General features: G+C 35.3%; 2 protein-coding genes and 1 long non-coding RNA gene across 7 annotated transcripts; 1 reads left to right on the top strand and 2 right to left on the bottom strand.

Annotated features, from left to right (window-relative positions):
• Positions 1 to 18,202: 18,202 nt before the first annotated feature.
• On the bottom strand, positions 18,203 to 19,989 carry LOC149781678 (uncharacterized). The gene is made up of 3 exons (XR_016414518.1): positions 19,801 to 19,989; positions 19,200 to 19,225; positions 18,203 to 18,315 (listed from the first exon to the last, which is right to left on the bottom strand). It is a non-coding gene; the product is annotated as an uncharacterized LOC149781678 (long non-coding RNA).
• A 34,454-nt stretch (positions 19,990 to 54,443) lies between these two features.
• LOC149781676 (cytochrome P450 4F6-like) lies at positions 54,444 to 123,095 on the bottom strand. Of its 5 annotated transcripts, XM_089935763.1 has the most exons (13): positions 112,084 to 112,128; positions 107,289 to 107,424; positions 103,067 to 103,291; positions 98,980 to 99,127; positions 95,821 to 96,011; positions 85,282 to 85,415; positions 79,319 to 79,381; positions 77,621 to 77,744; positions 73,658 to 73,823; positions 66,718 to 66,847; positions 60,470 to 60,748; positions 57,766 to 57,831; positions 54,444 to 56,804 (listed from the first exon to the last, which is right to left on the bottom strand). In XM_089935763.1, the coding sequence occupies exons 3-13, from the start codon at positions 103,256 to 103,258 to the stop codon at positions 56,690 to 56,692; spliced, it is 1,608 nt and encodes a 535-aa protein (XP_089791889.1). In that variant the 5' UTR covers positions 103,259 to 103,291; positions 107,289 to 107,424; positions 112,084 to 112,128; the 3' UTR covers positions 54,444 to 56,689. The 5 variants fall into 5 exon arrangements, with proteins under 5 accessions (XP_089791889.1, XP_089791892.1, XP_089791888.1 ...); XM_089935766.1 differs by lacking the exons at positions 107,289 to 107,424; positions 112,084 to 112,128 and adding an exon at positions 123,076 to 123,095; XM_089935762.1 differs by lacking the exon at positions 107,289 to 107,424 and having other exon boundaries at positions 112,084 to 112,157.
• Positions 118,279 to 122,657, top strand: LOC149781677 (uncharacterized). The gene is made up of 2 exons (XM_089934774.1): positions 118,279 to 118,340; positions 121,383 to 122,657. Exon 2 carries the CDS (start codon positions 121,401 to 121,403, stop codon positions 121,989 to 121,991), a length of 591 nt encoding a protein of 196 aa, XP_089790900.1. The 5' UTR covers positions 118,279 to 118,340; positions 121,383 to 121,400; the 3' UTR covers positions 121,992 to 122,657.
• Positions 123,096 to 144,179: the final 21,084 nt, after the last annotated feature.

The following is a 144,179-nucleotide window of genomic DNA, read 5'->3' as shown; positions in this document are numbered from 1 at the left end:
TGCTTTTATCATATTGTTGAGCGTCCTCAAGCTATGTTTAGCTTCACATGTGCTATAATAATCATACACACGATACGTGATTACTAATTTCTTCCTCAAATAACGAAAAGGTTTGAACGTAGCTTCTTGGTTGCCGTAAGCTGATGATGGCATGTAACGTTTCTATGTACATCTTCAGTATCACACCTAAGACCGACTTTTGTCAGGTGATGTTATTTTGAACGGACATCACACACTAACATCACGCTAATATAGATTATATCAAATGTAGACTCAGCAAAGGCAGCCTACCATCTGTGCCCTGTCATGCACTTTTAAGGACTTAATTCATGGGTGTATTGTCTGTGTAAACTCTGCATCCACTGCCATACAAACAGCTGTGTAATATTTCTTCAAAGCTAGAATTTCCTTCTTTCGGACAGAGAAATGTTTTAGTCCTGAAAAATCGCTTTCTGGCTAGGCTATTGGTCTTTTGATTACTCCTTCTAATGTAATGCAGCCTCAAGCTCATCTTGACTTGTGTCAGTATGTAGTATATACAAGAAGAACCGCTGTCTTTGCTAACAATTTTGGGTGGATTACAGTTTCTTTTACAGGCAGAAAGACCTGTTCCTGATTCCTTTCAGACTTGAAACACAAGCATATGTTTAAATATTTCAGACACTTTGGTGTTCTGCGTCTAGATTTGTGATTGAAAGGTGCATCATTTCTAGCAGATCTTCTACGCTTCAGGTTATTTATTTTTTTACCGCTCCGGTGGCATAGTGGATAGAGCGTCCGCCTCGGATGTAGGAGGTCGTGGATTCGATCCTTGGCGAGTCATATCAAAGACTTACAAAAATGGTACTAACAGCTGCCTCGCTTCGCGCTCAGCATTAAGAGGTTAGTGTTAGGACTGATCGGCCTGGTGTCAGGATAAGGTGACTGGGTGGGACATCATACTACATGTCTGCGGCGTGATGCCCGAGTGCTAGATATCACAATAAACTGTCACACTGCATACATCATAGCGATATGACTGAACAATTGTTAAAGCTACGTTAACAGTCCAGATCACACACACACGCACACACACACAGAGTTTACCTTTTTATCTTCTAGTACCAGGATGTTTCCAAGTTTTAGTTAAAATTAGCTAATTTTGGAACCATCACTATCCACTCTGATAAAATATTCCCTCGCTGTTTCGTACAGCATTGTAGTCTATCTTCAGGCAAATTAATGCTGATTCATACATGCTTCGAATATTTACCACCATGTTCCCCTCTGATCGTTATGATTTTGAACCCATACATCTTAGGACAACCGACAGTCACTTTACCCCAGATATCTTCTTTTCACCAGTGATCTCAGTTTATATCAAGTGTTGCAATGGATGCATTTCACAATGTTAACATTTCAAAGGAAAGTTGAAGAAGCTCTCAAGTGTTTCTATATTGAGAACTCGTGTCTAAGATGCTCCTGCAATGAACACGATTGTGAAAATTCTATTGTACTGGCATTCCTAACTAACGGCACTCCTTGGTTGGAATGCCCTATCTTAAGTTCATGTGGTACATGTTAAGGGAAGAAACTCCAGTACGATGGAAGGGATCTGGACATATATGATTTTCGGAATTAAAATAATATAGACCAGTGGCAATTGCGCAATGATAGAAAGAACAATCTTCTGCGAGAAGTATATGTTCAAACACTCATAATCGATTGCATTTCTCGTACGTGACGCTCTTTATGTAATTCTGTCGAGAAAGACAGCTCGTCACTTAGAATTAGGCAAGTTTCAGTCCTATTATATATGTGAATTGACATTTCAATCCTGTGCAATATACATGTTTTGAAACTTCTGACAAATTGTTACACCCATTAAACAGAACAATTAGAACACACACGTTTGAAAGAGATGCATGGAGTAAACATGATGCCTTCTGAACATCGTGGTTTCCAATCCAAAATGAAAGCGCTGAGAAATAAATTCCCTTGTCTTTTGCATAGAATATATACATATATATATATATATATATATATATATATATATATATATATATATATATATATATATATGGATACATCAAGTTATATGGCAGGACTTACATACGTTTCTGATCATCAATTTGTCGAAACCATTTATCGGTGCTGTTTTATCTTTACAGTCATGTACATACACATTTAAGTCTATGATGCCATTCACCCAAAGGTTAATATTCTGTCATGTCCTCCTGTCTATTAAATGTTGTATGTCACCTCACATCAAGTCTGAGCTGTCGAAATTTGTAGTAAAGGTTACGATAAGTTATTGTTCATTCCATCTAAAACAGTGTTTCAAAGTTTTAATTTGAATGAATTGAACGCGACTAATAAAGAACCATGCAAAAGTATAGTGTAGAGCTCTAAGAAAGAGGAAATCTAATCGTTCGTAAAATTTCTAGAACTACACAATTTTAAAATGTACTACATGTTCAAGTTTCGAAATATTTTATGTTACTTTTTGGCGCTATCAGTTTTAGTGCTCCAAAGTTAAGAGAGTCGAATATTTTGGGATAATTGGTTCGATTGATAGAGTGTATGGCAGGTAACCATAAAATTCAATACACTGAATTGGCATGCATGGCACATATGTTGTATTTGTTGTTTAGAATTCGTGCCGTCATCTTATTTCTTTTCATAGTACTTATTACTCATATTATCGTATACGAAGGTTGGAAATATTTCATTTCGATACTGAAAACATGTTTGCAACTCAGGTCAATTTTAAAAGATTTTTATAGTTCCAGAGAAAGAAACCTCTAATTGGGTTAAATTATTTTTGGAATTTGCCACAATGTCCGATCCAAAATGAACAATAAACGTACAGAGGAATAGAAAAAATTGAAATGTGAAATTGATTAATTTAAAACATGTGGGGAAAACAGATAAAATCAAATTAAATCAGAAACAAATGAATTTGATAGTTGTGTACTGTTTTATTTGCACACAAACATGTACATTGTATATTCGGGGGGGGGGGGGGTCAGTTTCCTAGTTTCCTTTATAAAGAAATAATATACATATAGGAAATAAGTTACCGATAATTTTAATTGTTGCCATTTAAATGCAGTCCTTGTAATGCAACAATTATGTTTTTAAGAACTTTCTGTGACGTCTTCCCATAATAAATAACCCGAAAACGAAGTAAAGGGAGCGCTCGCGCACATTATTCCAATTCCAGAGTCAACTGATACCCAGATTCTTTGATTTTGCTGACAGTGAATGAGGACAGAATTACTACTTTGAAGGTTTTCATCATGCGGATTTCCGGTAGTTAGCATAGCCTTTCTTTGTCCATCCAGCAAGATCTCTGTTTCTACTTTGTGTTGCCAAGCTGCCATAGTATTGGTGAAAAAGTAGGCACCCGTCAGCGGACATATAAAAGCATGAATGTTTGTATCGAATCCATTTCTTTCGTTTAGTTGAACAGAGTCGAATGGAACGATTTCACGCGGAGCTAAGGTAATACCTCCATAATCACATTTCGATCAATATACTGAAAAGGCCACGCGACTTTTTGTTGACCGTCTGCTCTTTGGTGCTGAAAAGAGATAAAAGAAGTTCAAAGGTTTGATCATCAGTTTGTTTCTCTGTAAATGATATTTTAAACCCAGATTAACACACAAGGTGTGTATCAAATGCCTGACATACACATATGCATGTTATATTTCTTGAAATATAGAATATATATTCTTTGTTGCAAGCCGTGCAGAAAAGCAACGTCATTTAACGGTATTGTCTCAATGCATGCTCACTATAAAGTGGCGATGAGCAACCATGTTCTTGAAAAATACGTTAAGTATGATCTGACTGTATAATAATCCAAGATTTTAGTCTACCTTTTAGCCTTAAATCACTAAATTTTCATTGCACTCTGATCGATATCCAGGATGGATATGTAACGTGTATGTTTGCCGTTGGAGTCTATCATAGACCCTGTCAAATGATGTGTTTTTAGCATTATATTCTGGATTGTAATTTTTATACTGACTGAATCCATGGTTACATGGCACGAAGAGAGGGCATGTTGAATGAAACAAATCTAACGCTTTGTTGTTGTAGGGTTTAACGTCATTTTTCAGCACACGATAGGCTATACATGGCGGCCAGTGTTAATGGTGGAGGAAGAACCCGGAAAACCGCGGAAAGAACCACCGACCCACGAGAAACTACTGGCAAGCTTTCTCACATACCCACATTGGCTGAATCCGAGACTCGAACCCACGTAGAAAGAGGTGAGATGGCAGTGATCTGTAACGGACAGCGCTTTAGACCACTCGGCCACTCGGGGCCCCCCAGATACAACGCAACGTGCTCTTCTTGCATATATCAAACTGTATGAAATATGTAAGTATTATAATCAGTCTCACTGGTTCTTTTGGAGATGACTGGCAAAACTCCTGTTAAGAATATCTAATGTTGTAATGATACCTGTCGTCATTCTTTTTGGCCTTAAATATATGATTTGTTTCTCAAACTTGTCCACGTTCAGGAATCTGGGATACACCTACCACATATATCATCTTAACATTTATTTTTTAAAACATTATTTTACTTTACCGCCTGTATATTAGAAAATATTTTATGACACATGCATGCATGGATGCACACACAGACAAATAGTTTTCAAAGACGTTTTATTTCCACTATTGGTCTTTAATTTCTATAACATGCGAATTGTTTCACCATACATGTGTTCTGAAAATTAACATAAAGATTCAAACATGTTTTCGTTTAGATGTGTATTATCTACATCAGCCAAGGACAAGTAGGACTTAGAGGTCAATAGATAATTTTCTAAATGCATATATTTGCTGACAAGGCTGCTTTGTCTACTAACAATTATATGAAGAAAAACACCTACCCTGTCTTATCCTACGTATTTACTTTCTCGACCTTAGTTTTTCTCACAGAGCAATCTATCCCAGTTTTTACGAATATGGCTTGTTGAATGAATTTGTTTTCAATCAGATTTCATGGCATTATGCAGAACAGTATACTGTGCTTGTGGTCAAGGAATCATAATTCAAGAGGCAAGACACTCAGCCACCCGATACAAATTAATTACCAATATTATATTCATACATGTTTTCACCAAAGATAATATCAGACAGATATTACGTAATGTTTGCATCGGTTCAGGCTTCCGAGTATCACCACAATACACTGAGACGTGATTTTTCAAATCATTTCAACACTTAAAGTGAACATAGCACTATATATATATATATATATATATATATATATATATATATATATATATATATATATATATATATATATACTTAAAAGTACTTGTAAAATATTGTAATTTTAAAAACCCTTTAAAACCAATTTTTATAAGTTCAAGAATCCAGTGTATACTGAAAGGAATGTATTATAACAAACGTGATACCGGATACATAGTCCTTGATGTTTACCTGCAAGAAGACATAATTCCCAATTTTTCTTCAAAAGCGAGAGAAATATCAAGTATCTTATCGATGAAGTGATATTTTATCAGAAATGAAATTATTTTCTTAAGTAATGACATAAAATGTCATTGTTAGATGAGAACACATATATTGTTATGTCTATAAGATTCCTCTGGTTATGAGATAACACAGAATAGATAACGCCAAGATAGGGAACGGTGAATGTAGCATAAGGTAGGTAATGCTATCAAGAATACGTGTAATAATAAGTTTGGGATTAGCTAGTACTGAGTCTTGCCCTTCAACAAACCACCTACCCTGACTGGCCACTACTACTACTACTGCTAATACGTGTTATTATTATTATTATTATTATTATTATTATTATCGATGTTGTTGCTGTTGTTAAAAAGAAGAAGAGCGTCATATTACAAAACTAGGAAGAGCAGAAGGAAGAAATTACGACCATGAGGATACTGATTACAATGGTTATGATCATAATGACAAAACATATTGGACAAATTATAATTAAATATCTCGTATAACACACACACACACACACACACACACACACACACACACACAGTCGCATGGGGTCGATATAAAGACAGATTAGCGTCCGTACACGAAAAATGGAAATTAACATTACGGCCGCCATTTTTAAATGGGCCTCTATACGGTCAAAGAGAACTATAATGTAAAATGTTTCCATCGGATATATGGAACACCAGAGCTGTCTTAAGATGACACTTGCTATTATATGATGTGAAAACCTCGTTATACAATGTGCATTTGTGCTTATATGATATTTCCATACGGATACATATGATTCTGTTATGCAGGGAATGCAAAATATAATATAAAATATTTGTGAGTTTTACAAACACTTTTGCTGATTAATACACCGTCTGACTGACTAAATTCATGAGTGGGTGCTAGTCAGTGGTCAGACAATCTGTTAATTAGTGATTTTATCGCATCTGAGAGTGCCACATTTAACTTTGCCGCATCTGTCAGTATCCTGTATATCTGTACTCTAAAGTAAATGACATACATTCATTATATTTTGTGTGGATGGAACGTGTGCCAAACAAAACAGAGTGTATCTTAGAACATTATAACGAGTGCAGTATTTGGAAGCTTTAGGGGATATTTCACTCAGCATTTGTAATTGTTCTTATAGCTAGTAATATCGTGTATTCTCGTTGTCACTGGAAAAGAATAAGGTTTCAATCTGAGAACATTTGCGTACCCACCTCTTTATGTTTTTTTTTTATTTCTTCTCATTAGCCACATGTAATTTGAGGATACATAGAAAGCAGATAGTACAACATCGTTACAGTGTTAGATTTTGACCTTACATGTTGAAAGTTTACACTTCATCAGAAGAAGAAAACCTCCATAACTTTATCAATTATACAAAAGCAATACTTTCATTCACGCCGACACTTTGTTATGTTGATGACAATTTGATCTATTTTGAACTTTGAATTCAGATATGTTCTTTTTTCAAATATAAATCATAATGACAATAACAACCATAACAACAACATTAATAATAATAATAATAGTAATGAACAATTTTTCCGCATTAATAATTGTACTTATCAGCGTCATTGTCGTCCTCATTATCACTTTCATCAAATATAGGTTTTATTTTAGATATAAAAACGAAATTTGCTTGTTCGGAGTGAAAAATGGTTATATTTCAATAGTGACGAATCCCAATACTTGAGTTTTCACCCACGAGATGAAGTATGTCCTTTTTTCACTTGGAGCAAGCACATATTTTAATGACGAATAAATATGGCTAGCAATAACATATGTAAGTAAGAGTTCTTGTGGTATCCCGCGCGAAAATGTTATCTGTTTTCGGCTGATATTCTTTTGTGTTTTGTTTATACTCGCACCCAACATACCAATAGTAACTTAATTCACTTTTCTAATTCAAAGAAAGAAAGAAAAATAAACAATAACAAAAAGAATCATGTTGTACGATTTAAGCATTTGTGTGATTGGTGACGATAGGTACTGCTTAACCAATCAAGTAAAAAAATGGGGAATCAACTCTCTCTCTCTCTCTCTCTCTGTCTCTCGTGGCATATGCGTACACAGAATTTATATCGCCATAGCGTTTTTCGTTATGTATTGTTCTGTCTATATGTTATTTTGCATTTGTCAAATGAATAAAGTTATGTTTCTTCTGTTCTGTTATCGATGCCTATTGACCGCAGTTGAAATTCATTCCTGTCCATTGGCACAATACAAATTCTACTTGAAAATTCAGAAATTAAATAATTCGCGGGTTGGCACGGATTAGCATAAACTAAGACTATTATTTCTCAATTCAGCTTTTTTAAAAAAACAAGTTCATTAAGTTTATTCATATTTGGTATTTCCATATGACACTTATCAATGCATTCATTACCTATAACACTTATATATACATTCATTACCTATAACACTTATCTATACATTTAATGCTCAAATATTGACTCAGTGACATTCGAAAGTAAACACACACATATCCTCCATATTCAACATAGTAGGTTACTTCAGTTCATCTGTACTGTCTTGCTAACATTCCATGCTCGATTCCCAGCCGATACGATAACACACACACACACAAACACACACACACACACACAGCGAATTATAACACTTCTAAAGTCTCATATCATCAAGTGACACGGTTTATATTGAAATGAATTAATATTTAAATAGAAGTCCTTATATAATTCTGAAACCATTCCATCAAATTATCAGTCAAACTTTGATTGAATGTAATCCGAAATATGTCAACACAGTCTACCCTTGATTGATTCAAACTTCATTGAATCCCACATTAGAAGATGCGTTTCTAACTAAAAAGGCCTAGTTAATCTACTGTAGAAACCCATCATCCATTTACAAAGCAAAAGGTACACGTAAAACCAACGTCGGGCATGTATTGTCTTTGCTTAATTCAAACAAGTCTTATTATATTAACGCATTTGTTACAATGATAATAATTCATTTTTCGGTTTTGATTGGGGGTTTTTTATTTAGTTTTTTGGGTGACACTGTTTAAAATATCGGAATATAGATCAGATATCTGATCTGCGTACAAGTGAAAAAACTATTTTTCGTCGCAGGAGTGAAATTTACAGTGAAAGCAGTACCACGCATGTACACCAGTTCATATAAACAAGTCTTCTTTATCACCGAAATTTCTTGAAAAGAACGGTTGAATTATAATCTATGTATCTTAAACTAATATAGTTTTTAGGCAAGACATGATTCCGTGTTATTTTCATACGCTACGGAGATTCTAACCCAGGTTAGCGAGCGAACGATACCCATCGCCTTGCCTACACGCACCACCCCATATTCCATCACAACTAAGCACACATCATCAAACAATGATGTTGCTATGTCGTGGTATGTGCACTCGTGTTTAGCAGACACACTCACATGGCTAGCTAGTAATTCATTCTCATCTATCTAAACAGTCATTCTGGATTCCTAAGAAATAAATTAACGTATATAGGACTAATTATAGAGAATTACAAATATACACCAAAACAGAATGGAAAGTGTTATCCCTGGATTTTAAAAGAGAATGCTTGATAACAGTTGGCAGAAACAACATTTAGTACAAATAACACTATCAGACAGCTTAGAGAATTTTTAATCCTTACTCTACGGGCATTCGAACTCAGGTCAGCAGGCAAACGGCACCATTCGCCTTGCCTGCATACACCATTCCATCCTGACTAAGGACACATCACCCAAAAATGATTCAACAGAGTCGGTGTCATATGCACTCTTGCATAGCAGACACACTCGCATGGCGACCTAGTAATTAAGTGTCATTTATATCACAAAAAATGCTTATGTTCTTTCCTTACCTATGGTGAATTCTTGGCCTTCCGTTTTCCAATTTTCTTGTCCTTGTTTCGTAGTAATATTAATGCTTGACTGCATTTTTGGTTCAGGTATGTTTACATTCTCATTTCTTTGCTTGTCTCCTTTATCGGAGTACACGAAATCTTGTCTCGCTGTATTTAATTCCCTTTCCAGTTGTTCAATTCGTTTTTCAGATTTTTTAAAATGAACGTTAGCCAGATGTAGACTTCTTTCAAGCTTCTCAACGTCTTGTTCTGCCTTACGAAGGCGCTCTTCCATATGCTCTGTACGGTCCAGTTTTGCTTTGTATTCCGCCATTATTTCCATCAGCACGTTTAACTGTCTCTGGAGACTGAGATAATTTGAATCTTGTGAATCACAAGAGATTACATGTTTAAAGAAGATAGTTGCTACCAATAAATGGAACACGACAAGAGAAATCATTGTTGCTGGGGTTGTTTTTTTGTTCTTCTCGGGTTCGTGTCAGAATCTTAACACGTAAGTGTTCATGTGATAAGACAATATAGATAATGCCGTGCCACAGAGATCAAATAACGAAATTCCATTATACAAGTCCAGCTGCGCAAGTCAGAGGCGGCGGAATAAATTATGCATAGAATATTTGATTCCGAAATGAACCAGACAACTAGATGTTATTGATGCTTACGTAAGAGTTGTAGTATCATGCTTTGATTATGCCCATCAAATGGCTACAGTCGAAACTGCGTTAATCTGATTGTGCCAAGCCTCTTGGCTACAGTCTAAACTGTGTTAATTTGATTGTGCCAAGCCTCTTGGCTACAGTCTAAGCTGTGTTTATTTGATTATGCCAAGTATCTTGGCTACTTTCTAAGCTGTGTTAAGTTGATTATGCCCAGCCTCTTGGCTACATTCTGAACTGTGTTAACTTGAGTATGCCCATCCTCTCGGATGCAGTCAAAAATATGCTAATTTCATTATATCCAGCCCCTTGTCTACATTCTGAACTGTGTTAATTGGAGTTTGTCCAGCCTCTTGGCCACATTATGAACTGTCTTAATTTGGCTGCATTCTAAACTGTGTTAGTTTGTACATGGCTTATATGGCTAAATTCTAATCTGTGTTAATAATCAGGCTTTGATTATGCCCAGCCTCTTGGTTACATTCTAAGCTGTGTTAGTTTGTACATGGATTATATGGCTAAATTCTAATCTGTGTTAATAATCAGGCTTTGATTATGCCTAGCCTCTTGGCTACATTCTAAACTGTGTTAGTTTGTACGTGGCTTATATGGCTAAATTCTAATCTGTGTTAATAATCAGGCTTTGATTATGCCCAGCCTCTTGGTTACATTCTAAGCTGTGTTAGTTTGTACATGGATTATATGGCTAAATTCTAATCTGTGTTAATAATCAGGCTTTGATTATGCCTAGCCTCTTGGCTACATTCTAAACTGTGTTAGTTTGTACGTGGCTTATATGGCTAAATTCTAATCTGTGTTAATAATCAGGCTTTGATTATGCCCAGCCTCTTGGCTACATTCTAAGTTGTATTAATTTGATTATGCCCAGCCTCTTGGCTACATTCTAAACTGTGTTAGTTTGTACATGGCTTACATGGCTAAATTCTAATCTGTGTTAATAATCAGGCTTTGATTATGCCCAGCCTCTTGGCTACATTCTAAACTGTGTTAATTTGTACATGGTTTATATGGCTAAATTCTAATCTGTGTTAATAATCAGGCTTTGATTATGGCCAGCATCTTGGCTACATTCTAAGCTTTGTTAATTTGTACTTGGCTTATCTGGCTAAATTCTAATCTGTGTTAATAATCAGGCTTTGATTATGCCCAGCCTCTTAGTTACATTCTAAGCTGTATTAATTTGATTTTGCCCACCCTCTTGGCTACATTCTAAACTGTGTTAGTTTGTACATGGCTTACATGGCTAAATTCTAATCTGTGTTAATAATCAGGCTTTGATTATGCCCAGCCTCTTGGCTACATTCTAAACTGTGTTAATTTGTACATGGCTTATCTGGCTAAATTCTAATCTGTGTTAATAATCAGGCTTTGATTATGCCCAGCCTCTTGACTACATTCTAAGCTGTGTTAATTGGTACATGGCTTATATGGCTAAATTCTAATCTGTGTTGATAATCAGGCTTTGATTATGCCCAGCCTCTTGGCTACATTCTAAGTTGTATTAATCTGATTATGCCCAGCCTCTTGGCTACATTCTAAACTGTCTTAGTTTGTACATGGCTTATATGGCTAAATTCTAATCTGTGTTAATAATCAGGCTTTGATTATTCCCAACCTCTTGGCTACATTCTAAGCTGTATTAATTTGATTATACCCAACCTCTTGGCTACATTATTAACTGTCTTAATTTTAGTATGCCCATCCTCTCGGCATCAGTTAAAATATGCTAATTTGATTATATTAAGCCCCTTGTCTACATTCTGAACTGTGTTAATTTGATTTTGTCCAGCCTCTTGGCCACATTATGAACTGTCTTAATTTGGCTACTTTCGAAACTCTGTTAATTTGTACATGGCTTATATGGTTAAATTCTAAACTGTGTTAATAATCAGACTTTGATTATGTCCAGCCTCTTGGCTACATTATAAACTGTATTAATTTAATTATGCCACGCCTCTTGGCTACATTCTAAGCTGTATTAATTTGATCATGCCCAGCCTCTTGGCTATATTATTAACTGTGTTAATTGTACATGGCTTACGTGGCTAAATTCTAATCTGTGTTAATAACCAGGCTTTGAGTATGCCCGGCCTCTTGGCTACATTATTAACTGTCTTAATTTTAGTATGCCCATCCTCTAGGCATCAGTTAAAATATGCTAATTTGATTATATCCAGCCCTTTGGCTACATTCTGAACTGTGTTAATTTGATTTTGTCCAGCCTCTTGGCCACATTATGAACTGTCTTAATTTGGCTACTTTCGAAACCTGTGTTAATTGGTACATGGCTTATATGGCTAAATTCTAATCTGTGTTAATAATCAGGCTTTGATTATGCCCAGCCTCTTGGTTACATTCTAAGCTGTATTAATTTGGCTATTTTCTAAGCTATGTTAATTTACGCATGGCTAATATGGCTACATTATTAACTGTCTTAATTTGGCTACATTCTAAACTGTGTTAATTAGTACATGGCTAATACGGCTACATTATAAACTCTGTTAATAAGCAGGCTTTTATTATGCCCTGCCTCTTGGCTACATTATAAACTGTTAATTTGTACATAGATAATATCGCGTTTTCTTGGCTACACTTTAAACTGTGATCATTTGGCTACATTCTAAGCTGTATTAATTTGGTTAGATTCTAAACTCTGTTAATTTGTACATGGCTTATCTGGCTAAATTCTAATCTGTGTTAATAATAAGGCTTTGATTATGACCAGCCTCTTGACTACATTCTAAACTGTGTTAATTGGTACATGGCTTATATGGCTAAATTCTAATCTGTGTTGATAATCAGGCTTTGATTATGCCCAGCCTCTTGGCTACATTCTAAGCTGTATTAATTTGATTATACCCAACCTCTTGGCTACATTATTAACTGTCTTAATTTTAGTATGCCCATCCTCTCGGCATCAGTTAAAATATGCTAATTTCATTATACCCAGCCCTTTGGCTACATTCTGAACTGTGTTAATTTGATTTTGTCAAGCCTCTTGGCCACATTATGAACTGTCTTAATTTGGCTACATTCGAAACTGTGTTAATTTGTACATGGCTTATATGGTTAAATTCTAAACTGTGTTAATAATCAGACTTTGATTATGTCCAGCCTCTTGGCTACATTATAAACTGTATTAATTTAATTATGCCACGCCTCTTGGCTACATTCTAAGCTGTATTAATTTGATCATGCCCAGCCTCTTGGCCATATTATTAACTGTGTTAATTGTACATGGCTTATATGGCTAAATTCTAATCTGTGTTAATAACCAGGCTTTGATTATTCCCAACCTCTTGGCTACATTATTAACTGTCTTAATTTTAGTATGCCCATCCTCTCGGCATCAGTTAAAATATGCTAATTTGATTATATCCAGCCCTTTGGCTACATTCTGAACTGTGTTAATTTGATTTTGTCCAGCCTCTTGGCCACATTATGAACTGTCTTAATTTGGCTACTTTCGAAACCTGTGTAAATTGGTACATGGCTTATATGGCTAAATTCTAATCTGTGTTAATAATCAGGCTTTGATTATGCCCAGCCTCTTGGTTACATTCATGATAGTTCTCTCCATGTGGTATTTTGTTTAGGTAAAAATATAATCAATCAACCAACCAACTACCTATTCAATCAGTTACTCGGTCAGTAAATCAATCAATCGGCAAATAAATAAATCAATTAAACGATCAATAAAAAACCAATCAATCAATCTATCGGTGAATTGACCCATATACTCAAGTAGTCTTTCAATCAATCAATAAACAATTGATCGATCAAAACCATCAATCGCTCAATCTATCAAACAATCGCGATCAATCGTTTGACCAATCGATTAGCCAATCAATCAATCAACTGATTAATCAATCAACTTTGTATTTTGATCGATCAATCAACCATATAATGATGTGACCATCCGTGTGTATGTATATATATATATATATATATATATATATATATATATATATATATATAAGCGTAACTGAAACCGTATTTGGTGGCGCTCGAGTTACTAATTGTCATAATCGATACTAAATCGCCTGCAATCCTCGATTGTTAAAAAATCCAAATGAATTATTTAGATGCTATCAACAACAACCGGCGTTGCAACTTGCTTAGCGATTGATGCAGCGCGATGTCAGTGCTACGATTTTTATGGTGCACCTTAGCATAATTTCTAAGCAACGTCACCACGGTCGTTTCCGTAATATGTTGTATAAACTGGTTTTCTCTAATTGACGACGAGCATTGTTATAATATATTCACGCGCAAATTTCATTTCATTTTAATTTCAAAACTCACGACGAGATCTACCATGTGCACGTCCTGGAGCACAAAGGTTGAACGAATAAGCGCCAGCAGACCACTCTGATAGACGATACACAGTCTCCGTGAGAGTAATCACATATAATGCAAAATAACAGGAGGCCTCAGTCGACGAAAATCCCAAGACTACAACAACCTGCGATGTTTACTTTGTCGAGGATTAGACAAAATATTTGACGCCATAGTAGGTCATATTAACCTGAAAAGTGGTGGTGATCCTGACAATATCTGAAGAAAACATGAACGAATTTTCGTTTGGAATCCCCCAAATTTCCGTAAGGCCATGGGAATGACACAGTCCGCCAAGGTCTTCTTGTTTCTCTCTTTGCATATTTGTGTTTCCTCATATGCATGTACTTGTTCCGCTGGCATCTATCCTTTTAGTCATGTTTCTGCTGATCATATGCACGTTTTTGTTCTGATAGCATCCTCTTTATTTCATCTTGTTTATTTGACCATTCTTGAAGTTGTCCCTGTGTGAGTTAACCGTGCTCTTTGTTTTCCTTGTGGTTCAACACGTCTTTGTTCTTGTCGTTCTTTACATGTAGATGGATGTAACTTTGCCCGTGGAGGTTCAGAAATTATTCACGTGCGGGTGCAGACGATTATTTCTCATAAAATATAACTGTATATTGCAGTCGCTGTCTTAATCTTAGGTCTGTAAATGGACTCATGTGTGTTAAATTGTATCAGTGGAGGCTTCGTACTGGTTGAGGTTTCTATAATAATCCAGATTCAGTTTGGCGTTAGCGTGCAAGTTTGCGAGGTCGTTTTTTGAGTCTTTACTTATCCACATCTTACATACATGATTGTGGCATTTCGTTAATTTCGCCAACGTTTACATCGTCAGCTGTTTAAGCATTATATTATACAGTCGATCATTGGCTTGTTTAGACCCAATAATATTCCTGTATACCGACATGGTAAGTAAATCCTCTATTCGATTGTTTTTCAACACGTGGTCTTTCCATTTCGGGAGAGGGTAAATTAAGAGATCATTGATATGATTTTCAAAGATCTTTCGACGACCGTCTATACTAAAATTGTCTGGATCTGTTTTTACCATTGACTGGTATCGGGTGGTGGTAATCGAGGAAGATTTTCAAGTGCCGCTATTATGTTTTGGCCACATTCCTTGGTGACCTTACGAAATCTCTCCATTTGCGCTGGCAACTTTTCAATGGCTTAGGCTGTCAGAACTTTCCGTAGCTCTTCTATAGTTTCAAGGGTGGGCTTGAGCTTTGGTGCAAATGTTTGTTCGAAGCCCTCTGTGAAATATTCCCAGTGCAATTTGTCTGGACTGTACGGTATCTTTGATACATTTGCACCAGTCATAACATTATGAATCATTTTCTGGTCGTCGAGAGCAGCTTTGAGGCTATTCTCACCATACTCTGCTAATATATGACTGACATAATTTGAAATTATAGTTAGAAAAGTCGTTTAAATCGTCATGTCCAGACGGCTCGGTTCATGTGTGGTCCACTAGTCAAGTCGGTAGTGACGAAATTATACTGATTCTATGTGACCATTTCCAATATTTTCCAGAATTTTCCCAAGAGCGGTTTGCGGAACACTAAATCAAATGAATGTTTGCGTGATTATGCTCGTCAAAACCTCAACCAAGACCTAGAGAGTATCCAATAAATTCGATTGATCAAGCATGTCACACTCTTAATGTAGCGTATAAAAGTAAAGATCTGCAACAACGACATATTGCAGATATGAAGTTGATTAATGCATTAAATTCTATAAAACAAAAATCTTTCAGAAACTCATTTGCTAATTGGTTGGTAACATCTGTGATGAAAAGTAAATTATTATTGTAATTAATCAACCGATTATTGAAATAATGGAATCGATTTATTATAGCCCAAGAGGATATTGGAGGGTAGAGCAGCGATTAGTAAACTCGCTAATGCAGCAAACGTTATACATTCTGCTGATGAAAATGGTTAGCACGTCAGCAAATAAGGCAAATTTATTTACCAGCTCCTAAATAAATTCAGCATGCATATTTTGATGTCAGCACTCCTAATAAACTTCATCAAGCAGATATTTAATTTTTACCACATGATACTTTTAAAATTGGTAGACGTCAATTAATATACAAATACGCATTAACTGTCGTTGACGTTGCAAGTAGGTAAAAATAAGCAGAGCCACTATCACCTAAAACAGCTGCTAAGGTTGTATCTACTTTTGAACGATATATCAACGACGACCCTTGCGATGGCCACAACTATTACAAGTTGATCCTGGCAAGGAATTTCTTGGTACAGTATCATCTCTGATGAAAAACATAATGTCAAAATTAGACTTGGACATACCGCAATTCATCGTGATCAGGCCATTGTTGAACGATTTAATCGAACACTTGCTGAGCGGTTATTTGGATATCAATATGCGAAGGAAATTTTTCAGAAAGATACGAGATCTCGCGAATGGGTTCGAAGATTACCAAGTGTGATAAATGCATTAAATAATAAAATTACTCGAACAACTGCCATGAAACCCGTTAATGTAATAACAAATAAACATATACCAATACAACGAAATGAATTTTCCAAACAACCAGTATTATTTAATGTGACTGTCAGATATTCTTATGAACCGGGTGAAATTGAAGGTGGTAAAAAAGAGCGAATGATCCTATTTGGAATATATTACAACACATGCAATTTCTAGAGTGCTAAGATCAGCGGGTAAACTTGGAATTTACAGATTAGATTAAACTGCTCCTTAACTTGGATTCGTACGCGAGCAATTGCAAGTAGTTCCTGCAGAAACACAATTACCAACGCGTTCACGTTTGTAAAATAGCATTTCGACGTCGATTACATTCAAGACAGATCAGCATTACAATATCGCATGTATGGTCAAAATTACTATTAACTCTGTATACGGTAAATTGTGTTGGATTATTAAGAATTTTGCTGTACAACATTACTGTATTACAGCTGGCACAATGATTATTCTGTTGTTGTTTCAATGTCATTATAAATTGAGCATCAAGATCAATGTCGCACTGCTTATAACTAATTTTTTTTATACTATATCATTGTCAATAACATCGCCATCGTCAACTTTGTTGTTGTTGCCAGTAGTTTTTGTCAATTCTATGACATTTCTCCGCAGCTGTGATATTATTCTGACTCGAGACACTGCGAGATAAACTAAATTTGACCATTCGATACGATCATCGACGATCCAAACATTTGTGTCAGAGATGGCTAATCCTTGTGATGAATGAATTGTCATTGCGAATCCTAGCGTCCATGGAGGTTTTGTTCATGTCGTCATTTGTCAGATATACCGGAATTCGCCACAGTTGTGTCTTACGACTGAATAATACACGGCAAGTAAAAGAATAGCAAGCGAGACAAATTAGGTATGCACATTTTCAATGTCTTACATATAATAGTTATTAGACGGACATTTAACTTAACACGAAAATCAGGGTAAAGGTAGAGTTTGAAATCATTTCGATTAAATAACATCGATCCGGTTACTGTTTCTCCTGTACACGTATAAATTTAGGTAAAAGTTTCAGCCTTACTGGAAACACGTTTCAGCTATTTTTACGTTTTACACTGAGGAATAAATTTAGTAAATTAGTAGCTGGCGATTTAATCTGGAACTGTAATCGTATATATATATATATATATATATATATATATATATATATATATATATATATATCCCCATAACGTAAATAAACATTACTGATTTTGCTACTTTAAAAATTGTACAACACATTAACAATATAATTAGTCGGGATATGTTTGATGTGCATTGACAAAAAGTTTAAATCATAAGACAAACACCAAGTTCAATGTCAGAGTGTGGATATAATATATGAAATATTTTCACCACGAATGTGCACTGATTTATTTTATTATTGGAGGACAACCATTCCGTGTCAGGGTAAGATGCTCAATTTGTTCCGTGCATTCATTATTCTTTATCGTGTCGGCCCTGTAAAGAAGGAATATAAATGCATTTAATTCACACCAATCATTTATTATAACTGTGTCAAGAATTTATCTCTCTTTAATATGCTACATATTCAGTCGTGTTTGTATGCCAAAAAACTTGACCGGAAAAAATATTCAGGATAGATATGGCTGGAAATATTTTGAAGTCCGTTACCTCATTTATATATAAATACAGAACTTGTACATATTGACATCTCTTTCTATCATAAAACTGGCATGTGAGAAATGTTCCCATTGTGTAATACATTAATTTAATATTAATATACAAGGCTCTGCAATTTTGGTTTTCTCCGCTTCCGTACAGCACAAGTGATTTATAAAATTCGCTTGTTATGTAGGTTATTCAACTCTTAGAATGCAAAGTTTTGAAAATGTTCGTTCAATGTATTATAACAAGATTTATAAAGTTATTTATATGATATTTATGAATAGCACTATTCTCTTGAGGTTAAGGTCAAGCTAGGATATCCTTTGTTTATGGACCAGTGTTGAAAATATAATAAATAAAACGCACTTTTGATGTCATGGAGTGCGTTGTAAAATTAAAAAATCTGCAACTTCAACAGTGCACACAAAATGTATACTCAGACTTTGAACTACGTTATCATTTACATGATGTGTTTTTTATTAATAAACATAAGGATGTCATAGCAAAAACATTTCAATGTCTATGTAAGTTAGTTTCATGCCAACATTGTGATATCTATATGAGTTAGTATCATGCCAACAGCGCGATGTTTGATCTTTTTAGATGCCTTTCAGAATGGAATGTCATGTAATTGTGTATCGCGGAAACTTGTTTTATCTCCAGTTTGTATACCACAGCTCAAACATCTAAATTTGTAAGCTGAAAAGTTTTCCTACCTTTGTCTACTTTCCATAAGGATGACCTGAAACAAAATTGTTAGATAAAATTAAAAAAATAAACACAAAACGATAATGTTATGATGCCAACGAAAGAATCCCGAAACTCCAAGTGTGTGGCACATATGGCGTCAATAAAACCGTTAATGTCAAGATAATTTGTATTACTGATTTTACCATGACTAACAAAACCGATGAAAGACACAATTAGGAATATATGTTGTACCTACATTTAGTTCCACGAATACATACGCTCACATTAAATTATGAAAAAACTGACCATAGATCAGCTCATCACTTAGTTATTTTTGTCTCTAATCAAATGTGTATTTCAGTTCTCAATGTATTAAGGCAGTCACGTGTTATGAAGGCGGATGTAATAAAAATAAAATCAAAGGAACAACGCTCTATTGTTTGGTTTTAATTATCAAGAATATTAATGCTTTCTTTGCCATGTAGCTAGGTGCCTATTTTTGTGTCACGTGTATGACACGGATTAGCATAATATGATGATCTATTAAAGATTTTGTTGCAAGGCGTTGTACGTGTGGCCAGGAATAAGCATTATAATAGTTTAATGTTGGCATGAAAAGAGTCTTACCGCCTCGACTGACGAATAAGAAAAAAAACGCAATCAAAATCAATAGAATGATGATTGACTGGATATCAAATGGTCTTGTAGGAGCTTGGGTAGTGGTAGTCGGAGGTTCTATCGGAACACCGGCATCTACTTCGTGGCAGATAAAATCCGTAGCCAACAGAAGAAGAGCTACACCGCTAATAACGTTAAACTTCATCTGGAAAACAGTGTTTTATTAAATATAATAGAACCTGAAGAAAGAAATTCTTAAAATATACGTGTTTATATCTCTTTAATGACCACATGTTGTTTATGTGATACTTCGGTCTGGAGGACTTAATTTGAATTATAGTCATCAAATGTAAAACATACAACTCCCATAGAATATTCGTTGAATATATTATTTTAACATCATAATGATGTAGAATACCAAGACTTTATATATTTTTTGCAGATCGTTTATTTGATATAGGACTAATTGATTTGAAGAGGAAATTTAGGTGGGAATGACCCATAACTTCCCAATATCTTTACATTTTTAAAAGATAATTGTTGTGTCCAGTATACTACAGTGACCTAATTTAGACCACATTAAGTAAATGCTTGAAATGAAAAGCTATGACTAAGACACAAATCCATTAAAAAACTGAAACTAACTTTTTTTTTAAAGAAAAGGACCTAGTTTGCGTATTTGAATACCCCTATCTCCGTCATTATTAAACGCAGCACACATACGCCGAAACATATAACGACACCAATATAATCTTTCATGGTGTTATATATATATATATATATATATATATATATATATATATATATATATATATATATATATATATATATATATATATATATTTCTTTAAATTTTATTCACGGCTGTAAATTGTATTGATTATGTTTATTTGAAATTTGATACTAGCATAGGTTTTAAGGACGAAAAATTGCATAGAATCGAAAAAAAACTCTTACGTACGTGTTGCATGTTACTAATGATACAATTATTAGTAAATACGTTGAGTTTCCCCATCTAACAGGTATGTTGGGTAGGTTCTTTGACAATTATAGTTATTTCCTAATGGGAAGGTTAGATCATTGTGGAGATTTGCAATTTGTCAAGTACGAATAGTTGCAATATGCGTGTTTTAAAAATTCGCCTGTAAGTAAGTAAATCTTACTGGGCAGTTTTCTTATTCTTATTTCTTGTGTCATTGTTGCAGTATCCAATGTGCACACGTTTTATGTTGTATTTAGATAGTATTTGTTCTGTCCAGTCCAAACTGTTCTATCCTGGCTAAACTGTTCCATATAATTTTAGTTTAGCTGTTCTATCTCGTTTAACTGTTATATCCAGTCCAAACTGTTATATCCAATCCAAACTGTTATATCCAGTCTAAGCTGTTCTATATAATTTAACTGTTATATCTAGTTTAACTGTTCTATCTCGTTTAACTGTTCTATCCAGTCCAAACTGTTATATCCAGTCTAGGGGCCCCGAGTGGCCGAGTGGTCTAAAGCGTTCTCCGTTACGGATCACTGCCATCTCACCTCTGTCTGCGTGGGTTCGAGTCTCGGATTCAACCAATGTGGGTATGTGAGAAAGCTTGCCAGTAGCTTCTCGTGTGTTGGTGGTTCTTTCCGGAGTTTCCCTGGTTCTTCCTCCACCATTAATACTGGCCGCCATGTATAGCCTATCGTGTGCTGAAAAATGGCGTTAAACCCTACAACAACAACAACAAGAATATCCAGTCTAAACTGTTCTATATAATTTCACTATTCTATCTATTGTAATTGTTCTATCTCGTTTAAACTGTTCTATCTAGTTTAACTATTCTATCTCGTTTAACTGTTCTATCTTGTCTAAACTGTTCTAACTCGTCTAACTGTTATATCCAATCTAAACTGTTCTATCCAGTCTATACACTTCTATATAGTTTAAACTGTTCAATCTAGTCTAAACGTTTGTATCTAGCCTAATATGTTATATCTAGTATAATCTGTTCTATCTTATCTAAACTGTTCAATCTAGTCTAACATGTCATATCTAGTCTAAACTGATCTATCTAGTCTAAACTTTTCTATCTTATCTTCTAAATTTGTCTATCCAGTCTAAACTGTTCTATCTAGTCTCAACTGTTATATTTAGTCCAAACTGTTCTATCCAGTCTAAACTCTCATATCCAGTCTAAACCGTTCTATCGAGTCAAATTATTATATTTAGTCTAAAGTGTTATATCTAGTCTAAACGGTTCTATCCAGTCTAATGTGTTATATCTAGTCTAAGCTGTCCAATCCAGTCTAAATTGTTCTATATAGTATATACACTTCGATCTAATCTAATCTCTTCTACCTAGTCTCCACTGGTATAAGTAGTACAAACTGTTATATCAAGTCTAAACTGTTCTATCCAGTCTACACTGTTCGATCGAGTCGAACTGTTCTATCCAACAATAAGGATTCTATCTAGTCTAAACTGTTCTATATAGAATAAAATGTCCTTTCTTGTTTACCTGTTCTAACTAGTCCACATTGGTCTATATAGTCTAAACTGTTCTATATGTTCTTAAGTGTTATGTCATGTCTAAACTGGTCTGTATAGTCCAAACCGTTCAAAATAATATAAACTGTTCTATCCAGTTTAAACTGTACTATCTAGCTTAAACTGTTATATCGAGTCTAAACTGTACTATCTAGCCTACACTGTTCAATCCAGTCTATTTTTTTCTGTCTAGTATAAACTGTTCTATCCGGTCTAAAGTGTTATATCTAGTCTAAACTGATCTATCTAGTCTTAACTATTGTATCCAGTCTAAATTCTATTATCCAGTCTAAGCTGTTCATTCCAGTCTAATTTGTTCTGTCTAGTTTAAAGTGTTCTATCCAGTATATACTATTATATCCAGTCTAAACTGTTCCATTCAGTCTAAACTGTTCTATCTAGTTTAAAATGTTGTATCTATTATAAACTATTCTATCTAGTTTAAACTGTTTATTCTATTCTAAGCTGTTATATCCAGTTTAAACTGTCCAAAGTGTTCTATATAGTCCAACGTGTCCTATTTACTCTAAACTCATTTATTCAGTCTAAAACGTTATATCTAGTTCAACTTTTTCTATCTACTCCAAACTATTATGTTTATTCCAAACTGTTCTAAACATTCTAATCTGCTCTGTCTAGTCTAAAGTGTTCTATCCATCATGAAATATTATATTGCGTCGAATATGTTCTATCCAGTCTAGACTGTTCATTATAGTCCAAAACTGTGCTATATTGGTTAAACTGTTTTAATTGTCTAAAGTATTCTATCCAGTCTGAACTGTTGTATCTAGTCTAAGCTGCTCTATCTAGTCCAAACTGTTCTATCTTGTGTTAACTGCCGTATGCAGTTTAAACTGTTCGAACTAGACTAAACTGTTCGATCCAATCTAAACTGTTATATTCATTCTAAATGCTAATAATATACAACTTGTAATATAGTAGGCTATGCTAATCATTTACAACAGGTAGTGTACTAACAATGCTAATAATTTACAGTGGGTAGAAAAGTAGGCGATGCTAATATTGTACGATGGGTATTAAAGTAGGTTATGCTACTAATTTACAACAGGTATCATACATTGTATAGTATAGTAGGCTATGCTAATAATATACAATGGATAGTATAGTAGGCTATGCTAATAAAGTACAATGGGTAGTATATTAGGTTATGCTAATAATAATTTACACTGGGTAGTATAGTAGGCTATGCTAATAATTTAAAACGGTTAGTATTGTATGCTATGCTAATAATTTCAAACGGGTAGTACAGTAGGCAATGCTAGTAATTTACGATGGGTAGTATAGTAGGATAAGCAAATAATTTACAACGGGTAGTATAGTAGGATAAGCAAATAATTTACAACAGGTAGTATAGTAGGCTAATGAAAATAATTTTAAACGAGTAGTATAGTAGGCTATGCTAATAATTTCCATTGGTTAGTATTGTAGACTATGCTAATAATTTACAACGGGTAGTATAGTAGGCTATCCAAATAATGGACAACGGTTAGTATAGTAGGCTATGCTAATAATTTACAACGGGTAGTATAGTAGGATATGCTAATAATTTACAACGGGTAGTATAGTAGGCTATGCTAATCATTTACAACGGGTAGTGTACTATGCTATGCTAATAATTTACAACGAGTAGTATATTAGGTTATGCTAATAATAATCTACACTGGGTAGTATAGTAAGCTATGCTAATAATTTAAAACGGTTAGTATTGTATGCTATGCTAATAATTTCAAACGGGTAGCACAGTAGGCAATGCTAATAATTTACGATGGGTAGTATAGTAGGATAAGCAAATAATTTACAACGGGTAGTATAGTAGGATAAGCAAATAATTTACAACAGGTAGTATAGTAGGCTATGCTAATAATTTACAACGGGTTGTATACAAGGCAATGCCAAAAAACATACATTGGGTAGATTAGTAGGCTATGAAAATAATTTTAAACGAGTAGTATAGTAGGCTATGCTAATAATTTCCATTGGTTAGTATTGTAGACTATGCTAATAATTTACAACGGGTAGTATAATAGGCTATCCAAATAATGGACAACGGGTAGTATAGTTGGCTATGCTAATAATTTACAACGGGCAGTATAGCAGGATATGCTAATAATTTACAACGGGTAGTATAGAAGGCTATGCTAATCATTTACAACGGGTAGTGTACTAACAATGCTAATAATTTACAGTGGGTAGAATAGTAGGCGATGCTAATATTATACGATAGGTATTAAAGTAGGTTATGCTACTAATTTTCAACAGGTATTTTATATTGTATAGTATAGTAGGCTATGCTAATAATATACAATGGATAGTATAGTAGGCTATGCTAATAATATACAATGGATAGTATGGTAGGCTATGCTAATAAAGTACAATGGGTAGTATAATATGCCATGCTAATAATTTACAGTGGTAGTATATTAGGCTATGCTAATAATTTCAAACGGGTAGTACAGTAGGCAATGCTAATAATTTACAATGGGTAGTATAGTAGGCTATGCTAATAATTTACAATGGGTAGTATAGTAGACTATGCTAATAATTTACAACGGGTGGTATAGAAGGCAATGCAAAAAATACATTGGGTAGTTTAGTATGCTAGGCTTATAATTTACAATGGGTAGTAAAGTAGGCTATGCTAATAATTTACAACAGGTAGTAAAGTATGCCATGCTAATAATTTACAGTGGATAGTATAGTAGAATATGCTAATAATTTACATAGGGTATATAGTAGAATATGCTAATATGTTACAGTGGGTAATATAGTAGGCTATGCTAATAATTTACATAGGGTATATAGTAGGCTATGCTAATAATTTACAATGGGTAGTATAGTAGGCTATGCTAATAATTTACAATGGGTAGTATAGAATGCAATGCTACAAAAATACATGAAGTTACTATATATGTTACATTTTACACACCAAACACGGAAGCGTGACTTGATTTATTACGTAAGTCATTTTAATACCTCAAACTGTTAATTTTCTGGACATGTATAGTAATGTAAGCTATGAGTAATAGTCTTTCTATAAGCTTCGAATATTTAATATCTATGCACCATGTCCGTCATTAAATACTTCTGGAAGGGTTCATTGCAGGATAGCATTGGTCCAGGACTTTATGAACCATGACTATCAAATCTTTGTGTTTACATTCAATGAGATTTCTCTGGTGTCGACATTAAACCGGACTAGATATATTGTACCGTTCTTCAAGTGAAAACTGGAATGTTTTTTTTTTTTTTTTTTTTTTTTCATTTTTAAGTTCTTTTTACAATGATGGTACTTATGATGATTGTTATTACTATTCCCATTATTGTTGTTATTATATACTGCTATGCATTTTGTGATAGAAATCGTCTGCTTCAGAGATAAAATGTGTTATTTATTATTGATTTTGATGCGCTGAATTCCAATATGACAATTAAAACAACTAATTGGCTATTGTTTCCAAGATATTTAAGGTTTTACATTTTGCGTCTAAGTATATTGTTTACATAGTACAGTTTTAATTATAAATTTTAAACCTAGGTCTTTTCATCTGTTTATGGTTGCTTTATATGATAATATGTCACCTATACGGTCAAGGTAACACCTTTTAAAAAAAGAGCAAAAGGGTTATATAAATACAATTTGCTATTAAACAAAAGGCGTTTCTTATCTTGTCTCTTGTATTCATTAAATGGAGCATCTCTTGTCACTGTCCATAAATATTCTGCAAGCATTGGTGGGCTCCATATGACCTGATAGAGTTTAACATTGTTGCAATGTCCTGGTAAAATCGCTCGCCATGCTTGTATCTAACTGCTCCGCAGTTTGGTAGAAAAATTATAGATGAGAGTGCAATAAAAGTATATTTAGTGACATGTTGCAACCAAGGCTTTTGTATGCCTTGAGGAGGTTTTCCACTGCTTCCCTGTAGTTGCATGTCTTGTTGGTTCCGAGAAAACGTGTTGCCACTAATTGGAAAGCTTCTCATGTCATCTCGAAGAAGTTCACGAATCAGAGGACCAAACAAAACACTTTCCTTTATCATGGCTTTACTAAACCTTGAAAATTATCCAAGGAGGTACTTGAAAACAACTTGTGTTTTGCTCATAGTATTGACGAGGTTCTTCATCAAACCGAGCTTGATGTGCAAGGGTGGTAATATCATCGTCCTTGATTCACCAGAGCAGCGGTGATAATTAGTAGAACAATTACTAATCGGCAAGCATTTACAGGACGTAATTGCTGTCAAAGTTACATAGAGGGTATAGTTACTGTCGATGTATATGATTGGTATTAAGCATTTTCTCTATGTTCTTATATACATAAGATGCTAGTATCACTTTAGAAAAAATACTCAAGCGAAACGTGGCGAATTTTAATGACCCAATGGTAAGCAGATACCTTATGAGTAGGTTTCTGCTGAAGTTGAAATGGGTTTAGAGAGTATGGTTGGCTATCAATTGGTTTAGAGTCACAAAAATGTAACTAAATTTAGAAAATAAATACATAGTCGGAGTTTCCTCCGATCCTAGCCACTCCATTTTTGAATTTGGACATTTATGTTGGGGTTTAGGGTCAGAGTCCATTCCCTATCGAAAAACTGCAATTCGTCGACACTATTTGGTGTTCGCATGGGGTAGCCGCTTACTTGCCGGCCCAGCAAACTTGAACAACCTTTTATCAAAATATACCTGCATGAAATCGATAGGACTATGATGTATTTTCTCAGAAATTGAGATCACAGCGTTCGTTATGCCTATAATCCGCTTACAGACGAGACGAAAGTACATCGTTGCTGAACTTTGACCTGGATCTGGCCATTTGAATTCCTAGTCATGTGACTACACAACTCTCGCAACCTACATGTCAATGACTTCAGAGGTCATACATTCACGCGATGTCAACAATACACAAAGCTATTTCTTCTAAAAACAGCAACCAAAAATCTGCACATGTTGCAGCAACTTGAAGAAAACAAGATTCACTTCCCAGAAAGCACATGTAAATGTAGAACTCACGTAACAACAAAGACATCGCTGACACGTGCTCGGTAATTCTTGAAATTGGTTTTCGCCACCCTGTTGCGATACCGACATGTTTTTGGTCGTTCTCAGAATAAATATGTTGAGAATTAAGTGTACATTATATTTGTTTACAAACATTAAGTGACTTCTACATAATATATCCAAATTCTATGTACAACAACTTTGGAAATTTGTTTATTGTTGATATTGCGTCACCATATGACCTCTGATGTCATTAACATGCAGTTTTGCCGGAATGGTGTAGTCAAATGACTAGGAAGTGGCCAGATCGGAAAGCCTCGTATCCTTTTAATGAAAAAGGTATTCATCTCTTGGCATATCATTGATACAGCGCACATACTATATATATATATTAATACCCTTGTATAATCTATTCGTCTGTATCAGATCTAAAAACATTGCTTTCAAAGTCACAGAATTCACGTATAGTTACCACATGTACCGCTGTTGTTGTTATAGGGTTTAACGCCATTTTTCAGCACAAGATAGGCTATACATGGCGGCCAGTATTAATGGTGGAGGAAGAACCGGGAAAACCCCGGAAAGAACCACCGACCCACGAGAAGCTACCGGCAAGCTTTCTCACATATCCACATTTGCCGAGCCCGAGACTCGAACCCACGCAGATAGAGGTGAGATGGCAGTGATCCGTGACGGACAGCGCTTTAGACCACTCGGCCACTCGGGGCCCAACCAAATGTACCGCAAGTCTCTAGTTAGCTAATGTTGGCTCCATATATGCTATCATTTTCTAATCGAGTTTCTTGTATCGTTATACAAGTTATGTTTCAACACTAATGTACTAAGAATCTGTATTATTAAGATCGCCAAATACAATTTCTCTTCTTACAAATGAAATATCCTTTTGAAGCTTAAAATGTTTTCATGAATATATATTTTTACAGTAGTTCATGTCTTCGTTAAACAGAAGTCATTTTTAAATGTACTTTTTTCATTATTTTCTTAAAGATGTTTTACATTCAAGGCATGAGTATAGCTATGGCTTGAATATAGCTGCTCTGTGAATCTTTTTAGTTATCTTCTATACTAAAGACAAAATTCAGATTACGATGGTGAATTACATATTTTTATTTGTTGTTAACACGCATATTAATTTTAATAACCGAAGGGTTTGTACCCTTTGTATCTTTGATTAAGGCATTTACAAGTGGAGATAAATCTCTCTCACTAGGAATTCGTTTTCATGGTGCTAAATTATGATCTTCAAAATAGTCGTCCGAAGTTGTTGGTACTGCAAAATATACTTATAAATTCCACCAATATTATTAACATCATTCCAAGATTTCCTATTCGTCGGCCATTTGAGATAAACAAAATAATTTAATTTCAATGCTTTCGTATCATGTTATATTTATTCAAAAAGTAGTTCAATTTAATTACAAGTTCGTATATTCGTAATTATAACTTATCTTTTCTCTACACTCTATCTTCCATTTCCCAAAATATTTTATTTTGTCTGTTAATGTTTCATCCTATAGAGCTTTAGTAAGTGACTTACCGATAAACCGATAAGTATCACGAAATGAACTTGCTATTCTAGCAAAACGTCTTAATTGTTTTTTAAAAACCATAAATTATAAAATCTTTACTAAAGAAATATGTTTCATCGTTTTTTTTTTTTTTTGTTTTTTTTCTCGTTTTTTTTTTTGTCAGCATTGATACATCTTGATTCGGTTAGTTACTTTACTATGGTTTTGATAATCAGATGAGAATCGTACTCAGATAAATTGAAAATAAATAGAGAAATATATTTTGGATATTTATTTTAAACTATTTTACATATTCATGATTATATTTTTCGGTTACCTCCTTTACTATGGTTTTGATAATCAGATGAGAATCGTACTCAGATAAATTGAGAATAAATAGCGAAATATATTTTGGATATTTATTTATAAACTATTTATATATACATGACTATATTTTTCAAGTAGTCATTATCAGTTACTTTGTAGTATTATGCTTAATCTCAGATATGGCATATATTGGTGGAATTGTGATGTGTTCTATTTTTATCAGTGAATTTCTTTCTTACACGGTCATATACATTTTATCAGAAATTCATGTAATATATTATAAATATGTATATAATGATTTATACAGTGTAAGACTGTGCAAACTGTGGCTACATAATCCATGTGAGTTGATTGAAGGGTAGGGGTGGAATCTTGCTGGAGTATGTTTTTATTTTTATTGTCCGTGACCTAATGTGGTCCTGGAGTTCTCATCTATACCATTTATTGGCTCAATATTACTTTCAAAATCCCCAAAAGAACAAGTGGAACTGGTTATTTTGGTACCCTATACATTTTACAATATAAACTTCATCTGGTATTATGTCCGTGTTATAAGAATATTAACTGCATAATCTTTGTTTTGTCTTTACTAAATTTGATTTTTTTTAAAAATGTATCCCACGATCATGATAACTATCTTGGTCTGCTTTGTTTTTACCAAACATTATTAGCATATCTAAGGGACTATTTTTTCTTCTGTTATTCTAGCTAGTCTGTTAAACTTGTTTTCTATCAATAGCCATTAAGAGCCATACTAAATTCATTTAGAAGTGCACACACACACACACACACACACACGTACATACATACATACATTGCCCGTTTATCTTTAATTTTTATAATTATTAGTTTCCATAAGTATGGTTCGACGTCTTCAAAACAGGAAATTTCTCCATCTTTTCAAGTCCAGGTTTAAACATATATTCATTGAATGTCCATTGAACAAATCTGGTAACTTGCAATAGTTTTCTCTGATCTTGACCATTCTCATACATCTTATAGTTAGAGGACGACTGAAGCGAGTTGTAGTTTTCTGTTTTCAAATTTGTGTACATTTGCATCATGAATATATTTCCTTTATACGTTCTAACTTTGTCTTCTATTGTTTTTAATAAAATCTGTCTCCTAAAATTACTTCAATGATTATAGAAATCTCTTCCGTAAAATAAGGAAGGCATCCTTTTGTAAAAAGGAAACATATATTTGTAATATATCCCCATTGTAAAGTTATTTTGCAGTAAACATTTAACCACTGTCTAGTCCTAATAAGTCAATAAACTCATTGCACTACAGACTCATTTTTTTCTGAATGAGTAAAAAAGTATTAAGGATTTTTTTCTCCATTAATTTCATGACGATTACGGTGTAAAATTTATTTCCTCCGTCGAACTGTTCTGGTTTTCTTTCATTAAATGTTTCTATAAAAGCACTGTATATCTCCTCTCCCGTGTTTATTAACTTTTTTAGCATATGTGTATTTGAGATGACATTAGTCACTGCGAAAATATATTTGTTTTAATGCCCATAAGCTCTCTTTGACGTTAAACACAAATGGAATTATTACAGATTTATACCTAATTTTGCATACATAAAATTTAGAGATATCTCACAAACTATTTATGTAAAATTTTATATAAATTAAGTTTTATATATAAACTATGTTTTAAATTGCTCAGATTAGGAAATTATCTTAAGGATCGCTATAATCACATTACTGCATAAAAACTAAATTCAAAGCATAACAAGAACCGTTCCTACCTCTTTTTGGCTCCTTCCAGCTTGCAGACTGAACAGGAAGATTTTGTAAGAGTTTTACCAAGGTCGTTATATACCAATGAATGATTGACAATGAAGTTACTGTATATCTTATATTTTACACACCCAACACGGAAGTGTAACTTGAATTTTTTTACGTAAATCATTTAATAACTAAAACAGTTAATTTCCTGGACATGTATAGTAATGTAAGCTATGAGTAATAGTCTTTCTATAAGCTTCGAATATTTAATATTTATGCACCATGTCCGTCATTAATTACTTCTGGAAGGGTTCATTGTAGATAAGAATAGCATTGCTCTTGGACTTTATGAACCATGCTTATCAAATCTTTGTATTTACATTCAATGAGATTTGTCTAGTGTCGACATTAAACCGGACTGTATACATTGCACCGTTCTTCAAGTGAAAAATGGAAGGTTTTTTTAATCATTTTTAAGTTCTTTTTACGATGATGTTACTTATGATGATTGCTATTACTATTCCCATTATTGCTGTTATTATATACTGGTCTGCAATGTTTTAGAAACAGTCTGCTTCAGAGATAATATGTCTTATCTATTATGGATTTTGATGTGCTGAATTCCAATATCACAATTAAAACAATTGATTGGTTACTGTGTCCAAGATATTTAAGTTTTTACATTTTGCGTCTAAGTATATTGTGTAAATAGTAGAGTTTTAATCATAAATTGTAAACCTAGGTCTTCTCACGTGTTTATTCTTGCTTTATATGATAGTATGTCACCTGTACTGTCTATGAAACACTTTTTTAAAAAAAAACAGCAAAAGGGTTATATAAATAAAATTTGTAATGAAACAAAAGGCATTTATTGGATGTTCCCTTGTATTTATTAAATGGAGCATCTCTTGTCACTGTCCAGCAACAGTCTGCAAGCATTGATGGGCTCCATTTGCCCTGATAGAGTTTATCTATTGTGGCAATGTCCTGGTGATATCGCTCGCCGTGCTTGTCTCTAAGTGCTCCGCAGTATGGTGGAAAATATTCTAGATGAGGTGTCAAAAAATGTATATTTAGTGACATGTTGCAACCAAGGCTTTTATATGCCTTGAGGAGGTTTTCCACCTCCTCCCTGTACTTACCTGTCTTGTTGTTTCTGAGGAAACTTTTTGCCACTAACTGGAAGACTTTTCATGCCATCTTTTCATTGCCACGCAGTGCACGGTCAAATGCATCATGTCGAAAATGTTCACGAATCAGAGGACCAACAAAAACACTTTTCTTTATCATGGCTTCACTAAACCTTGACAATTATCCACGGATGTACCTGAAAGCAACTTGTGTTTTGCTCATAGCCTTGACAACGTTCTTTATCAAACGTAGCTTGATGTGCAAGGGTGGAATCAAAATCGTCCTTGATTCAACAGAGCAGCGGTGATAATTAGTTGAACAATTACTAATCGGCAAGCATTTGCAGGACGTAATTGCCGTTTAAAGTTACTTGCCATAAACAGTAATGAAGAAGGAATAGTACACCATTATGCAGATACTGACATGCAGCAAAACTAACGAGTTTCACGAAAACAGGCCAAGTCACTTGATTACTTAGAGGGTATTGTTACTCTCGATTTATGTACATGGCATGAAACATTTTCTCTATGTTCTTATATACATAAGATGCTAGTATCACTTTAGGAAAAGATAGTCAAGCTAAACGTGACGAAATTTAATGACCCAATGGTAAGCAGATACCTTATGAGTCGGTTTCTGCTGAAGTTGAAAATGAGTTTATATTGTAGTTATGGCTATCAATTGGTTTAGATTCACACAAATTTAACTAAATTTAGAAAATAAATAGATAGTCCGAGTTTCCTCTGATCCTAGACACTCAATTTTTGAATTTGGACATTTATGTTGGGATGTAGGGTCAGAGTCCATTCCTTATCGAAAAGTTGGAATTCGTCGACACCATTTGGTGTCGGCATGACGGGGTAGCCGCTTACTATCCGGCCCAGCAAACTTGACCAACCTTTCATCAAAATATACTTGCATGAAATCGATAGGAATATCTTTATTTTCTCAAAAATTGAGATCATGACATTCGTTAAATGTCTCTAATCAGCTTACAGACGAGACGAAAGTACATCGTTGCTGAAATTTGATCTGGCCATTTGCATTCCTAGTCATGTGACTACACAACTCTCGCAACCTACATGTCAATGACTTCAGACGTCATACAGTCACGTGATATCAACAATACACCCAAATATTTCTTCTGAGAACATCACCCTAAAATCTGTAAATGTTGCAGCAATATGAAGAAAACCAGATTCACTACGCGGAAAGCACGTGCAAATGTAGTAGTTACGTGACAACAACAAACACATCGCTGACACGTGCTCGTGTGTTCTTGAAATTGGTTTTTTCCACCCTGTGGCGATACCGACATGATTTTGGTCGCTGTTCTCAGAATAAATATGTTGAGAATTAAGTGTACATTATATTTGTTTACAAACATTTAGTTACGTCTACATAATATATCCAAATTCTATGTACAACTTTGGAAATTTGTTTATTGTTGATATCACGTCAGTATATGACCTCTGTTGTGTAGTCAAATGATTAGGAATCCAAGTGGCCAGATCGGAAAGCCTCGTTTCCTTTTGATGAAAAATGTATACATCTCGTGGTATAAAATTGATACAGAGCACATGCTATATATATATATATATATATATATATATATATATATATATATATATATATATATATATATATATATATATATATATGTGTGTGTGTGTGTGTGTGTGTGTGTGTGTGTGTGTAGGAAGAGAGATAGAGTTTCTTTTTCAAAAACAAATTTCTTAATACCCTTGCATACTTTATTCGTCTGTATCTGATCTAAAAACATATAGCTTTAAAAGTCACAGAATTCTCGTATTGCTACCACATTTATCGCAACTCTCTAGTTAGCTAATGTTGGCTCCATATATGCTATCATTTTCTAATCGAGTTTCTTGTATCGTTATACAAGTTATGTTTCAACACTAATGTACTAAGGATCTGTATTATTAAGATCGCCTAATACTATTTCTCTTCTTGCAAATGAAATATCCTTTTGAAGCTTAAAATGTATGTTTTCATGAATATATATTTTTTACAGTAGTTCACTTCTTCGTTAAACTTAACTCATTTTTAAATGTATTTTTGCATTATTTTCTTAAAGATGTTTTACATTCAAGGTATGATTATAGCTACGGTTTGAACATAGCTGCTCTGTGAATCTTTTTAGTTATCTTCCATACTAAGGATAAAAGTTCAAATTACGATGGTGAATGACATATTTTTCTTTGTTGTTAACACGCATACTAATTTTCACAACCTAAGGTTTTGTACCCTTTGTATCTTTGATTACGGTATTTAGAAGTTGAGGTAAATCTCTCTCACTAGGAATTCGTTTTCATGGTGTTAAATTATGATCTTCAAAATAGTCGTCCGAAGTTGTTGGTACTGCAAAATATACTTATAAATTCCACCAATATTATTAACATCATCCCAAGATTTCCTATTCGTCCGACATTTGAAATAAAAAATAATTTAATTTTAATGCTTTTGTATCATGTTATAACTATTCCATAAGTAGTTCAGCTTAATTATAAGTTCGTATATTCGTAATTATAACTTATCTTTTCTCCACAGTCTAGCTTCCATTTCCCAAAATGTTTTATTCTGTCTGTTAATGTTTCATCCTGTAGAGCTTTAGTAAGTGATTTACCGATAAAGCGATAAGTATCACAAAATCTACTTGCTATTCTAGCAAAACGTCTTTACTGCCTTTTTAAAAACCATAAATTATAAAATCTTTACTAAAGAAATATGTTTCATAGTTTTTTGTCAGCACTGACACTTCTTGATTCGGTTAGTTCCTTTACTGTGGTTTTGATAATCAAATGAAAACCGTTCTCAGATAAATTGAGAATAAATAGCGAAATATAATTTGGATATTTATTTATAAACTATTTTACATATACATGACTATATTTTTCAAGCAGTCATTATCGGTTACTTTGTAGTATTATGCTTCATCTCAGATTTGGCATATATTGGTGGAATTGTGATGTATTCTATTTTTATCAGTGAATTTCTTTATTACATGGTCATATTATTGTTATCAGAAGTTAACGTAATGTATTATAAATAAGTATTCAATGTATTTATACAGTGTTCGCATGTGTAAACTGTGGGTACATAATCCATGTGAGTTGATTGAAGGGTAAGGGTGGAATCTTGCTGGAGTATGTTTTTATTTTTATTGTCCATGACCTAATGTGGTCCTGGAGTTCTCATCTCTGCCATTTATTGGCTCAATATTACTTTCAAAATCCCCAAAAGAACAAGTGCAACTGGTTATTTTGGTACCCTATACATTTAACAATATAATCCTCATCTGTTACTCTGTCCATGTCAAGAGAATATTAATTGTATAATCGTTCTTTCGTCTTTGCTAAGTTTGATAAACAAAATGTATCCCACAATAATGATAAATATCTTGATCTGCTTTGTTTTTATCAAACATTATTAGCATATAAGTTCTTTTTCTTCTGTTATTCTAGTTGGTCTGTTAACCTAGTCTTCTGTTCGTAGCCATTAACAGCAATACTAAATTCATCTCGAAGTGCTCCCTCCAGACACCCACACACGCGCACGCATACATACATACGCATACATACATACATGCATACATACATACATACATACATACATACACTGCCCGTTGATCTCTAATCTTTGTACTTATTATTTTTCATAATTGTTGTTCAACGTATTATTTTTCATAATTGTTGTTCAACGTATTTAAAACAAGAATTTTCTCTATATTTTCAAGTCCAGGTTTAAACATATATTCATTTAAAAGTGCATTAAACAAATCTGGTAACTTACTTGCAATTTGTTTCTCTTATTTTCACCAGTCTTATTCATCTTCTAGTTAGAGGACTGTCTGTCTGTCCTTTCCTTCTTTCAGAGTTGTGTACGTTTGCATCATGAACATGTTTCCTTAATACGCTCTAACTTTATGTCTTCTAATGTTTTTAATCGAAGCTGTCTACTAAAATTACTTCACTGATTATACAAATATCTTCTGTAAAACTAGGAAGTTAGCCTTTAGCAAAAAGGAAACATATTTGTAATATATCCCCATTGTAAAGTTATTTTGCAGTAAACATTTAACCACTCTCTAGTCCGAACAAGTCAATAAACTCATTGCACTACATACTCATTTTTCTTCTGAATGAGTAGAAAAGTATTAAGTATTTTTTTCTCCAATAATTTCATGACGATTACGGTGTAAAATTTATTTCCTCCGTCGATCTGTAGTCGTTCTGGGTTTATTTTTCATAAATGTTTCTATAAAAGCACTATATATATATATCCTCTCCCTCTTTTGCTTTACCTGGCCAGCCTATGTGTATTTTAGATGACAGTAATTACTGTGAAAATATATTTGTATTTATGCCCATAAGCTCTCTGTGACGATAAATGTAAATGGAATTATTACAGATTTGAACCTACTTTTTGCATACATAAAATTTAGAGATATCTCATAAACTATATTTGTGTAAAAATATATACAAATTAAGTTTTATATAAACATTAAGTTTTAAACTGCTCAAATAAAAAAAAAAATATATAAAAGATCGCTATAAGCAACATTTCTGCATGAAAACTAAATTAAAAGCATAACGAGAAACGTTCCTACAGCTTTTTGGCTCCTTCCAGCTTGAAGAATGAACAACGTCATTATATAACAATGAATTATTGGCGATGAAGTTATTATACGTTATATTTTACACAACCAACACGGAAGCGTGACTTGATTTTTGTTTACGTAAATCATTTAATAATTCAAACTGTTAATTTACTGGACAAATGTAGTAATATAAACTATGAGTAATAGTCTTTCTATAAGCTTCGAATATTTAATATGTATGCACCATGTCCGTCATTAATTACTTCTGGAAGGGTTCATTGTAAATAAGAATAGCATTGGTCTAGAACTTTATGAACCATGCTTATCAAATCTTTGTATTTACATTCAATGAGATTTGTCTGGTGTCGACATGAAACCGGACTAGACATATTGTGCCTTTCTTCGAGTGAAAACTGGAATGTTTTTTTTAATCATTTTTATGTTCTGTTTACGATGATGTTACTTATGATGATTATTATTACTATTCCCAATCTTGTTGTTATTATATAATGTCTACAATTGTTTAGAAATCGTCTACTTCAGAGATAAAATGTGTTATTTATTATGGATTTTGATGTGCTGAATTCCAATATCACAATTAAAACAACTGATTGGCTACTGTTTCGAAGAGGTTTATGTTTTTACATTTTATGTCTAAGTATATTGTGTAAATAGTTGAGTTTTAATCATAAATTTTATACCAATGTCTTCTCATGTGTTTATGGTTGCTTTATATAATCATATGTCACCTGTACTGTCTATGTAACACTTTTTATTTAAAAAACCGCAAAAAGGGTTATATAAATAAAATTTGTTATGAAACAAAAGGCGTTTCTTAGCTTGTCTCTTGTATTCGTTAAATAGAGCATCTCTTGTCACTGTCGAGCAATAGTCTGCAAGCATTGATGGGCTCCATTTGCCCTGATAGAGTTTATCCACTGTTGCAGTATCCTGGTGAAATCGCTCGCCATGCTTGTCTCTAAGTACTCCAGAATATGGTGGAAAATATTCTAGATGAGAGTGCAAAAAATATATATTTAGTGATATGTTGCAACCATAGCTTTTGTATGCCTTGAGGAGGTTTTCCACCTCCTCCCTGTACTTGCGTACATTTTTTTTTCCGGGAAATCTTGTTGCCACTTACTGGAAGATGTATCATGCCATCTTTTCTTTGCCACGCAGTGCATTGTCAAACGCATCATTTCGAAGAAGTTCACGAATTAGAGGACCAACAAAGACACTCTCCTTTATCATGGCTTCACTAAACCTTGAAAATTATCCACGGACGTACTTGAAAGCAACTTGCGTTTTGTTCATAGCCTTGACAACGTTCTTCATCAAACAGAGCTTGATGTGCAAGGGTGGTAATAAAATCGTCCTTGATTCAACAGAGCAGCGGTGATAATTAGTTGAATAATTACTAATCGGCTAGGATTTACAGGACCTAATCGCCCATTAAAGTTACTTGCCCTAAATAGAAATGGGGAAGGAATAATACAGCATAGTGCAGATACCGAAACGCAGCAAAACTAACAAGTTTCACGAAAACAGGCCAAGCCACTTGATTACTTAGAGGGTGTGGTTGCTCTCAATTTATATAATTGGCATGAAGCATTTTCTCTATGTTCTTATGTACATAAGATGCTAGCATATCTTTAGAAAAAAAAATACTCAGGCTAAACGTGGCGAATTTTAATGACCCAATGGTAAGCAGATATCTTATGAGTAGGTTTCTGCTGAAGTTGAAAATAGGTTTAGAGAGTATAGTTGGCTATCAATTGGTTTAGATTCACACAAATTTAACCAAATTTAGCAAAGAAATAGATAGTCCGAGTTTCCTCTGATCCTAGCCACTCCATTTTTGAATTTGGATATTTATGTTGTGGTGTATGGTAAGAGTCCATTCCCTGTCGAAACGTTGGAATTCATCGACACCATTTGGTGTCAGCATTGGGTAGCCGCTTACTGGCCGGTCTGGCAAACATTAGCAACCTTTCGTCAAAATACACCTGCATGAAATCGATAGGAATATGATTTATTTTATCAGAAATTGAGATCATAGCATTCGTTATGCCTCTAATCCGAGACGAAAGTACATCGTTGCTAAAATTTGACCTGGATCTGGCCATTTGCATTCCTAGTCATGTGACTACACAACTCTCGCAACCTACATGTCAATGACATCAGAGGTCATACAGTCACGCAACATCAACAATGCATCAAAGCATTTCTTCTGAAAACATCAACCGGAAATCTGTAAATGTTGCAGCAATTTGAAGAAAACCAGATTCACTACGCAGAAAGCACATGTAAATGTAGTAGCAAAAAGGAAACATATTTGTAATTTATCTCACATTTTATAGTTTCATTTGCAGTAAAATTTTAACAAATTTTTAGTCCTAAAACGTCAGTATACTCATTGCACTACAGAGTCATTTTCATCTAAAGTGAGTAGAAACGTATTACGTAGTTTTCTCTCCAATAAAATGTATTTCGTACATCGAATTCTGATTGTTCTGGGTTTAGTTTGATTAAATGTTTCTATAAAAGCACTGTATATATCCTCTCACGTTTTTGCTTTAACGTTTTAGCTTACATGAGTCACTGTGAAGATATATTTGTATTTATGCCCATAAGCTCTCTGTGACGATAAACATAAATGGAATTATTACCGATTTGTACTTACTTTTTGCTTACATAAACGTTAGAGATATCTCATAAACTATATTTGTGTACAAATATATATAAATTAAGTTTTATATGAAAATTTGGTTTTAAACTGCTCAGATTAAAAGATTATCTAAATGATCGCTATAGGCAACATTTCTGCATGAAAACTAAATTAAAAGCATAACTAGAAACGTTCCTACAGCTTTTTGGATCCTTCCAGCTTGAAGGATGAACAGGGGGATTTTGTAGTAGCTTTACCAAAGTCCTTGTATACTAATGAATCATTGGCGATGAAGCTATCATACATGTTGTATATTACACACATAACGCGGAAGCGTGACTATTTTTTTTTACGTAAGACATTTCATAACTCAAACTGTTAATTTACTGGACATTTATAGTAATGTAAACTATGAGCAATAGTCTTTCTATAAGCATCGAATATTTAATATTTATGCACCATGTCTGTCATTAATTACTTCTGGAAGGGTTCATTGTAGACAAGGATACATTGCTCTTGGACTTTATGAACCATGCTTATCAAATCTTTGTATTTACATTCAGTGAGATTTGTCTGGTGTCGACATTAAACCGGACTGTATATATTTACATTTTGCGTCTATTATCTTGTGTAAAAAGTAGAGCTTTAATCATAAATTGTAAACCTAGGTATTTTCATGTGTTTATGGTTGTTTTATATGACATGTGTATGTATAAGGATATAATTTAGACCTTATTCATCGACTACTCAGCGCTTCTTGGCTTGTCTCTTGTAGTCATTAAATGGAGCTTCTCTTGTCACTATCCAGCAATAGTCTGCAAGCATTGATGGGTTCCATTTGCCCTGATAGAGTTGAGCCATTGTTGCAATGTCCTGGTGAAATCGCTCGCCCTACTCGTCGCCCTATGATTCGCAGTTCGGTGGAAAAAATTATAGATGAGAGTGCAAAAATGTTTATTTAGTGACGTGTTGCAACCAAGGCTTTTGTATGCCTTGAGGAGGTTTTCCACCTCCCCCTGTAGTTGTCTGTCTTTTTGTTTCTGGGAAAATTTGTTCCCACTAACTTGAAGCCTTTTCATGCCATCTTTTAATTGTCAGGCAGTGCACGGTCAAATGTATCGTCTCCAAAAAGATTTTAAAAAAGTTGTTTACTTCAACTCATGATTTAAGGTTAGGAACTAGGTCAGAATTAGATACAAGGATCCTAATAATAGGGGTTACAAACAAAACTGAACTGAATTTCTGGAAAATGAATTTCCAGACAATGTTAGATCCAGTAAATAAAATTACATTAATATAGCACGTAATGGAATAATAAAATTAAAACTAACAAGAAATATCTAAATTAAATCAAAGATAAATTAAAACAAATACACATAACACTTCCCCTCATAAAGAAAGAGAACGAATTAAATAATGAAACTTTCTTTTTACCATAGACTAATTATACATGAGGTTTTTGAAGATAAAAGCATCAGAAGAACTCTTATGAATTATGCAAAGTGTACATGAAATAATACGTTTCTATACATGGAAAAGTGCATCTGTCATTAAATTCTCTTTTCGCTTGATGTGCATGATATCAATATTATATTCCTGTATCAACAACTTCAACTTTAGTAGTCTCTCATTTTTATTTTTCATCTTGCCGATGAGAGTAAGGGGTTTTGATTACTAAACAATAATCAATGGATTTGATCTAATGTAAACTTAAAAATGTTGTAAAGCCAATATCAAAGCCAAGCATTCCTTCTCGATTGTTGAATAATTCCATTGGTGCTTATTTGATTTCTCTAAAAAAACTAGCACACTGAATAATCAATACCATTATCGTCTTTATCTTATCAAAAGCCTCCTGACATTTTTCAGTTCAAAGAAACTTGTTTTTCCTACTCAATAAATTTTTCAGGAATTCAGCAGTTATAGAAGAATTGGAACAAAATTTCCGATAGTATCCAGCAACACCTAAAAATCGCATCAGTTGCTTTTTACTAACAGGCACGGGGAATAAAGAGATAGCCTTGACCTTAGCATATATAGGTTTATCCTGTCCATGTCTCACGATATGTCTTAAAAATGTTACTCTAGCACGGCAGAACTCAATTTTGGATAAATTAATAGTCAAATTTGCATCAGTGAGTCTGTCAAAGAATTTGCGAATTGTTGCGCAATGTTCTTTCCAGGTGTCGTTGTAGATGATGACATCATCGATGTAAGCATCATAATTATCTAGACCAGAAATGATCATATTCATGAGATGTTGAAATGTACTTGGCGACTCTATCATCAGAAACGGCATTACCATATGTTGACAAAGTCCATCTAGAGTCACGAATGCCGAAATTTCCATTGCTCATTCCGTTAGTGGAATTTGCCAAAATCCTTTCAGAAGGTCAAATTAGTTGACATAATTAGCTTTTTCGATCTTATCAATAGTCATCGATTCTTGGTAATGGAAAGGAATCGATTTTAGTCACATTATTCAGTTTTATCTTGTTTATGAACAAGTATGCATGGTGAACTCCAGTCACTTGGCACTATAAAATCATTCTCCTGCAAGTACTGAATTTCTTTTTTCAAGTATTCCTGTTTGAGAGGGTTCATCCTACACAGGCATCGTTTCACAGGTTTGGAATTCACAATTTCAATGTCATGGAAAATTGTGTTTGTTCTTGTAGGAACATCTGGAAATGAGTGCTCATATTCAAGGAATAACTGTTTAAGTTCATTTCGTATTTGCTCTTTCAAAGGTGAAAGTTTCTGGTCCAGATCTTTCATAGTTTCTGAATTCCGCAAACTTGTCACTCCAATATCAATAGAATTCGATGATATTCCATCACTTAAATCTTCACTGAGTGTGACAGGTACAACTAAATTAAATACATTAATTGCATGTTGAACCTGACGATCTCTTTCAATCTACTGGTACTCCTATAATTTATTTATATCCCAGGAGCTCTAATATTATAACTTAACTCATTTATTGTCTTCTTTATCTTGTAAGGGCCGCAATATCTAAACTGAAGAAAATTTTGAAGAATGAGCAGGAGAGACATAAGTCTATTATCAGACTCACAAGTTCTCTCCATTGTAGTTCTGTCAAACCATAACTTCACTTTTGACATGAATTGCTGAATGCCAAATTCAAGCATAATTAGTTGGAAAATTCCAGACCTAAAATTTGACCCTTGACTCAAATTGTACAGATTTCGGAAAAACAAAATGATTAAAACAATTTAAGCAAATATTTTACTATTTCTTAGATTTAATATTTCTTAAAGGAATTGCCTCTGGAAACATTGCTGACGCACGCGTAATCGTCAACAGGTAATGGTTACCTGACTTGGTATATCACAATTCTGCTGAATGGTTCGACAAAGACAGGAATAGGTTGCAGATGAGCCTTAGGTATCTTCTGATTTAGGGTTTCCTACCATATGACAAGTATGACAAAGTCTAAAGTATTTACAAATATCACTTTTGCTTTTTGACCAATAAAAGTGAGTCAAGATCCTGTAATAAGTCTTATTAATCCCTAAATTACCAGCCAAAGGAGTTTCATGGGCCGGACTAAGTATTTCCTGTCTGTAAGGTTTTGGAATACAACTGAATAAGTCCGTGACCACTAATCACCAGAAGGTACCTAGGGAGGTCTCCATTTTCTCATAAAAATTCCATTTTTAATGACATAACAGACAGGAACCTAAGTGGCTTCAGTTTTACTAATGTACCTTTGAAACAAACAGGAGATCTCAGGATCGTTTCCTTGTCGTTTGTCACCCAGGTTAGAATAAATAGAATAAGTAATAAAAAGAGAATCACTGTGATCAATACATTTTGACTGATCCAAACATAGAGTGAAAGTGACCTCATCGAAAGTCTGACCGATACATGTGTCAGCTAAAGGAATACTTTCCTTATCAACATCATTCTCAAGACCTTTCTTTGCCATAGCTCTGGTAACTGCACAATCTGGGAATAAATCATGGATATCATTCTGATCGAAGCAATGCTTGTCAGTTACAAGTTGATTAACCAAAACCTTGTCTCCAGATAGTATTAAATGAATGCCATCAACTGGTAAAACAGGCACTGTACCGACTGTCACTCTACTCCCTGAATAAAAACACTCTCATTTGAAGAAGACTTCTCAGAAAAAGGCAAAGTATCTGACAAAAAAAGAAACTGAGAAGCTCATGTGTCCCTTAAAGGTTTAATAGGTATCGGCTTGGCTTAATCACCCAAGAGTGATATACGAATACGAATGGTTCATAATTCTCCATAATAAAATCAGACTGGTGCTTATTAGACCCAACAAATGTATTGCTTTCAATACATGACCATGACCTGAACCTCTTAGAAATAAGAGTATTTAGAATAGGTCTGTCTTGATTCTGATGCATATTTTTCAATTTGTAGCTATCAGACATAACGTGTCATTAAAGTCTTCTTGCAAAAGGCACACGTAGAAAAAGACAAGGATCTTTGGTCAAGCGTATCTGAAGCTTGATTTTTAAAAGTTGTACCTGTTTGAGATTTAGAAATACTTGTATTAGGCTGAAATATTTTTTGCCAGAAGACTGTTGAGTATAAGTCTTATTTAAGATAGAGACTTTATGAGATAATGAATACTCATCAGCAGCACGAGCAACATTTTCTAAGGTTTCGATAGTATGCTCGTCAAAATATGACTTAATGTCACTATGGACACAGTTCTTGAGCTCAAGTAATACAAGTTGTTTGAGACTTTCGTAATCTTGTTCAACTTTCTTGGCTAAGCACCATCTATCAAACAACTGCTCTTTTTCTCAAGTAACTTTAACACGAGTTTGTCCAGCTTCTTCTTTTTGCAGTTTCTTCAGATAAGCTTCAGGGACTAACTCATAACCCTTTAAGATGCATTCCTTAACCGCACCATAGTTACCACTTTGGTGAACTTGCAGTGAATTGCAAATATCACTAGCCTTACCAGTTAGTACATATTGTAATAACTGAGTCCAATGCTTCCTTGTCCATTTAAAATTTTCAACAACTTTTTCAAAACGAGTAAAATATTTGTCTAATTCTCTTTCTCTAAAAGGGGGCACTAACCTAATATTCTTTGCAACATCAAAAACCTTAAATTTGTATTTGAAGTAGGATATCGTTTTTCACTTGCCAGCTCCATATCTATTATTCTAAATTGATATTTCCTCTCTTCCTCTCTTTCATCCTCCTCTAAATGCATTTGCATTTGTTTTTCTTGTAGCTGCATTTGTTTGTCTTTCTTTCTTGTCTCTCTTTCTCAAATTGAAACTCCATTTGTTTTTCTTATTCTGTATTAATATTTGTTCTTTCTCCTCCAATTTCATTCGCCCTTTCTCTTTCTCCGATTGCAACTGCATTTGCATTTGATTTTCTTCTTTATCTTTATCAAGTTTCAGCTTCCTCAACTCCAATTCCAGCTTGCATTTTAATTCTAATTCCTTTACGTGTATGTCAGTCTGATACAGACGTACTGCTCGAAACCAATACACTTTTATCCAAAACATTCTTTTCTACCATGTACAGGACAACAATATTTTTATTTCCTGCTTTGTTGAGGGAGCCTTTACCTCAGAAAGATCATATTTTCTATCAAGTTAAATAATTCATCTTTTTTGAAAAGGTATAATTGGTCCTGGGTACGACTTATAAGGAAAATTTCCACTTTTGATGACATTTTAGAAAAAGCTTGCCGATTTCACTAAAGATTTCAAAGGCTAAGAAAATTTAAATTAAAAAAAGGAAAGTTTTCTGAAATATTTTAGCTAAAATTCAAAAATCCAAACAAGAGGCAACAATTCTTATGTTACGTTTCAGGCTCTAATAAACAGTAACAAAAAGACAGTGAAAACAACAAGTTTTTTAAAAAAAATAACAAATAATTTATTTCCCAAAATAAACCCCACTTTAAAAATGAAAAAAAAAAACTTACGGTTTTAAGAATCAAATCCAACAATAATCCATGAATAATCCACGAATTAAATTTTAGAAGTCCTAGTAATGAAATGTTGTAATGAATTCAAGTTCGAGTCCCTAAGAAAAATTCCAAAAAGGAAAGCAATGACGTATACTGCAGTCTTTATATTACGGATGTGTATACAGTTCTTTGTTGATTCACAAATAATATTCCGGTGTTTGAATTTATGAATAAAATTTAAAGAAATGTCTTTGTGTAATAATTCTGTATGAGCACTCAAACATTTCCAGAAACAAGTATTACTCTTTCAGAACCCAAATAAAATTGAATAAAAATTAAAATATAACTCTAAACTGATCACAACAAAATGACCACCTTTACGTCCCAGTGTTTAGAATCCAGATTGACTACTTTCTCTAAAGACAAAGGTTATAAGAAACCTGAGACGCCAAACAGATTCCCGGATACGGGTCAACTCTCCAGAATTATCGAGAAGAGCGTAGAAGTATTTACGTCTAAGGGCAAGCAGCCCCATTCAGCCTCGATTTCACTATTAACATTCACACATTAAGAATGGATTAAAAAAGTTGTTTACTTGATTCTCAATCAAGTTCAGGATTTAGGTCTGCATATGATACAAGGTTCGGTTTTTACAACTAACAGTAAGGTCAAAACTAATTTCTGGAAAATATCAAATTCCTAGTAAACAAAATTACATTACCTTGACATGTAAGGAAATGAAACAATAAAATGATTTTAAAACATACAAACAATTCATTCAAATCAAATGTATGTAACAGTACGCTTGGTACAACACTCACGCCTCGGACCTATTCAACTCTCAGGAAGAAATGTTAAAGTATTGTCGATCGAACGTGGACATTTTGGAAAATTTAGAGAATTGTTCACGGAGCACGGAGGATCGATCCTTTGAAAAAAGCATGCAGCATTGCCAAAGCGTGTCAAATGGTGTACCGCAAATGATTCATGTCCGAAAATACCCTGGCTGTAATCCGCCCTCAAGGGGCCAATTTTGTCTAACGTCATTACTTGATCAAGGCTCTGCGGTGGTTGCATTACTTGTGCGACAAGGAAGTCAAACGGATCCGACTTGCACGAAACGGAGGAGGTGGAAAGTCCATCGGAAAGTATGCCGTGGATGATTGGGACTTAGAAAACCCCAAGATTGTATACTAGTTTAAAGGTTGCTTATTTCACGGATGTCCGACCTGTTACCACGAATGGTACACTAAATATCAGTTTTTACAACGTACCATGGAAGACTTGTTCGAGGCCACTTGTCAGCGACGCTTAAGGGGGCACTCACCAGTTATTATGTACTTTTGAGAGAGTGACGTATGTAAGTTGGTTGCATTTAAAACATGCACAATGGCGAAAATGTTGGCATACGTCTATGCTACATTAATGTAATGTGGATGATATTTCTTTGGATATTGTACTTTTGGAAATTGTACATGATTTAAGCACACTGCTAACGAAAATGACTACTCCCTTGTGCTAAACAATGAGCCTGAATTAGCCAAAAGTACACTATCCATAGCAGCAATTAAAATTGGGAAAATGAATTTTGCCAGACTAGACAATACCAGCTTCTGAAAGTGCAATGAATGAATTACCAAATATATAAAATGTAAAAAATGTTATCGGCTCTTTTGTATACAATTTACCTCTGAAGTTCAGGAAGTGAAAATCACCAAGTGGAGCTAACACTTTTTTGAAAGGTATACATCTGGAGTAAGGCCAAGCTGTATACTCTATAACCCATATTACACCCATCAATCCTACACCAAAATAAAGGGAATTAAAGGTTCTTTGAATTATACCTAAGATATACAAGGTTTTGTTTAAATAGCCAGTTTAACCAGTGAGGAAAGCCGGTGAAATTCTTCTTCTTTAAAATTCTAACCCTATGCAAAATACGACACTGTAGAGCGCCACCTAAAGTCAGAACAGCAAGAATACCAAGTGGTGGAAATGTGGGAACACGAGTATGATCACGGTTTGAAAACCGATCCCGAGTTTAAAGGTATCGTGGAAATTTACAAGCTGGTGGACCCTTTAAACCATAGGGACAGTTTGTATGGAGGACGAACGAATGCCACATATTTGCTGTACCACGCCGACAAGGAGAAAGGAGAAAAAAATCAAGCACCTGGACGTATGTTCACTGTATCCTTACGTGTGCAAGTATTGTCACTTTCCCACAATTGCTGACGGAACACATTGACGTGGACAACATTCAACAGTATGAAGGATTGATTAAATGTAAAGTCTTGCCTTCCACGGACTTGTACCAGCCCGTTTTACGTCACCATTGCCAAGGAAAACTGATGTTTCCCTTGTGCCGCACTTGTGCCGAAACGTGCAACCAGGACCATCCGTGTCAGCACACCCAGGAAGAACGCGCCTTGACATGAACGTGGGTCAGCGTGGAATTGTTTAAAGATCTAGATCTGGGATATCAACTGTTAGAAGTGTACGGAATTTACAACTTTCCTAAGACAGAACAATACCACAAGGGCGACGAGACTCAGAAAGTTATTTTCGCGGACAATGTGGGTGCCTTTCTGAAACTGAAACAAGAAGTCAGTGTCTATCTTTTCTGGTGACACACTCCCTAAAAACCAAAACAAATTCAAAGAGATATACTTGCAGCGGGAAGGCTTCACTATTTATATAAAAAAGCGAAGGACGACGATTGTTTCCCAGTATGTTGTTGAATTGTTTGTGAGAACAAATGGCACAACGGTCGTGTTTACGCAAGACGGAGTATTTTGCAAACAATTCTATTCTAGTTTTGGCGATTCTCAAATCGATTGCGATTATCTTGCGATTGCAGGGATGCCGTATGCTATAACCTCAACGATTCAGCAGGACATCATAGACATTTTGCTATGACTAATACAATTCCTACCATGGAAGGTGATGTTGAACCTGACGGATGCAAAAGCGATGCCACTCGTTACCGTACACCTTATCACTGTATTTTTTTTTTTTTATCTTCCACGTCATACGAATATACAGCTACCACCATACGGATGTCATCCATGTTTAGGCAAACTATTTAATGTATTACAGCCTCTTCATCACAATGCACCTGTTAAAGAAGAATAGTTTTGCACTTGTCTGGATACTGCGACTTTACAAATATTGATTCCAAACCTTCCAAGGAATGTGGCCTAAATATTTAGGAGGACCTACCCAAGAAGAATTAGCTAGAGCCGGATTTATCTACTTGGGCGAAGGTGATAAAGTCAAGTGCTTCAGTTGCGTTGTCACTACACGAGTGGGAACAGAAATACTCGGCTCACCTAGAACATGATCAATGGTCGGCGTACTGCCACTACCTACCGTTATTGGGACGACCACAGCAATCGCTAATTTGATGAAGAAATGGAAACCCGTGTCTCCAAGAACTTCTCCTTCAGCGACGATATGGAAGGTGAAGGTCCTCTTAGCTGCTGCGGCAACTTCTAACAAAGTATCTGCCCCCAAAATCAAGTCCAAGAGAAATCAGGCATGTTACAGAGTTTACTGGATTTAACCAAGCAAGAACTGTTCCGACAATCAGTGGCGACGCATTCCACTATACAAAAAGAACTGGGGTAAACGATGGGTATCTGTGCTTTTGTGCTCCGGAACAAACAAAGATGTCACCTACAAGAACTGTACAAAGAAGGGAAACCAGAAGTGAAACAAAGAAAGACTAAGGCCATCCGATTACCGCCATCGCTACCACTATCCTTGACTTATACTCCCGTGGCACGTCGGGCACGTAAAGCCGTTTCCAAACCTCCACCTGACCCCATCCAAAATAGCATCAGTAAAGAGTTGATGACATATTAAAAAAGTCCAGATGGAGAATGTGATAGTCATCATTTACTACGATCCATTCCATCGTGATGGTTACAACGGAGTTCAGAAATTGTATCGTGCTACGAAACCCCGACTAAAAGTCGTTTACCTCAAGCACAACGATGGTTACAAGAACATTCCACGTACACCTTGTGCAAATCCATTAGACAAAAATCGCACCCGAGTGGAGGGCATCAATCATCAATGACACGCTGATTTACCCGATGTCTCTCATTTCGCCACCTACAATCATGGCTACACATATTTAATTTTTGTGTCATCGACGTCTTTTCCTAATTTGCCTGAGTCGTACAATTGACTTCTAAATCGAGTACTAAGTTAGTGCAAGCTCTAAAACTGGTTGCGAAACAAAGTGTCCTTTTTACTTCCCCAAGTTACGAGTGACCGAACAACGTGTACGACATCGAAAGCATTCTCGATGAAAGAACCCGAAAAGTGGGAAAACGTCGTGTCAAAGAAGAAAGGAGTCAATGTACATGGGAAAGGATATCCGCCGATTTTTTTACTCTTGGATCGACGCTTCGCACGACATCTACTATAAAAAGAAATGATCATCATGCCCTTCAACATAGCCTCAGCCACGACAGTGACCACTCCTTCACCCAGTTATTCTCTGCAAGATCTACAAAAGCAACACTTGTGAGTGTGATGTGGAGAACGTGTGCCTATAACCCAACTCGTCTTTTTCTACTAAATCTTTGTGGTGTATTGTGTCATCGGTGCTGCAACTGCCAATTTGAGTTTGCAACAAGGAGACAAACAATTGTGGACCATTTAACTGAGCATGCTCTAACAGTAACAACGTGAGTCGTGCGTCCAACGTCAGTCACCCTCCTAACAGTCACCATCAAACAAACACAGCAATACTCTTTTAGACACTCTTCTAACCTCCATAGTCCCATCGGACAGCAGAACTCTGGAATTACGAATAACCAGTTTTACTTAACGTTATCCAGTGACAGTTCCATGGATGTGTTTTCCCACAATGCTGTGTGCTGTTTCACGGACAAATTATCTCAGGCCATCCAACTGGACCACGAAGACCATCGGGAAGTGGCTTTGGTCGAAATGATTCACTTTACACAGATCAAAAACATCACTGAAAATCAAAACACTTTTGAAGTCGAGGTTCTAAACGACTAAGTGCAAGAATACTTGAACAAAAACGAAACTGTAGATGCCTCTATGAAACGACATGGGCCATCCGATACTTCACGGTATATCAATCTGTTGAAAATTCCTGCAGGCTATTATTTTAGAGGTCAACATCTGGTGGACACGATTATTGGCAAATATTCAATGCGTTGTTTGGCAAAGAATTGGACAAACCATACGAAGTGTCACCCTCCCATAAATACCATAAAGTGGCTCTTCGTTGTTCGTTACGTTTTGTCTGGAATTGTTTGACATTGTGGGTGGAGACAAAAAGATATTCAAGGGTCCACTCATGCCACCCATCGCCAACAATTTGACTTTGCGAAGTTTTCTAGATCCCCTGTAAAACTGAACCAAGGATTAAATTTGATCTTTGTGCACTCCGATGTGGTGGAGTACAACGTGGTGGGACAAACATCTGTACCGTTACTGCAAGTCATACCTTTCAAAGTAGATTATTTCTAGGCTAGTGACGAGGAAGGTGGAAACACCTATCACGGTCATCGTAAAATTTGTAGATCCGCATTATTTACCATCAGTAAGTCGTATTTCGACAGTTTCTAAATTGCTATAATAGATCCGGAACAAAATATTTCATTCACCAAAGGGAAAATCGCAGTGAAACACCATTTTCGGAAACGATTCTCTAATGACTTGTAAGTCACGTATCCTGTGTACCGAGGAGTCGCTCGACATTGAGGACATGGTTTAGGAGATATGCTGAAATCGAGGTTTCGTTCGGTAGCCCCCGTTTTGAAACCGATGGTGACACGAGGCTTGTGCGCCTTAAAAGATGCGCTTTTATCCACGGCAAGGCAAAGAATTTCTTGAGAATGTAATCAACGACAAACAAAATCCCAAAGTCTTCTTAATAGCAGGCAAAAATGTCTTGCTTCAAAATGGCAGAGTTTTGGGCCAACGAGAAACTCTTATAAATGCCCTGGACACTACAGGGCCAGTCATTCCTGTTTCCATCAGGCCACAGCAAGGACAAAGCAGAAAGAGACGACGAAGACACCCCTTCAGAGGACTTCACACCCACAGAGCTTGAAAGATCAAAGACAAGTAGAAATGTTAGAGATTGAGACGTTTTTGCTTAATAAACAGAAACAAATGATGCATCAAGAGTATTGCGCCTGTTCCAAGTCGGAACTGGATCTGTATACCATGCCACCCACTATGATGACAATGAAAGAATCACAATGGGTAGAATTTCATCACGTCTCCTCTTTGACTCCACGACCTCAGCCACATCGAATTTGAAATCAAAGGGCAGCACGCATACTACTACATCGATCTGAATAGCAGTTACTTGTACCTGAAAGTCAAAGTGATCAAAACGGAAGACATCACTCTGGTAACCGATGCTAGGGTCTACAATTTCATGCATTTCTTGTTCAGTGAAGTGGATTTGCATTTGAATAACTAGTCAGCAACAGCATGGATACATACCCTTACCGAGTGTACCTGGAAAATCTCTTGACGTATGAAAAAGATGCAAAGAACACTCATCTGGATGCGTCGTATGGAAACCTGACACAGTGGGCAAGGACAAGTTTAAGGACACAGACATGACTGCAGGACGATCATCGCAATGTGGGTTTTAATGACAGTCAAGAAAAAATCCTGCAAGGACGTAATTTAAAACTGATGGATCTTTTGCGTTTGGAAAAGTAACGACACAATAAATCAAATGCCAGTTTTATGTCAATAGGCAAGGATCAAAGAATTTACAATAGGTACACTTACCTTGAGAAGGCAAGGTTACCGAAGAACAAGATTAAGTAATTCAAATCAAACTTTCAGGCATGCAGATATATGATGAATCCACCAGGAACATTGCTCAATGAATGGATGAACATATAACAAAATGAACATAAATTCACTGAGCACATGGTGATAAATTACCATGTATGGCTGACAAAATGTTAACCTGCTTGGAGCCAGTATGTATTGTATACATGTCCATAAATTACTACAACTGATTGTTGAAATTCTCATTAATTCAGGTTTGAACTCAGACTGTTTTCTTTTTGCATAGGCCATTTACTCCAGTAGTTAGGTCAATAAAGGTTATGACAAGACAAGTCAATAAGATGCATTTATCCCTCTTTTAGTCTTAATGTTAACACTTTATCTAGATAGCCAGAGTGTGGACTTGTACACTATAATAATATTTAGTCTCACACTATAATGATATTGTTCCTCACTACAATATTATTCAGTCCCTCACTATAACATTATTCATTGTTATGTATATTTAATTTATATCATGTGCATGACCTTTGTCCATGATTGAGGGTTTGGTCTACCTTACTTTTGTAACTTTTTTAAGACTTTTACTTAAATTTAATTTCAAGATCTTGTTCATGAAATAGAGAAATTTTCAGTTTGAGTGACCCATGTCCTGGGCATTCTGTTGTGTCTTATGTCAAGTGAAATTAATTTATCAATGATGTGGTAAACAAAATTATTAATTCCTCTTTTTAAGTTAAGTCTATGGATTTATTTACTGTTGTGGTTGGATATAATTTGAGTGGAATCATTTAAATTATTCATTGGAATTACAAAGTGATTAGCGCCATTTTCAACTAAAACACTTCTATTGGGATTATTGTGAAATCATTCAAAGACATTCTCAATTATACTATTGTGATATATCAGCACATTCAAGAATACTGAAAATCATTTGGAACACTCTGTACTATTCGACTTGTGATAGGACATTTAGGATAATTTGGAATTTTATTCACAATTCTAAAGTTCTCTGAAATTTTCACCTTGTAATTTTGAGAAATAAATTATTTGTTAAATTGACTTATCTTGATAGTTTAAGACCATATTCATCACTGTAACACTATTCAGTCCTTCATTAAAACACTGCTCAATATCCCTCACTATAACACTAATCAATGCCATTGCTATAACACGATTCAATATCCCTCACTATAACACTATTCAGCCCTTGTTACAACACCATTCAGTCCTTCATGATAATATTATTTACAATTCTTACTATTCACTATCCCTCACTATAACACTATTCACTGTCCTTGCTACACCATTCAGTCCTTCACTATGATAATATTCACAGTCCTCACTACAACACCATTCACTATCCTTCACAATAACACTATTCACTTTCCTTGCTATAACACAATTCACTATCCTTGCTATAACTACTATTCACTGTCCTTGCTAAAACACCATTCAGTATCCTTCACTATAATGCTACTCACACTGTCCTTGCTATAACACTATTCACTGCCCTTGCTATAACGACTATTCACAGTCCTTGCTACAACACCATTCACTATCCTTCACAATAACACTATTCACTGTCCTTGCTATAACACAATTCACTATCCTTGCTATAACTACTATTCACTTTCCTTGCAACACAATTCACTATCCTTGCTATTACTATTCACAGTCCTTGCTAAAACACCATTCACTATCCTTCACTATAATACTATTCACTGTCCTTGCTAAAACACCATTTACTATCCTTCACTATAATACTATTCACACTGTCTTTGCTATAACTACTATTCACTGCCCTTGCTGTAACTACTATTCACAGTCCTTGCTACAACACCATTCAGTTCTTTGTCATAATATTATGCAAAGTCCTTGCTATAACAATGTTCACTCCCTTACTATAAAACTATTCATAGTTCTTGCTATAACACCATTCAGTCTCCATCTAACATTCTTCACTGTCCTTCATTAAAACCCTGTCCCCTATCCCTCAGTATAAAACTATTAACTGTCCTTGCTATAACACTCTTTACTATCCCACACTACTATTCACTGACTTTCATTATAACACTGTTCATTATCCTTCACATAAACACTATTTCATGTCCTTGCTATAACACTGTCCCTATCTATTACTATAACACTATTCACTGTCCTTCACTATAACAGTTCTCAGGGTTGCCTTATACTGAGTTAGATTATTCTGAAAACATTAGTGTCATCTCAAAAATGGAACACATGACTGAATTTGATGTGGGACTTTGTTATACTGATGTACACTGTAGTGAGGGACCATTTTACTTCAAGGGGTGCATTACAATTCAGTAAGCCAACATAAACATCTTTTGCTTTATTAAACAAACAGTTACATAATTATCAAACAAAGCAAGCCTCATGATCTAAACTATGGGGCTTGTAAAATGCTAAAATGGTACCAGGTAACAATTTATATTTTTTTAAAAAAATAACAGAATTTAAAAATTAACAAATCATTGACTCTACTCTTGCATATATATTCAATTACAAAATACAATATATTTTTGCAAATCAAAAACTATGTCCAGTTACATAATATGACTGCATAATTGCATACAACTCACTTACTAATATAGGTATTTACTAATTTAAGTAGATGTTATACAGGTATTAACTGAAGTACATAGTTTGTGTTTTATAAAACAATTTTCAAAAAAGTCTCCTGAATTATAATGAAGATAATAAGAAAAAGATATAAGAATAGTTACAAATAAAAAAAAGCAGATTCAACCAGTAATATGTGTCTACTTTGATATAATGGGCTGATGTAGAAAAGTATGGCTTAATGATCAAAAATTACAAAATCTTGTAAATGGCACGCTACAATTATCAACTGCTAAAATTTACACTGTCTATATTAGCAAAAACATGCATTTCACCGGTTTGTACTGACAAAAGGTATACACCCTATTGGATAAAATTAATAATCTATTCTGTAAATGAAAGTTTATATAGGAAAAAAACATAAATAATAACGTTAAGCACCACTTTGGGACAGTCATTAAGACCATCAAGGTTACAAATATTGTATTTGATATTTGGCACAAAATCTACAGATCATTTTCCGCTTGTGCATGTGTAGCTGCCACTGATTTACTCTCATTTACACTGTGAAATATCTAGGTGTTACAGGTGTTACACTGTACTGTATATAGAATGTTAGAACTGACTGAGTTATAGCTTGTGGCGAGTCCTTTTAGGATTTAACTGAATATACAAGATAATTAATAAATTGGACAGGTAGGCTCCACTCTTGTCTGTGAAGATGAGTTTAGGTTACATCTGGAGATCAGCAGACTGAGTCAGAATATTACACCTGCATGTCACTTTTCTACAATCAACTGCACCCTTCAAGTATAACAGAGTCAATCCACTTTACTAAAATCAACTGCACCCTTCAAGTTTAGTATAGTCAATCCACTTTGCTACAATCAACTGTACCCTTCAAATGAAATGTAGTCAATCCGCTTTACTACAAACAACTACACCATTCAAATGAAATGTAGTCAATCCACTTTACTACAATCAACTACACCCTTCAAGTATAGTACAGTCAATCTACATTTTGTGTAATGCATCGTAAGAAATATTCCCTTGAGGCTGTAAATCATGATGCTACATCTCACTTTGCTAGAAACAATATTATTCTCTTCAGAAAATCAATTATTAAAAAAATCATAATGTATCAAATCACTCAAGTTGAATAATTAAAAAAATAATATTGTAACAAGTCACTCAAATTCAATAATAAAATAAATGACTGATGCTATAAATACTCCTATAGCATGGTACATGAATGTAAACAGAGAACACTGACAGCACAGTATTTTGGTACAATCATTAGATATAAGTGAAAACTTTCGCTGATTATGAAAAAGGCCTTACCTAGGAGAAACAAGTATTGCTTTAGTCATGTGTATACAATCACATGACAATTCTATATTATTTGGCATACCTCAGTAAAGATGAGGAATGCACTGGAACAATAGCAACATTAAGTCAGATTATCATAGTTTGTGATTGGCTGGCACATCAAATAGTGGTAAAGCCGAGTCAACAATATTCACAGTTAAACACACCTCTGTCTGTGTGGGTTTTGAGTCTTAGGTTTTGCCAATGTTGGTATGTGAGAAAGCTTGCCAGTAGCTTCCCCTAGGCTGGTGGTTTTTACCAGGGTCTCCCAGGTTTTTCTTCTACCAGTCATACTGGCTGCCATGTTTAGCACTGACAAATGGTGTTAAACCCAAAACAATAATAACAAGCATCATAAACAAGCAAACATGGTGTTCTTAGAAAGGTAGTTTTCTTTATCAAACAAAAACAAACAAAGCAGATTGATGCATACAGTTTAGTCAGAATTCTATGTTTTAGTCTGAATCAATGAATTATAAAATTTCATAATGTACTGCGAATGATGTTCGGATCAACTGGCTTGTCTATAAAACTATAGTGAATGCCCAGATTAGCTTGGACTTAATACATGTATGACTGTCCTTCTTTACCTTGTGCTCTAGGAATATCTCTGACTTGACACATGTATCACCATCACACTGTGCCTTGTGCTCTAGGAATGGCTCTCATCATGATTCCATTCTCAGCTCTCATCACAACACCCATCTTCTTCCTCACTACATGGTCAGGGTCCACTTCTACAATGAATCTGGTGAGAGAAAAAAACAGGTTCTGGCAAATAGATCTTGTATGTACACAACTCCGTAAAGAGATATCTGCCAAGAGACATTTTTACATATCAGGCTTGTTTCATCTGGTTTGGCATTAGCTCAAACATCCGCTCTGCATGTGGTCCTCAAGAAGAGATATTTTATATATATGTAGTTAATCATCATGTAAGAATAACTATCACACAGTTTCTAGGTGCAAGCATTTCCTGGAGCATATATGAAAGAACCAGTGGTCTCAAACTACTTCAAATTTTAGTAACAGCTGCTGTTTGATGGCAGATTAGCAATTCATTTTACAGAATGTTTATTTTGGAATATTAAATGGCAAATTGGTATCATATGTATAACCAGGAATGACTTTATCCTGGATGCTTTCTCGCCAATTTGTTTAAATTCTGTTGAGCAGTTTCTGAGAAGTTGTTTGTTACAAAGTTTTTCTATTATTAGTAACTGTGGCTACATTTGATTGCTGATTGACATTTGTATAAACCTAAAAGCTCCCTATGACAGAATGCTTTCTCATATTTAGTAAAATCTGTGAAGTGAAATCTGAGGTTTTTTAAAAAGATTTTTTTATTATTTTCCCTAATTTCTATAATGGCAGCCAAGTCACATTTGATGGTTGATCTGTACTGTTTGTCTTAAAGTGAAATCTATTTTGTCTGGATAATTTCTGTCAAACTTGCACAAATTCTATTGATCAGTTTTACATAAGTCATTTACAGGTTTTTCTTTGATGGCAGATTTGAATCCATTCACAAATCTGGAAGGCCTTGATACCAGAATACTCCTTGTAAAATCAGGTACAAAATGGTCAAGTGGATTCTGAGAAGTTTTAAATAGGAATTATGAATGGACAATGATCAGTGGACCATAGACCAAAACATTATAGAAATCATAATATCAAGAAGTCTGCTGAAAAAGGAAAGAAGCATATACCTTCGCAAGATTCGTCCTATCACCACTTTCATCTCAATCATGGCAAAATGCTGACCAATACAGTTCCTGAAATGAATAAACTCAATACTTCAAACTATGCCAAATTTATTCTTACCACTCTGATGAATGAATGAAGTATTATATTTTGTAATATCATATTCAATATTAAACAAGGTTTCATTTTACCACATCCAGATGCTGTCACATCATAAAAAATATTAAATAAGGTAGTTGATTTTAATAGCTTACATATGGTTTCTTTTCTAAAATCAAAATGATCATTAAAAATTAGCATTTTAAAAGGCTGAATGCCCAAAGGGCATAGCAAATTTTTAATTGAGAAATCTAAAGTCTGTTAGTATTATCTTTAATAAACATTCTAATAGGTTTTAAAACCAGTATAACCAAACCAAAGTGTTCAAGTCTCTACAAATATTCAAGCCAGAATGACCAATTCTGAGTGTTCAAGCCAATACAAATCTTAAAGCCAGAATGACCAATTCTGAGTGTTCAAGCCAATACAAATCTTCAAGCCAGAATGACCAATTCTGAATGTTCAAGCAAATACAAATCTTAAAGCCAGAATGACCAATTCTGAGTGTTCAAGCCAATACAAATCTTAAAAGCTAGAATGACCAATCATGTGTTCAAGCCAATACAAATCTTAAAGCCAGAATGACCAATCCTAAGTGTTCAAGCCTATACAAATCTTAAAGCCAGAATGACCAATTCTGAATGTTCAAGCAAATACAAATCGTAAAGCCAGAATGACCAATTCTGAGTGTTCAAGCCTATACAAATCTTAAAAGCTAGAATGACCAATCATGTGTTCAAGCCTATACAAATCTTAAAGCCAGAATGACCAATCCTAAGTGTTCAAGCCTATACAAATCTTAAAGCCAGAATGACCAATTCTGAGTGTTCAAGCAAACACAAATCTTAAAGCCAGAATGATCAATTCTGAGTGTTCAAGCCTATACAAATCTTAAAAGCTAGAATGACCAATCATGTGTTCAAGCCAATACAAATCTTAAAGCCAGAATGACCAATCCTAAGTGTTCAAGCCTATACAAATCTTAAAGCCAAAATGACCAATTCTGAATGTTCAAGCAAATACAAATCTTAAAGCCAGAATGATCAATTCTGAGTGTTCAAGCCTATACAAATCTTAAAGCCAAAATGACCAATTCTGAATGTTCGAGCCTATACAAATCTTAAAGCCAAAATGACCAATTCTGAGTGTTCAAGCAAATACAAATCTTAAAGCCAGAATGATCAATTCTGAGTGTTCAAGCCTATACAAATCTTAAAAGCTAGAATGACCAACCATGTGTTCAAGCCAATACAAATCTTAAAACCAGAATGACCAATCCTAAGTGTTCAAGCCTATACAAATCTTAAAGCCAAAATGACCAATTCTGAATGTTCAAGCAAATACAAATCTTAAAGCCAGAATGACCAATTCTGAGTGTTCAAGCCTATACAAATCTTAAAGCCAGAATGACCAATTCTGAGTGTTCAAGCCAATACAAATCTTCAAGCCAGAATGACCAATTCTGAGTGTTCAAGCCAATACAAATCTTAAAGCCAGAATGATCAATCCTGATTGTTCAAGCCAATACAAATCTTAAAGCCAGAATGGCTGATTTTGAGTGTTCAAGCCAATACAAATCTTAAAGCCAGAATGACCAATCCTGAGTGTTCAAGCCTATACAAATCTTAAAGCCAGAATGACCAATTCTGAGTGTTCAAGCCAATACAAATCTTAAAGCCAGAATGACCAATCCTGAGTGTTCAAGCCAATACAAATCTTAAAGCCAGAATGACCAATCATGTGTTCAAGCCAATACAAATCTTAAAGTCAGAATGACCAATCCTGAGTGTTCAAGCCAATACAAATCTTAAAGCAAGAATGATGAATCCTGAGTGTTCAAGCCAATACAAATCTTAAAGCAAGAATGACCAATCCTGAGTGTTCAAGCCAATACAAATCTTAAAACCAGAATGACCAATCCTGAGTGTTCAAGTCTATACAAATCTTAAAGCAAGAATGACGAATCCCGAGTGTTCAAGCCAATACAAATCTTAAAGCAAGAATGATGAATCCTGAGTGTTCAAGCCAATACAAATCATAAAACCAGAATGACCAATCCTGAGTGTTCAAGTCTATACAAATCTTAAAGCAAGAATGATGAATCCTGAGTGTTCAAGTCTATACAAATCTTAAAGCAAGAATGACGAATCCCGAGTGTTCAAGCCAATACAAATCTTAAAGCAAGAATGATGAATCCTGAGTGTTCAAGCCAATACAAATCTTAAAACCAGAATGACGAATCCCGAGTGTTCAAGCCAATACAAATCTTAAAGCAAGAATGACCAATCCTGAGTGTTCAAGTCTATACAAATCTTAAAGCCAGAATGACGAATCCTGAGTGTTCAAGACAATACAAATCTTAAAGCTAGTATGACCAATTCTGAGTGTTCAAGCCGTTACAAATCCTAAAGTTAGTATGACCAATCCGGAGTGTTTAAGCCTATATGAAAATATAATTTAGGTAGATGAGCTTTCCTGACAAAGCTTTACAAATACTCATATACAGAATGCAGAATTATGATTCCAATCTTGCAACTATACAACAAATTTTCATCTTACCAAAGAGCCATGATAATTCAAATTCTATTGGGTAGAGAAAGGGGGATTTACCTCGATCCAGCAGAGAAAGGTAAGAAAGAGAAGCTGTCTTTGTTGGCCATATTTTCTGGCAGAAATCTCTCAGGTCGGAACTCCATGCTATCCTCCCACACCTCTGGGTTATGATGAAGATTGTAGAAATTCATAGCAATAACAGATCCCACCGGTATTTTCATGCCCTCCACTTCTATCGGTTCTGTTATGACTCGCTCAACAAACTGCACAGGGGAGTGATAACGCAGGCCTTCTTTTATAACCATAGTCAAATATTCTAATTTCTGAACATCTTTCCTGAAGGAGAATTATGGAGAGTTCATACATAAAATAAGAGCGATTAATGAATGTTGCATAGCAAAGGGTCCCACTCAGTACAATTTCTTTTACTGGGCCTGAAACTGAGAAACTAGTGTTGGGAAACCAAAATTAGCGGCAGATGGACATTCAGCTTTGTAAAGGATGATGTAGAATATTTTAAATCTGCAAGTTGTCAGAAACACAAGCATCTTGAGCTGGGCACCACGATAAATTATGTACCGTGTTTTTTTCTGAACATAGCACGATATGTCCCATGGTACCATATATGTTTTGGGGCAGAGGCCAGTCATGTTTTTGATTAATTTCTGTCTGTCAATTGCTGGAAAATTATTTTCCTCTGATTTATAGTTTAATAACAACCATATTATATCCATGAAATTATTTGGAAAAAATAATAATTGTCTTGAGATATAAGACAAGAAAATATTTCAGCTCATTGGTCCCACCACCACCTTGAAACCTAAATGGCCAGCACCTTATGACAGATGAATATGCTGTGAGATGTAAACTGTTGTATAAGTGGGGTGGTGAGACTTGCACTATCACTGACATTGTTAACACATTAACCCTGGTGATGAGTTTACGTGGCAGGAGGTAATAGCCTACTGCCGAACTCTGTAGCATCAAGGTCATGCATGATACACTAAAGTGGGTGGTATTATAGAAAGGTAGATTTCACAGAATAACTGTTACAGTACTTAAATACATTCAATGTTAGACAGAAAGCTCATTAATTTACAGCACTTTCAAACTCTGTTTTTATGTATTGAATTTAAGGGTGATAATCTAAGCATGTATTTTAACAAAACGAAAATTCAGTCTCTAACATGGGGACTCGATTTTTAAAAATCATTTGCAGTGGATAGTTATCAACAAGAAAGTCTAAACAATATTGTTCTGTTTTCTTCTCTTTAATTTCTACTTGAACAGTGGCAATACTTTAAGCTGTCAACAAACATACCATTTCTAGCATGTGTCTCAGTAAAGAAAAGTCTCAACAACAATATTGTAACAAGATGTAATTCTAACTTTGTGTCATATTCAAAACAGCTGCTGCTCTCTGTGATACATCCACCTTTAAGTTAAAAATGTTTTTGTTTTATCCTCAGATTCAATGAATAAATCTGATTCCTCTGTAATTATTATAGACAAATTGTGAGTCCGTCAACTTAAACTTGCTCCTTAAAAGAAAAATGCTGAAGAGCATACTTTTGAACTGACTAAAGGTAAAATGGAATTTAGCTAAGTTTATTTATAGATGATTAACATTGTGCATTAGGGAATTAAACATGGGGTAAAGTTTTCTGCAAATGTGGAGCATCTATAACTAAACATTGAAAATTATGACATTATTCCCTGAGTCTTCTTTACTTGCTCTCTCTCTCTCTCTCTCGTCTCTGAGGTCACTCTGCACAGAAGCTTCACCTCAGTCTAGACACCATAAAATGCAAATAAATATGGTACTCTCCATTATCCCCAGCAGCAAAAGTGACCATTATCACCAAATATGACTATATTTCTTAAAATTAAAACATGCGCAGGCTTTTTTGAATAATTTAAAATGTATAGCAGCAAATCAATCCAGATATTTGAAAAGTCAATTATTATTTATTATTTCAAGTTATAAAAGTAGTTGCAGGGCTTAGTGTGTGATACTGAAATTTTAGGTGAGTGATGCAGAATCAATGACTAAACATTGGTATCACATTCCAGATCAGCAACGTAAGATTAAGTGTGCATGAAATAAAATTACACTAGTAATATTTACCATTAATTTTTGACAGATGCAACCATTTCAAAAAAAAGAAAGTTAATTTGAACTATTTTGTCATGAATAATGAAAACATGTTCATATAATTCCATTTATAGCAAGATTCCTCCAAAATTTCTGTAAATTCTTACTGATGGAAACTACTGATGTACCATTACAGTGAATAAGTACTCTGGTATGTACCACTGGAAAGAAATACAACAGAAAACCAGTATACAGGTAATACCATACACCTCTACAAGCAACATATCATGTAAAAGGTAAAGATGTGACATTAAACAACAATGGGGAATAGCTATGTCCAAAATGGAGTAGATGAGGCACATTAGTCAATTAAACAAAATTCACATGTAGTTTACCTACCTAATGCTGTTCAATTATTTGCACAGATTACAGCTTTGGTTGTAACATGAAGTGTGAATGGATTGACAGATGGAATGATAGACAAATGGAAATCAAGATTAATATAAGGTTCCTAAATCTCAATGAATGTCCAAATAACAGTAGTTGTTGTTGTTGTAGGGTTTAACGGCATTTTTCAGCACACGATAGGCTATATATGACGGCCAGTATTAATGGTGGAGGAAGAACCCAGGAAAACCCTGGAAAGAACCACTGACCCACGAGAAGCTACTGGCAAGCTTTCTCACATACCCACATTAGCTGAATCCATGACTCAAACCCATGCAGACAGAGGTGAGATGGCAGTGATCTGTAACAGAGAGCGCTTCAGACCAATCAGCCACTCAGGGCCCCTAAATAATAGTAGAAATCATGATGATGATGTCCTAATAACAGTAGATGCAATCATGATGATGATGTCCTAATAACAGTAGACGCAATCATGATGTGGATGTCCTAATAACAGTAAATGTAATCATGATGATGATGCCCTTATAACTGTAGTATCAATTATGATGCCTTAATAACAGCAGTAGCAATGATGATGATGATGATGATAATGATGATGCCCTAATAACAGTAGTAGCAATGATGATCATAATATCCTAATAGCAATCATGATGATGATGCCCTAATAACAGTAGATGCAATTATGATGAGGATGTCCTAATAACAGTAAATGTAATCATGATGATGATGCCCTTATAACTGTAGTATCAATTATGATGCCTTAATAACAGCAGTAGCAATGATGATGATGATGATGATAATGATGATGCCCTAATAACAGTAGTAGCAATGATGATCATAATATCCTAATAGCAATCATGATGATGATGCCCTAATAACAGTAGATGCAATTATGATGAGGATGTCCTAATAACAGTAAATGTAATCATGATGATGATGCCCTTATAACTGTAGTATCAATTATGATGCCTTAATAACAGCAGTAGCAATGATGATGATGATGATGATAATGATGATGCCCTAATAACAGTAGTAGCAATGATGATCATAATATCCTAATAGCAATCATGATGATGATGCCCTAATAACAGTAGATGCAATTATGATGAGGATGTCCTAATAACAGTAAATGTAATCATGATGATGATGCCCTTATAACTGTAGTATCAATTATGATGCCTTAATAACAGCAGTAGCAATGATGATGATGATGATGATGATGATGCCCTAATAACAGCAGTAGCAATGATGATGATGATGATGATGCCCTAATAACAGCAGTAGCAATGATGATCATAATATCCTAACAGCAACCATGATGATGATACCCTAATAACACTTGTAACAATCATGATGATTATGCCCTGATAACACCTGTAGCAATCATGATGATGACCTAGAAACACTTGTAACAATCATCATGATGATGCCCAAGTAACACTTATAGCAATCATGATGATGATACCATAGTAACTCTTGTAGCAATCATGATAATGATGCCCTAGTAACACTTGTAGCAATTATTATGATGATACCCTAGTAACACTTGTAGCAATCATTATGATGATTCCCTAGTAACACTTGTAACAATCATGATGATTATGCCCTGATAACACCTGTAGCAATCATGATGATGACCTAGAAACACTTGTAACAATCATCATGATTATGCCCAAGTAACACTTATAGCAATCATGATGATGATACCATAGTAACTCTTGTAGCAATCATGATAATGATGCCCTAGTAACACTTGTAGCAATTATTATGATGATGTCCTAGTAACACTTGTAGCAGTCATAATGATGATGTCCTAGTAACACTTGTAGCAATCATAATGATGATACCCTAGTAACACTTGTAGCAATCATTATGATGATGTCCTAGTAACACTTGTAGCAGTCATAATGATGATGTCCTAGTAACACTTGTAGCAGTCATATTGATGATGTCCTAGTAACACTTGTAGCAATCATAATGATGATACCCTAGTAACACTTGTAGCAATCATAATGATGGTACCCTAGTAACACTTGTAGCAATCATTATGATGATTCCATAGTAACACTTGTAGCAATCATTATGATGATGTCCTAGTAACACTTGTAGCAGTTATAATGATGATGTCCTAGTAACACTTGTAGCAGTCATAATGATTATGTCCTAGTAGCACTTGTAGCAATCATAATGATGATACCCTAGTAACACTTGTAGCAATCATTATGATGATGTCCTAGTAACACTTGTAGCAATCATTATGATGATGTCCTAGCAACACTTGTAGCAATCATTATGATGATGTCCTAGTAACACTTGAAGCAATCATTATGATGATGTCCTAGTAACACTTGTAGCAGTCATAATGATGATGTCCTAGTAACACTTGTAGCAGTCATAATGATGATGTCCTAGTAACACTTGTAGCAATCATAGTGATGATACCCTAGTAACACTTGTAGCAATCAAAACGATGATACCCTAGTAACACTTGCAGCAATCATTATGACGATGTCCTAGTAACACTTGTAGCAATCATTATGATGATGTCTTAGTAACACTTGTAGCAGTCATAATGATGATGTCCTAGTAACACTTGTAGCAGTTATAATGATGATGTCCTAGTAACATTTGTAGCAATCATAATGATGATGTCCTAGTAACACTTGTAGCAATCATAATGATGATACCCAAGTAACACTTGTAGCAATCATTATGATGATGTCCTAGTAACACTTGTACCAATCATTATGATGATGTCCTATTAATACTTGTAGCAATTATTATGATGTCCTAGTAATACTTGTAGCAATCATGATGATGATGATAATGACAATCACAGCAGTAGTAATCATCATGATGATGGCAGTCACAGTTTCAGATATAATTAAAGGAATAGTGACACTGCCAACGAGTGACAGTGAAATAATTGTCTTGTAAACAATTTACTGCAGATAGATTTAACCATAATGGTGGTAAGTTAGGAAAACTGCATTACTTTTCTTGCCTAAAATTGTTATTGTTCCCACTGTTACAACAAAGTCATAAGGACATCATTCTTGTACATACCAAGGCCCAGCTATGTGGAGTGAATTGCACATAGATCTCAGACACAAGGACACTGTAACCTCATTCAAGATTACTCCTAAAACTGACTGATCTCATCTACAAGAACACATTAAAAAACTTAAGAATGTTTGCTTCCATAATTATTGTCAGCACCTTTGTTTTTTAATTCCATGGTGTATATTTTGTAATCTTGTCATTGTATAAGTTATGTGTTATCTAGTATTGTAAAGCACATAGACCTTCTAAAGATTAAGAACTGTAATAAGTCCACATTATTACTATTATTATTATTACTATTATTAGTAGTATTGTGATAACTAACAGCTACCTCGCTTGGTGCTCAGCATTAAGTGGTTAGTGTTACGACTGGTCGGCCTGTTGTCATGATAATAACATAATAACCTCTTGATGCTGAGCACCTAGCGAGGCAGCTGTTAGTACCATTTTTCTAAGTCTTTCGTTTGACTGGGCCAGGGTTCAAACCCACAACCTCCTGCTTCCGAGATGGATACTCTAACCACTAGGCAACCTGAGTGGTCTAGAATTAAAATGGACTCTAAGCATATCATGTGTAATTATAGTAAGCTATCTCTACAAGGATTTTTTGGAACAGTCCAATTCTTCCTCTCTAGAAAATTGTTCAGAGGGGAAAATTTCTGACTGGTAAACTCAGATACAGCTGTCTTGTAAAACATAATTGTTTTAGATGACTCAGCAACTTTTTCTTACAACTTACATAGTAATGTAGTCTGAATCACGCCCTTGTAAAAGTTCATCAACCTCTTCTCGTGCATGCTGCTGAATGTCAGGGTGTGTTGCCAGGGAGTACAAGATCCAGCTGATTGCACTTGTTGTTGTATCATGACCTTTGAAAGAATGGTACAATCAATACACAAAGCTACATACTTGTTGTATCATGACCTATGAAAGAATGGTACAGTCAATACACAAAGCTACATACTCATTGTTGTATCATGATCGTTGAAAGAATGGTACAATCAATATGCAAAGCTCCATACTCTGTTGTATCATGACCACTGACAGAATGGTACAGTCAAAATACAAAGCTACATACTCACTGCTGTATCATGATCTTTGAAAGAATGGTACAACCAATATGCAAAGCTCCATACTGTTGTATCATGATCTTTGAAAGAATGGCATAGTCAATATACAAAGCTACATACTCACTGCTGTATCACAATCTTTGAAAGAATGGTACAACCAATATGCAAAGCTCCATACTGCTGTATCATGATCTTTGAAAGAATGGTACAGTCAATATACAAAGCTACATAATCACTGCGGTTTCATGGCCTTTGAAAGAATAGTATTCAATATACAAAGCTACATACTTGTTTTATACTAAGGTTGGGGAAACGCAATGTAAGGATGCATTAAAGCTCTCAGGCCAAGATATTTTCGTACACATCCAATAAGCTGTTCCTATGACTTGATATACATGTAGTTTTGTATTTACTGCATACTCCTCTGATGCTTTTTAAATCAGCTATTGAGTGTGAATGGGAGTTTGATAAAGAATACTGATGCACGGATATCGATGAAAACACCTAAACTGTTTAGCATGAGTATGCAATACAGAAATATGGACTGAACATCTGACTATCCACCATCATGTTATATATACAACATAAAATGGCTAGTTAACACAATTAAGGACCAGTGTGACTATACCAATGCACCTGTAGACCTGTAACTTTCTAGGCATAAAAACGAAATTAATGCTCAAATTTGCAGAAATTTGATCTTTATATGATACAATCACATGAGGGGCCCTGAGTGGCTGAGTGGTCTAAAGCGCCCTCCGTTACGGATCGCTGCCATCTCACCTCTGTCTGTGTCTCTGTTTGAGTCTCAGATTCGGCAAATGTGGGTATGTGAGAAAGCTTGCCAGTAGCTTCTCATGGGTTGGTGGTTCTTTCTGGGGTTTTCCAGGGTTCTTCCTCCACCATTAATACTGGCCACCATGTATAGCCTATCATGTGCTGAAAAATGGCGTTAAACCCCACAACAACAACAACAATCACATTTAAAGATAAAAACCACAAATATCATACAGATTTGCATTACCTCCCCTCCCACTGTTGTTGTTGTAGGGTTTAATGCCATTTCTCAGTACAAGATAGGCTATACATGGTGGCCAGTATTAATGGTAGAGGAAGAACTGGGAAAACACCTGAAAGAACCACCAACCCACGAGAAGCTACTAGCAAGCTTTCTCATAGACCACTCAGACATTCTGTCCCCCCCCCCCACTGTAAATCTGCTTCCAATTCATTGCAGTACAGAATAACATCAACTGCTAAATGTGATCTCATCATTACGACATTTTAATGTAAACATGTTTGTCAAATATAAATAACAAAAGTCAACAAGAAATGGTCAGTGGGGAAAAAAGGGCACAGTCAGTGGGGAAAAAAGGGCACCAAAAAATGTCACCATTATGTGTCTGAATTCAATGGGAAAAATTAACAGCAAAATTAGGTTAAGAAAGATGAAGCACGTGTACAGTTCATTACGTTCCAGGGTCTATGAACGGTGTCTGTACAAATTTCATACTGCTAAATTCTTCTCATATGCGTTTCTGTGTGCTTTTATCCATTGTAAATTTCCAAATAATTAGCGCGTGTATGCCTATCTGTTTGAATGGCTATGGCAAGAATAATTAACAATCAACACATGCTTTCAGCATGCATATAATTTTTACTTCAGATTTTGTGAATATCGAAAGAAACGTGTGAAAACCACTATACTAATCATTGTGCAGAGTGCAGAGAATGACTTGCATTTGTGAACTTGCTTTTCCATAATGGTAAAATATTTATATATAAAATAGGAAATTAATAACAAGTTCATAAGCAAACACCATACATATGTAAAACCCGGGAACTAAATGCAGTAGGCCTGCAATGGTTGCGAGTCACTTTTACAAACAAAATTAAGCTGAACGCATGTACAATTTCATACCTTTTCAATTTCCAGGTAATAAAGCGGACATTATTTAATGGTCAACTGATTGTGTCTAATAACACCGCCAAGCCCAGCAAACATGCTGGTGGCTTTCATTTTTTTATGTTTATTAAGCTGTGAGAAACTTTTATCAACCACGCATTGTCTGCTGCTTGGTTGTGTATGCAGTTAAAAAAGAAACACATGTCAGTTATTGTTTGGGCAATGATTGTATACAGAATTAAATGAAGACAATCACAAAGACAACTTACTGGCTTTACTCATGGATTAGTAATAAGTAACATTTCCAATAATGTTTTTTTTGGCATAACACTTCAAAAACCTGGTGAAATTATTAAATTTTAGAAGCTACACCACAAATGTGTTATATTAAAATTCATATGCGAACTCTTCTCCAAAATGATAATAAATGTTTTACACACTATTTCTCTTACTTAAAAAAAATTAATTTCCCAGTACAAGAAAAATACATGTACATGTATTTAAAATTTCAGGAACCATGCCACGATCATATTATATTCTAATTCATACGCAATCCCTTCTCAAAATTTTTTTATACACAATTTCATATACTTTGAACAAAAAATATTTTTTCATGTGCGGAGAATGAATATAAGAAATTTCAGGAGCCATGCCACGACCACGTTATATCTGATTTTGCATTATCGCGGTGCGCGTTATGGTTGGGTCACATTGTATATCATGATCTTATCATGTCAAACATAAAATGGTAATATCATGATAAAACTTTAGACTCATGATGATATGTGACAGTTCATGTGAAAAGCAGCCATGTGACATTGAGCAAGAAATGCTAAAAAAACCACTCAAAGTATGACATTAAATTTGTATATGACTTGATCACATGGTTTTAATATTTGCCATTTTCAAGCATGACCGATGCTGAACTTATGAAAATCTCTTTGCAAACTTTTCATGGATTCTGGAGATGACAATGAATTTAGGGTAAGTTAATCCCTAATATTAAATAATATTTCAAAACAATGATAAAATGAAGATACGTACATAATCATTCATGTATTTTTCATAACTGATCAATTTGATTATTCTTTGCTGATTGACTAATGACTCCAAACGTTATAAAAAATATGAATATCTATGACGTTATGTCACATTTGTCCTTAGTAAATTGAAAAATATAAAATCTAAAAATTATTTCAAACATATGTCATCACTCATACCTTCTATGACCTTTGGAAAAAACATCCAAATAAAAGTGTATATATGCAAAATAGTGTAAAGTGAGTAGAATCATTATGTGTGGGACAAAAAAAGATTGTTTACGACAGCATAGGTTCAGTGGCACAACTGGTAGAACTGTAAATACATTTATAATATTTTACATAGCTATCAAGGAAACCAGTTTGAATTCCATTATTTCCCCACCACCACCACCATCTTACCTTATTCCTTAAACTAAATTGTATGTTTAGAAAAATTTTAATTTTAAAAGAATAGAAGGTGATAAAATTAATGTGTTTATCTTTCATGTTATAATCAAGCTTGTCATACGATGGAAACTTGTACAAGTCAATTGAATCTTAAAAATAATTAGGTTTATTTAGGAAAATATACAGAAACAGAAAGATGTAATTTTAAAGTATATTTTGCTATAGAAAACTGAAGCAACTTTGTAATTAGTGCACAATTGAAAACTCTTGATTAAACACTTTTTGTGAGTTCGTTTCAATGGTATTTTTAGCAGGCCCATTAAGGTAGATTATTGTCTGCCAATTGTATTATCTTTTTTATCTAATGAAAAGTAGCCCAAAATATTCTATCTGGCTAGTTACATTAGCAATTTTAAGTTTAGAATTTTGGGAAAATGTCCATAAGCTCATATTAGAATAAAACAAAAGAATCGTTAACTGTACAACGAATTTTTATTTTTAACAAAAAATAATTATATCTTGAAACCTTTTGTGTACTAAGTGTAAATTGTATTTATTATCTGAATATGTAATGGAAGATATATTTGGTAGTGTGCTTGCATCCACGTCTCATTCTCTGTCATCTGTTTCAGATGATGCTTGTATAATATAATAGACCAAGAGGAAGGGACCAGATGATTTCTTCATAATATGGAAAATATGAACCCCTGAGGATGCAGAATCAAACAGTGATAAGGAAGTCCTTAATAATGAATCTGATAATGTAGTCACTGAAGAAAAAAAAACAGGGATCAATAAAATGATGGTGGGCAATTTTATCAGTAGACTTGCTGTTGTGGAGAAAACTGTATTGTCCATCAGAACCAATATGCAATTTTTGACCACATCATTAACATGAGGGGAATGCTAAAGGATGACAGACATGCAGTATACTATCACGAAGCTGAGATACTGCCTGACAGTGGAAAGACTGGAAGGAATGTCTTCCCCAGTTCTTCAAGACACTATGAGGCATAGAGTACTCTGTGTATCACATTTTATATCATTTTTGAAACCTCAAATCAGGAAGAGATCCAATTAATACTTAAGGTCATGGGACAGACAACCAAGATCGACATGCATCTAGATCTGATGCAGAGTGCAGTGTTGAAATGACATCTTCAAGAGTAATTGTTTAACACTGTGACAGGATTTGTCAGGCCATGTCATCACAAGTCTAAGACTCTAAGAGGAGTGAGGAGCTTCAGTTAACTAAAATGTCAGTATTTAATTATTAAATATCATTTCATGCCATGAAATAAATTTTAATGAGAAATTGCTGATAGCTCTATATATGTAACCAGTTAATGTTTGTGCAATGGTTCCTTATAATAATGATGTTACACGAGCAAAATGGCATGCATTCCCTCTCATGGTCATGGATAAACAAAAATGGCACAATATGGTGCTAAAATTAATATTATTATGGTTTCAAAACATTATTCTATCAGAAAAGTAAATATCAACATTTTGTATCAAAAGGCTGATTTACAGAAAAGTAAATATAACCATTTAATGTCATAAGGCTGATTTACAGAAAAGTAAATATCAACATTTTATGTCATAAGGCTGATTTTCACGTGAACCAACTGATAAGGACAGTTTTCCCGTCAACCAGCTCATAGCACAATTATACATTGCCAGAATCATCTCTACGTCATTATCAAGCCTTCTCAAGATGTTGACTAAAGTTGAAACACCACAGTGAACACCATGCATCCAACCCACTCAGATTTGTAATGGCATAATGCACTGGTACAGGGGTCAGCAACCTAAGGCACTCGTGCCACAGGTGGCACGTCAAGACGGTTTTTGTGGCACGCAAAGGGCAGCCAAAAATCTCACTTTTAACAGTGTTACTCTTTTACTGGTGGCACGTGCTCGTTCATTTCATAGTTAATCCAGAAAAAAGTGGCATGCTATGTAAAAAAGGTTGCCGACCCCTGCACTGGTAGATCAGGATCTGTGCTGTTTGGCTGAAACTGTGCAAAAAGTAAGCCTAGACCTTGATCTATTCACATATTATATGATGGCAGATCTATGATACTCACACCAGGGTACATGTTATCTACCAGTATACTGTGATTTTTACAACATATTCCAATTAGATCAGAGTATGAACAAAAAACATTCCAAAATAGACCAGTGTATGAACAGATAAAGACTGACAAATAAAATACTCAGAACAGACCAGTGTATAAAGAGATAAAGACTGACATAAAATACTCTAAACAGACCAGTGTATGAACAGATAAAGACTGACAAATAAAAAACTACTCCAAACAGACAAATGTATGAGCAGATAAAAATGGACAGATAAAATACTCCAAACAGACTAGTGTATGAACAGATAAAGACTGACATAAAATACTCTAAACAGATCAGTGTATGAACAGATTAAGACTGAAATAAAATACTCCAAACAGATCAGTGTATAAACAGATAATACTGACAGATAAAATACTGCACACAGACCAGTGTATGAACATATAAGACTGACAGATAAGAAAACACAATGTATGAAAAGATAAAATACTCCAAATAGACCAGTGTATGAACAGATAAAGACTGACAGACAAAAGAACTCCAAATAGATCGGAGTATAAACAACTGACAGATAAGATACTCTAAACAGACCAGTGTATAAACAGATAAAGACTGACATAAAATACTCTAAACCGACCAGTGTATAAACAGATAAAGTCTGACATAAAATACTCCAAACAGTCCAGTGTATGAACAGAAAAAGACTGACAGATAAAATACTCCAAACAGACCAATGTACGAACAGATAAAAATGGACAGAAGAATACTACAAACAGACCATTGTATGAACAGATGAAGACTGACAGATAAAATACTTCAAACAGACCAATGTATGAACAGACGAAGACTGACAGATAAAATACTTCAAACAGACCAATGTATCAACAGATAAAGACTGACAGATAAAATACTCCAAACAGACCAATGTATGAACATATGAAGACTGACAGACAAAATACTTCAAACAGACCAATGTATCAACAGATAAAGACTGACAGATAAAATGATCCAAACAGACCAGTGTATAAACAGACAAAGACTGTCAGATAAAATACTCCAAACAGACCAGTGTATGAACAGATAAAAATGGACAGATAAAATACCCCAAACAGACCAATGTATAAACAGACAGACTGATGGATAACAACTTATGAATCTTAAAATATGGTCATTCAAAGCCAATTTTACCTTCAAATAAGAATGTATCCACCTCATTCCTGATTTCCAGTGGCGTGAGACCAACACTGTTTTCATCTTTTGCAGTAAGCAGAATGTCTAGGAAGTCCAGATATCGACTCTTCTTTTCACAGCCCTCAGAGGCATCTGTTGTTTGATTGGGAAGACCTTCCTCTTCCTGAAAAGATTTCAGCTAGACAGTGTCAATGTATCATGTATGTTCTGGACTGGGATTGGATGTGGAAGGTGTCTGTAAAGTACAGCAAGATGATAGGTCTCTCTCTCTCTCTCTCTGACTAGTAAGGACATTATTATTTCCATTGTAGAATATTGATTGGCAGTTAAATGTCTCAATCAAATGATGATGCAGACCTTTTGAAATTCATCTCATCTGAGATCTCATTATTATATAATTCAACTCATCTGAGATCTCAATATAATTCAACTAATCTGAGATCTCATTAATTCAACTCATCTGAGATCTCATTATTATATAATTCAACTCATCTGTGATCTCAATATAATTCAACTAATCTGAGATCTCATTAATTCAACTCATCTGATATCTCACTGAAATAATTTAACTCATCTGAGATTTTTCATTACTATACTTCAACTCATCTGAGATCTCATTAATATAAAACTGCAAATAAAATCTGGTTAAAATCCAACAAATAAAGAGTCACTGTTGAACAATCCTCAAGGGTGACTTGAACAATCAGGACCAATGACACCAATGAAAACAGAAGTCATTCAAAATCTCATTAACTGAATGCTGCCTAACAAAATCTGCTTGAAATCCAAGCATGTTAAATTGCTTATGTCTTACTGGCAGAAATGGAATATTGGCACATCTTGTTGAAATTGAATAATAATAAAGAGCCTAAATGTACACAAATGAAAGTGGGAAGGACATACATATGGAAAAAAGAACAGAGGAATGGAATGGCAAATAAATTGAAAGTCCAAATACCAACATCTTTTCCATGAAAAAAACTGGAAGACAAAGAAATTCTGTAAAGATCATAGTAATTTATGTGCCACTGGACATTATCCTGAATGAAACATTTGTAATTTTCATCATGTCATGTAGGCATGTTGTTTAAAATTTGTAATTTTCTTCCAAGTTATGAGCAAACATAATCCCCAAATAATCAAACCAACATAGCTAAATACTTCTCTTTGAAACTCATACTTGGTTCCTGTATGATTTATATATCATTTAATAGCAATCTGAACTTTTATTGTGGCTGTAACAACTACCTTATAATAGCCAACATGAGTAGTTTCAGCAATGTATATGTCCCCAAAAATCCAAGAGTTGGGTAGTTTTTGTTAAGTGCATGTCCCCTACAACCAATCAGAGGGTAGGTTTGTAATATACATGTCCCCTACAACCAATCAGAGGGTAGGTTTTGTAATGTACATGTCCCATACAACCAGTTAGAGGGTAGGTTTTGTAATGTACATGTCCCCTACAACCAATCAGAGGGTAGGTTTTGTAATGTACATGTCCCATACAACCAATTAGAGGGTAGGTTTTTTAATGTACATGTCCCCTACAACCAATCAGAGGGTAGGTTTTGTAATGTACATGTCCCCTACAACCAATCAGAGGGTAGATTTTGTAATGTACATGTCCCATACAACCAATTAGAGGGTAGGTTTTGTAATGTACATGTCCCATACAACCAGTTAGAGGGTAGGTTTTGTAATGTACATGTCCCCTACAACCAATCAGAGGGTAGATTTTGTAATGTACATGTCCCATACAACCAATTAGAGGGTAGGTTTTGTAATGTACATGTCCCATACAACCAGTTAGAGGGTAGGTTTTGTAATGTACATGTCCCCTACAACCAATCAGAGGGTAGGTTTTGTAATGTACATGTCCCCTACAACCAATCAGAGGGTAGATTTTGTAATGTACATGTCCCATACAACCAGTTAGAGGGTAGGTTTTGTAATGTACATGTCCCCTACAACCAATCAGAGGGTAGGTTTGTAATACACATGTCCCATACAACCAATTAGAGGGTAGGTTTTGTAATGTACGTGTCCCCTACAACCAAACAGAGGGTAGGTTTTGTAATGTACATGTCCCATACAACCAATTAGAGGGTAGGTTTTGTAATGTAGCTGTCCCCTAAAATCAATGAGAGTTTAGGTTCAGCAATGTACATATCCCCTACAACCAATCAGAGGGTAGGTTTTGTAATGTACATGTCCCATACAACCAATCAGAGGGTAGGTTTTGTAATGTACATGTCCCCTACAACCAAACTGAGGGTAGGTTTTGTAATGTACATGAACCATACAACCAATTAGAGGGTAGGTTCTGTAATGTACATGTCCCATACAACCAAACAGAGGGTAGGTTTTGTAATGTACATGTCCCATACAACCAAATAGAGGGTAGATTTTGTAATGTACATGTCCCATACAACCAATTAGAGGGTAGGTTTTGAAATGTACATGTCCCCTTTAACCAAACAGAGGGTAGGTTTTGTAATGTACATGTCCCATACAACCAATTAGAGGGTAGGTTTTGTAATGTACATGTCCCCTACAACCAATCAGAGGGTAGGTTTGTAATATACATGTCCCCTACAACCAATCAGAGGGTAGGTTTTGTAATGTACATGTCCCATACAACCAATCAGAGGGTAGGTTTTGTAATGTACATGTCCCCTACAACCAATCAGAGGGTAGGTTTGTAATATACATGTCCCCTACAACCAATCAGAGGGTAGGTTTTGTAATGTACATGTCCCATACAACCAATTAGAGGGTAGGTTTTGTAATGTACGTGTCCCCTACAACCAAACAGAGGGTAGGTTTTGTAATGTACATGTCCCATACAACCAATTAGAGGGTAGGTTTTGTAATGTAGCTGTCCCCTAAAATCAATGAGAGTTTAGGTTCAGCAATGTACATATCCCCTACAACCAATTAGAGGGTAGGTTTTGTAATGTACATGTCCCATACAACCAATTAGAGGGTAGGTTTTGTAATGTAGCTGTCCCCTAAAATCAATGAGAGTTTAGGTTCAGCAATGTACATATCCCCTAAAATCCATGAGATGGGTAGTTTTTGTAATGTACATGTCCCCTAAAATCTATTAAAGGTATCAGTTTTGCAATGTTCATGTCAAAAATTAATAGCCTTGTAAAAAACGGTTAACCTCAAAAGAATCATGAAAGAGGCAAAATAAAACTGGGAGATTTGGCAATGCTGTAAGACAGGTCAAATAACCAGAGACTTTCTTTACAACTATTAAATAATTAATTTTACTGTTTCTTTACAACTAATAATTAATTAATCTTACTGCTTCTGTTACAAAATTTCTGAATTCTACTTACTCCCTTTACAGAAATCTGACCTATGCTCCATTTATTTTGATACCTCTTTAAAATTAATTGTGCATGAGGTAATTCTGTGTGAAATATTATTAAACTGTTTGAACTGGACATCACTGTAGATGCAGATGTGGCTGTGATTTGAAAGATTAGGAGTGCAGTGGTTCAGTAGATAAATGTATGTAGACTAAATCACATCTTGATATCCATGCATGTTCATTCCTCATGTTACATAGCCATGACGTCACTGATTTTAACGAACATAAAAACATTAAATGTGCAGCACTGCTCTATTCAAAATGTCTACACGACTATAAAGCAAATTAAACTGCAATTTTTTATTTCTTTTCTAAATCATGTCACAATTAAATCACTTTAATATTGCGTGGACCTTTATTTTCGATGAAAATTAAGTTTTATGAAATAATCAACCTATCATACTAGCTTCTACTTCATGATGGATCAATATGAGCTTTAATGGTTCATAAAACTTCACTATTCACCAACATAAAGGTCTGCATACTGTCACACAAAATGTTCTTGGAATATGCATATGCCACAACAAAAGATAAGGGCAAATCCAACATTATGCTACAAATTATTCTTAAATCTCCACCAGTGTCTTCTTTCTCTTTTCAATGATGTCCTCTGCCACTCTGTGTACGAGATCACAGTGTTTGGAGAACTGTCGACCCTTGGATGTCAGGAAATAAATCCAGTCAGGAAAGAGGTAGGGTTTCCTGAAAATTAAAGACAGTGAATCTTTGCCAATCTACAGCCACAAATCTTTCTATTGCAAGTTATGTTGATAAATGTACGATTAGTACATTTCAGGTTATTAATAGAATCACTAACACAGACAAAGTGGTGATTTGTCCGATAAAAAGATTATTTTACTATTTAAAAAAAGTATTCTAAATTCTTATCAACCAAACAGGTCACATGCAATTTATTCATTTCCTCACAGCAATTTCAGATTAAGAAAGCATCACAGTATGCACATGTGATTATATTTGTAGATCAGGATATGTAAAAACAATGACGGGCTTTTGCTCTGCTCCATACATTGTTTCCAACAAGTTAATATCATATATCTCAACACAATACAAAATTTATCACACAACTACTGTAATGTACATATCCCCTTAAATCAATGAAATGGGTTGGTTCTGTAATCTACATGTACCATTAAATCCATCAGAAGGGTTTGTTCAGCACTCTATTTGTCTCCTTAAATCAATGAGATAGGTAGCTTCTGTAATGTACATATCTCCTAAAATCTATGATAAATGTAGCTTTTGTAACGTGTATGCCCCTAAAACCCATGACAGACGTAGTTTTTATAATGTTGATGTCCCCATAACTCCAACACAGGGGTAGTTCTGGTCAAGTACATGTACCCTTGATACCACCTGAGGGGTAGATAGAGGATTAGGTTTTGTAATGTATATATCCCTTAAAATTCATAAGAGATATCCCCTTAAATTCATAAGAGGGGCAGGTTCTGTATTGTACATGTCCCCTAAACTCTGTAACTGAGGCAGGTTCTGTAATGTACATGTCCCCTAAAATCCATAAGGGGGGCAGGTTCTGTATTGTACATGTCTCCCAAATTCCATAAGAGGGCAGGTTCAGCAATATCAGTTATATCTGATAGAAGAATATACATAGGAGATGTTAGACATATAGATATAACACATGAACTGTCTGACGAATTTTCTTCTCACAACAACGAATATTTAAAAATTCATAAAAAAACCAAGTATTTCTGGTACTTTTCCATAATTTAAATTATAAACCAACTCCATAATTTAAATTATAAACCAAGCAAAACACCAGCGGCACATTCTATATTTTGACATCTTGCTAACATCTATTTTTCCATCTCTTCTCCATAATTTGGTTATTTTGCCAAACATTTTAGTTTCATTTTTGGTTTGGGGCTTAATGGCACAGTAACACAGATAGGTTATTTAGTGCTTAAGTAATTGGAGAAAAGTGTCATGCCCAAAGACATACCATGGCAGGTGACCCAGGTTGGTCAAACTTGCACCCTTTCTGCCATTGAGTCCCGCATGCTAACCAATCAGCCACTGCAGCTCATTCAGTCCAATGTAGACTCAATTATCTTCAGGTTCTCTTCAGGTTCTCCATGCTAGATTTTTAAGTAGTTACACAAGCCAGAGAAATTACCAAATTTATGCCCTTCATACATACATAGTGATAGCAATGAAAACTCTAGCTTAGTTAGTTAGCACAAAACCAGGTCAATACTTAAACAGAGTTACAGGTCTGTTGATTCTCGAAAACTTACAAGCTTCTTTCCACCCAGAGGTCACTCAGTTCATGGACTGCTTGAACATATGGATGACTGTCTCTGAAAGTTAACATAATTAAAACATATCATCTGTTTAATTTGGTAATAATTCAAAATTCAACTAGATCTTTATAAAACTTGAATGTCCAAACTGCAAACAAATTTCTATGATTTTTTTCCCTTCAATTATTTAAATGGCAAAAGAATCTAATCAGGCCATTAACAGATGCACAAATATACAACATACCGATGTAGAGACATACAAACACATATATCTATAGACATACTTACATATTAATAGACATACAAACATACCAATATATAGACATACAAACACACAGATGTATAGACATACAAATATACAGGTGTACAGACATACATACAGATGTATAACATACATACAGCTGTACAGACATACAAACATACAGATGTATAGACATACAAACACACAGATGTACAGACATACATACAGATGTACAGACATACAAACATACAGATGTTTAGACATACATACAGATGTGTGGACATACAAACATGTAGATGCATGGACATAAAACATACAGATGTATAGAATACAAACACACAGATGTATGGACATACACACAGATGTACGGACATACAGATGTATAGACATACAAACATACATATGTTTAGACATACAAACATACAGATGTGTGGACATACAAACATACAGATGTATGGACATAAAACATACAGATGTATAGACATAAAACATACAGATGTATAGACATACACACAGATATATAGACATACACATAGATGTATAAACATACATACAGATGTACAGACATACAAACATACAGATGTATAGACATACATGCATTTGTATAGACATACAAACAGATGTATAGACATACAAACACAGATGTATAGACATACACACACAGATGCATAGACATACACACAGAGATGTATAGACATTGATACAGATGTACAGACATACAGATGTATAGACATACAAACATTCAGATGTGTGGACATACAAACATACAGATGTATGGACATAGAACATACAGATGTACAGACATACAAACACACAGATGTCTAGACATACATACAGATGTATGAACATAAAACATACAGATGTATAGACATACAAACATAGATGTATAGACATACAAACAGATGTATAGACATACACACACAGATGTTTTGACATACATACAGATGTATAGACATACAAACATACAGATGTATAGACATACAAACATACAGATGTATGGACATAAAGCATACAGATGTATAGACATACAAACATACAGAAATATAGACATACAAACATACAGATGTGTGGACATACAAACATACAGATGTATGGACATAAATACATACATATGTATGGATATACAAACATACAGATGTGTGGACATACAAATGCAAACATAAAGATGTATGCACAAACTTACAGATGTTGTTGTTGTTCTTGCTTTGGGTGTAACATCATTTCTCAGCACAAGATAGGCTATACATGGCAGCCAGTAGCCCAGGCAAGAACCATGAAAACATGGAAAAATATTGACAAACTTTCTCACATACACAAATTGGCCAAGCCTGAGACTTGAACCCACACAGATAAAGGTGAGATGGAAGTGATCCATACAGATGTAGGTATATACAAACATACATATGTATAAAATAAAAACATACCAATGTAAGGACATACAAACAGACAGATTTATGGACATACAAACATATAGACATATGGACATACAAATACACAGATGTATAGATATACAACCATAAGGATGTACAGACAAACAAACAGATGTCATCATCATCATCATCATCATCAAACCCATGAACCATGAGGTTGTTGGGGCACTACAGATGACTTCGCAACCAGTTCTCTCCATCTTTCCCTGTTCTCTACTGCCCATTGGGAATCTCTAAACCCCATGCTTGTCTACTCTTTAATGTGGTCTTCCCACCACTTGTTCTGTCTGCTTCTTTTCTGCACCCCCACCACAGTGCCTTGTAAGATTGCTTTTGCCAGTCCAAATGATCTTTTGACATGCCCATATCACTTCAGTTTGCAATTTTTCAGAGTGCTCAAAAGGTCTTCATAGGGTCCAATGGCTCATTGGATTCTGCTGTGGACCTCTTTGTTGGTTACATGGTCAATGTATGGGATGCCCAACATCTTGCAACAGCATCTCATTTTTAAGGTTTTAATCTATTTTTGGTAGATCTGATTTGAACATCCATGTTTTACAGGCACAAAGAAAAATTTATATAACAAATGAGCATGTGATCTTTATTTGGGAAGCAAGTGCAATTATTTTGTCCTTCCACAATGGTCTCAACCTTGTTATTGCTGCTGTTGTCTGGGCAATTCTGCAAAGTAATTCGGTAATTATTGATCCAAAGTACTTGAAAATCTTGTGGCTGTTTCCAGCTTTTGTCCACTGACTTTATTTCTGCACTGATGCTATTGGTGTTGTTTATCATAAGTTTGTTTTTTTGGGGAGGTGCTAATCTCCATTCCGTATGCTTTAGAGTTTGTGTCGAAGCACTCAACCAAGCAACCAGTTCTTTTTCATCTCCTGATAAGCCATCAATATCATCCACAAAGCAAAGGTTGGTGATTGTTCTTCCACTGATGCTGATATCGCCCTTGTAATCTTGCAAGGCAACCTCCAGAGACCTTTCCAGAAAAATGTTGAAGAGAGTAGGTGACAGTATACATCCCTGTCTGACTCCAAATGTTATTCAGAACCAATCTCCTCTGCTGCCATTAATAAGGACAGCACTGGTAGCTTTGTTATAGAGGCATTCAGCAATCCACACCAGGTTTAAGCTAAATCATGTTGTACTTCCTCACAGTTGACCATAATGCAGCAAGCATACCCTATCAAAGGCTTTCTTGAAATCTACAAAGACATGGTATAGATTTTGCTGATGTTTAAGGTAGTTCATGCTAAGGCATCTGAGATTGAAGATTTGTTCTGTTGTGCTCCTTCCTGCTCAGAAACCTGCCTGCTCTTCAGCAGTAATTTTCTGTGCTTGAGGCTTTAGTCTGTTGAGAATTATCTTCAACATGGCTTTGCTCAGGTGACTGATCAGACTGATGGTTCTGTGGTTTTTGGCACAGCTGTAGGTTTTCTTTCTTGGGGAGCACGATGACCAAAGACTGAGTCCATGTTATATGCCATTCTCCTGTCTGCCATATCTTGTTACAGACTGTTGTTAGGACTGTGACTATTTCTTCTCCTCCTGCTTGAATGTGCTCTGCTGATACATATGTTGTCATTGCCAGCTGATTTTTCTTTCTTGACTGACCTAACTGCAATTTCTACTTCCCTTGAAAAATGGGGTTGTCATCAATTTCTTCTGCATGAGGAAATTTTTGTACTGATGGATCTCCTTGGATCTTATAATTGTACAATTCTGAGCAGCATTCTGTCCATCACTTGAGGGTCTCTTGATCTTCTGCAAGGCATTTTCCTGGTTTGTCTTGGATGGTGAAGGGTTGTGAGATCTTTCACCAGTTGATATGCCATCTTGATGTTTCTGCTCAGTCTGTCTTTGATTTCACAGCACTGTCTTTCTATCTTGGACTAATTTGCCTTTTTCATGCTTTTCCTGATCATATTGTTTATTTCTGTGTATTTTCTAGCTCCTTCATGATCTCTTTTTCCCTTTTTCAGTTCTTTTGTTTTGTCACATAATTCAAGGACATCTGTTATGACCCAAGGTTTCTTTATTCAATGATATTTGCACCATTCCCATACTTGTCACCTCGGTTCTGGTGTGCAGTGAAAGGCGTGGCCACTGTTGACCCGTACTGTGGCTGATCCGGTATGGAAGAATTGCTGGTTGTCTTCATGTGGTGAGTCAAGGGCAAGATACAGCCTGAAGGAGACCATGGATGACCACAGCCAAAGTCCACCAATATAATGTGGCACACCATGGTCCTGAGCACATGGTTCTTGGAGCCATTCCACCATGGCCATTGTCTTCATCAGGGAAGATGTCCACCCAGTGATGCTGTTTTACTATCACACTATTATACCATAGTTGGGAAACTCATGGGAGCAGGAACGTCTTATTCTATCCAGTATGGATCCAATGGACCTGTACCACTGCCCACAAGTGTATGGACATACAAACATACAGATGTATAGACACACATAAAAAACAGATGCATAGATCTACAAACATACAGATGTACGGACATACAAACACAAATGTATGGACATGCAAAGATACAGATGTACGGACATACAAACACAAATGAATGGACATGCAAACATACAGATGTACGGACATACAAACACAAATGTATGGACATGCAAACATACAAAGGTACGTACATACAAACACAAATGCATGGACATGCAAACATACAGATGTACAAACATACAAACACAAAAGAATGGACATGCAAACATACAGAGGTACTTACATACAAACACAAATGCATGGGCATGCAAACATACAGATGTACGGACATACAAACACAAATGCATGGACATGCAAACATACAGAGGTACGGACATACAAACACAAATGCATGGACATGCAAACATACAGATGTACGAACATACAAACACAAATGTATGGACATGCAAACATACACAGGTACGGACATACAAACACAAATGCATGGACATGCAAACATACAGATGAACGGACATACAAACACAAATGTATGGACATGCAAACATACAGAGGTACGGACATACAAACACAAATGCATGGACATGCAAACATACAGATGTACGGATATACAAACACAAATGTATGGACATGCAAACATACAGAGGTTCGGACATACAAACACAAATGTATGGACATGCAAACATACAGAGGTTCGGACATACAAACACAAATGTATGGACATGCAAACATACAGAGGTACGGACATACTAACATACAGATGTACAGACATACAAACACAAATGTATGGACATACAAACATACAGAGCTATGGACATACAAACACAAATGTATGGACATACAAACATAAAGATGAAATCAAGATGGTAAAAAAAGAGTGAATCAGCACAATTTGTTGGAGCCGAAGGTTATAAAACATAGCATAATATATACCTAACACAGAACTGCATATTGCTCCAGCTAATGAGGGTCTTCCTTGTTTGCTGGCAACAGGAGTATAGAAAACACTGATCAATTTGTGCATAAATATATAACTGAACTAATCCCACCCTACACTAGCAATAGTATACCAAGATCAATCTACTATGTGTACTGTAGCTACATTTAAACATGCATGTACTCAATACAATTCAGTCATACCCTTTTATCTGACAGTCACTGTCAAAAGAAAATACATCTCAGAATGATGTCTAACATGCATGTATTCATTACAATTCAGTCATACCCTTTTATCTGACAGTCATTGTCAAAAGAAAGCATGTCTCAGAATGATGTCTAACATGCATGTATTCATTACAATTCAGTCATACCATTTTATCTGACAGTCACTGTCAAAAGAAAACACATCTCAGAATGATGTCTAACATGCATGTATTCATTACAATTCAGTCATACCATTTTATCTGACAGTCACTGTCAAAAGAAAATACATCTCAGAATGATGTCTAACATGCATGTATTCATTACAATTCAGTCATACCATTTTATCTGACAGTCACTGTCAAAAGAAAGCAAGTCTCAGAATGATGTCTAACATGCATGTATTCATTACAATTCAGCCATACCCTTTTATCTGACAGTCACTGTCAAAAGAAAACACGTCTCAGAATGATGTCTAACATGCATGTATTCATTACAATTCAGTCATACCATTTTATCTGACAGTCACTGTCAAAAGAAAACATGTCTCAGAATGATGTCTAACATGCATGTATTCCTTACAATTCAGTCATACCCTTTTATCTGACAGTCACTGTCAAAAGAAAATACATCTCAGAATGATGTCTAACATACAAGTATTCATTACAATTCAGTCATACCCTTTTATCTGACAGTCACTGTCATAGGAAAATGCGCATCTAAGAATGATGTCCAGTGAACACAGGCCTACAAAGGAGAAGAGCTCAAAATATTTTCTCTTATTGTCTTCAGCAACCTGCTTCTCCATTTTAAGCTGAAATAAAAAAACATACAAATAACAAAGATGAAAAAAAATTAGATGAGTAAAATAGAATATAATGCAGGGATGGTACTGTATTGTTGTTGTGGGTTTAATGCCATTTTTTCAGCACATGCGATAAAGTTTTACATGGCAGCCAGTAAACATTACAACACTGTGTCCTTCATAAGAACTCATTTCTTTAATTTTGATTACAAGTCTTAAGAGCAAACTTTCAAAAGTCGAAAATATAGACTTCACTTCAAGCATTCCAAGAATGTTACCAAAACATGCAGATAGACAGACAGACAGACAGAATTGTATGAAAGTATATACGAATGTATATGGCACTGATGATCATACATTTATTTTTCACTGTAAAAGCATCTGAAAATGGGAATTCTTATCTGATTCCTTGCACAAAATTTGTCTTATTTGTGAAAGTAGAATGTCTGAATTTAATAAAACAAAGTTTACAATTTAAGTAATAAAAATGATATTAAATCAAGAACTCTTAATTTCCATCCTTGTCTTGATAGTGTTTTTTTTGTTGTACCACACAAATGCGCTGAATAGCAAAGAACCAAAATATCATCTCCAAAACAGGATATATCATTTTAACTTAGGAAGTTAGTATTTACAAAGTATAACTGGGAAATTACAGACATCATTAACATTGATGGGTGTGGGATGAAAAACAAACATACATTAAGCTGATTAACTCTGGATTGTCTGCTCCATGACACAAATAATAAACCAGGAGTACTGCTGAAGGAAATACATTTTTCTACAAAATATTTACTAAATATTGATGAGTAAAAGGCAATGCTCCTTAAAATCAACTGATTTCCACCCACTCCCACCTCTCTCCCTCATATATATATATATATATATATATATATATATATATATATATATATATATATATATATATATATATAATTTATGAATAAATAAAGTTTTATTAATATTTTTATTATGTATAATGCACATTTTGAAAAAATATAAAAACAAACAAATAAATAATTAAAACAAAAAACAAACAAAAAATAATATATTATATCTTGATATAGTATTGACGAATGTTCAATATATAATCAGAACTCAATTTATTATTATATCATAAAAAATTATGGTGTACATAATACATATAATTAAGTATTTTATAAATAATTAATACATTGAGAATTAATTTAAAAATGCCTTTTCATTTTTAAAGAATTAGTAAACTTATTTTTATGATATTAGTTTATACTTTCACTAGCTATTCTTTAAATTAGAATAATATAAAATATTCTTAACTAATTGTAAACTGGGAACATAATTTTAAAAAACTGAATTAATGAATGTCATATAGTGTTTTGGATTTAAGACCTTCTGGATATACCGTATTAAGACAGTGAATCCAATAGGTTTCCTTTCGCAGATGTTCCATGTCAGAATCAGCTATAACAATAGGTTGAAAGGAGAAATTTTGCGAAGTATGAGAACTGTCGTTAAAATGTGTGGCAACATGAGATGAAAATGACTGATTGATATAATCTTTTATGTCGATCCATGTTGGTTCATATGTTAAGATATTTGCTGACTGGTTTGTCCAATATATTGGATGCCACATCTTTTTGCATGTGATCAAATAAATAACATTTGATGTTGCACAATGAGTATCATAATGCATATTAAAAGTTTCTTTCATATTATTACAATTGAAATAAGTATTTTCATTAATAAAAAAACAGTGCGAACATCTAGGTCTATTACATTTAGTTGATGATCCCTTTTATATGATGTTTTTTCAAGTTTAGAATTAATTAGGAAATCTTTAAGATTTTTAGTGCTTTTATAAGCAAGTGTGTGTTTGTTTTCGTGTAGCAATTTAACACTTGCTTTACATGATAATTTTAATAAATATCAATATTTATTGATAATCTTATCTATATTAGGCAAACTTGGATTATCTTCAATAACAAAAGGAATGATATCTTTATTTCTATTTTTGATTTTACATTGTAAAGACTCAAGTTGTGTAAGAGAAGATACTTTTTGGAAAGCAGTATTAATGATGTCAACAGGGTAATTTCTTTTTTAAAAATGCTGACCTAAATCCATCAAAGATGATTTAAAAACGGCGTCATCCGAAATAATTATTCTATATTATTTTGCTTGACTATATGGTATCCTGTTTTTACATCATTTAGGATGGCTTGAATAATATTCAACATATTGATGAATATTCATGTTTTTAACGTGAACCATGGTAGTGATGTCATTATTTTCATTTTTTCATGACCTGAACATTACAAAATAATACTTTAAGTTTTAGACACATTGAATGTAAATTGTATTGTTGGATGTAATTTGTTTAAACAGTCTATAAAATAATAAAGGTCTTCTAATGAATAACTCCAAATCACAAAGATATCGTCTAAATGTCTTAACCAAACATCTGGTTTTAAAAGACATTTATTTAGAAAATCATTTTCTAATTTCCCCATAAATAAAGATGAGTAAGAAAGTGCCATAGAACTGCCCATTGCTGTTCCCAACTTTTGGAGATACAGTGTGAACCCACCATAATGCGCCCCATGATAACGCAAATTTGGATATAACACTGTCATGGTGTGGCTCCCAAAACTTTGTATATTCATTCGCACATGAAAAATATTTGTTGTTCAAAGTATGTGAAATAGTGTATAATAAATGTATTATCATTTTGGGGAAGAGACTGCATATGAATTCGAATATAATATGATCGTGGCATGGTTCCTGAAATTTTAAATACATGTACGTGTATTTTTCTCATACCGGGGATTTTATTTTTTTTAAAGTACGAGAAATATTGTGCAAAATGTTTATCATTTGGGGGAAAGTTTGCGTAGAATTTGAATATAATACGACAGTGGCATAGCTTCTGAAATTTAACAATTTCACCAGGTTCTTGAAGTGTTATGCCAAAATAAACATTATTGGAAATGTTACTTATTACTGATCCATGAGTAAAGCCAGTAAGTCATCTTTGTGATTGTCTTCAATCAATTCTGTATACAATCATTGCTCAAACAATAGCCAACATGTGTTTCTTCTTTAACTACATACACAACCAAGCGGCAGAAAATGCGGTGGTTGATAAAAGATTCTCACAATTTAATAAACATCAAAAGAATGAATTTGTATAACCAAATTGAAAAAAGTTAATTTCGAGCACAAGTTTTATCAAATCACAAACATGTTCTTTTGATATTTGTTTTCTTCAAGATAATATTTACATGCTTCGAGACCGTCATTGTGTGGTTTATTTGTGTAGAGTGAAACCACATCAAGTGTAACTAGGAATGAATTTTCAGTTAATTTTGGTAAAGATTTCAATTTGGTAATGAAATCAAAAGTGTCTTTGACATTTAAAGTTAGTGATTTCATCAGTGGTTGTAAAATGTGATCAATATATTGCGATATATTATTTGTAAATGAGTTAAAAGTAGAAAAAATGGGTCTACCTGGATATCCTAAAAGTAGTGACTTATCATCCGTTTTATGTATTTTGGGTAAAATATAAAAATGAGGCGTGTGTATCTTTTTTGGGAAGATATCTTGTTCGTCAAATATGGAGCAATTGTGTATAGAGATTTCATTAATACATTTGCTATTTTTTAAAATAATTTTTCAAAAGGATTATAGGAAAGTTTTGTACAATAAACTTCATTTAATTGTCTTTCTACTTCGTTAATATAATCCTCCTTATTCATTATTACTATGGTGCTAGACTTATCAGCTTTTTTAATAATAATACTATTGTCTTGTTGTTGTTGTTGTTGTTGTTGGGTTTAACACCATTTTTCAGCACACGATAGGCTATACATGGTGGCCAGTATTAACGGTGGAGGAAGAACCCGGAAAAACCCCGGAAAGAACCACCTACCCACGAAAAGCTACTGGCAAGCTTTCTCACAAATCCTTGTGATAAGGTACGTAAAGAATTTAGTTCTTCTTTAGATATGTTTGTAAAATGTTTTCTTTTAGGACTGCTATTTAAAATTTCTTGTTTAGTTGCTTCAATATAAAAATTGAGATAAATAGCTTGTCCACAAAGGGTGTAAATGATGATTCTTTTTTATTGAAAAAGGACTTAATTTGTAGATGAAAACTACTTTCATATCCTCAATATGTAAATAATTGTGAGAAACATTCTTTTAATTTTAATGATCTTATGTATTTGAAAAATGCTTCTGCTAAATTAATATTATCATGCACTTTGATTCTCGGACAATACAATAACCCCTTACCTAGAAAAATTTAATCACTATTAGTTAGAATTTGCTATGAAAGTTTTAACAGTTTCGTTTCCTGTTTTGATTTCCTTGTTTCTTCTCTTTTCTTTCCTCCATCTGTTCTTGTTTTGTATTCTAATAAATCTATTCTTTCTGCTGTTTGTGTAGTCTACAAAGATCCTTTATTCCATTAATAATAATAATAATAATAATAATGAGGACTTTCTATAGCGCCTAATCTTTAGAAGCTCTAAGTGCTTTAGACAACATTAGACAACACTATAAGATAAAAAAACATATAATGATATGATTACAAAAACAAACACCATGAAATCAGAAAACATTAAAAAACATGCTGAGAATATTTAAGGTAGGAAACATTATTAGGTCTTTAAGTTTGTTCTTGCTGTTGAAATAAGTGAGTTTTGAGAGCCCTCTTGAAAGTGATCACTGTGTCTTTGTGTCTAAGTTCAGTGGGCAATTCATTCCACGTTACTGGGCCCTGATATGCAAAAGAATGCTGTCCATAGGACTTTCTTTTCATACTTGGAATAATGAGTATACAATTGTCAGAAGAGGAGCGTACTAAGTATCTTGCTGGTGTGTACACATGGGTGAGGTCGGATAGGTATGTTGGACTAGAGTCCGACAGTGAAACGTAGCATAGAGAACAAATTTTGTGTTTGATTCTGGATTGAATGGATAGCCAGTGTAGGGTACAGAGCAGCGGGGAGGTGTGTTCTGATCGTGGTACTCTAAGTATGATCTGAGCAGCTGTGTTTTGAACTTTCTTAAGTTTCTGGAGCAGATATTGAGATGAACCAGACAGAATTGAGTTACAATAGTCCAGTCTTGAAAGTACTAATGAACACACAAGTGTTTTAGTGGCACTAACTGAAAGATATTTGCGAATTGAGCTGATGCATCTCAGCTCAAGATATGCAGCCTTGCATATGTTCATGACATGTTGGTGCAATGTGAGAGTACTGTCCAGAGTAACACCTAGGTTTCGTACTGATTTTTTGAATTTAATGTTGGTATTTGCTGATATTTATTGTTTGTATTGTTGCTATAACGGTTATGTTGGATTCCTGTGTGATTTTATTCGCCCCATTTTTAACTGCATCTGCATAGGGTTAGTGTTGGTGTTGTTTATTTTATATATGCAAACTTGCATTTGCAAATTAAAATGTGTGTCAGTTATTGGCTAATCTGAAGAAAACAAGTGTAATTTGAAACATTAAGGTTTATCCAAAATCCAATACATACATATTTTTAATTTTTTTTATAATTTGGTTTGACCACAAATAAAAACTTTGCATAATACTGGTACTTTGAAAATGTCAGAATTTTAGTTTATTTAACTTTACCGACCACCTTACCACTACCATCTGGGACTCAAGGGTTACATTGCCCCCAATACAAATTGTTAACAGATAGGCTAAAAAATAACCAATAGTTCAGTAGACTATGTTTGGTGAATTTGCATCAAGTTGTTCAAAAGAAACTGTTTAGGACTGAGTACAAAAATATCCTTCATGCTTTAAAAAAAATATTTTAAAAAGACATTGGAGACAATAACATAAGGTCAATGGACTCAGTTTTGAAAATAATAAAATATTTCAAATATTATCATAAATTAAACAATATTAAATTAATTTTTTATTTCAACTTCTACTTCCATCCCACACTTTTGCATACTTAATATCACCTAAACACATCCATCTCATATTTTGTATAGTTAATAACACATGAACACATCCCACCAACACAATTTGTTTAAATTTAATATTTAACATGGCCATCCCACACACTTTTGAATACTTAATATCTCTTGAACATTCTAAGATATATTCCTAAAGCATGGAATGCTATGGAATGCTTTTCTATCACAACCAGACACTGAGTTCTGTATTAAAAAATATGGAATCTGACTGGTCACCATTTGAAACTGAGAAATCAGTTTCACACCAAGACACAATTTCTTAAGAATATCTGTGTTTACAGTGACCCTTTCAGGCAAGATAAGCATTATGTCAACGTGGAGAAATAGTCTTTTTCAATGATGTGTCACTTGCCTTGTTAACTCGGACCTCTAACAGGTTTTGAGTCAGGAAATGTCAAAATTCTGGTGAGTTACTGAACATTACAATAATTTACGTCTACTACAAACTGATGGCAGTGCTTGGCAGGGTGGGGTGGGGTTGGTTTATGTGCCCCTTCACCCCCTCCCAATCCACCCATGAAATAGACATTTTTTGTTAACCAAAACCTACTTTAAAGTCTGGTTTTAGCTGAATAGAAACTGTACACCCAAGATTCAAAACTATAAACTGTATACCCATTCTAAAAATGTAAAAGGGTCAAATTTACTACAATAAAATTATGTCAACATTACGTTTGCATACAGGTTTATACAAGATGTCCAAGTGGGTCCAATACTGCTCACAAAGATAGTTGACATAAGTCAGCTTGTGAATGCAAATTCAAACAAGTATTAAAATTAGCATAGAGAGAAAAGCTTGGAGAACATATATGCTGCATTGTCTGTCAATGTTGGTGTTTTTGATCTGTTTTCCTAGACCACATATATATGATCACTTTCTCAGCATAAAAAGATTAAGTCATTTATACAACCAGCATTTCCCCTTGGATCTATCCCTGCCCCTGGGGACTATGTTCTGATTCATAACTAGAAACTGACTGTTCATACCTCCACCCTTTGAGTACATACACTCATTTTGGGATTTATAAGGGTAGATAATCTGTTCAGTCAGCATGGATTCCTGGCTCACTCCTTCCATTAAGGCTCAACCCCTTAAGTAGTAGGCTTGAAACCACTGACATCCCCACCCAAAGAGCTGCAGTGGCTCAGTAGTTAAGGCATCAAACTCATGACCAGATTAGTGGGTCCGATTTCCATCATCTGATCATCCTGAATCTTCATTAAGATAGTCAAACTCATCAGAAATTATGCTGGTTGCAGCTAAACTACCTGATCTGATCAAAATCTGATCAGAAACATGGCCTCAAGAGTGTTCACAAACTTAAATAAACAATCTGATCTGAAACATGGCCTCAAGAGTGTTCACAAACTTAAATAAACAATCTGATCAGAAACATGGCCTCAAGAGGGTTGACAAACTTAAATAAACAATCTGATCAGAAACATGGCCTCAAGAGGGTTCACAAACTTAAATAAACAATCCGATCCGATTTATGGCCTTAAGAGGGTTCACAAACTTAAATAAACAATCTGATCAGAAACATGGCCTCAAGAGTGTTCACAAACTTAAACAATCTGATCCAAAACATGGCCTCAAATGTGTTCACAAACTTAAATAAACAATCTGATCCGAAACATGGCCTTAAGAGGGTTCACAAACTTAAATGAACAATCTGATCAGAAACATGGCCTTAAGAGGGTTCACAAACTTAAACAATCTGATCCAAAACATGGCCTCAAGATTGTTCACAAACTTAAATAAACAATCTGACCCGAAACATGGCCATAAGAGGGTTCACAAACTTAAACAATCTGATCCGAAACATGGCCTTATGAGGGTTCACAAACTTAAATAAACAATCTGATCTGAAACATGGCCTCAAGAGTGTTCACAAACTTAAATAAACAGTCTGATCAGAAACATGGCCTCAAGAGGGTTCACAAACTTAAATAAACAATCTGATCTGAAACATGACCTCAAGAGTGTTCACAAACTTAAATAAACAATCTGATCTGAAAAATGGCCTCAAGAGGGTTCACAAACTTAAATAAACAATCTGATCTGAAACATGGCCTCAAGAGTGTTCACAAGCTCAGACTCTCAGATGTAAGATCACTTCAAATTACACACAGTCATCTCTCATAACTAACCCAACCAAGATCGGCTCAAAATCTGATCAGAAATATTGATGCCTTAAAGAGAGAAGGGGCATTCTTTAATAATTTCATATTTATTTGACCGGATATTCGGTTCCATGAGTGTGCTCAGAAGTTCAACCAATCAAATGCAAGATCACCTCATTACTATGCACTTATGCTGCACATAAATGAACATATCTGAGATCTATGCTTACAATACCAAATATAATTCTGATCTGATTACAATACAGCCCCTAGAGTGTTCATGAGTTCAGCCAATCAGACACAAGATCATCTAATTATTATAACTGGATGTCACTTATAATTAAACTCATCTGGGATCTTGAGGATATGCTTACAAAACAAATCTGACCAAATTCTGATTAGAAATATGACACCTAGAGTTTTCACAAGCTCAGCCAATCCCATGCTAGATCACCTCATTAATAAGCATGGATGTCACATGTTGTTGTTGTTGTTGTTGTTGTAGGGTTTAACGCCATTTTTCAGCACACGATAGGCTATACATGGCAGCCAGGATTAATGGTGGAGGAAGAACCCAGGAAAACCCCGGAAAGAGCCACCGACCCATGAGAAGCTACTGGCAAGCTTTCTCACATACCCACATTAGCGAATCCGAGACTCGAACCAATGTCACATGTAATCAAACTCATCCAATGAAATTTTAATATACATTACTACATACCTAATCTGATCAAAATCTTACAATAAATGAATCTCTGAAGTGTTTACAAGCAAGTTGTTATGGATGGATGGATGGATCAACAATGGATGATGCAAGACTTGACTTTTACCAAATCAAAAAAAGATGACCTTAGGATAAACATTTTACTTTATATTAAGTTTCTGTTAGATACACAAAGTGAGTAGGGTTAGACTATAAGCCTCTCCAAAGCCTGAAGTAGACAAATTGAGAGTCCTTCCTTACCCCAAGCGGAAAAAATCAACAGACTCATATAATTTCCTTACCCCAAGTGGAAAAAATCAACAGACTCGTTCCTTACCCCAAGTGGAAAAAATCAAGACTCATTCCTTACCCCAAGTGGAAAAAATCAAGACTCATTCCTTACCCCAAGTGGAAAAAATCAAGACTCATTCCTTACCCCAAGTAGAAAAAATCAACAGGGTTCTTCCTTACCCTAATTTGACAAAGTCAATGACTCGTGTATTACAAGTGGACAAAATCACAAGATTGCTTTATTACCCCAAGTGGACAAAATCAACAACTGCTCTATTACCACAACTAGACAAAAACACAAAACTGCTTCCTTGCCCCAAGTGGACAAAATCTCTGGACTCCTTTATTCCACAAGTGGACAAAATCAACAGACTCATTCCTTACCCCAAGTGGACAAAATCAACAGACTCCTTCCTTACCCAAAGTGTAAAGCATGGTACAAATATGTGCAGTAGAACTAATGTTAGTGTGCTGAAAACATTTTGATTCTTCTATTCTTCAGATACAGAGACTATCGTCTTTGATCTTTTGACTAAAAAATAATTGTTGTTGTTGTTGTTGTTGTTGGTGTGGGGTTTAACGCTATTTTTCAGTACATGATAGGCTATACATGGCGGCCAGTATTAATGGTGGAGGAAGAACCCGGGAAAAGCCCCGGAAAGAACCACCGACCCACGAGAAGCTACTGTCAAGCTTTCTCACATACCCACACTGTCTGAATCTGAGACTTGAACCGCCGCAGACAGAGGTGAGATGGCAGTGATCTGTAACGAAGAGCGCTTCAGACCACTCGGACACTCTGGGCCCCTCAAAAATAATTAGTTTCTTCCTTGCATTGGGAAAAACCTGGGCTTCATCCAGGGTTCCCAGTCTGAAATGGCGACAATTAGACCATTGATTATGCATGCCAATTTTGAGATATCAAGACATTCAACTCAAGGATAAATTTCAATATTAGGTAAAATCATTTTTACCCCCACACTACTCACTGCAACACCTAAGGCATAACCAAACTTCCAAAAATGTCAGCAAAATATCTACCCACAGGACTATCATTGACCCAAGTTTTGTTTTTATAGCCTCAATGGCAGGAAAGAATTCAAAGGATTTAACATATACATATGTATGGACAGGGTCACAATATCTCCCGTCTCCATACAAATACAAATCTTTAAAAACCATTGGAATGATTAGCAAGTTTACAGTAACAATACTCTTAATTTATATCTGAATATTAACTTTGTGGAAAATTGTTCTCCTAATATGAACATGGACTTTAAAAAAAGGTTGAAAATATACTCATTTGTTTACCAGTAATATATCCGCACATTTATTGAAAACTGGGATGTATGGCTGCAAAATATCAAAGTGGAATGCAGGAGTCAGAAGTCTTCTATTTCTTGCCCATTGGTCTCCGTTTGCTATAAGCAAACCTTCCCCAAGCCATGGAAGTCCCATAACATAGACGGTTCCAACAGAACGAGGTTTGGGGGCAATCGAAGCTGAAAAAGAATCAATTTTTTTTATTAAGTTTAATTACTAAATTTAGCAGAGATTTTTCAGGTAATCAAAAAGTTCTCTCTTTAATCTTCTACAATATATTTGAATACTGATAGTGTTTGGGGTGGTAAAAACAGGTAAAAATTGAAGTAAAGTCCATTAAATAAGAACTCAGTGGAATGTTGTTTCTCGCCTACATTAATGGGTCATGATTCAAAATGTGCACTATCTGAATCAAAAGAGCAAGAAAAAGAGGTCACATTTGAGGTGACAATACAAGTTCTAAAAATCCATGCACTAATCCAGTACAATCAACAGTGTCTGAGAAATTGATCTAAAAATGCTATATAATCAACAGTCTGGGAAAATAAGCTAACAATTCAGTGCAATCAACAATGCCTGTAAAATTGAGCTAAAAATTGTGCAATCAACAGTGCCTGAGAAATTGAGCTAAAAATGCACAAGTTTAAATAATCACTCAAGTATACAAAGCTGATCACTCAGACCAACTTTTATAAGCAGTAAGTGATAAGAACTGACTAAAATGAATATCCCCATCAAAAATTATGTCTGCACATAAACATACATGTAGACTGATAGAAATGGAGCTAAATATAAATTAAACAATTTAGACTGAAACACTACAACGAAAAGAACAACGCCACCAGAAAGGTGATACATATATAGTTTGACTGCTTTAATGGTGAGAAGAAGAAAACACAAATGAAGCTAACAACTTTCGGTTTATTTGAAAAATACAGATACATTATTGTACCCACAAATCCCCTGGGTTTAACCAATCTGCTAGATGTTAATAAGTTTATACATCTATGGCTCTACCTTATTAAAATACAGCAGCTGGGGTTTCAGCACAGTAGTTGGAGTTTTAATGTAGTAGTTTGGGTTTTCAATAGAGCTGTTTCTATTTTCAATGCAGTAGTTGGGGCTCCAATGCAATAGTTAAAGTTTTCAACACACTAGTTGGGGTTTTCAATATAGTAGTTTTGATTTTCATAAAACTGACTGAAAATTTGATGATCATGTGACTGTTTCAATGAAGCAGATAAACAAAACAAAAGTACATATAGTAATAATGCAATAGTTTTAGTACATAACTACAAACCACATTACATACCAAACCATGGTATAACATGAATGATCGAACAGTTGATAACTGCATGTCTGTCAAATGATGGGCTGGAAGTGGAGAAATTTTTAAAAAATTCCTGTCAAACATTTGATAATAATTTTAGTTTAGGTAAACATATTTCTTCACTTCAGAGAATTTGTGCATTTAATTTTGTCAAATAATAAAGACCTATAGGGAAACATTCAAATATCAAAAACTATTGTACAGGTTTTTACATGAATTTTAAACAAGCAGCCATCAGTTTTATGTCAATCCCTCTAATTCTTGTAAGGGGGAAGGGGCATTGTAATCCCTCTCATTCTTGTAAGGGGGAAGGGGCATGGTAATCCCTCTAATTTTTGTAACAGCGAAGGGGCATGGTAATCCCTCTAATTCTTGTAACAGCGAAGGGGCATGGTAATCCCTCTAAATCTTGTAAGGGGGAAGGGGCATGGTAATCCTTCTAATTGTTGTAAGGGGAAAGGGGCACAGTAATCTCTCTAATTCTTGTAACAGCGAAGGGGCATAGTAATCCCTCTAATTCATGTAGGAGGGAAGAGGTATGGTAATCCCTCTAATTATCATAAGGGGGAGGGGCACAGTAATCCTTCTAATTCTTGTAAGAGAGAAGGGGCACGGTAATCCCTCTAATTCTTGTAAGAGGGAAGGGGCATGTTAATCCCTCTAATTCTTGTAAGGGGCATGGTAATCCCCCTAATTCTCATATGGGGGAAGGGACATGGTAATCCCTCTAACTCTTGTAAGAGGGAAGTGGCATGGTAATCCTTCTAATTCTTGTAAGGGGGAAGGGGCACAGTAATCTAATTTTTGTAACTGGGAAGGGGCATGGTAATCCCTCTAATTCATGTAGGAGGGAAGGGGTATGATAATCCCTCTAATTCAAATGGGGGGGGGCACAGTAATCCTTCTAATTCTTGTAAGGGAGAAGGGTATCGTAATCCCTCTAATTCTTATAAGAGGAAAAGGGCATGGTAATCCCTCTAATTCTTGTAAGGGGCATGGTAATCCCCCTAATTCTCATAAAAGGGAAGGGGCATAGTAATCCCTCTAACTCTTGTAAAAGGGAAGGGGCATGGTAATCCTTCTAATTCTTGTAAGGGGGAAGGAGCACAGTAATCCCTTCAATTCATGTAGGAGGGAAGAAGTATGGTAATCTCCCTAATTCTCATAAGGGGGAAGGGGCATGGTAATCCCCCTAATTCTCATAAGGGGGAAGGGGCATGGTAATCCCTCTAATTCTTGTAAGAGATAAGGGGCATGGTAATCCATCTAATTCTTGTAAGGGGGAAGGGACATAGTAAAGAATTCATTAACAAGAAAATTCACACACACAATTTTCATGAACAGACCTAAAGTTTCATGCTTAAGTTTAGAGACAAGAATTAGATTGTAGATTAATCTACCAAAGTTTTCATTCCAAAGTATGGGGACAAGAATTAGACTGTAGATTAATTCTAACCATGTAAATCAATTCTACAAATACATACATGACTGTACAAAAAGGAAAGTAACGTTCCCCAAAATTATGAAATCAGACAAATTATCTCGACATTTATGCCTGAATTCAGACAAAATATCTCCACTTTTTATATCTGAATTCAAATTATCTCCACTTTTATATCTGAATTCAGACAGATTATTTCCACTTGTCTTTTATATGTCAATTCAAATTATCTTCACTTTTGGACCAGAATTCATACAAATTATGTCCATTTTAATATCTGAGTTCAGACAAATTATCTCCATTTTTATATCTGAATTCAGACTAAATATCTCAAGTTCTGGAGCTGAATTCAGACAAATTATCTCCACTTCTATACCTGAAGCTTTCAGAAGTATCTTGAGAGACTTGTAGTGATGAAATACAAAAACGGTGCGAAACAGACCAACCCAAAATATGTGGAACAATGGGTAGCGATTGGTTTTTTCAAGTTGAAATTTCAATCCCTCTTCATTTGGTCCTGGAAACTGAAACAAACAAAAACAAAATGTCTGAACAGTTCACAGATGGTTCATATATTAGTATCAGATTGAAGATAGACTTAATTTTAGAAACACAAAGCAGACATTTTGGAGAATAGAAGAAAATCAATCTTCAGTCATCCAAAAATTGGCCTACTCAGCAGAATCAAGCAAAATTTACCTACCGTATATACTCGCGTATAAGCCTGTTCACGTATAAGCCGACCCCCTCCAAACTGAATTGGTAAAACTGTTATAAAGTGCATGACCCGTGTATAAACTGAGCCATAATTTCGAGACTACTGGTACATCACAAGATGCACAAAGTGAGTTCTGAATACATTTATTTAGGCAAATCACATTATTAAATAAAATGAAAGTAAGAAAGCTAATTTATATGTTGAAATAAAAACAATTCTAAAGTGTTAAGTCTTAATTGAAATTTAATTAATCCTCATTCTAAAATCATGAATTATAAAAGTTCTATCACTTTTAGAATCATTCAAAATCTGGCTCTGTATCAGACTTGCCAAACAGTTCACGAAACTCGGCTTCTGTTACAGGCGTGCTTTTATCATATACGTCGTCCTTGTCATCATGGTCATCCGAGTGTGTCGTTCTCCTTCTCGCTCTCCTCGTCACTGTCGGATTGAAATATAGCATCATCCTCTGTTCCATCCATGGCATTGCTAATACATCACTTCCTGAATGATTTTGCTTTTCCGCCATTCCCGTACTTGCTTCTCATTCACAAAAAATTTGCGTGCTGCAGCACAGTTGTTATTTGCTTCTGCATATTAAATAACTTTAAGTTTGAATGCTGCATCATAAGCAGAATGCTTTCTTTTACTTCCAACACTATTCATTTTATCTGATTGAATTGAATATAAACGTCTAGAGAGATTAAACTGAAATAATTTCTTACAGTGGTAGTATACTATTGATATACCTTATCCTGTAATTATTTCCATGTGTGGTTGGTTATCAATTTGTATTTGATAATTATTTATCATTGTTGTTTATTTGTGTGGTTTTTTTTAACCACCGGTAGTGTGATTCAGTTGATCAAAATATGATTGGTTTCAGTGTGGACATTATTCAAGTATTGTGACAGTTTATAACTTTGAGCAGAAACCATGTCCACTACCATATCTCATTAAACAATACATCTGAGAGTCGGCATGTATTAGTAAAGTCACTGGCATTGTGCAACAAAACAAACCTATTATCCCCAAGGCATTTACCATAGATTAAGCATGTGGTAGCTATTGTACAACACTCTACCACTAACAAAACACTCTGCTTTACAAACAACTAAACAACAGTAGTATATAAACTGTGGCTGCCGATTACTTCTAAAACACCTGTCAAAGAAATCCCACAAATTATATTGTTTTACAATTATTCACGCTGACTCGTATATTGCCCTGTTATTTACCCTTCCTAAGTGTGCACGTAACAAACCCCTATGGAGCCTCTCGCTATTGTTCCTTTAAGACTATCGTACATGTATTTCTAATCTCGATCAAAATGTTTGTCGTATATACCTTCAGTATCGTAATTCTTTTATTTTTTTACGTAGATTCTTTTCATATTTACACTGAAATAAGCTAGCGTGCATTTGTACGATACCGAAGAGTTTAATGATTACTGATTAGCTGAGGGTTAAATTATTAAATACTTGACTGGAGATTACTAATATGACGGTTCTTTTGGAAAATACACGTACCACCATGGCTCAAATAACACGTATGGCTGCATTTTCTGGTGGATAGACATCAGTCAAATAGATGTCAAGTACGTTAAAACATGTTTTTCATTCATTATCCTACCACTTAAGTTAGACAAAAAATATTTGTTTCACTTCACGACAGCACAAATCTTATGAGCCATGTGGCATCATTAGGCATGTGATCTCATCTTCGGCGATCGACAGAAACAATAAATACTGGAAATCGAGGAAAAAAAGCCTTAAAAATTTCAGACTTGGACCTTGGCCTGCAGATAAGCTGACCCCCCTTCTTCCAGGCCTTATTTTTTTCCTAAATTTTTCGGCTTATACGCAAGTATATACGGTATGTAAACTCGCAATCTATACTATAAGTCATATATTCTTCCAACAATGGATTAATGTTCAAATGTATGGGGAAACTGTGCTAAATCTCAGCCTAAACTTGACAGGATTTATAAACGTCAGAAATGAGCAGCATGCATAATTTTAAATCTACTACTGATCATCCCTTACAGAACTCAAATGGTTCATAATATATGACAAAATAGATTTTCACAAGGCAGTACTTGTATATAAATGTCTACATGGAACTGCTCCAGAGTATCTTCAGGACTTATTCAGGCTTTTTTCAACACTGTGCCAGTTGAGAGCAATATCACATGGAAACCTTCTAGCACCAAAACCAAGAACAGAGCAATTTAAAAAGAGCTTCCAATACTCTGATACAGTTCTGTGGAATAAGCTTCCACTATATGTAAAATCTGCTGAAAATATCAGAGTATTTAATAGGGATATCATGAGCATGTATGTACTTCTAATAGACAATGGAATTTAGTATTTTAATACTAAACATGTTAAAATAAACAGTAATTATTGCTCTGTCATATAATGCGCATTGTTACACTCTCCTTATGAGGGCCTCAAGGGAGAATAGTCCTTGACTAATGAGTCACCCTCTATAAATAATGTATTAGTATTATTAGTTACTTCCACATAATCATTATTATAGTATCAAGCAAAATCCAAATTGTTGTGTAACTGTATTAAATTCTTGATTACAAGCAAGCAAAATAGTCGGGGAAGTTTTTCAGTTCTGATTGGTGTGGATAAGGAATGTTAAATCCTTTCAGTGCTAAGCCATATCAATTAGAAGCTTGAAAAATAATGACCTAACACAATAAGATACCGCAAAAAATACCAAGTTCTGGCCCTCTTTTTAAGTGATCTAAAACAAAAAAGACTGATCTACTTTTTGTGCAGATATCTGAATCCTCAAGTTGTTTACTGATTATCAAATTTTGAGGTATTATGATGAATGCATCTGTCATATACTCCTCCTAAAAAGGGGAAGTTGTATTGGACCTTCTGTTACATACAGTGAACCTTCTCTATAAAAGGAGTTGTACTGAACCTTTTGTTACTGTGACCCATCTCGATAAAAGGGAGTTGTGGTAGTCCATCTGTCACATACAATTACCCCTCCTATTAAAAGGGACTTTTAGTGGACAATGTCATATATAGTGACCCTTTATATAAAAGGGACTTGTACAGTAGTGGACCATATATAAAAAAATGTGATGCCTCTCTATAAAAGGTAGTTGTAGTTGACCATCTCTCATATACAGTGACCCCTCTCCTTCATATACCATTGGTCCCTCTTTACAAAGCACCTTGTTATAGTGCAGACCCTCATATAACATTGGTTCACACCATAAAGCACATTGTTATAGTACAGTCCCTCATATAACAATGGCCCCTCACTACCAATCACCTTGGCATAGTAGAGGGCCTCACAGAGCATACCACAAATCATTTCAGTATAGTGCAGTCCCTCATATAACATGCATATGGCCATGTATCCATTTCTAAATGAGTAATTTTTACCTCAGTAAAGCGTGACCTCACTTACAATTTGGAACACATTTTGAACACCCTGAAGAGTTTTTGTGAGACAGTAAACAGTGTTATAGTAAGGGCCAGTTAAAAGTGTTACAGTGATGTACATGTATTATGAAAAATGTTATACTAAGGGCCAGTGAACAGTGTTCTAGTGAAGGACTGAATGGTATTATAGTGAGGGACCTTGAGCTGTATTATAGTGAGGGCCATCATGTATTGTACATATATTGTATACTTACAAAATGAAAACCACACAGACAGAAAGAGCCAGATAAACACAGACAGTCAGATGAAAGGACAATGTCAGAAATTACCAGATGAAGCTGGCCCCAGAACCAATGTTTCTCACTGTCTTGGGGAAATGTCTCCATCACTTCTCTCCATGACCTGTAACTCCTATACCAGGTCATCAACTTAAACAGAAGCACTATAGCTATGGCAACCAATGTGATTTCTGTCACAATCAAGGTTAAAGATGGACTGCTGAGCAAGTCAAACTTAGTCATGATGATCTGTAACTTATGACTGTGCCATTAAATCTGAAAAATAACAATAAAAAGTGCTTTCAAAATTTTTTTTAAGACATTAGTGACTATATTTGGCTGTCAAATTTACATTTAATGTCTTGGTAGTAGTTTTCCAGTCATCAGGGGTCTGACCACTGTCCAGGGAGATTTGGAAGATATCTGTAAGGCCTGGCAAAAATTCTGTTGCAGCTTATTTCAGTAATACACCAGGAATTTGGTATAGATGAATTAAAGAAACATCGTTGGTGCTATTGCAAAAGATAAAACCATCATTTTCCAAGTGGGTAACACCTTTGTAGTTCTTCTCTATCTCCCTGATGAAACTCTTTCCAGAATCCAATTGGTCACTGCTTCAGCATATCACTGCATGGGTGTTATGGCCTGATGACACATTTCTGTGCTTGTCTATTTATTGCACAGGTGTCATGGCCTGATGACACATTTCTGTGCTTGTCTATTTATTGCACAGGTGTCATGGCCTGATGACACATTTCTGTGCTTGTCTATTTATTGCACAAGTGTCCTGGCCTAATGACACATTTCTGTGCTTGTCTATTTATTGCCATAAATTGCACAGATGTCAAGGCCTGATGACACATTTCTGTGCTTGTCTATTTATCGCACAAGTGAGCTTGTCTATTTATTGCCTTAAACTGCACAGATGTCATGGCCTGATGACACGTTTCTGTGCTTGTCTATTTATTGCACAAGTGTCATGTCTTTATGACACGTTTATAGCTTGTCTATTTATTGCCTTAAACTGCACAGACGTCATGGCCTGATGACACATTTCTGTGTTCGTCTATTTATTGCCTTAAACTTGATTTGTCTGTTCATTACCTTAAACCTGAAGTACATATAATGAAGTTACATCTATAATGATTTCCTGGTAAGCAATGTAGTTTTCATGTTTCTTCTATGAATCTTAATGTGTTTAATTGATTTAACTGAAGGAATCTAATGGCACAATTATACCCAAATGAATTTAGCTTTCTATTTCAAAAGAAAATATATGCATGACAAAGGATCAAAATGACAATTTTAGTTTGTTACACATGCAAGTATTTCTAATGCATCTTGACCAAAAGCTTCCATTAGAGAATCAGATGACATCAAAACATGAAAACCAACTATCAACATAATATATATTTTTACAGTATATGTTGTTGTTGATGTTGTGTTGAACAACATTTTTCAGCACAAGACAGGCTATATATGGCAACCAGTATAACTGATGAAGAAAGAACCCTGGAATACCCTGGGAAAAAACCAATGACCCATGAGAAGCTACATGGCAGGCTTTCTCACACACCCACGTCATCCGAGCCTGAGACTTGAACCATCACAGACAGAGGTGAGATGGCAGTGATCTGGAACAGTGATCACTTTAGACCACTCAGCCAATCAGGGCCCCATTTATAGCAAACTTTTAAGGTACTACTATTACTATTATACTTTTACAAGGATTTGAGTGAGTGACTGTACATGTGACAGTCAACTGTTTGAAAAAACATTTTTTAATAAAAATTTAAGTACTTTTAGAACCTGTTTAGATTCTGTGCTTCTTAATTTTTACAGTAATTTTTTAAAAATTTTGCATGACATGAATTTATTAAATTCTGTAGTAAGTACTAAAATTAATGGCAGCCACTGAGCACTCAAACTGGTTATCAAACTGAATTTCTCACACATCCTGGAGTTTAAGAAATGAATACAAAAGATTATATTCAAGGCTGTTTAAATACAGCCTAACAGACCCATTAAAGATTTTACCAAAAATGTGTCTTCCATCTTTCTATACTGCAGGTTTTCACTGAATATTTTCAACTAACTTTCTGCATGGAACTTGATCAGGAATTCTCTTTTAAACTTGACAACTTCGCAACATCAGAAATGTTTCACAGTATTATATTATGCCACAATAATCATATCCAATACAAAAGAAAATTATCTTCATGTAATCTACAAGATAAAAAGTATGGAGAGCTCACTGGATACTATGAAAGATTTTGTATTGTGGTATTTTTCAAAACTATTTCTAAAAACAACAGTTCATACCAATGTAAACTGCAATTAAATTTAGGACCAACACTTTAATCTTCTGTGCCATGGGCCAGACACTTTTTAAAAAATCTCCTTTGGTCAATAGATGGAAAAAATATCTTGCTCTGATTTATAGCAAACTAGCACCATATTATATCCATTATATTACTTGAAATTAAATTAATTATTTTGGGATAAATGAAAATAAAATAGCTCAAAGGAAAATCACATGCTCCCCCACCCCCAATGAAAATTAAATGGTCTGTAACATATAGTCCATGTGGCTGTGCCTGTATCAATTGTTGTACAAGTTTCTGTCAAAAAACTAAAATGAGATGATTAAGCCTACACTACAGCTGACACATGTAAAAGTCACTGTGCTGATGTTAGCAAGTTTGTTGATCAAAAAAGGGAGTGTTGCCACTGGAGCCTACAATTTACTAACTACGATATTGATATACACCGCTCCCTCGATAACCCGCGCCTGGATAACTCGCGATCCCGCTTATAATGCGGTGTCCGTCTTGGCTCCCGATTTTTTTTCCAGAGAAAATGTATTTAAAATATCTTTAAAATATGCTGAACATGAAAAAATTACGATAAGAATTGATAAATTAAACCTTGAAACATTGCTCGTTTTATCATCGAAAATGGTGATTAATGCCCGTAAAAATATAATCCATATTTTGAAATTTTCAAGTTCTAGAGAAGAATTAATTTCAGAGATCTCGAAAACACTTAATTACGCGTATTTGGATGCCAATTTTTGATCTGGGACGCAGAAAATCACTGAGGTGGGAGTCCTCCATACAGATGTAATAGGTGCGCAGGAAAATTCAAAGATTAGCCTGTCCTGTTTCAGCCACCTGCTTTGTGGGAAAATGTGTTGATCAGTTTACTGTGCTGATATTTACAATGACAGAATTCAGTGACTGAAAGACTCTTTGATGTACTGTTGCTATTTTATAAGAGTACATTAAAAAAAAAAAAGAACATGATGCAACAGCTAGGAGGCTAGTTCAAAGGCTTTGACTTGGCGGCCGAGTGAGAAAATGTACTGTTATTTAGTGATTGAATTAAGAGGCAAAAAGACCCAGTTTTAAAATCCTAGCGAGACCTCTGTTTAAAGATATCATATATTATGTAAGTTTTTATGATAAATAGTTATCATTATACTGCAAATAAACAGTCTGGTGAAATAGTGATCAATGAAAACTTCTGGTAAATGTTAACAGGTGGCAACAGAGAATGAAATAAACACCAATTAAACGTCTTCTTGTGTGAAAGTCACGTTCTAATCCTTTAATTCCATTTCAGTGTAAACATTATAATGACAACATATTCTGTTCATTGAAAACATGAAAAGAGTCAATCGACCGTCACATCGAAACCCGTGAGAACTTCTGTGAGAACCTAATTACATGTACATGCCGGCTTTGTTTTGATCAACAACTTGGGGAAGTGTTTGTTGCATTAAAAAAAAAAAATCGATTACAAGAGATCTCGGGTGCTGGATTAAGGGTCTTGGAGCTGCCTTTGACGTAAAGAAAAACAGCAACAGAGACAACGACGATGATAGTGACTTCAAATGTTTCAGTGAAACTGATGTCATTAATGCCGAGGCTGTTCGGGAGAAATTCGTACAGACTCATGGTCCTGAGATGGGCGTTTCTCTTGATGATATGGAGGAGTGGATTTGTGCTGACAATGATTGCCCTACAGCCGAATACATGTCAGATGAAACTATAATTACTTCTATAGCGAACAAATTTGCAGCAGAAGACGATCAGCATATAAAAATATAAATCAATTCATAGACTCAGCAGGACTTAGGAACAAAATATAATTACTATCCCCACAAAACCAAAAGACCCAGTAACTAGCTAAATAAATTTAGAAGCCACCACATAAAAAACCATAACATATCATTCAATTTTATAAAAGTATTAATAAATAATTCACTTACGAAGCACCTATAAAAAACTAAGGAAACCGCAAAATCGGATGTCCTAGATGTCCTTAACGAACCGAGTAATCAGCTAGGATTCCTGTCCTAGATGTCCTTAATGAACCGTGTAATCAGCTAGGACTCCGGTCTCTTGCTAAATAAAGTATAAATAGCATTCAGTCTCTAAAAACATCAATTAATAAATAACTTAAAGAGGTAATATCTAAAAACTTATAAATAACATAACGTAGGAAACACACCCTAAACACCTCAACTAGTAATCCCATAATAACCTTGAAAATCTCTCTTCATACATGATATCTACTAAGGACCTCTATAAACAGCATAGAACATCCCCCCTCCTTTTTAGAACATTTTGAAGAAGAAAAAAAAAAAAATCTCAAAAAAAAAAAAAAAAAAACACCAGGCAAATGCAACAAGAAACCAGCGATGTAAAGCAAGCAGGACTGTTCCCGAGCTCTCCTTCCCACTAATGACAGCCAACCATTCAACTGTAGGGACCTTTATGGACCCACAGATTGAGGCCAAACTATCAGGGTTCCTTGAATCCATAAAAGCCTGGGGGAGGTGGCACCATCCCCTTCCCCAGGAACAACTAGCAGGCTGCGGTGCAGTCAGAAAAAAGTGACACATGCACAATTGTGCGAACACTACTATAATTAAACTCAACAACAACAAAAGCAGAAGACGATCCTAACTGGAGTAACACAAGTGTTGAAAGTGATGCAGACACAGATGTTGCACCCCCACCCCTCTGCACAGGAAGCAATCAAATATTTTGATATTGCCATAAGGTGGCTGGAGACCCAAAATGTTGACTACATAAATCTCATGCAGTTGAGAAATCTGAGGGATTTTGCTCGGCGGCAGAGAAACCAAGGAGTAACACACACACACAAAAATTTACTGATTTTTTCAAAAAGTGAATTGATATTTGTCAAGCGTGGCACAAACGGCAAGTACTATCTTGTTCTAATTTACGTTGTTTTAAATTTGTAGGCCAATTAAATGTGTTAGTACTGATTAACTCTTGTTTTTTTTTCGTTTTCCATTTTACTTCTATCGCATTCAAATCTATCTATCTATCTATCTATCGTTCGATCGACACTGTTTCTCGAAAAGAGTCGATCTTTTGTATATAAAAAAAATGTCTAATTTGGATCAAACAATAAAACTAGAATCTATCCAATTCAACATAAAAATTAGTGACGTAGTACACAATGTGTGAAGTGGTACACATGTTCAGCAAACGGAAACCATGTGGAATAATGTTTTCGATGATATACTGTAATTTATTATGAAATTTTTAATGTTGTCCTATGAGAAAATAATAAAGTACACCGTTATGAAGAGATATTTGTTAACAGTTAATCTCAGAACGATTATAAAGTGAGTATTTAACAGTATAATCTGCCTACCCCACCCCCATTATTTTTCCGTTATGTCGTCAATCACTTTATTGGTTTTGAGCTTATTTTATAGGTCCCTCGATAACTCGTGCCTCACTTATAGTGCGGTCGATGTTTCTGGACCCCGATGTGCGCGAGTTATCGAGGGAGTGGTGTAATAGGCAGGGAAACTTTGAGTGGGATGCTAATGTCCAGACAAGACATTTATCAAAGAAGGTCAGTAAACATAAAACACACTTACTTAACAAACTAAAAACTATTTAATGGATGGACTTGAGAAATTACAAAACTCAAACAGAAAAAAAAATGATATCTGTAAAATCTTAGGCTGATTTGCAGTCTTACAAACGGGGTATATGTTCTTAACACATCAACATGGCAGAACAATGACATTTTTCCAAAAAAGTTTCCAAAACGTGGATTTGGCTCGAATAAATTTCACAACATCCCACTTAGACACCACACTGGCATATGGCACATGTCAAACACAGTTTTAATTTAACACCCATGTGCCAGTACAGTAAAAAAGTACCATGGTAATTACAATGGAAACAAATACCGATGTGACAGTAAACCAGTATAGTGGTAATACAGAACACATTACAATGTGTACACACACACACACACACACACACACACACTGTATGAATGTGTGTAGGTATATTCTTATGTGTGTGAAATAGTGGCAATTGAATTTGGAGAAATGTGAAGTGTGGATGAGTTTATCTATCTAGATGTTTCATTCAATATGTTGCCAATACTTTACTGCATCATCACTAAAAGAAGTTATATCCACCTTACACTGATTAGAAAGATTTGTTTTTTATTTCCAAAGTTTAGCCTCACTCAAACATTTATATATTCTGTAGAAATAAGTTTATAATCACAAATGTGATTATATATGCTTTCATGCTTTGTCCTGAAATCACAGATAACTGTTACCTACCTTAGCATACAGCCTATTTATGACCATCAACCAAAGAAAAACACCACACTCTTCAACTGAAACCAGTACTGTCTGAACATTGTTGTTGTTGTTATTGTTGTAGGGTTTAACGCCATTTTTCAGCACACGATAGGCTATACATGGCGGCCAGTATAATTGGTGGAGGAAGACCCCTGGAAAACCCCGGGAAGAACCACCAACCCATGAGAAGCTACTGGCAGGCTTTCTCACGTACCAACGTTACCGAACCTGAGACTCAAGCTCACGCAGAAAGAGGTGAGATGGCAGTGATCTGTAACGGTGAGCTCTTTAGACCACTCTGCCACTCGGGCCCCCCCCCCCCGTCTGAACAAGTTCTACATGTGAAGACAACATAGCTCCTAAAATTATCAAATTATGCACAGAAATTAGCATAATCTTTAACACTTTTATTGACCAAAGGAAATTTCCAATACATCTTAAGAGGCACAATCTATAAAAAAAAAAAAAAAATTAAAAAGAAAAAAATCATCCTATGAATACAGCCATCTATGGATCAGTCATTATTTTACTTTGCAATTCCATCATTCTTAAAAGGCTTTTATGTCATCACCTCTAATTGTATTTTAATATTTTTCAAAACTTTCTATCTGCTTTTTGAAACTGGAAGAGGGTCAAAGGCTCCTATATGTGTGCAATATTAATGGACCTGTCAAAGGCCTATGACAGTGCTTGTTTGACATAGCCTTATCAATGAAAGCCTTTGACACTGATCAAAACTGAAACTAACAAAAAACTACTTGCATAACCAAAACCAAGGTATTATACAGGGATCCTCATATAGTAAATGTGTGCGTGTATGTGTGTGTGTTTGTGTGTGTGTGATTTGGATTTTTAACGTAGCTTTAAAAGAAAATCAGTTATATTGCTACACTCTCTGCATTGTGACAGTTTATAGTGATGTCTAGCACTTGGGCATCCCGCCACAGACATGTACCATTATGTCCCACCCAGTCACATTATCCTGACACCAGGCCAGCCAGTCCTAACACTAATTTCTTGATGCTGAGTGCTAAGCGAGGCAGCTATTAGTACCATTTTTGTAAGTCTTTGGTATGATTCGACTGGGAATCAAACTCATGACCTTCCACATCCGAGGTGGATGCTCTAACCACTAGGCCACCGGAGAGGTTATAGTAAACTGAGATAAAGCCTCCCAATGGAGTACCACAAGGCTCAATACTGGAACCTCTCATATTTAATATCCCTGTAAATGGCATTTTCTACTTCATGACTATGCTTATGACAACACAAAATAATTGTTGATACAAGTTCTGCACAATGATAGCAAAACAATGGCTGACTAATTTTCAGCCAATGGTGTGCAAGCAAACCTTCATAAATTTTAAGCCATTGTTCCCAGCAAAAATTCACAAAATGTATCCAATTTTACAATAGAAAACTATAAAATACCCTTGAAGGACTGTGTGAAACTCCTTGATGTAGATATTGACTTTCAACTAAATTAAACCCATTACTGAAATAATTGGTGCTGAATGCATACATGACCTGTATGACTCTAATTATACAATATTGTGTAGAGTTATGCCAAATTAAATAATACCCCACCACCTTCAACCCTTAGACCAACAAGTAGGTCTCCACTTCTTTCTTTTTTTACAGTGTTATGTTTTGCTAAATAACACAAAACATGGTTTGGTCTAACTACTTTAATGGCTAAATTACAACTGAACACAACAGTGAAAACACGCACACTATAATAGTTTCTCATGCTACTGTTATCATAAGGCATAGAGGGTTACAACTGAGTGAGAGACTGCAGTTGACCTGTAACTGTCGGACTATTTGTAGTAACAGAACGTTAATACCGTATATTACCACACAAACTGAGAAAAAAGCGGAGACCTACTTGTTGGTCTACCCCCAACGCTCTTTCCACTGAAAGAATACTCTTATTTTGCCTAAATCTAAATTTGCTTTGTAACAATCTTTCGTGGACCGCAGCTGCGTTTGAGCCAAATCGACTAGTAATAGACAGAGTATTGGGGGTAATCTGGGGTAATTTTATCACTCAGTATGATTTTGTTGTTGTTTAAAATTTCCTTGCGGTTATTGCTTTTGTTCTAAATTTAGATTAATGTCGCATCCAGCACCTGCGACATGACCCTGGGCTGCCAGTGTCTACATATATCAACTCAGTATATTATAGACCAGGGGTGCACAACCGCCCGGATCCGGCCCGCAAATGTGTTCTGTCCCGTGTCCAGCCCTCAGGGCAAATTAAAACACAGAAATCTGGCCCGTGAACAGTAATTTACAACCCCCCAAAAAATAGTGTTTGCGGCCCTGAAGTGGTCTTAGGGCAGTTCATGTAAAAATTAAAATAAAATATATAAAATATATAAGTTACTGCCACCGCTAATAACTTAATACTCACGACGACTTTACCTCTGGACTTTGTACCGTAGTACAAGTGAACATACAAACGTAATCTTATATAGTCGGTGCGTGTGCTAAAAGTTATAACACCAAATTAAGTCTGAGCAAATAGTACTTAAGTCGTATACAGGCTCCGTGCTACTGAATTCATTACATGTAAGAAAAAATTAATCTTTAATGTAACATAAATAAAAATCTCTGTAAATAAAGAAGAGTGAGGCTGAGGAAAGAATGAATATGAATTGCAAAGAAAGCACATCACAGACTGAAACTATAGAAAAAATATGAATGGAAACGAACGAGACAAGAATTACTAAATTAATACGAATGGCAAAAATGAGACAAGAATGAGTGGAAACGATATAGACAAGAATGAATATAAATGGAAATGAACGAAACAAGAACAAATGAATAGAAAAGAAGGTATGCTACATTCATGTTGTGCCTCTCCACCCCCACCCCCAAAAAAGAAAAAGAAACAAAGAAAACACAGCCTTTGCCTAACTAATTAATCCATGTTGACTGAAGCATATGCTTCAATTTATAAATTAAAGATATGGTAAATTTAATCCCTTCTCTCTCTCTCTCTCTCTCTCTCTGGCTCTCTCTCTCTCTCTGTTTTGACTACATTGTGTAGGACATACAGATGAAAAGTCAAGAAATTTTTATAAATTTTATGGCAATATGTTTCTTTGGGGTTAATATGGATCGAAATAAGCTTTAGCCCCTAAAATTGGTTTTGACTTTATGTAAATTTATATAAATTCTGTAATTAGAATACACGTGTTTTCAGAGTAAGGTTCTAATATTACGAACCATATACGGGCTAAAAGTTACATACGCACTCACACTCAGACAAACATAGGATGTGATAATTACATGCCGACAATTTGAAGTGAAAGCAAGTTCAGAGGCTATGCAGCGAGACCCAGGTTGAATCTCAAAATCTAGGGAACTTCATCCACTTAGTTCACATTAGCTAAACGTCGAATTTCTCTGTCAACTTCCTTATCAGGAGACAATGGGTGGGTGGGATGAGATAAGGGATGGAAAGCGGTCTTTGTTTTAAAGAGTACCCTATGCTCTTTAAGCAAAATTATTCCATACTGTTGTCCCTTGCCTTTTAAGGCAAGCTGCAAAAATTATACAATAATAAATACAATAAACATAAATAGATATCAGCAGTTCAGTGCTACTAAAGGCTTTCTTTTATACGGACTATAATTTTTATTTGGGAATATAATTCCTAGTTCCTAATCGAGACTAAAATTGATAATTACTAATAAATTGTAATCCCATACATTGGTTATTATCTGAGAGTCTGCAAATCTGACTCGGCATAATATTACTACTCGGTGGTCTTAAACAGAAAAGCAAAACCAACAACTTTTGTAAAATTCAACAATTAATTCATTTCTCTGGGTTATAAAATTCAAGTTTAAGAGGAACTTACAGTATTGCGAATTAAAATTCAAATAATCCTTAAAGTTTTATCATAAGTCCAAAAGTACAGTGTTCCGAATGAATTGCAATCTTGAACGTGCTGATGTACCAATAGTCTTGATGTATGTGAAGTGTCAAATTTTAAATTGCAGAAAATTTTGAAGTTGAATGCATAGAGCATTAAAATTGTATCGCATTTAAGCCAGAAAAGTATTTGTGAAGTGTCACTTTGACTTTTCTACGTTCATCTCCCCCATGTCAGTGTAAACTTCAAAGGGGCAGCATTCAAACTCAGTGAAATTGACCAGGGTATCTTAACACGGTCCTTAGAAAGCAAACATTTGAGCTACCAACCCTAACCGTTTGGTAGGAACCTATGTCCACTTATCATTTTTTTAAAGGGAAATTGTCACGCACGGTCGTTCACAGATTCTGGGCTGTCTAAACCTGATGAAAGGAATTATTTCTTTGGGAAAAATTAGGGACCGCTGCCTACGATTGGGAAGAATAAATTAGGGCGTACATTTAAGAGCAGTCAGAATTTAAAGTGACGAATTTATTCGAAAGTCTTTAGTATGAAAATTTCCTAGAAGAGGAAACTTAGTCTCGACTCCGTGGAAAACATAAAGAGAATAGTGCTTTCCTCGTGAAACAAGAAAGGGACCAGGTGGTCGTCTTGTAAAAAGAAAGACAGGTTTAGTGCTAGGACGCACAAGTTCTGAAAGAGAACAGCAATAAGGAACACCTTTCTGAGAGAAAGACGAGACAGTCTGAAGACAGAAGTCCGGGGAAAGAAAGAAGGACGAGGTCAGAATAAAATTACCAGGAAGTCCATGAAGGGGCAAAGCATAGAGCTTAGGAAGGATGAGCTAGGAGACGCTGATATACCGTCCAGATAGAAAGGTGATGCAAATCGGTCTTGGACATTGCGCTCTTTTCACCTCTCATTATGATGATGATGATGAAATAAATCCAAATTGGACACACCTGTTAAATTCTATTGATATAATCTTGAATTGGAATTGCCGTTATTAATTTGTTCTGATTAAATGTGTTATTTTCTGTCAAAAGGGAGCTCGTATTGCTTTATTTCTTTCCAGTATTCTTGCTCAATTCTCTGTTGAAATTATATTCTTCTTTCACTCCCGCCGGGCTATAATATCGAGGGAGGTCATCCTCTAGATAACGGTAGCCAAATCCAATGAACCACCCCTCTTACTAAGAGGGCGAAGTTACAAAATATCACAATGATATGACGCAGAATGCCTTTGAATGAATTAGCAATAATCATCAAAATAATATCTGAAAACAACTGAAAGCGGTTCCACAAAGACTGATATTAAAACAAGAATAAATAATTTTGATTATCAGACCCTATTATAAAAGAGCTAAGACATATTTAGATGCCAGGATGCTAGTCATTACCCCACTAAATTCGTAAACAAATTATCTTTCTAGAAAAGACTTGGGTCAAAAAGCCATATAATCGTATTTACAAATATTATTGATTGATTGTTGTAGGGTTTAACGCCATTTTTCAGCACATAGTTATATATGGCGGCCAGTATTAATGGTGGAGGAAGAACCCGGGAAAATCCGGGAAAGAACCACCGACCCACGAGAAGCTACTGGCAAGCTTTCTCATATACCCACATTGGCCGAATCCGAGACTCAAACCCACGCAGACAGAGGTGAGATGGCAGTGATCAGTAACGGAGAGCGCTTTAGACCACTCGGCCACTTACAAATATTATTTTATAGTACAACCCACAATCATGGACAAAAGTTAGATATCTAAATAGGTTGTTTACAAATGACCACTACCGTAAACAACAATGTACAGGAGTATTATTTATTTCTTACCAAACGCTAGATAGCAAAAATAACTAAAACAAAAACATTTTGCAAAATTTGCCAAAAAGAAAAACCCCACCTGAAGAAAGGTAAATATGCACCATAAGGCAAACAGTTACATGCAAAATGTTGCAAAAGATGTCAAAGAAATGCGCTGTAAAACAAGCATAAAGAGGCAACAACCCAAAAAATCCTTTACATACAAGGTCATTTTTTTCCTTCTATATACAGCGCGTATTTTGAAAAGGTTCAAATGCTGCCAATGGTTGCTGCTCAAATTCTGTATCCCAACTGTATGGTGACGACGAGTCAATTGAAATCGTAGTGTCAAGCTTATCTCTAATGTTTTGTACTTTGTCACGGAAGAAATTTGCAAACATGTCCGGAATGTCGACTGGAGAGAAGGTAGTTGGAAGTGGTGTAGATTTGGTCCTTGACATTAGCTTGTTAGTAATCTCGAAGAGCTCTTTGCAGCTGGAACTTTCCATGATCTTAGTAGTGTAGTGGGCTGATTTCGCTGCATGGACTATATTATTGGCATTCTTCTCAGCGGCTTCATAGATTTGCTTATAAATAGTGAGCCTGGTGGAAAGCCAAAGCCTCTCAGCTTTACGGCGGTCTCCTTTAGCAGTGCGAAGCTGGTCGCTAACATTGCTATACCACAGAGAACACTTTTGAATTGATACTCTGCACTTGGTAGCTGGGCATATTTGTCAAGCAATGAACGCAGGCAGTTATCGAGTTCTGCTGTAGGAGGTAAGCAGGTTGTTAGGTTTGCTTGGATGTCTTGCATTAGTTTGGTTCTATTTATCATACAGATGTTTCTTTTAGTAGCAGATAAAGGTAGAGGGTTAGGGAATGATACGTCAAGATGGCATATAATGCAGAGGTGATCTGATGCAAGTTTAAGGGAGAGCAGGGAGGACCGTAGAATGTTATCTTAAGTTCTATGAAGAATCCAGTCCAAAATATGATCATGTTTATGGATGGGTTGGTTAACTGACTGTTTGAGGTTGTAAACATTAATGGAAACTATGAGTTTTTATGTGCTTGGGTTTCCGGGACAATCAAAGTAAAAGTTGAAATCAAGAATAATCAGGTTGTCACCTATCGAATTTCCATACTCCATGAGATTCGGAAACTGCTCCAAAAAGAGAAACTCAGTCAGCTTGTTTGTTTTTTTTTTTTTTTTTTTTTTCTACTAAGAGGAGGGCGGTATAGGCAGAAAAAAAACGGATTGACCTTTGCTCCATTGTGAGTGTGGTTTGGACTAGTTCAAACGATGTGTGGTCGAAATTGAATGTTGTGGTATGGTTAAGACGCTTCATCAAGGATTTCTTTGTGATGACAGCAATTCCACCTCCGCGAGAGTGACGGGGGAACGACTTAATGGAGTAACCAGTGGGTGTTAGATCCGCGCACTTGGGCTCATCGCCTGATGTTTTTAGTCACGTTTATGTCAGGAAAAAGACGTCGATATTCTGGTCGTTGATAAAGTTAACTATTTCTGTACGCTTTTCCGGTGGTCCTACTGATTGGTTATTGAATAATGCAATACGCAGTGGTATCTGTTGGATAGTTGACACAAAGGTTGACGATTTAATAGGGATTTGAATTAGGTTATCTAACTTAACGGTCGAATTTTTAAATTATTGTTGAACCGGAAAGGGCATAAGGGAGATAACTGGAATTCTTCTTCCTGTTCTACGCCGGCCAGCTTTGAAACAACGTTTCTTTTTTCGCTTCTGTTTACATTTAAGTAATGATGAATGTAGTCCCAGTTTGTTTAGTCTAGAGCACAATGTAGTGTGGGGAGCCAAGGAGTGGTCATTTAAAGCAATTGATGAGGGTCCATCGTAGCATAAACGGGTTGATTGGCGAGTATCACGTGATGGCGGTTTGTTCAAAACGAAGGAAGTTGTAGCAGTGGAGCAAGACAGCTGAGAAAAAGTGTAATTGTTCTCGTTTCCAAAACAAGGAGATGAAGAAACTCAATACGTTAGTAAAATTCAACAAAAAAGTTATTTCCCTATAATTCAGAATGAAAATTTAAAAGAAATTAAACTATTGTGAACTAAATTTCAAATAGTCGTCACACGTCCAAAAGTATACAGTGCTCCAATTAAATTCCAGCGGTGTTCCGAATGAATTCCAATCCTGATTGTGCTGATGGGCCAAGAGCCTGGAATTGCGTTGATATGCTAACCTTCTTGACGAATTCACAATAACCCAAATTAGTGTTTTAGTCTGAAAGTTTAATGAGTATTTTTTGTAATTCCAATGAATAATTTAAATAAACAAATCCATCCTAATTAAAAATGAACGAAATTAACATACTGATTCCACTTCGGGTGCTATGATAAGAATGAGTGATTCTAATGTAACAACATCAATTTAAAACCCTACAACATAATAAGAGGACCAGTGTGAGAGTCAAACTTTAGTTTGCAGAACATTTAATGCCATAAAAAGATCAGGTCTATAAAAATGAATTGGCAAACATCAGATACATCAGGACTTCTCGAAGAGAAAATCAATGTCCTGAACGAAAATCCAAATAAACATGTTTACCTACAAGCAATAATTATCTTAAAATATAATCTACCATCGTAGACAAAAACGTCTCCTCAGTTATCGACAAAGATCAATCGCACAATATAAATTTGATATACATAGTAATTGCTAAGTGTGGCTCATTTCTTTTCTTCTATCTAAAAAAATGTACCACATGTGAAGCCTATTAGCACTGTTAGCACAAAATTATATTCTATATCTGTATGTGCGTGTGTGTGTATATATACGGCCATTGTGGCTTGCCTCCACCATACACATCCTCTCAGGCCTCGACAAGTGACCAAATTGACACCAGATAAGTTATCTATATTACCCTAGTTTAGTCCTGGTACTGTACAACAGAAGACACTGTCTGACGACGGTCGTATTTAGCAGCCTGTCAAGGTGAGTACTAGTAACTTGATTATTTAGTGTAATGCATAGCTTATAAGCAGTGTCGATGAAATGATGACAACGCTTTTTTATAATGTCCAGACGTCCAGTTAGACCCTATAAAACATTATTCAATCTTGCTTTGATTTCTTTAGGCAGAATCATTCTTACTGCTGTGCTCAGTATTGATTTGGATGAAATTATTTATTGAAGTTATTATTTTCTGGAAATACAAAGTGCTGTTAAAAATATTCTTGGACAGAAATATTTAGTGATATCAGTGAAGGACATCTTGGTTTATATAATTCCGATTAATTGGAAGACCGTTAGTACTTCATCATCCTTCAGGTTATTGGTACATTAGTATATTCAAGACTACAGACACATCAACGGCTTCAGCGCTGGATCTTAATTCGAGCACCATTCGACTTAATTAGAACTTTATTCATTAAGAAGGGGCCCCGAGTGGCCGAGTGGTCTAAAGCGCTCACCGTTACGGATCACTGCCATCTCACCTCTGTCTGCGTGGGTTTGAGTCTCGGATTCGGCCAATGTGGGTATGTGAGAAAGCTTGCCAGTAGCTTCTCGTGGGTCGGTGGTTCTTTCCGGGATTTTCCCGGGTTCTTCCTCCACCATTAATACTGGCCGCCATGTATAGCCTATCTTGTGCTGAAAGATGGCGTTAAACCCTACTACAACAACAACATTCATTAAGACTGGTGATAGAACTTTATAGACTATTTGGTATTTACTTCGTAATGCTGGAAGTTCTTTTTCAAATGCTTACTTTGTATTCTAATGACATAAATGTTTTGTTGAATATTGCAAAACTTGCTGGGTTTCTCTCTTTTCTGTCACTTTGTTTAAGAGTATAGAAAGTTTGAGAAAGAGAGAGAGAGAGAGAGAGAGAGATGTGAATAATGGCTTACATAATTGCTAATTTTTAAATGCCTGTTTTGTATTATTCTATAAGAATATACGTTTGGAACAGAAAATGCCACTCACCGCAATTTTGCCTAATGACAGAGAAATCATTTCTTTTACAAACAATCATACATTCCTATAATCTATCAGGCAGACAGTAGAAAGTATTGTTTTGTTGTGTATAGGTGTTGGAGTGTTCTTTGTTTTAGTTTGTTTTTGTGATAATTTTTGTTGTTGTTTCCCTTGCTGTAAGTATAAGTATTAGCCATCATTCCTTAACACTGTATTTAGTGGATTTTACAAGCGTGGGTTCTTGATTTCTGTTTTTGTTTCCTTTGTTGTAAGTTAGAGTGCTTGTTGGTATAAATGTGCGTTAGCCTTCATTCCTTAACATACTGTACTCATTGGATGTTGCAGATATTGCAAGAGTGGTTGTTTGTTTCCAAGAATGTTAATTGTTCTACCATAGCATATTTCCATTCGGCCTTATTGGTTTTGTTTGCATGTGCAGGTGTTTGTTTGCATCATTGGTTTTGTTTGCATCCGTAGGTGTTTGTATCATTAGCGTTGCTTGCATGTATAAGTTTTTATATCGTTTGGCTTTCTTTTCATGTGTGGGTGCTCATTAGTTTTGTTTGCCTTTGTGGGTGTTGTATGATTAGTTTTGTTTGTATGTGTGGGTGTTTGTTTGTATAATTAATTTTGTTTGCGTGTGTGGGTGTTTGCTTGTAAGAATCATCATACCACCTTATCCACTAAATATTTGCGCTTGACCAAAAACTCACTCTCGAACACAAGCTCGTATTTGTATGAACGGTGCTTTACAGGCCGACCTTATCTGACTTAATTGTACTCAGATTTATCTGTTAAGGGAAAAAACCTTTTTACTGCATCTGAGTTCAGATGATTTACCTGGTTTGAAGTGCTCCATTGTAACCAATCCAGCTTTCCATATTTTATATCTCATGTTTCTTGTACAAAATGCTGTCAAATTCGCTAGGTAAAAATGAATATTCTCATACCAATTTTATATTCAAATATTTGCACGAATAGTAATCCGATTTAAATATTCGGCTGTTCGCTTCAGTTCTAATTACTGGCAGCGACGGAGAGAGGTCGCCTCTACAATGTTAAGAATACTCGCCGATAAAATTATTGAGCATTGCACTTAAAACAAATAATATATTTCATATAGCAAATGGTTCAAGGTATACAATCCCAGACATAAAAAAGTTATGGGTTGAAGAGAACGATCTTATAGCGCTCTGCTTAGTTCAATATCTATCTAGATGTACAGGTCATTAAATAAAAGAAAGTATAGAAAATAGTTCCCAGGCACCAGCTCACCGTCCATGGATAACTCGACATGGTGTTGAAAATAATATTGCAAAGATATACATCTAATATTGTTGTTCGCAGGCTACATTCTTTGTATCAAACAACCTCGTATTTTCAGACTATACTGCAGCGTCCAAAACAGCACCTGACTGTATTTAAATTTTCTATGCGGATTCTACTGAATCCAGTAAACCTGCAAAGAATTAAATTATGTATGTTATCGAAATCGTTGGTAAATAACAGTCACACGGGAGCATCATCGTCAACTATGCTACTGATGCGCATCCGTTGATTTATAGTTGATTAATGTGAGTGAAATTTGAGCTCCACGGTCTACATGTATTTCTGAGAACAATAAAGATGACAAGCAAAAATATGTATCGGATGCAAACTTGCTGGTAAAAAAGTATATCTTCTATGTAAGTTGAAAGTAACTTATTTGTTGGCACTATCTGTTGAGTTATACTGTTAAGTACTTGAAGTTATTTCAACTTCTAAATTAATTTGTCCTTGTTGCACCATGAACCCTTTCACCCCGCGCAAAGAAATAAAGAAAAAAAAAGTGCGACATTGCAGACTCATTCACCTTCATCTTGCATACTCTTTAAAATGTGTTCTTCTTTGCTTGTATATAATGTTATCAGGCATTGTATAAAGATTTTCCAAAAAGACACTGACATAACTTGGCAGTAGGATTAAACGTAATGTGGTAATGTAATATGAAAGTAAAATTCGTCACATGAAAGATAAGGTTCCTGCTGTAATTCAGTATAATAACATCACTCTTTGCAGCTCCAAGTTAAGTGAAAAATGACCTGTGTGATCAAAGAAAAGAAACCACTGATCCATCTTCCGTACCTCCCGAAGCATGGGACCCTAAAAGATGGCACTGCTGTGGTCCTGGACCGATACTGTAATGAGTACGAGGCGGACTTCCATGATATTATTAAGTTTATTGTCAATGAAGGTAACAGATATCCACGTGAAGATATGACTGATGTAGAAGATTTTCGCTCTTATTATCTCTCCAACGATGTCTTCATCTGTACTAATCAGGCAACTAGAGAACTTCTGGGCGCTTTCTATGTCAAGCCAAAATTTACAGGACGTTGTTCGCACATATGTTCTGGTGGATTTGCTGTGAAAGAATCCGCAAGGAATAACGGCGTTGGTTCATTTCTAGCGCAGAATTATCTCTACATAGCCAGAGATCTGGGTTATAAGGCTTCATACTTTAACCTCGTGTTTGTATCCAATGAAGAATCTGTGAGACTCTGGAGAAAGCTTGGATTTAAGGAAATAGGAAGAATTCCAAAGGCGGGAAACTTGAAAGGGTTAGGCTACACGGATGCACTCCAGTTCTATTACGATTTAGAGACCCTACCAGAGACACCATCATAGAAGGCAAATCTTGCTATTAACAAATTATAACACAAAGGATCAAACGATCAGTCATTTTTCTGACATGAATATCTTATTATCTTATTCTGGAGATACACAACTCGTATTTTTTCCATATTACCCACATCACAACATTTATTATTTTCAGTGTGCTATGTTCGAGGCATTCGAGTGTACTTAAGATTAATTTATTTAACTCGCATCGGCCGTTGTATTGAATTGATGATCTTTTGGTGTAGTGTTAGTGTAATCTTGCATATGATTTCATTTCAAATGAAATTTGAAACACGTTCTGAAGAATGTGTTCATTTCAAATGAAATGTATCGCACATGCTTAAGAACGCGTTCATTTAAAAAGAAAATTTATAACACTTGCTCAAGACTATGTTCATTTCAAATGAAATTTATAACACATCCTTAAGAATGTGTTCATTTCAAATGAAATTTATAACACTTGAGAAGGTTTTGAAATAATATTACACACATGTACATCCACTACTGTTGTTCGCAGGCTAAATTCTTTACCTCAATAAACTTCGTATTTTCGGACTATATAACACATGCTGAAGAATGTGTTTCTTTCAAATAAATTTATAATACATGCTTAAGGATGTGTTCATTTCAAATAAAATTTATAACACTAGCTGAAGAATGTGTTTATTTCAAATAAATTTATAATACATGCTGAAGAATGTGTTCATTTCAAATGCAATTTATAATACATGCTTAAGGATGTGTTCATTTCAAATGCAATTTATAACACATGCTGAAGAATGTGTTTATATCAAATAAATTTATAATACATGCTTAAGAATGTGATCAGTTCAAATGAAATGTATGACATATGGACACACATGTAGGGTCCTCTATGTATGAATAATATCCCTCTAATTATAAATTATAAATAATGGAGAACGAATTTCCAAAAACTACATACACATTGCATTATTTATACCTGTGTTACGAGTCTATGGTCTTGAAATAAGTAACAGAAGGGAGGCGTGAAGAGAAAAAGCTTTGTAAAATTTAACAAATAATTTATTTCCCTGGAGTACAAAGTGAAAAAGGAGAAAAAAGAACTAACAGTATTGCGAATTAAATCCAAAAGTAATCCAAGAAATACAGACACAAGTCCTAGTAATCTAAAGTCCTGAATGAAACTCAGTTCAAGTCCCGAAGAAATCCAAAATTGAAGGCGATGACGCGGTTGTTATAGCCTACGAAGTACTGATGTGTCAACAGACTTTTGTTGAATGACATAAATATTATTCCAGGTTTGAATTCAGTATAAATTCCAATGAATATCTTTGTCGAATAATTGTGTCAGAGTACGCCTGCATTTCCAGAGAAAATAATCATTTGAATTCAATAATTTGAAGAAAATAAATTTCAACCCAAACTGGTCAAAACATAATACAACATAAAGTGCTAGATGTTAAAACACGACTGGTAAAATCCCCACAGCCACAAGATAATATAGTTCTCTGTTTGACCTCAGGTCACATTATCATTTTCTAAAAACAACCATTATCTAATCGAAAATAACATTCTAGAATGATCTCATAAGCCTTGTTTATTTATAACACAATTCACTTAGGAATCTCCCAAACCCTGACTCTTATCATCATATTTACCACTTCTTGTTTACTTGAATAATAATTCGGTTAATAAGCTCATACACAAAGAAAATAATGAAGCTATTATCAGTTGTTTACATAAATTAAATTTAAAAATAAACAGTTTAAAAGTTCAATTAGGTAAGGCAGAATTTAACTCGATTTTGAACAACGTCAAGTCCAGTAAACAGCGTTACATTACAGTGACATGTAATGAAATAAAACAATTTAAAACTAACGGATAAACATTTAAATTAAAGATACATAACACTAGTGTTATTCCGATTAATATACTTCGGAAAAACGGTAAAGATATCACAAGTGACAAGGTTGGATAACTTATTCCCACATCATATAGGAGATCTTCACAATTACCACTCTTACCATATGTTGGAGAAAAAGAACAACAAAATTCGAATTATGCACAAAGATCTGTCTCCATGGTTACCCTGAAAGCCCTCCAGATCTAGTTGAAGCTAGTCACTAAAGTTGTTCACCCGGACACAAAATTTGCCTAACTTCAGTTGTGCAAGGTCCTGTCATCGACGGGTATTTGAAATAAGTGTTCCATTAAACCAGGGGTGAGGGTGGATTTGCAGGCGAAGGGGACTATGAAATATTTGGATATGGATGTGCAGCCTTGGATCCTAAAAAGGTACCCTCTCATGTACCACTCTAACAGTACATTTAAATTCATAACCTATTTATATACATGTCAGAGACCTAGATTTTCCTTATCATGATCAAGTGATCGTAATCGTTACGTAGATATTCGCATATGAAAGCAGATGTGCAAAGTCCCTTTTCTGGCCTCCTAGGGTTAAACTATAGAGAGATATTACATCTAATAAATTCAAGGTTCCTTATTAAGGATCCGTTCACATAATAAATATAAAAAAACAAAATAAAATCTGGTACATCAATTTATTGAAAAGACACCTGCTGATGTACCAGCAGTCTGAACAAGAAACCCAGATTGTGATCTCTACGAATACATAACTTGTCTTTATCAAGGCTTCACTACAGTCCAAAAATTAAATCTATACTAAAGTGATCATAGTAATGAAAGCTGTCCCATGTCTAAAAGACCTAAAATACATAAAGCAGTGAAAGATGGACGATGTTTAAAAGGCCTAAAATAATAAAAGCGTAAAACATAGAATTCATTTCTTGGCCAAAGTAATATAATAAGTGCAATAATTTATTATTTTGTTTTGTCGCTCTTCTTAAAATCTGCTTCAGAAGCTATTATCGTTAATTACCTTTCGAGGACTGATTTCACTGGGCAAAAGTCACAGGCTCTGTGTAACCTTGGACAACCAGTATGATCACTATTATAGCTTTATTGGATCCATCTGTAATTACGTTGATACCCAATAATATATGTGGTCCCTCATGCAATGTACGCAGTTCACTCATTCAATGCCTATTATCATTCACAAGCAGCATATGCAGCTAACAGGGTAACCAATCACTATATATATATATATATATATATATATATATATATATATATATATATATATATATATATATATATATATATATATATATATATATATATATATATATATATATATATATATATATATATATATATATATATATATATATATATATATATATATATATATTAAGGGGGTTTGTATTCATGGACTAAATAATGTTAGTAAGGCATAAACACAGTAGCTCACAGCGACCTTCTACAGTTGTAAATTTGAATCACCAGCAGCGATGCACCCAATGATCAAGATTTTTTTTTAAAAACACTAAATCAGTGAATTTTAAAAACGAACTCACAACAAAGTCACGCACTCATGAAATTTAGGTAACATGTACCTCTTTGAATGGCTTAGTAGGTATCTATATTAGCCAACTCTCCAAGTTTCATCATTCTATGTAGGATGGTAGCATAATGCATGAAAAAAAAAAAAATATGCCCATAAGCTACACACTACAAAGTAACCGCCAGATTAGTCTGTTTGTATGCCTTGTATATGGGATTTCCGAGGAGGTTGTCCCAGGAACTGATTTTAACATAAGGTCAAATTAGAAAAAGGGAGAAGCTTCATGTTCATCTAGTTTGCTGTGTGTATATGTGTTTGTGTGTAAGGTATGACTTTATAATTCAAGACAAAAGTTCTAAGGCAAAGTACACGTACCCTCGTTAGCCAACGACATGTACGGACTGACAAGCGTTCTATGCAACATGAATAGTATTATTTACGTGCGTTCAATATGAAACGTTGATATTTTTTTTATAGAGTTGATATAGTAGCTGGAAAATTCCTCCATAGAAACCCAGTTGATATAATTATATTTATTCATGTCCAGAAAATACCACCAAGCCTTTAGCACAAACCCAAATAGAAAATATATTCTTAAAGTCACTGTAAAATTATACGCAGCACAATATCTTAGATACTTGGATTTCCTTAATTTTCGTCAAAACCAAATAGCGTTTAAAGATTACAGAAATCAGCAAGCTGGGTACAATGCCATTTGTAAATTGAACGAAGCGCGGGACCAGATTCGCACTAGTATTTTAAGTAATACTTTTCTTACGATGACTGTCTCACAACCAAAAATAAATAAATAAATAAATAAATAAATAAATAAATAAATTAATAATAGTAATAATAATAATAATAATAATAGAGGATCCTAAATTCAGATTCTAACTCTCTCTCTCTATGTATGTACTATAGTTTAGCCCCAACTAGCGCAGATGATATCTTGCATCTGCAATAAAATTGAAATCATACATCATTTAATTAGGTGCTGAATAATTATCAAACGAAATGGAACGAAAGAAAACATGATATCAACATTGTAGAAACTGTGTACCGATTTTCACAGGAAATAATCGAAAGTACGAATTATATATATTTGATAGGTGAACACTGCACGTATATAGTTGTCAGCCGCTCGGATGAAATTCATACAAAGGTTTGCCTTAATGGACTTAAAAACACCCTCTTTGAATGTGAAAAGCAAAGGTTGTGTTTTTTTTACAATAATTTTTCAATACCTTATAATCTGTATTAAATCAACCAAGTGATGATATTGATAGACAATCGTATTCCCATATGGACACTGGTATATACTATTACGATTCTATGGTCTCAAAATAAGCAATAGAAAAGAGAGAAGCAACAAGCTTTATAAAATTCAACAAATATTTATTTCCTAGAATACAAAGTAACATCTAAAATAAAATAACGGTATTCAGAACTGAATCCCAAATAGTCCAAAAATTTCTAACAAAAGTCCTAACGAACAAAGTTCTGTGGTATTCCAAATAATTTCCAACGCAGAATTATAATCCCCGGTTAATGACTCTTTCCAAGAATATGTTTGAGCACTTTGTATTTCCAGTGAGAATATATAGAATTAAATCATATCAGCCCAAACCAAACCATGATTCTGCCCTAAGATCTTATAGAATGAACGAATCATGTTTCCTATAAACAAAAATATGTATATAAAATATAAATTAGAAAATAAAATATAAGACACAAAAGAATAACCTGCCTGAGGACCAAAAGCTCATTTCTAGAAAAATCTTAGTTATAAAAATTATAATAAATAATATGGTAAACACAATGTCATTGACTGAGACCAAGATATACTTACCAATATTGATAATGATGATAATATTAAACCCACACTCCGATAAAATATTAGCTATGTATTAGTCGTTTAAAGAATTTTAAAAAATCAATGATTCTGGTCAGGTGGGAAATGAACTTGCTTTTGGTCAATGTCAGCTACAAAATACAATTTTACATAACCCATAATATATAAGAAAAATAGCTAACAAACAATGCAAATTAAATATAATAACAATACCTAAACTGGTTTGACAAACATCCAGTGTAAAAGGAAATAACTTGGAATTCAAGAATCAATTTCCTACCGACGTAAATATGTATGAAATCCCAGAATATGGAGAGAGCAGTATGGAGAGAAATAGACGAACTGCGAAAAAGCAGCTAAGACAAGTTGATATTCGTTTTCCAGCTGGTAACGTTGTACACTGCAGGTGATTAACTTGATCCGAGCAACTATAAAGACGATAAAAACCACTACGTTGTAATCATAGATTGATCGAAAATTAGTGCTAACGCAAATAAGGCCAGAATTATATTTGTGAAAAATGCTTTACTTTTCAATACAAATTGAAAAAATGATTAGAATCAGTCAAAAGTTTCGTATGGTGTGTATTGCTGCTTGGAAGGTATCGTCGTTTTTTCAAAGTGTAATAGTGCTACGTTATGCTTAAATATGTCAGGTACAATGATGAGATCTAAATATATTCCGTCTAGTCGGTTCATAAATCTTACATATTAATCATTTATACAAAATTTATGGTACAGTATTCACAAAGGGTTATATTAAACATTTTCACTTACCTGACAGTTGTCACATGTGAGGAAACAAACGAAATATATTCAAGATCATGTAAATTATCCCCAAATAGGGACGTATCGAGAGTCTGCTCACAACGTCATTTATTGCACACATAAATAGAAACAAAATCATCTCTTTGTTCATTCACATATTTGGGTATGTCAATCATCTATGTATATTGACTCTTGTAAAGTAAGGTGGTTTTGCTTTAAATATGCAGCTGTCATGGTTCCTCTGGTTCAAGCATCGCCGTCGTCCCCAACAAACAAACCGTATTAAATTCAAAAATATGGTAGAGAGAGGGAACGAAGGTGTCACTTCGTGACACGTTTTGACGCCATGTGTCGGATATTGGACCAAAATGTTTTACTGTCTCGACGAGCTTGTTGTTGATTAAATTCTTAACATTACAGTTCTAGAGATTTCTAAAGCTATTTTCACTGTTTTCCCACCATCCTTCATGAACATAAAACGATGTTATCTTTTCCGAGTTAAATATATTTCGCATCGCCATGTATTTTGGTTTTTCTTCTTTGCTTCTTCATACCAATACGGTGAAAAGTTCAGTAAAACGACTGTACTGGACAAAACTGGCGTGACAGATTGTTATGCCGTCATTGTGGTAGGTGTGGGATGGAGTGCTTCCAATATTTTGTTTCAATTATTTTAAAAGTCCCACCCAGGATCGATTTTGGATGGAAGTTAAATTACTGAATTAGATAAGTAAAGTTCGGAGCCCCCAATCAGCGATGCCGACGATTAAATTATTGAATATACAAAAAAGTGAAATTCATCGGATAATAATTTAATGACAATTCAATTATCAAATGAGTACAATTTCCCCAGTACTCTACTGCCGCTGGACCCTGTGATAGCTTATTGCATCATTTCATTTGTAGTGTGAAATAGCTTTCCACCTGTCCTTGTATTCTACTCATCTGTGTATTCTTCTCTCTTAATCCTCCAGTTCCTTCAACTCTTCCTCTCGACTTTCTCTAAATTCCTTCTCCTTCTCGACTTCACTATACTCATCCTCCTTCGCCACTTTCGCCTCCTCGACTCGTTTTCCTCTTTCTCCTTGACTCTCTCTCTCTCCCGACTAGACTTGTCGACGCTGACTGCTCTGCTAGTCTCACTTCCGTCTCCCCTCTTAGAGACTCGGGAAGTATCTAAGTATATGAACTTGTAGCTCTGTCCCCCAAAACCTTCCTGTGAAAACACAAGGACGATAAAATATTTTCTTTAGCCCTCTCATTTCACACTACACCGAGTATATCATCAGATAACATTTATTAAATTTCTTTGGTCACGCATTCATCCACATCGAAATACTCATACATTATTGTATGGTAAAACAACGTCGAAAGAAAAGCACGGTATCAATAACTTCTCATACATACATCAACAAATTGCGATAACATCAGTGCATATTCCTAATCCCATTATACTTAACAATAGCACAGCAATCAGGCGCATTTCTTTACACTACAACCCAAATATCCAAATATTGATGCTCTCATATATCCATAAATCCATATTAGCTAATCTTACACACTTCAAACATTTTCCCAAATTCACAATTCAAGCATGTGCAAAATCTAACATTTCACATGAATAAATGCAATAGTTTACTACGAAGTAACTTAATAGCGAATTAAAAAACTAATTCTGATCACAAGTTAACAATCTACATAATTCTCTACATAATACTCAAACTCGTTTCCCAAATACGCACGCAAATTAACCACTACTAACGAAATTCTACGTTCTAAGCAATCCTAGTAACGCATACGTACTACACATAATTACAATTACAATGCCTTAATATTCTGCATAAACCGAACGAATAACTTACTGACGTTTACGAAGCTTTGTCTTTCCTCAGAATCTCCTCTCTACGTTTGACCGCCAAATTACGACTGGCTCTCTCGGAGTAATCCCATATTGCTCAGCACACTTCCTAGGCGAGACTAAATGTTCGCTTGCTAGTTAGAAGTTGTAATTCGGATCAAAATTGTTATCACAATTCCGATTGGATATCGCTTTGACCCGATCCAATCAAACTTGGCGGACAATGTCCTTCTCACTGTCTGTCCACGTGGGACGGATTTAGAACACGACCTGTTCGCTCGAGGGTTTCTTTGATCTTAGGACAAAGCTGCAACACATAAGTGGGAAATCGCTCGATCTAACGCCTGTGCCGATCCAAGATGCCGGATCTTCTCTCTGGTAACGGTAACTTTGCGTAAGAGATTAAATCTAGCCTGCAAAAATGTTCAGACATCAAACATAGCTTTTAATAATACCTTTGTTAGTACACAACTTACGAACTGGGGATGAGCAAACGTGACAAAAACCCATAATATGTCCTACATTATTCAAATAAATCCAGTGAAGATAACCAGTATGTACAATTGTACATGATATGATGTCGCACTTCAATATTCAAACATTGTATGATCTACACAATTGTTACATTAAAGAAGAAAGATAATTTAATATGTTTTACATCTTCGACGAATTTTATGATCCTTCTACTTTGATTTTGATATTTTGACGAAAAACATTATCACAGCACAATTGTTACGTGACGAAGTACATTATTACAGAAAATTGGGTTACGAGACAAAGAACATTATTGCAGCATATTAGATTACGCATCGAAGTGATATTGCAGCTCAATTGGTTATATGAAGAAGTACATTTTTAAAGCTCATTGTGTTACGCTGAGAATTACATTTTTACCGCGCACTAAGTTACCTGACGAGGTTCATTATTGCAGCACATTGGGTTACGTTCCGAAGGACGTTATTACAGCACACTGAGGGATTCGAGTGTCAGGTTCGTCCAATGTAGGCATATGAGAAAGCTTGCATGTAAAGCCTATATTATGCTTAAAATGGCGTTAAACCATACAACAGGGGCCCCGAGTGGCCGAGTGGTCTAAAGCGCTCTCCGTTACGGATCACTGCCATCTCACCTGTCTGCGTGGGTTCGAGTCTAACATTCGGCCAATGTGGGTATGTGAGAAAGCTTGAAAGTAGCTTCTCGTGGGTCGGTGGTTCTTCCCGGGGTTTTCCCGGGTTCTTCTTCCACCATTAATACTGGCCGCCATACATAGCCTATCGTGTGCTGAAAAATGGCGTTAAACCCCACAACAACAACAACAACAAAACCATACAACAACAGCTCATTGGGTTATATTACGAAATAATCATTACATCATACTGGGTTACGTGACGAAGAGTAATTTTACAGGATCTGATTGAGTCACGGTATAATTTTATAAATTTTGGGGAAAGATCTTGGACAATTTTTAGTGAGGTCCATTAACTTTGGATATGAACTTGGTGAATTATCTTCCACTCAGAAAGGTGTGATTATGTGTTCCAAAAGGTGAGAAACCTAAGCAGTTAATTTCACATTGGAGATTTTTAAAAGGACGATACGAGGAAACATCGTAAACTGATATGATTTAAAGTTTTACACCAAAAAGTACAATAGTTCTAGATTACTTCTTTTAACTGATTTTGCTCATCGATGAGTAAACATTTAATCGCAGCATCAAATCATGTGTAATTACTAATGGTGATATCTCCTTTTCGCTTGCATCGAGTCGGCTACAGTTTACTTTTGTTCACTCTGACCTGATTCACGTAAGAGACCTGGACTCTGCAAATCTATTGCAAAACATGAACATTGTTACTCCTGCACTCACTACAGAATCTAACAACGTGAGTAAACCTCAGAGATGCAATGCAAGCTCGTAACGGTTGGGAAAGAAACCAAAATGCAAAGCATGCTTACCGAGGCAGAGTCGACCACAGTATAAAGTTCATGAAAAGGGACAACAGTACATACATATGACAAACTTGATGTACCTACATGTAATTAAAATCATTATATACATAAGTCTGGTTACAATAATAATATATGTACCTCAGTCAAATATAGGTATTATTTTCTTCGTGAGATTTGCTCTTAGTGTCTTACCGTCCAAAGTATAAATTTGTATTGTACATGCCAGGGTTTTATTGTCTCTTCCTCTAGCTCGGAAATAAATAATACATCTCATAGATTCTACCCCGATTTGAAAACAAATGTACACTGTAAACCTTTTGTCTTGAAAAAGAAATGTTTGCAACTTATCAACCTCAATGTCTGACACATCTTGCCAAACTTCGATGAAGTAAGAATATTGGTACAGAATGAATCCAAATTAGCAATAATTGGACTATATGATGACTTTCTAGATTGTAATGTGTCGCATTATGTTATTTCTATTTGCATCTTTTGATTGGAAATAATAGATCGACGCCAAAGAGTGGGATAAAACTTTATGTATGTTTCAAACAGCGTAACACAATGGAGAGGAACTGATTTAAAAATATATGTAGAATCGAATTAAGTTTCCTCAGTATTAAATATTTTCATATTTGCCCAGCTTACCGACCCCAAAACTTCCTGGAATCATGGACTGATCCATTTAAACGCGATCAAAATGTTGCAAATAGCTTTTAATAATGACGTAATTAAAATGGGAGACTTTAATATTGATTTCATCCACGCTTCTAACACTAAATTGCTTCATGTGATACAACTGCACTACCTTACACAGCCAATCAATGCTCTAATAAGACTAACATCTACCCTGATCGACAAGATCTACACTGCCCAACCTGACAACCTCTACGAGATAAACGTACCCTGTTCCATTATTATAGATCGTTATCCCATATGTGCACCTTTTAATCAACAGAGAGCAAAACAAAATTCACACCCCTATATACAAATGCAGATGAATTTTTACTAATCTTCAAAATGAGTTTACAAATTATCTTTTATGGCGGAACAAATTAAAATCACTCATTATACAATGCAAACGCTCCTTTTTTCCCAAAGAAGCCATGACCTAAATCTCGGATAACAAATATGGAATCACTTTCAAGAACTAACTTCAACACAACCAATAATTCTAAGTCCATCAAAATTAGAGATAATGGAACACATTATACTGATCGCGATATTTCAAACGATCTGAATCTTTTTTTTACTAATATTTCTCAGACAAGTCTAATTTTACTCAGCCTACCATAGACAAACGTACTGCCTCCGTGAATGAAAGAGAATCGGATCATGCCAGATTTAATATTTCCCGATACCAATAATCAATACTGTTGATGTTATTAATAAAAATGATTAAAGATCAACGGGTCTAGATGGAAATTACCCAAAAACTCTGAAAATGTCAACTTTATCAATCTTTAGGTCATTGAAACAAGTAATTAACTGTAGACATTTTGTTAATTTCCAGAGTCATTAAAATTGGCAAAAGCATTAGCAATTCATTAAGGAAATACAAAGAATGACACATCCAACTATCGACCCATATCTGTTCTAGTTGTAATTTTAAAATATATTGAAAAACATATCAGGTATCTCTGCAAGTATCATCTCCTCCATGAATCACAATCAGATTGCCGACAGAAACATTCCTGTCAAATTGCACTGATGAAACTTATAGACCAGTGGCTACTAGCGACCAGTCCGACGAACTTACAAAAGCAATTTTCACTAATTGTAAAACAAAAATGCATTCGATCTGGTTGACTATTCGCTGCTCATTAAAAGAAACCTGTCAGCCTACAAAATTTACTTCAAACTCAGTTACTTGGTTAGCCTCGTATCTCGCTAACAGACCCCATGTTGTTTGCACCGGTAAATAACTTGCGATTCAAGTGGTATATAAAGCGGTGTCCTTCAATGATCTATCTTAGGGCCTTTTCTGTTTATATGGTTCATCAATTCATCAATGACTTAGCCTTGTTTACAATGCACTCTAAAGCAGATCTTTTCGTTGACGACCTTACAATGCCATGTCTGCAATCTATGCATTCCGTTAAAAATAAACAACACATCGACATCAGCAATATATCAGTCTCGTATCAACAAAACAGAATGCACATTAATGCTCTATACCGAAATGACAATTGGAACAAGGCAACGCCTATCTGCTAATGTGAATTTATTTCTAACTCAAAATGGCTTTAACATGTCCATTGTTAAAAATCGAAAACCTGTTCGTATCTAGATTGATCGGCGTCTCAGTTGGAATACACTTTATGATCACATATGTGCAATGATCGTCACAAAAAATTTATTATTTTAAAAGTACCCTCGAAATTTCCTCACCCCGAGTCACAATAAATTTATTAAAGGATACATGCTGCCATAAAGAGATCAATAATTTATTTGGACAAACTCCAGAAAAGGTCCGCCAGAATAATTCTAAACCTTCCTATTACGACTTGGAATGTTTTGTTTTCGCGTATACAATAACTACCTTCACAAAAACATATTCTTTATTTTAAAGGATATCGTGATCTTTCTTATATCTCAAATCTACGTGAATTAATATAATATATTAATTTGTAATCTCCAATCAACAGCTAAAAATGAACTCCAGATTCGGTGGTCGAAAAATAAACCTTTTCTAAAGTTTTTATATATACTGTATTAGGATCTACCTTTTGGAATTCCCTACCCCCTGAGGATACACATTCAAAATTCCTTTTCTTCCTTTGAAAAACCATTAAATAAATTATTTCTTGACCAGCTATATTGATATATTAAAGCCTCCCAATAAATAATTGTATTTTTGTGTCACAGAAAAATATGCACAGTTATTTTCGATGTATGTAATACGACTTCTGACATGCTGAAATGTGTATATATGTGTATAACGTATTGTTCATATATGTATCTGTTGACCACTATAGTAACTTTAAATACGTTTTACTGTCGCAATAGCTTACAATAGGATAGGGCACAAGCTCCAGCAATTTAAATTTGCCCTCTCAGTGATGATGTTGATGATGATGTCCGTCCATCGGTGTCGATGAGGACCATTTAATGTCATCGATTCACTTGGGATGGGTCCGGAGATGACTGATCAGTCCGATCTGGGACCGGAAAGTCTGTTGCAGTGGGGACATGGATGTACAGATTGCTGACCGGGAGTTGCGGAACTGCTGTTCCTGAATTTACGCAGATCACGTTTCTCAGCTGCGTCCATCGATCTTTTCTACTCAAAGGCTGCCGCACCAGCATTGACTTAACTGCACCAAGCAGATCGGTTAGCAGCGACACTCTCCCAGCTGTCAGGATCAATGCCTAGGTTCTTCAGCGAACTCTTGTGGGTATCCTTGTACCTCCTTTTTTACCACCGTTAGATCCTCTTGCCTTGGTGTAGTTCTCCAAAGAAGACGTGTTAGGTAGGTGTTCTACCGGAATGCGGACAACATGGCCAGCCCATCGGAGTTGTGCCTTGCACAGCATGGTGTGGATGCTTGTCACGCCGGCCTTAGTGAGCACCTCTGTGTTCGGTACTTTGTCCTGCCATCTGATTATCTGTAGTTTCCTCAGGGAGCTGATATGGAAGTGGTTCAGTTTTTTAACATGACGGCTATACACAGTCCATGTCTCGCAATCATAGAGGAGGGAGGGGAGAACAACCATTGCATAGACTTTGAGTTTGATAGCAAGCTTGATGCCTCTCCTATCCCATACATTTGAGTGGAGTCTGCCAAATGCTACGGTGGGTTTGGCAATCCTGGTGTTGACCTCATCGTCTATGTGGAATGCTTGTGAGAGGGTACTGCTGAGGTATGTGAACCTGTCTACATTTTTGAGCTTGGTTCCAGGCAATCTTCTCCAGGAGCTGGCTGATGCAGAACCTCGGTCTTGCTGGTAAAGATGGTGAGTCCGAATTTGGTACACGCTGTGGAATAGAGGTCCATGTTATGTTGCATGCCTGCCTCCGTGCTGGAGTTAAGGGAACAGTGATCTACAAACAGGAGGTCAAACAATGTTCTCAACTTGGACTTTGGTTTTGGCTTGAAGCCTCCTCAGGTTGAACAACTTCCAATCCAGACGGTATCGGAAACCTATGCCAACATCGCTGTCATTGAAAGCATCACTCAACATTGCGGAGAGCATGAGGCTGAAGAGAGTGGGGGCTGCGACGTATCCTTGTTTCACACCATTCGTAACTGCAAAGGGTTCGGAATAGTTACCTTGGTCCTGCACTCTTGCAAGCATGCCATCATGAAACTGCCTCACCATTTCAATGAAGATTTCTGAACAGCCAGTTTTGGCCATGAACTTCCAAAGGCCTTCCCCGCTGACAGTGTCGAATGCTTTAGTCAGGTCCACGAAGGTGGTGTGTAGCTGGACATTTTGTTCAAGACACTTTTCTTGCATCTGCCTGGCAGCAAAGATCATGTCGATGGTGCCTCTCTCCTTTCTGAAGCCACACTGACTTTCTGGATGTAGGCCATTATCAAGGTGTTTTAAGTCTATTCAGCAGTAGCATGGCGAGGACCTTGCCCGCGATAAAGACTAGAGAGATTCCTCTATGGTTGCCGCAGAAACGGCGATTGCCTCTGCTTTTGTAAAAGTGGATGATAGATACATCTTTGAATTCCTGGGTATGCGTTTCATCTTCCACACCCCACAAAACATGTATGTTAGTCTTTCCACTAGCTTAGGCCCACCAGACTTGTTGATGTCAGCTGGGATAGAGTCTGCTCCTGGAGATTTCCCACTAGATAGGAGCTCAATGGCCTTATGAGTTTCCAGCACTGTTTGAGGGTCAGCCAGTATATTGTTGATCTCCACCTGGGGTAGACGGTTGATTGCTTCATCGTTGATGGAAGAGGCTCTGTTGATGATATCGTCAAAGTTTTCCGCCCAGCGATCCAGCATCGTCTCCTTCTCGGTCATGAGAGTGCTGCCATCGGAGCTCAAGTGTGGGGCTGTGCCTGATGTTAATTGTCCATGAACATAATGAAGAGCACTACATAAATTCTTCATGTCGTGTCTGTTGGCAAAAGACTGAATATAATTAGCCTTTCGGCTCAGCCATGTGGCCTGCATCTCACGAAGTTTCTTGTGAACAGTTTGGCGACTCTGCTTAAGGCATTTTTCTTTGCAATGGACTGTAGGATCGATATTATATGCACGATGGAGACGATATTTATCAGGGACTGTATTTCTTCACAGTAGAGTACACAAGATGTTTGAATGCCGCCTGGCATTTCCATACGTCGTTGGTATCAGAGTCTATGGTTTCTAGCTGGCTTGTCAGAGTTTCAGACAGAGCTTGCTCAGTTGTGCAGAGTTTCATCCTGGAGACGTTGAGTCGCTTCGCGACTTTAATTCCTTGTGGTCGTCTGGAAGGTTGAATTCTAAGATTCATCTTGGAAATCTGTAGCCTGTGGTCTGTCCAGCAGTCAGCACCACACATGGCCTTGGTCACACGGACATCTAGCTACGATGTCGTAGCCTCAACTTGATTCCATATCATGTAATGGAGCAAAACAAATCATCACTAAAGTCAGAAAAACAAACAATGTAGAAATCAACTACATAAGTATAATCATTTTGTGAAAGAAGTTTGGCTTATTTTGAATTTATTAAGCCCTTACACGATAAAATAAATTGGCATGGTTACTCTAACCTTATCCTGTCCGCCATGACAGATAACGCGAGACTCTCGCCGTGACCCCTTTTCTACGTAAGGCTTGCCAGACCATATTTTGGATATTCTACGCTATATTATTATCAATCAAGTACGAATATTCACTTCTCGGCGCAATTTTAAAGTTGCCGGTAAACCGTATTTACTTTTAATGCGCATAATTTCTTACCCAAACGGCGCCAAAATTTTGCTACGATTTGTTTACATTTCCAAATAATGCGTCAATGTCCTTATATGGCACACAAACAAAAGAGGCAGAGAACGGAAGTAATCATTATTTGAAATAATATGGCGGACGATCTAAATGAAAATATCGGCTAAAAAAGGTAAACGAGATTTTACAACTATTTCTACAATGATTTTCGATACTTCCGGTATTAAATAAGAGGACTACTCAATTTATGGAATTATATGCAAGGAATATGTTTAAAGTGTTATTATGAGGCTAAAAGAGGCTTGCTCCATTAACACGTATATGCTCATGTTAGTACCCTGTCCACGAGGTACGAGTAAGGGTACTAATATTAGTACTAACGGACATCCTGCATGGCATTGCTTCTGACTAAGATGTAGTCAATTTGATGGCAATGTTTAGACCGTGGATGAATCCAAGTTCTTTTATTACGGTTAGGCAGACGGAAGAAGATGTTTGTGATCAGGAGATCACATGGTGCGCACATCCCCTAAGACCAGATATCCATTGCTGTTGCAGTTGCCAATTACATGTCTACCAATAACTCCCACCCACGAGATGTGGTCCGAGCCAACCCTGGTGTTAAAATCACCAAGAATGGTCAGCTTGTCCGACTTTGGTACCGAAGAAATCAGAGCTTCCAGATCCTGGTAGAACTTGTATTTTGCTTCCTCTGCGTTGGTCATGGTTGGTGCATAAGCACTAATGAGTGTGACTTGCTTTTGTCCATGTAAAGGTAGCTTCAGCACTATAAGCCGGTCATTAATTCCCTTTGGTAAGATGGAGAGCTTATTCACCAAACTCGACTTGACCATGAATCCAACTCCAGACTTACGACGTTCATCGGTGCCACATCCACTCCAGAAAAAGGTGTAACCAACTCCAACATCAGTCAGTTGGACCTTGTCGGCCAACTAAGTTTCACTCAGGGCTGCTATCTTTATCTTGTAGCGAGCAAGTTCTTTTGCAATCAGGATAGTTCTTCTCTCTGGTCTGTCAGCCTATGCACGATCCAAAAGAGTGCGTATGTTCCACGCACAAAGAGTGAATGTAACCTTTCGGATTTTTTTTGTGTTTTGACCACAAGAATGGGATTCCATCCAGCCGCAGTAATCTGGTCGGGGTCGATGAAGCAGGCTTTTTTAGGGCACCTTTTCTAGCCTCTTCCTCAGCCTATGGAGGTAATCAGGGCTATCCTGAAAAGGTCTGTTTAGTCGCTCAGACGGCTGCCGACATCCATTTCTGCTTCATGTCATTGGAAGACGACCATATGGCCTGTACCGCCTTCGTGCAGGTCCGCCAATACAGCTGCCAGTGCATTCACACTTGTCGCGTCGCAGTTCGCCCATCCTCACAGGACATGGGCAAGGGTGATGGCATACATGACTTGTGCGTGAGTTAGATTAATGCGACGAAAAGGTGCATTGCGCCAGTGTCACTCTCTCGTCCAGGCTCTACTTTGTCCTGTTCCAAGATGTAGTCAAGACGGCTGAAACGGAGACTGGATGCAGTGGATAACAAAGGCGTCATACGTGCCTTACCGTGCTCATAGCGCTCCGACTACGCTTTCCCGGATCTGCCTTCCTGTCCGTTGACCAGCTGGTAGTTAAATCAAATCTGTATTTTTTATGCCTTCCACGGGAAAAATATTCTAGTAGAATTTGATTGTCAAGCATTACGTGTCATATGCTACTAAATTATTAATAAATTCATCAAGGTCATCTACTGATGGAGCTTCATCAATAAAGGTGATAAAATCAATAATATCGTTACCATCTTCGTTTAACAATTTTGCGTTTTCATTAAAATATTTAAGCACCTCGTAGCATTGCATCTCTGATCATCAACTGATGGATCTACTAAATACAACTTATCCCATTTGAGCCATCTCATTATTAGATTAAGCAGTAATAGAGTTTTACCAGACCCAGATGGACCTATTGTTATCAATCTGATGCAATTTGGTAATGCTGAAATATGTTTGACTGGCTCTTGCTCTCATGTTGCTGGGAAATCGATGACATCCATGCTATACAGATATAACAAATAATATGGATCTATATTGTGTAAAAGTAGAACATCCACGCCCACAAACGGATTAACAGCAATAATAACAAGAAATAAAAAGAGCGCACTTACAGGCAAGTGTGTGAAATGTGGTACAAATAAATACAAATTTATTTCGTCTCGTATGAAGACAGGTGGTGATATTGCTACTTCATTAGGAAAATTACCAGGAACTTTAGGGGCTAAATACCCTGGAGAAAAACAGCTTCCCGGATATAATTACTGTGATCCTGGAACCCGACTTGATATCCGACTTGTCGTTCGAGATCAACCAAGACCTGGAGAGTATCCAATAAATGCAATTGATCAAGCATGTCAAGTTCATGGTGTAGCTTATAAAAGAAAATAATTACAACAACGACGTATTGCAGATGTGAAATTGATTCATGCATTAAATTCTATAAAAAGTAAATCTACCAGAGGATCATTAGATAATTGGTTGGTAAGATCCGCGACGAAATGTAAATTATTGTTTGGAGCTGGTAATTAATCAACCGATTATTTACATAATGGAATCGATTTATTATAGCCCAAGAGGATATTGGAAAGGTAGAACAGCGATTAGTAAACTCGCTGATGCAGCAAATGTTACACGTTCAGTTGCTGCAAAATGGTTAGCAATATCTCAAATTTATTTATCACCACATAAAAAAAATTCAACATGCACATTTTGATCTCAGCACTCCTGCTGAAGTTCACCAAGCAGATATTTTATTTTTACCATATCATACTATTAAAATTGGAATACGTCAATTAACATACAAATGCGCGTCAACTGTCGTTGACGTTGCCAGTAGATATAAGGAAGAAGAGCCGTCATCAGTTCAAACAGCAACTATAGTTTCTTTTGCTTTTGAACGAATTCATCAATCTGGACCACAAGGTGATATACGATGGCCACAACTATTACAAGTTGATCCTGGCAAGGAATTCTATGTGCGGTATCGTCGTGATGAAAGAACATAAGGTCGAAATTAGACGAGCATATACTGCATTTCATCGTTATAAGGTAATTGTTGAACGGGTTAATAGGACACTTGCTGAGCAGTTATTTGGATATCATCATGGAAAGGAAATAATTCAGAAAGATACGAGATCTCGCGATAGGATTGCAAGATTACCAAGTGTGATAGCTGCGTTAAATAATGAAATTACTCGAACAACTGCATTGAAACCCGTTAATGCGGTCCCAAAAAACATATACCAGTAAAACGACATGACTTTTCAAAACAAACAGTATTAGGTAATATGACTAAGATATTTATATGAACCCGGTGAACTTGAAGGGAGCAAGAAAATAGCGACTGATCCTATCTGGAGTATTACAACACATAACATTCTTAGCGTGGCAAGAACCATGGGTAGACCTGCAATATACAGATTAGATTCAACTGCTGCTCAACGTGGATTTCTACGCGAGCAATTACATGTAATTACTGAAGACACACAGCTACCACCGCATTCACTTTTGTAAACTAGCACTTGTGACAGCACCCTTACGTTCATGACACTCAAGACAAGTCAGCATTACATTTTCACGTGTATGACCAAAATTACTATTAATTCCGTCTACGGTACATTGTCTTGGATTACTATTTTGAACACTGACACAACATTACTATGTTACAGCTCGCACAACGATTCTTCTGTCGTTGTTTTAAAGACAAGATAAATTCAGCAACGAGATTAAAGTCGCGTTTATTTATTTTTTGTCACACTGTTTATAATTAACTAATTTCTTTCTTACTATATCATTATCAATAACAACGCCAACACCTTCGGTGTTGCCAGACGTTTCTGTGAAGTCTATGACAATTTTCCACAGTTGAGATATTCTTCTGACTCGCGACAGTGCGCGATAAACTGGGTTTGACTATTCGATATGATCATCGACGATCCAAACATTTGTATCAGAGGTGGTTAATCCTTCTGATGAATGAATCGTCATTGCGTATCTAGCGTCCATGGAGTTGTGTCCCTGACTCCATAAGGAGTTAATGCGCTCTCAACAACAATGACAAGAACTAAAACATTAATATCATTTAATACAATATTCTGTTTTTCTGATCATCCTAGTATATCGATATTCTGTCGTCGCGTATCTGCTGGTCGATAACACAATATACGGGTAGATTTGAAAACCTTTCCTTATGTAACATAAATAATTGTTGTTGAAGTGTGTCACGAACTATCTTTCTACTTGCAATTATCAAATCATTTGGTCTCCATAAATTCCAAAAAGTATTAATAGGAGTTTCTGAATTTGTTTCACGCATTATTTCGCACGGCATTTTATTTGGTTGCAGTCTGATTAATTTATAAAGCTCTCTTAATCTGGATCAAGCGCTCTATGAACATCAGTTATTTCTTCATAATAATCTACAAAATTCATCGGCCGTTTATGTGGAGACAATCCAACAAAAGGCAGTGGTTCACAATGATCGCCACACATTATCACTGCAGTATTTGTTGTCAATAACCAATCAAGAAATATTTTTAACATATCCAAGGATACCGTGCATATTTCATACCAAACGATAATTCTTGGAATATATTTCTCTCCCATTCGTTCAGGAGTCCATTTATCTCCCTTCCATCAAAATAATTTATGATAAGTGCATGATTTAATATTTCTCTCATTTCTATTGCGAGTCTGTGTGTAGGTGTTAATGCAAATATTTCTGAACAACTGTTCAAGAACCATTCGATCACGCAAGTTGTTTTACCAGAACTCCAGATCCATTGAAATAAACTGTTTTATGTCTAGCTACAGGATTAGATACAGATGGCTCAGATGATAATTTTGATATTTGATTTTTTTGGTAATACATATCCTTAATTTCAACGTCGGAGGATTCAGAATATTTGAGTATATGTTCTTGTTTTATTCTCCAATGACCCCGTGATGCATAAGTGCCGATAAGTAGTTGTTCTAGCAATCCTGTATTCTTGCGGAAATAAAACGAATCCGTAGCGACAGGAAATTTGGAAATTCTATTTATCGTCGATAATAAAATTATCGAAACGTACGCGAGCGTTGAAGATCTTAAATGAGTAAACTGCGGCGACGCCGTCAATATAATTCACAAATTTACCAAATTTAGTTCCGTCCGAAAAGTTAACATTACTTTGACTTATAAAGGGATTTCAGTTCATTGTATCAGAAATGATGCAATCTAGTTCAGCATCATTGAGAATCAGTCTTGTACAATATCGTTTATGATTATATGATCCTCCTTGGGTGAATTTGCCGATTATTTCTCAGCCAAGATATTTTGTGGTTTTAGTCTCAAAATCAGTTACATTGGGATTTTCATCATCAGAATATTTCTTTTGATTTGGCACCCAAACTTCTTTCTGCGGACAATACGATATAATTGCTTCACTTACAATTGACGATGATATTATTTTTACATCGAGCATATACCGTAATAAAACTATTGGTGCCCAAATATCTTTTGAAAAATGTTTTCCAAACAAAAGATAACAAATCGGATGAAGATTTTCAGCAAACATAAATAACTCGATACAAGCGAATCTAGTCAAATCAAAATACGGTAATGGTTCATTTATCGATATTCTGATCATCAAGTGTGTGGGTTGTCCAAATCGCTTAAAATACTTTGAACATTTTCCCATGCCAAAAAAAACTTCCCGGATAAAATGCATCCATATAAACCGAAATGATATCTCTGTAATCCTATTTAGTATTACATAATCCACCGTGTCCGTATTCGACACAACTGAGTTGTATTTCTTCAAGATAATGCAATCGTGTTGGTTTCGATGAAATTTTCTCTTTAGCTAAATGAGCAGCAACTGAAGGAACGGGAAAACAATTACTCAGTAATTGTTCAGCCTTGACATTGTCAGGGTCATGGGAATAATTCAACTCAAGATTCTTCATTTCTTCATGGAGAGATTCTGTACAATAACTATCTCCATTATGTCGTACAAACTGATCATAGTTTCCATTATCGGAACATTGAAACAGTCACAGTGACACATGATCATTCTTAATTATTTCGTTAATAAAATCAAATATATCTCCTTGGTAAAATTTAACAACTCGATTTCGTGGAAATATTATTACTGCATTAGTCCACGCATGCGCATTATGATCAATAATTTCAATCGAAGCTACGTTCAATTTATTCTTCGATTCGTATAAAATTTATCCGGTTATTGTTCTTATTGTTATCGGGAATTTCTTTCCTAGCTCAGCCACGTCTTTGACAGATACTCCGGTATCTTTAACTATTTCTCCCCACTCGTTCATTATTTTATGTCTTTTATCCGTTAAACGGTTTCCACGTATCGCGTTAGTGAAATGTTCCGTTACTCGTTCGTCTAGACAA

The sequence above is a fragment of the Sinohyriopsis cumingii genome, chromosome 15 (assembly GCF_028554795.1).
Source record: "Sinohyriopsis cumingii isolate HCF-2022 chromosome 15, ASM2855479v2, whole genome shotgun sequence".
Classification (NCBI taxonomy): Eukaryota; Metazoa; Mollusca; class Bivalvia; order Unionida; family Unionidae; genus Sinohyriopsis; species Sinohyriopsis cumingii.
The sequence above is the reverse complement of the archived record's forward strand: the minus strand, read 5'-3'. Positions and strand labels throughout refer to the sequence as shown.

Excerpts from the sequence above, each read along its gene's own strand:
- LOC149781676 (XM_089935766.1), bottom strand. The coding sequence starts at position 103,258 with ATGACTAAGTTTGACTTGCTCAGCAGTCCATCTTTAACCTTGATTGTG. Across the intron at positions 99,128-103,066 it reads TCTGGGGCCAGCTTCATCTG|TTTCCAGGACCAAATGAAGA; the intron begins GTAATTTCTGAC and ends TGTTTGTTTCAG. Across the intron at positions 73,824-77,620 it reads AAAAGAGAAAGAAGACACTG|GAAGAGGAAGGTCTTCCCAA; the intron begins GTGGAGATTTAA and ends AAATCTTTTCAG.
- LOC149781677 (XM_089934774.1), top strand. The coding sequence starts at position 121,401 with ATGACCTGTGTGATCAAAGAAAAGAAACCACTGATCCATCTTCCGTAC.